At 51.9% G+C, this 141,043-nt stretch overlaps 4 protein-coding genes across 7 annotated transcripts; 3 read left to right on the plus strand and 1 right to left on the minus strand.

Moving 5' to 3' along the window:
• The first annotated feature begins 577 nt into the window (after window positions 1–577).
• On the plus strand, window positions 578–23,280 carry PRUNE1 (prune exopolyphosphatase 1). The gene is made up of 8 exons (XM_030542319.1): window positions 578–641; window positions 14,069–14,173; window positions 14,734–14,939; window positions 16,454–16,632; window positions 17,015–17,173; window positions 17,456–17,550; window positions 18,779–18,937; window positions 21,993–23,280. The coding sequence occupies exons 1-8, from the start codon at window positions 603–605 to the stop codon at window positions 22,512–22,514; spliced, it is 1,464 nt and encodes a 487-aa protein (XP_030398179.1). The 5' UTR covers window positions 578–602; the 3' UTR covers window positions 22,515–23,280.
• A 6,014-nt stretch (window positions 23,281–29,294) lies between these two features.
• Window positions 29,295–53,624, plus strand: BNIPL (BCL2 interacting protein like). Of its 4 annotated transcripts, none has more exons than XM_030542543.1 (10): window positions 29,295–29,448; window positions 39,856–39,963; window positions 41,593–41,654; window positions 41,984–42,211; window positions 44,747–44,929; window positions 45,480–45,582; window positions 46,970–47,101; window positions 48,375–48,461; window positions 50,990–51,088; window positions 52,057–53,624. In XM_030542543.1, the coding sequence occupies exons 2-10, from the start codon at window positions 39,923–39,925 to the stop codon at window positions 52,097–52,099; spliced, it is 978 nt and encodes a 325-aa protein (XP_030398403.1). In that variant the 5' UTR covers window positions 29,295–29,448; window positions 39,856–39,922; the 3' UTR covers window positions 52,100–53,624. The 4 variants fall into 4 exon arrangements, with proteins under 4 accessions (XP_030398403.1, XP_030398400.1, XP_030398402.1 ...); XM_030542540.1 differs by lacking the exon at window positions 29,295–29,448 and adding an exon at window positions 31,388–31,551; XM_030542542.1 differs by lacking the exon at window positions 29,295–29,448 and adding an exon at window positions 37,270–37,577.
• A 12,416-nt stretch (window positions 53,625–66,040) lies between these two features.
• On the minus strand, window positions 66,041–121,080 carry CDC42SE1 (CDC42 small effector 1). The gene is made up of 5 exons (XM_030541743.1): window positions 120,940–121,080; window positions 91,350–91,683; window positions 82,975–83,085; window positions 74,215–74,314; window positions 66,041–71,913 (listed from the first exon to the last, which is right to left on the minus strand). The coding sequence occupies exons 2-4, from the start codon at window positions 91,401–91,403 to the stop codon at window positions 74,243–74,245; spliced, it is 237 nt and encodes a 78-aa protein (XP_030397603.1). The 5' UTR covers window positions 91,404–91,683; window positions 120,940–121,080; the 3' UTR covers window positions 66,041–71,913; window positions 74,215–74,242.
• Window positions 121,081–129,972: 8,892 nt separating this feature from the next.
• MLLT11 (MLLT11 transcription factor 7 cofactor) lies at window positions 129,973–139,604 on the plus strand. Its single transcript, XM_030542439.1, has 2 exons — window positions 129,973–130,329; window positions 133,849–139,604. The coding sequence occupies exon 2, from the start codon at window positions 133,855–133,857 to the stop codon at window positions 134,122–134,124; it is 270 nt and encodes an 89-aa protein (XP_030398299.1). The 5' UTR covers window positions 129,973–130,329; window positions 133,849–133,854; the 3' UTR covers window positions 134,125–139,604.
• The last annotated feature ends 1,439 nt before the right edge of the window (window positions 139,605–141,043 follow it).

Consider the following 141,043-nt stretch of genomic DNA (forward strand, 5'->3'; position numbering starts at 1 on the left):
ACCCCATCACACCTTCCCCTACACACACACACACAGCACTCCCATCACACCCTCCCCTACACACACACCGTACTTACACCCACACAGCACTCCCATCACACCCTCCCCTACACACACACACACACCGTACTTACACCCACACAGCACCCCCGTCACACCCTCCCCTACACACACATAGCGCCCGCAGTCACACCCTCCCCTACACACACACACACCGTACTTACACCCACACAGCACCCCCGTCACACCCTCCCTTACACACACACACACCGTACTTACACCCACACAGCACTCCCATCACACCCTCCCTTACACACACACACACACCGTACTTACACCCACACAGCACTCCCATCACACCCTCCCTTACACACACATAGCGCCCGCAGTCACACCCTCCCCTACACACACACACACACACACACGCAGCACTCCCATCACACCCTCCCCTACACACACACAACCCCGCAGTCACACCCACCCAGTGACTCTCTCGCTCTCCGGGGCCGCCTCCATTTCCCGGCAGCCCCGCGCGTGGCTCGTACCGAGGGGCCGGGACCGGGTCCCCACCCCGCCGCCTCCTGGCCCGCTGCCCGCCCGCCATGGAGCGCTTCGTGCGGAGCCGCCGGGCCGCCCTGCAGGTACCGACCGGGGCCGGGGCTGGAAGGGGCAATGGGGGAAGCGGGGGGGACTGTGGAGGGGGCAGGAGCTGGGGGGGCACTGGGGGGTGAGGGGCTGTGGAAGGAGCTGGAGTTATGGGGGGCAGTGGCTGGGGGGAGCAGGAGGGGGGCACTGGGGGTGAGGGGCTGTGGAAGGAGCTGGAGTTATGGGGGGCAGCGGCTGGAGGGAGCAAGAGGGGGCACTGGGGGGTGAGAGGCTGTGGAAGGAGCTGGAGCTATGGGGGACAGCGGCTGGGGGGAGCAGGAGGGGGGCACTGGGAGTGAGGGGCTGTGGAAGGAGCTGGAGTTATGGGGGGCAGGGGCTGGGGGGAGCAGGAGGGGGGCACTGGGGGTGAGGGGCTGTGGAAGGAGCTGGAGTTATGGGGGGCAGGGGCTGGGGGGAGCAGGAGGGGGGCACTGGGGGTGAGGGGCTGTGGAAGGAGCTGGAGTTATGGGGGGCAGGGGCTGGGGGGAGCAGGAGGGGGGCACTGGGGGTGAGGGGCTGTGGAAGGAGCTGGAGTTATGGGGGGCAGGGGTTGGGGGGAGCAAGAGGGGGCACTGGGGGTGAGGGGCTGTGGAAGGAGCTGGAGTTATGGGGGGCAGGGGCTGGGGGGAGCAGGAGGGGGCACTGGGGGTGAGGGGCTGTGGAAGGAGCTGGAGTTATGGGGGACAGCGGCTGGGAGGAGCAGGAGGGGGCATTGGGGGGTGAGGGGCTGTGGAAGGAGCTGGAGTTATGGGGGGCAGCGGCTGGGGGGAGCAGGAGGGGGCATTGGGGGGTGAGGGGCTGTGGAAGGAGCTGGAGCTATGGGGGGCAGCGGCTGGAGGGAGCAGGAGGGGGGCACTGGGGGTGAGGGGCTGTGGAAGGAGCTGGAGCTATGGGGGCTGGGGGTAGCAAGAGGGGGACACTAGGGAGTGAGAGGCTGTGGAAGGAGCTGGAGTTATGGGGGACAGCGGCTGGGGGGAGCAGGAGGGGGGCACTGGGGGTGAGGGGCTGTGGAAGGAGCTGGAGTTATGGGGGGCAGGGGCTGGGGGGAGCAGGAGGGGGCACTGGGGGGTGAGGGGCTGTGGAAGGAGCTGGAGTTATGGGGGGCAGGGGCTGGGGGGAGCAGGAGGGGGCACTGGGGGTGAGGGGCTGTGGAAGGAGCTGGAGTTATGGGGGACAGCGGCTGGGGGGAGCAGGAGGGGGCACTGGGCTGGTGAGGGGCTGTGGAAGGAGCTGGAGTTGTGGGGGGCAGGGGCTGGGGGGAGTTCAGGAGGGCATGGGGGGCACATGGAGACCAGAACTTCATATCTGGCTCCCACAAAGCTTCCCCTCCATCGCCCCCCTCACAAGCCCCAGCTCTCCCCCCCTGCTCCCTCAGCCTTGGTAACCCCGAACCTCCCCCTAGAACCACACATCCTGATTCTGCCTCTCTTGCGGCCCAACCCACCTCCCCCATTTGCAGCTCCCCAGCCAGACCTCCCCTCCACAGCTTGCCCCACCCTCACCCCTGTCCATTGCTGCCCCCCCTACTTCTCCCTGATCCTTTAGTCCATGGTCCCCTTTGCCTCCCAGCACCCACCAACCCCTGCCCCCGATTCCTCCCCCATCCATCCATGCCTGGTCCTTCAGCTTCCTCCATACCCCTCCAAGCCTCCCCATCTCCCCTTCAATTTCTGCTCCCCCTAACCCCATGGTCCCCCCTCCATGCTGCCCTCATGATCCTCCATCTCCCCTCATCCTGGCTCTGGGACTGGACTGGGATCTAGACTGAGGTGCCCAGATGCTGCAGGGATGGGCACCAACAGAAGAGCCTAGTTTGATGTAGCCCATTTACACCTGCAGAACTAGGACAAAGGATACCCAGGGATCGAAGTATTTTCTCTTTGATGACGGGACTGAAACCAGAACTTAGCAAAAAGTATTTGTCCCGGAACTGACCTTATCCCACAACCTTGAAAATCATAGTGCTCTGATTACTATCCTGCTTTTCCCCTGCCCCTGCGGCTTTTCAAAATGGTGTTAGCAGCTGATCTTTCCTGATCCAGGAGAGTTAGAGACTGAGACTGGCATCTTCAGAGGATCCTTACAGGGAAGTTAGACTCCGAAATCCCATAGACTTTAAGTGAAAGGTGGGTACCAAATTCCTTTCAAGTTCCTAGGAGAATCCCCGCCTAAGACTTTCTACTGCTGGACTTTGAAGCACTGTCTGCTGTCTTAAGAAGCCCTAGGACCAGTGACTGCTAAAATCATGGGTGAATTCAAGTAGAGAACAACATTTAAGCAAGATACACCTTTAAAGTGACTTACCAAAGATTATAAGAAATATATATACCCACTTCAAATCAATTTTCCAGTGGCATCTAGTTCTGATGTTTCATGTGATGCTGGACTTAAATTCTACCACCAGGCTAGATGTTTTGTTTTGGTGCTAGTTCAGACTGGCTGTTGCATATCCTGGACCCATAGAATTTCCTTTACCTGTGGACCTGTTGACTGACAAACATTATGAAAACAGTTTGAAGTTGTGGAAACAAAGGCTGATGTTTAATGTTAGTGTGTTTGGGTAGGGAGAGGGAGTGTCAGAAGTGGATGCACGAAATGATCCAGTTTTTGCCCTGAGGGAGAAGCTGTTGTTTTTGTTTCTTTAGCATTTTCAGTTCTGCTGTGATGGGCAACTGTGCACAGTGCTAAAGTGAACGTGTTACAGTGTCAAAATAAGTGCAGAAAATAGAGGTGATAAAGACCTGTTTGAATTTAGTGTTGCTTTGTCTGTATTGTAGACTTCTCTCCAGGAACGGAGTAGACCTTGGCTGTAACATTTAAAAGATAAATTTTAGAAATTAAGACATTTTAGAAATTAAGCTGCTCTAATTTGAAAATCAGCAGAAGTCTAGCTTGTTAGTTTACATATGATCTCTGCCCAGGCTATAAACTTATGGTAAGGGCGAAGTTGTGTGTCAGATCTGAGACTTTACTGCACTGTGTGTCTAGACAGAATTCTCTTTGCACTGGGCTAGGGCACCCTCACCAATTTGTAACTGTCCAACAGCAGTCACAGGCTGACAGCTATGTATAATGTGGGGCATTCTGACCTGTGAGCAAAGTGGCAAAAGAAAAGACTTGTGGTTAAGACACATGACTGCGAGTCAGGAAACATGGGTTCTGTTCCTGCGGCAGATGTCTCATGTGACCTTGGACAAGTCTCTGGGCCTCAGTTTCCCCATCTGTACAACACCTCCCTATTGCATAGGGCCGTGGGAGTGGAACATCTGATGTCGTATATCTTTGCAGCAACCTTTTCAGAGAGGGGTTAGCATAGAGTGCTGTGAGCACTAATTAGTAGGTTCAAAAGGACTCTATGGATGAATATATGTTAGTCAAATGAGTATGAGTGGGCCCTCCTTTGGGGATTCATTCTGGCCTCAGGGCGCTGCTTGTCTTTTCGAGACCTAGTCCTATCTTGCTTTGCTTATGTGGAATAAGTTAGTACAGCTGGGATATGCAATAGAACAGGCATCACTGGCCTCTGAGGTGTTTGAGATGGTGATATACTTGAGAAGCTTGGGGATGTTGTGATTAGCACGAACCTATTGGATAGAGCAGGGGTAGGCAACCTATGGCATCTGTGCCGAAGGCGGCATGCGAGCTGATTTTCAGTGGCACTCACACTGCCCAGGGTCCTGACCACCGGTCTGGGGGGCTCTGCATTTTAATTTAATTTTAAATGAAGCTTCTTAAACATTTAAAAAATCTTATTTACTTTACATACAACAATATTTTAGTTATGTATTATAGACTTATAGAAAGAGAATTTCTAAAAATGTTAAAATGTACTACCGGCATGCGAAACCTTAAATCAGAGTGAATAAATGAAGACTCAGCACACCACTTCTGACAGGTTGCCGACCCCTGGGATAGAGCATAATCCAGGTGTGGAAATACAAATGGAAGATTACCGGCTTCTTACAATAGTGTGTGTTTCTTCCCATTTCCCCAAGTGTGCCAAAATTCAAGTGAAGGCAACAGTTCTATTCAAGCAGGTTTGATAATTGCTGAGTGTCTCATTGCAATGAGTTTTAACATCCGGATGCTGTTCGTGGCCATGACACAAGTTTGTGTTTGGGCAGAAATTCTCATGCCACGAGCTCCAGTCTCTCTCTGCATCTGGCAAATGTCATCCATCTTATTTGGTTAAGGGATAAAAAAATAATAAAAGCCCCAAAACCTAGATAACATGATACAATGCTTTTTTTCAGGGAGCTTCTAATAGATGCAATGGAGAATTAGGTCACTCAGCTAGCTACAGGCTGTGGTAATATCAGTGTGCTTGAGGAGCAATGGAAGATATGAAAGACAGAAGAGCCTTGTCTGTTTTGATCCTGTTTACTATGCAATTTAAATTACATTTCTCATCTAATAGCTTTAGATTTCCTAACCAGAGTGTAGCGCTGTCATGTTTCTCTACACTGATACCTTGTTATGGTAGGGAAATTATAGATGAGTATTTTTATGCAGTTCTTTGAGGAGAGACATGAGCTAGTCAGCAGCCAGTAATATGTTTAATCTCTCTCTGCGCAGAGGTGTAAAAATGTCAAGTAGATTTTTTTTTTAAATCTCAGCTGATATTTCAATATACGGTAGAACCTCCCTATTTCTTGGCTAATCCCCAGCTTTGATTGTTCTTTCTGAAAACCCTCCTCAGTTCTTGGGGGTGGGGGGGAAATGAATAGCAAAGCTAATGCAGTGATGTGTCTTGTTACTAAAACTTACTGCTATTTCTTGTAGTATGGTAGCACTCAGAGGCTTCGGCTGAGATCAGCTGCACAGATACTGAGTAACTGAGATGAGGGGCCTGTCGTATCAGCTGCTGCACACACACAGAATGACTGAGATCAGGGGCCCATTGTGCCAGCCGCTGCACACACACACACACACAGTAAGAAACAGACGAAGAAGACTATCCCCTCTTTGCAGATGGGGAAACTGAGGTGCAGAGCGATTTAAGTGACTTTCCTAGAACCTAGATCTCCTGAGTCCCAGTCTAGTGCCTTAGCCGCAAGACCAACTTTCCTCCCCACAGTTACAAAGTGCTATGAAGAATTATCCCCGCTTCCCCCAGTGAAATGGATAGGTTAGCAACATGGTGTCTTACCCATTCCAGGAGTGGTTCATCTTCCCCAGCGTTGAGTGCGTGTTTTGAATGCTAGGTCATGGACTGAGTGCGTTTCACATGTCTGTCTCCAAGGGAGTTGCCATCAGCAAATGCCCAGAGAACTCTTGAATTAGTGCTAAAACTGCCTTGTTGTGATCTGTCTGTGCCCCCTGCATCTGTCCCTGGAGGTGCTGCTTGGGGTGACCCTGAAGCTGCTGCCTTTTGGCTGGTGACACTTGTGGGAGAAGTGCGGGGCATCTGTAAGGTGAGGCAGGCATTTCTGTTTTCCTGTCCTATGGAGGTTCTTCTGAAGGACAGTCCCCCACCTTTCCATGTTGCTAGAGTCTTGAAGGCAAGTGACACTCTATAAACCTACCTTCCAGTGCTGCAGTGAGGAGGGGAGGGCTGGGACACTGACTCCCAAAGAATAGGACTTAACTTTTCCTTTCTCCTTCCCCCCCGCTGCCTGGCATCATTGCCTGTGCTGTTCACCGACCGGCCCGCTCCTTTGCACTGGGTAGCAGAGAGGACCTAGCTGTGAGTTTAAGGCCTTGTTTAACACAAGGGTTTTTAGCCAGTGCTGTATTGCATTGTGTTCCCTGCCTCAGGCTTGATTCTCTTTGCTCTGCACCGTGTGCAATCACTGACACCGGTGCAGGTTTCAGTATCAGGTATTTATTTTTCAGGGCGGTAAAAATGCAAGGGGTGGTCAAAAAGGAATATTCTCCCTGATGCACAATTGGCTTCATGTATGCTGGGGTTATTTTTGCCCTCCTCTGAAGCATCAGCGATGGGCTACAGCTGGAGACGGGTCACTGGATGGGGTGGATCAGTGCTCTGAGGTCGAACCAAGAATCCTTTTTCTTAAGACGCCTGGCTGATGGGTCTTGCTCACATATTCAGGTTTGGAAGGAATTTCCTCCCCATGGCACGTTCCACCTAATCAGTACCCTGCCATTGGTGGCACCTTGGTCTCTCCTGTTCTCTGCCTGTGGCACACAATTCAGTCTCCTGAGAGCTGAAATGTTTTGGTTTAGTCTTTGGGCTTGATATTGGGGTGAAATGTGTTATACAGGAGGCCAGACTAGATGATCTAATCCAGGGGTCAGCAACTTTCGGCACACGGCCCATCAGGGTAATCTGCTGGCAGGCCACGAGACATTTTGTTTACATTGACTGTCCACAGGCACGGCCCCCTGCAGCTCCCAGTGACCCCAGTTTGCCGTTCCTGACCCCTGATCTAATCGGTCTCTTTCAACCTTAAACTCACATGAAACTATGAAAAAGCAGCATGTGTCTTTGGTTCTATTTGCTTCATGATGCATGGTTTGCTCTAGGAAGCCTCCTTCGCCCCATCGTTAACTTAAATCATTACCCAGCTGCTAGAACCGTATTTCCCGTCTGTATGGTCTCAGCTGGAGTCGTCTCTGTTACCAAAAGCAAATGGACCTGGCAGCCGTACCCCGGCAGGACTGTTTCTGACCAGGGCGGAAGGAACGAATTCAAAGGGCCCTCACAGAGAAAGTTCCACCAGCTGCACCATCTCTCTAATGAGAGTGGGGAGTGCCCTGCTCTGACCGCATCTGTGGCAGTAGGACCTGGGGAGAAGGAGATTGTTGGTAAATAGGTCTCTAGCCATGTACCCGAATCTGTCTCGCTGCTGAATCAGTGTGGTGTAGTAGTTTATACAGACTGTGCACTAGGGTGAACGCGGCCCATACGATACACACGCTGCATTAGTGTAAGACTTCGTTTACATCTGCACTAGGGATGGACATTAGCATAACTACTCCGGTGGCTACAAGGCAGGCCATAGACAAAGCTTCAGTGGTGGCGCATAACCCAAATGCTGACCTGGTGAAGGGGTCCCCTTGTTCTAGAGATCGAACAGAACACAGAGGGGGCGGAAGTGTGGGGAACGGGCACAAAAAGCTGCTTTCTCCTGGCCTGACGGGCTCTGCTGGCTGCAGAGAGGAGCTGGTAGGGTGAATGCAGGATGGGTGTTCTTCCATAATAACTATTTGTTTGGGGCTGCACATAAACAAGCCTCTGTGTGCGGCTCATTGAGTGCAGCCTGTTTGCACCGAGTGCGTCGGTGACGTCGTGGGCTGCTATTCGTGTGTGTCTTTGCCTGCCGCAAAAATAAGTCTGCTGCATTTGCTTGAGACTCACCTGAAGTCGTGCTGCTGCTGGGCCCACAAATTAACACTGCCTGCAGGCTGGGTGTGAGAAAATGTGCGTTAGCTTTGCAAAGCTTAAAAAGAAAAAGAAAAAGAAAAGTTGGCCAGGAGAAAAGGATGCTACAAGCCTGAGCGGCAGCATGGCCCAGTGGGATAGCACATTGAACTGGGCCTCAGTAGTCCTGGGTTCTAATCTTAGTCCTAGCTCTGCCAGTGACCTTGGGCAAATCAGTGTCCTGTTCTCTGCCTCAGTTTCCCCTCCCTTCCTGTTTTGTTTACTTAGGCTGCAAGCTCTTTGTAGCAGGAACTGTCTTGGGGTCAGTGCCTGACATAGTGGGGCTCCACTCCCAGTGCAGACCTCTCTAGGCACTGCTGTAAATAGCTCTGAATACGACCCTGGCTTGCGATGGTGGGTCTGTGACCTCCCCTCATCAGCGCTCTTCAGAAGATTGAAGCCCCCTCCAGTCCCCTGCTGGGTGTGTGCTGTGTATATATAGCGATGCTACTGTTACTGTGAATTACCCCTTCAAATCGCTGAGGATTGCACTGTGGGCAGACAGTAGCAGCGATTTTGTCTCTTATTGGGTGCAGACTTTTCAAATAGACACCCTCCCACGCTGGGCTGTCACTAAGGGTATGTCGACACTAGCTAGTGTGGCTAAAACTAGCAGTGAAGACACAGCGGCGTGGACCCCTGTGCAAGCTAGCAATGCGACTGCATACCCAGGGTCCCTGGCAGGCTCGTTCCAGCCCGCACTGAAGCCTGTGTCACTGCGTCTTCACTGCCAGTTTTAGCTACAGTCACACCTCCAATTGCAGTGTAGACATAACCTCTGTTTTTTCCCCATTGTTCTCCCAGACCAACGTTCTGGCATTCAGCCCCACAGTGTCTATCTGCTCATGGTGTACGGAGAAACTCTGGTGTAGTTCGGCAGGTTGTTGGCCAAGGCTCTGTGGCTTGGGATCTCTTTTACTTTCCCTGCAGACATTCCCCTCGCAACTTGTTTTAGTGGCTGTCTCTCCAAAGTTGCCCTTCCCCGTCGGCTTCCCCATCCTCTGTCAGTTTTGAACCCAAAAGATGAATGCAGCGCCTGAGATAAACCTTGTGTTCTGTTAGTATGAATGAATCAGCCCTTGACTCAGTTCCTCATCAGCAGATTCTGCCATCACCACAGGTCTGCACCATTGGCATTTTCTATTTACAGTTGCAGAAGTAGCTCAAAAGGGAACTTTTTTCTTTTCTTGTCCCCCCCCCCCCAACCTTCTGTATTGCACAAATTAGGATTATAGGAATTGCGAGACTGGGTCTGACCACCATCCCCGCAGCATCTGAGCCCCTCCCAGTCTGATGTACTTATCCTCACAGCCCCCCTGCAAGGCAGGGCATGGGTATTATCACCATTGTATAGAGGGGAAACTGAGGTACAGAGCGGCAAAGGGGAAAATGTGCTAATGCACCCAAGTGATTTATTCAGAGTTGATGAGGTTTGGACTCTTCGGTGTCTAGGTCATTCTAGGAAATGGGAGTTAGGCTCCTAAGTCACTTAAGTGCTTTTGAAAATGTGCCACTAAGTGAATTGTGCAAGGAAGCCTGAGGGAGAACAGGGTCTTGACCCCACATCTCCTGAGCCCCAGGCTAGCAGTTTAACCACTGCACCATCCTTCCTCTCTCTAGCCAGCTCACTGTCCTGTCTCCCACGGAGGCCAGTACCAGCTGCTTCAGAGGCAGGTGAAAACCACCCTTGCGGTGGGACGCTACAGAATAACCTGCTTGTAAAGGAATTTTCTTCCCATCACCTTCACTTAGTCAGTGTATGCCCTGAAGCAGGAAGGTCTATTTCCCTTCCAATCTTTTGTTTAATCCCACCTAGCGGTGGAGGCCCCCATTACCAGTATAAAAATCCAATCCTTGTGAATCTGACAGAGCTGTTCACCTTGCTGAAATCTTGTGGCAGTGAGTCCCACAAGCCTGGTGCACACTGTATACAAATAAAACCATTTCCTTTCCACAGTCTTTAACTGGTTGCCTTCTGCTGAATAATGTCCCTTTGTTCTTGTGTTCTGGGAAGATAACTAGGACTGTCCCAAGTTCTCTTCTCTCCATTGTCTGCTATTTTACATACTCAATCATATTCCTTCTCACATCGCTTCTGGAAACGAAACCATCTCTGCCTTTTCAATCTGAATGTTTTCCCATAAGGCCCTCTCTGTTCTGGCAATCTCCTCCTGGAGATAGCGGGGCCAGAACTGAATCCAGTATCCCAGGAAGAGACCTACCATTGCTATAGCTATTACTATTTGGATTGCAGTCCCAGGATCTCAAATCGAGATACACCGGGTGTTATAGAAATGAGTCAGTGCTGACTAGGCTAAAGCAACTCTCCTAGGGTCATGGTAGTGCAATCATTGAGTCAGGGTGGGGTGTCTTTGTACAAGATACACTCTTGCCCAGCCAGAAGGTCTGGGCTGGATGCAGAAGTTACTGGGTGAGGTTCTGTGCCCGGTAGTATGTAGTAGATCAGACTAGATGATTGTATTATTTAGATGGAATGACCATTTTAATCCCCCCCCCCCCCCATCCATTCTGATTCCAAAAGGTGCTAGTGTGTCTCTTACAATCCTAATGGCTCAAACCGGTCATGTTGATTTAATGTGTTTGCAGGAATGGCTGGGACATCGCTGCCATTCCCAGTTAATGTGAAGGTAAATTAGCTTTGAAAAGGCTGTTCGCATCCCTCTCCAAGGACTTTGAGTGCCTTTTAGTGCAGATTGCTTGTGCATTTCTCGGTAAGGCTGTTTTCTTTCCTCCCTGGGGCCATATGCTGCTGTTTTGCATGTTCGCTTGGTAACATGCAGCTCTCAACTCTGCTCCATAAATGCACTATCCCAGCCTTGCTTATCTAAAGTGCTTGGCCAGCCAGGCTTCAAACCCGGCACCGAGTGCGTCCGCCTGTTCTCTTGACAGTAACTGGGAAACTGATGCTGCCTCTTAGCACCTGCGGGGAATGGCAAATAGCTTTTAGGGAGCTGGTGCAAATCTGCCTTGTTTGCTGTCTGACAAGGAGGGCTTCTTGGCTGCTGCATCCATTTGCTTTTACAGGTACCAAATGCTTCATTCATAAGTGCTTGCCCAGACCTAGCTGCCCATGTGTAGTTTCCAGGCTCACTTTTCATTGGCAAGTTTCAGCACTGTAGCAAAAGGGCCAGTGTAGAGATTGGAGCGCCAGAGCTCGCTCCGAGAGGCCATAAGCATCTTAGCCAGCCCTTCATCCCACATTCACGTTGAACCTCAAACATCTTGGGCCTGATTCTCCATTTGCCCTGCACTTTGTGTAGTCACGTACGCCTTTGTAAAATGCTGGCAGGTCAGCATACTTGGCACTGTTGTAAATGACTTCAGAGCAAAGAGAATCATGCCCCTCAGTTTTAAACTCCCATCGTCATCCCTTTCCGTTTTCCTTGCATCTGAACTTCTGTCTGCAACCAGAGGGGCCTGCTTATCTTCCCACGGGCACTGGTCTAAACTAGAGTTACACAAGAGTAAAAGTGGCGTGAAAGGAGAATCTGGCCCAGAGCTGCTCCTTGCAGCTCTCTTTGCACATGTCCCGCCTTTAAGAACCAAAGAGAATCGATAGCAGCTGGAGATTTAATTGCATCTCTGATGAGCTGGTTATGGGCCTGCTATGTTAGGAGCACACGGCCCTGAGATCTGTCTGCCTCTGTTTTGTTATAGGCTGCTGGAAACCTTAGTCACTGTACCTTTTAAATTCTGTTTAACTAACCCCCTCATTTTTGCATAGTTCCCCTTTCTGAAATTAAATGGCACAGTGTTGGGCTGTTGAGGTGTTCTTCCCACCACAGGGATGTTAAATGTTGTTATATTATGGTCCCTGTTTCCAGGCGGTCCTGTTATAGTTACCTCTTGGACCAGCTCCTGCACTCCACTCAGGACTAAATCAAGAGTTAGTTGCCTCTCCCCTTGTGGGTTCCCATACCAGCTGCTCCAAGAAGCAGTCATTTAAAGTATTGAGACATTTTGTCTCTGCATTTTGTCCTGAGGTGACACGTTCCCAGTCAATATGGGGATAATTGAAATCCCCCACTATTCCTGAGTTCTTAATTTTGATAGCCTCGCTAATCTCCCTTAGCATTTCTTCATCACTATCACTGTCCTGGTCAGGTGGTCGACAATAGATCCCTAATGTTATATTCTTATTAGAGCATGAAATTACTGTGCATAGAGATTCTGTGGAACCTGTGGATTCACTACTTAAGATTTTTACTTCATTTGACTCTACATTTTCTTTCACATCTATTGCCACTCCCTCCCCCGCACGACCTATTCTGTCCTTCCGATGTATTTTGTACCCTGGAATGATTGTGTTCCATTGATTGTCCTCAGTCCACTAGGTTTCTGTGATGCCTATTATATCAATATCCTCCTTTATCACGAGGCACTCTAGTCCACCCATCTTATTATTTAGATGTATTATCACTGTTTATTTGTCTTCTCTTTTCTGATGTGTCTGATTCTTTATGTGAATATTCCTTGTCTGATCTGGCCCCTAGATTATCCTCTTCTCTCCTCTCCTCCTGACTAAAACCTAGAGAATCTCTCTTAATAGACTCTCCTCTAAGAGAAGTCTCTGTCTGATCCACGCGCTCCTCTGCAGCAGTCGGCTTTCCCCCATCTCTTAGTTTAAAAACTGCTCTGCAACCTTTTTAATGTTAAGTGCCAGCAGCCTGGTTCCACTTTGGTTTAGGTGGAGCCCATCTCTCCTGCATAGGCTCCCCCATCCCAAAAGTTTTCCCAATTCCTAATGAATCTAAACCCCTCCTTTCTACACCATTGTCTCATCCACTCATTGAGACTCTGAAGCGCTCCCTGCCTACCTGGCCCTGTGCGTGGAACTGAGAGCATTTCTGAGAATGCCACCATAGAGGTCCTTTATTTCAGTCTCTTCCCTGGCAGCCTAAATTTGGTCTCCAGGACGTCTCTCCTACCCTTCCCTATGTCATTAGTACCTATGTGAACCATGACCACCAGCACTACACATAAGTCTATCTAGATATCTCAAGAGATCCGCAACCTTCGCACCAGGCAGGCAAGTCACCATACGGTTCTCCCGGTCATCACAAACCCAGCTATCTAGGTTTCTCATGATTGAATCTCCCATTACTAACACCTGCCTTTTCCTAGTGACTGGAGTTCCCTCCCCCGGAGAGGTAACTTCAGTGCGAGAGGATACCCCAACACCATCTGAAAGGAGGGTCCCAACTATGGGAAGGTTTCCCTCAGCTCCCGTTGACTGCTCTGCTTCCCTGGGCCTTTCATCCTCCTCAACAGCGCAGGGGCTGTCTGACCGAAGGTGGGACAATTCTACAGCATCCCGGAAAGCCTCATCAACATACCTCTCTGCGTCTTTTAGCTCCTCCAGTTCCGCTACCCTGGCCTCCAAAGTCCGTACGTGGTCTCTGAGGGCCAGGAGCTCCTTGCACCAAATTCACACATACACCACCCGCCCACAGGGCAGGTAATCATACATGCTGCACTCGGTGCAATAAACTGGGTAGCCCCCACTCTGCTGCTGGGCTTGTGCCTGCATTGTCTCCTGCACTACCTAGTTAACGAAAGGGTATTGTTTAAATCAAGAAGTTTTGAATGTAGTTTAGTTTACAGGTTTTAAAGAATGGCAAGTGAACCTTGTCCCCTTCCAAACTCCCTTGCGAAACTCCCTGTTAGCAGCCCTGGTCGCTTGCTCACTGCTTTATAAAGCCCTGGCCTTCTTGATAGCTCCGCCCACTGACTAAGGCTCAGCCAATTAAGGGAGGCTTCTATCTTTCAACTGCAAGCCACAGCACAAGGTCCTTCAAACAAACACAGACAAACACAAGCTTAGCGCACAGCAAGCAACCCCCAAACACATACTACAGCCAGTCACCCCAAGGGTCCTATATTTGCTCCTCCTTCACCTGGAGAACTCCCTTGCTAGACTCCCTGTTAGCAGCCCAGCACATGGGAGTGGGTCTTTTTCCCATGCCAGCGGCAATGGGCCTGTTCTGCTGGGATTCAAAGCCTCTTGTCTCTTGGCAGGAACATGTCCAGCACAGGCAGGAAGTCCACGTGGTGCTGGGGAATGAAGCCTGCGATCTGGACTCCATGGTGTCGGCGCTTGCTCTGGCTTATTACTTGGCAAAGGTGAGTGTTGCCCTGAGGCTTGGCTCTGCTTCAGGGCTGCCTGGGTGGGGGCAAGTGGGGCAATTTGCCCCAGGCCTCACAGGGGCCCCACGAGTTTTTTGGGGCCCCTGGACTGGGGTCCTTCACTCACTCCGGGGGTCCCAGAAAACTCTCATGGGGTCTGGGGCCCTGGAGCTTCTTCTGCTCCGGGTCTGCGGCCAGGGGGTGGGGGGTGTCCTTCCACTCTGGGACCCGCCACCGAAGTGTCCCGAAGACCCATGGCGGGGGATCTTTCCGCCCCAGGACCCCACCACCAAAGTCCCCAGGCCCCTGAATCCTCTGGGTGGCCCTGCTCTGCTTTGGAGCTCTGCTTTGGTTGAGGTGGATTTAACAGGGATGGGGAGGGAAGGGGATCTCTCTGTGCAAGGGGGGATGTGGGGAAATTGAGCTGCTGACCGCATAGCACTGAGACCAATGCACGCTAGAGCTGCTGTGTGATGCTTGGACCCACCCTGGGCCATGCTCTCCATAGCCAAGGCCTGCTGCTAACTGTTCCTGTGGTTCGCTGCGCTCTCCTGCAGACCTCTCTGGAGTCCAAGGCGGTATTTGTCCCTGTGCTGAACATTCCCCGCTCAGAGTTCCCCCTGCGCACAGAGAGCGCCTTCCTCCTGCAGGAGCAGCAGATCCCTGACACCTGCCTGATCTTCCGGGATGAGATCGACCTGCATGCGCTGCACCGGGCTGGCTCCCTCTCCTTGACGCTGGTCGACCACCACATCCTGCCGAGGCAAGTGGAGAGACAGTGCAGGGGATTTAGGAGACAGAGGGTGTGTGGGGGGGGTGTCAAATCCTGGCTCTGGCACCGACCTACTCGGTGACCTTGGGCAAGTCACTTCTCTCTGTGCCTCAGTGTCCCCATCTGTAAAATGAGGCTAAGGACACTGAGCCACCTCTTTAAAGTGCTTTGAGATCTAAGGATGGAACGCACGATACGGCAGCTCAGTGTTATCATTAAATCCCTGGTGAGGGCTCCAGGCAGGATGGAGTGGGGAGTAAATGGTAGACGAATGAAGATGTTATTATTTGTATTGTGGTAGAATCCTGGCCCAGGACCCTGTTGTGTTATCCACTGTACAGACACAGAACAGAAGGACGGCCTCTGCCCCAGTGAGCTTGAAGGCGAAGTAGATGAAATTGCTTAGCATTATAAACAGAGGGACTGTCTTATCCACGGAGTGGATGGCATCTTTGCTGAATTATGCAAGACCGGTACACAAGGGCTAGTGGGAACCCCTAGAGGAGCGAGTGACTCGCTTTAAAATATTCCTAATCTTGCTGTTGGCTCATGTTTCATGGGCACTGGGAAAGAGACGGGTCTTTCCCAGGGACAGCTCTCTGCACACGGAGGTCAGCATGGGACAAGGCACAGAGAGCTTGGGCAGGGTGGGCTGTTACCCACCAGAGTGGATCTGACGTCCAGACAAGTTCAAGAGCCCTTCAGCTTCCTTGGGAGGAGCCGAGAGAGTTCTCGTGGTTGGAAGGGGCCTATAGACAGGAGCTGCGGCTTCCCCACAGCTGCTCTGCATCCCTGGGTGCTCTGGGAGGTTTTTGCTAATGGGGATGAGCAAACCTGATATGAGCAGGCAAGTTTGGACAGCATTCCCCTGCATTGCTGGGAACTCGAACGTGATGGCATTCCCCCTTCATCTTCTACATCTGTGTCTGCCATCCTCTCCTGTGCCCGCCTTGCCACCACCCTCACCCCTGCCCACGCTCTGTGTATTGTCTCCCCCTCTGCACGGCTACCCTAACCTCACCCCATCCCCCCCAGCTGCCATACCATCCTTTCTCTGTTTAAGGCCTGAAGCCCCCTCCCCTCGCTGCAGCACCACCTTCAGCCCAGCTCCTTTGCATGTGTATATCAGTATATTTTCAGTGTAGAGGAAATAAGCCCCCCGCATAGGCCTTTTTTGGTTCAGGGAGCAGGAAAAGAGCCTGAGAGAGGAGGAATTTTCGGTCCATCCCCAGGGTGATGCTATAAATACACAATAACGCCCACCAGGGTGCGCCATAACACGCTTGGATGCTCTGGGGTGGATGGTGACGCCAAAAGGACAGGATCCATCCCTGGGGTGACTCTAATGACCCTAAGTCCCTCGTTTTGGGGCGGGGGTGGGGAGAGAAATTGCAGAGAGAAATGCCTGAGGACGAAATCAGGGCCTTTCCTGGCCTGCGTCCGTCTCTCCAGAGAGGGGCTCCCTCACGGGCGGCACCGCTCACTTTTCCGTCTCGCCCGCCCAGTGGAGATGCAGCCCTGGAGGAGGCCGTGATTGAGGTGATCGACCATCGGCCCCTGGAGAGGGAACCTCGGTGCAGAGTCACCGCGGAGCTGGTGGGCTCCTGCGCCACACTGGTGGCGGAGAGGATCGTGCAGGGCCCAGCGGAGCTGTTGGACAGACAGACGGCCGCCCTGCTGCATGGTGAGAGCAGTGCCACAAGGCTTTGATGTTCAGGGATGGGTGTAGCGTTCTGGGGTGGAGACCCACAGCCGCAAATACCAGGCCCGTGCCCCAGGTTGTATCCTGCTGGCTGTAAAACAGGCCCCTAAGCAGCAGCATGCTCAGCAGGGCTGCATCTGCACCAGCCCGGGAAGCAGCAAATCCTGAACTCTTGCAAGACCAGTTTACTGCATCATGGCTTTGCCTAGGAGAGATATTTCAAAGCACCTGTCTAGACCCAGAGGCTCTAACTCCCCAGCTCATGTCTAAGACCACGACAACTGTGTATGGTCTCTGTTTTCTCGCGGCTTGGCTCACAGCACACTGTGTTTCTGTGTCAACTGCTGCTTCCTTTGCTTTAAAGGTACAATAATTCTGGATTGTGTCAATATGACTCCAGAAGCTGGGAAAGTGACTCCCAAAGACACTCAGTACGTGGCCCTGTTGGAATCCAAGTTCCCAGACCTCCCAGAAAGGAGCGTCCTGTTTGAGGCTCTGCAGACAGCCAAGTTCGATGTGTCAGGTACTGGCTTTTCATGGATTGATGGGGGATCAAATGGGACGGATGGGGAGGGCAGGGGCTGGATGGAGCTTAGATAGTTGGAGGCACTAAATCAGATGAGTATCTGAATTAATCTGAAAACAGTCCAAGAATCCACCTAGCAGTGTGGTCAGAGGGTTGTGTTTGCGAGCGCTGTCTGAGTCTTTTGGAGCATCAAAACACAAAGCTCCCTGGAAGTGATCTGAGCTCCCGGTGGGAACGAATGTCCCTCTTCACTCACGCTTGCCCCTCTCATTTTTCCAGGGCTCACTACAGACCAGATGCTGCGAAAGGACCTTAAGGTGCTGTCGAGCGACGGGCTCGTTCTTGCCATCAGTGCTGTGTACGTGACGCTGGAGGTAAGGATCAATACAACGTGGGGATACCGAGGCACGGGGAAGTGAAGTGACTTGCCCCGGACCACGGAGGGAGTCGGTGGCAGAGCTGAGAATAGAGCCCAGGAGTGAAAGCAGTTTTCGCCCGCTGGGTGTCTGTGCACTTTGCCATTTATATGTTACCCTGTGCAAGTGGGAGGAAGCTGATCTCAGGATTGGGAGCTCCTGAGTTCTCTCATAGACTCATAGACTCATAGGTCAGAAGGGACCAATCTGATCATCTAGTCTGACCTCCTGCACAAGGCAGGCCACAGAACCCCACCCATCCAATTTTATAACAGCCCCTATCCTAGGACCGAGTTATTGAAATCCTCAAAATTGGTTTGAAGACCTCAAGCTGCAGAGAAACCACCAGCAAGCGACCCGTGCCCCACGCTGCAGGGGAAGGCGAAAAACCTCCAGGGCCCCTGCCAATCCGCCCTGGAGGAAAATTCCTTCCCGACCCCAAATATGGCGATCAGCTAAACCCTGAGCATGTGGGCAAGAGTCACCAGCCAGCACCCAAGAAGGAATTCTCTGCAGTAACTCAGTTCCCATGCCATCCAACATCTCCCCGCAGACCATTGAGCAGACCTATCTGGTGGTAATCCAAGATCAATTGCCCAAATTAACAATCCTATCATAACATCCCCTCCATATACTTATCAAGCTTTGTCTTAAAGCCAGGAAAGTCTTGTGCCCCCACTACTTCCCTCGGAAGGCTGTTCCAGAACTTCACTCCCCTAAAGGTTAGCCCGTGAAGTGGGGATAATGCTGCCCATCTACCTTGCAGGGCGGTGGAGGGTTTTCTATCTCTCTGTGGTACTTGTCTGTGTAGTATCTGAGCACCTCCCCTCACAACCTGCCTCTGAAGCAGAGCAATGCTGTTATCCCCATAATACAGGTGAGGAACTGAGTCACAGCGAGGGAACTTGCCCAAGGTCACCCAGCAGGCTAGTGGCGGAGCTGGGAATAGAACCCAGGTCTTGTGCATCCCAGTCTGTTGCCCTATCCACTAGACCCCACTGCTTCCAAATAAGAATCCCTTCTCCAAGGAGCCTACGATCTGAACAATTCAGGCAGAGCAGGTGAATGAGGCAAGTGGGTGGTGCTGGGGGCTAGGAGGAGGACAGGGTAGTATGATGCCTGCCATCCTGTCCCGTCGCGTGCCTGTGCCTTCCGGACTCTGACGCCGATCGCTGTCCTTGCCTAGGCCTTCCTGCAGCGGCCTGGCTTGCAGCAGGACCTGTGTGCCTTCTGCCAGCAGCACGGCTACGGCGGGTTGGTAGCCATGACGATATCCTTCAACGAGCGGAACGAGCCATTCCGGCAGCTCGCGGTGTACAGCCAGCACCCGGCAGTGCGGACAGCGGTGAGCATAGTTGAAGCATGTCGCCTTCCTGCCTGGGCTCTGCCCTCAGATTCTCAAGGGATATTCCAGAGCCGGGCGCCCTCCCTCAGTGGCCAGTCTCAGCAGCCCATGCGTATAACAAACTGAGGACACTGTGATTCCTGCCTGCAAGCGCTAAATCCCCTGTTTGCTCCCTGATCCTGCACTGCATTTATACAGGTGCTTAACTTAGTCACATAGAATCGTAGGACTGGAAGGGACCTTGAGAGGTCATCTAGTCCAGTCCCCTGCACTCGTGGCAGGACTGAGTATTATCTAGACCATCCCTGGCAGGGGTTTGTCCAACCTGCTCTTAAAAATCCCCAGTGATGGAGATTCCACAACCTCCCTAGGCAATTTATTCCAGTGCTTAACCACCCTGACAGTTAGGAAGTTTTTCCTAATGTCCAACCTAAACTGCCCTTGCTGCATTTTAAGCCCATTGCTTCTTGTCCCGTCCTCAGAGGTTAACGAGAACAATATTTCTCCCTCCTCCTCGTAACAAACTTTTATGTACTTGGAAACTGCTATCTTGGCCCCGCTCAGTCTTCTCTTCTCCAGACTAGACAAACCCAATGTTTTCAGTCTTCCTCATAGGTCATGTTTTCTAGACATGTATGACTTAGGTTCTGACCCAGCAGAGCACTTACCTGACTTGTTCTCATAGGGGCCCATTGCTCTAGTCTGGCCGTCAGTTGACTCTGATAATCCCTGCCCCCAAAGCTGCCCCTCCTTGCCGCCCCCACCTTGGGAGTCTCCTAGAAATGGAGCTAGGGGAGGAATGGGACCTTGGCTAGTTGCTTCTGCAAAGAGCCCAGAGCAGAAACCAGTTTGCTCCTGCTGCAAATGGGGCAGAGCGTGAGGGGGTTAGGAAGCCAAAGCTTGGGATCTGAGGGTTTTGTTTGTCCAATGTAAAACACAAGGGAGCTGCCTGTAGGAAGAGCCCCCGCTGGCTATCAGACTCTCTGAGTGCTCCTGAACTTGTGAATTCCTAGCTCAGCCCTAGTCTCCCAGATCAGCATGCTGGGCTGTAGCCTTCCTTAAAGGACCAGCACACTCTTTACCCCACCAAAAAAGCATTGGTGACCTGTTCAGTACCTGCCCAGTTGAGATGCTTCTGAGTGGAGTCCAGATGCAAGACAGCTTTAGCTCTGACAGCGACAGGCACTACAGAAATCTCACAGAGGGGACTGGCGTTCCCAGCACGCTGCTTTCCCAGAGGTTCTTCCCTTGATTACGCCAGCCCCCACCCTCCTGCGGCCTCGGCCCCCGGCTCAGCAGAGCGCTGGAGTCCTGTGGGAGTCAGTGCCTTATGAAACACCCGCCCAAGCACTTTGCTGAATCAGGGCGCAGGTGCACAAGCTGTTCCTGCGCCTTCCACAGCTGTCAGGTTCCAAGCACCGTCCGCCTTGAAACCTACTCGCCCGCCTGATGTGCCAAGCTCCCAGCCGAGTCACTCTCCACCCAAGTGGAAGCAGAACCGCTTGAGAGCCCTTTTCCCCTCTCCCCGCCACCTTGGTGGGTGTTTCTAGGTCCCTGCGAATCCCCCTCCCCCAAGGCTCAGCACTGCAGCCCCCCCATCCCCTGCCCATCAGAGGTTGTTCATGCCACGGTTGCTCCCGTAGCCGGCGGGGTAGCTGCTGAGCTGTGCCAGTGTCGGCATTCACCCTTCGGCTCCAAGGCCGCCCCCAACACAGCAGCCCACGTGCCTGCATTGTTTGCTTCAGTGCTTCCCAGAGCTCGGCGAGAACATACCGCAAGAGTGAGGGGGGAGGCCCTGTTTGCTCCCCCCATCCCCAGCTGTGCAGCAACGGCTCCCCTCCCCTCCGTCCGATCCCCGCCATCACTCGTCACTCATTAACTGTGGTCAAACGTTTAAAGCTGTGGGAGGGATCGCGGGCGGGTGGGTCAGAGATCACGGCAGCTGAGGGGACCAAGCGGGAGACGGCGGCCTTAGAGATGGGAGGTAAGAGACTCCTTTTTCCTTCCCTGCAACCTGCTCTGCTCCAAAGGGATATGCCCTCCGTGTGATCCTGCCCTGACGTGCACCCTTGGGGTCTGCTGCACCCGGCACTTTGCCTCCGGAGGCTGAATCCAGAGACTGGACTAGGCAGATACAAGCTGAATGTCGATCATTCGAACCCAGCCTGTTGTCCCCCCCGACACACACACATCTACCCTCCCAGCTAGTGTCCACTGACTGCACTTGTTCCTTACCGCTAAGCTTATGGTGCCTCTCGCTTAACCCCACAGCGACCATGTTGTCTGGGCAAGCGTGAAACCCTTCCCGGGCTGTGGAGGGCGCGTGCATTTTCTCTTGTTTGTCCGGCTGCCCAGGCACAGGAGACTTGGACTCTGATGCTCAGCTACGCTAAGAAGGGTAGTTGCTTTGGCATCTGTGGGCCAGATCCCCGGCTGATGTAAATCCGCCACAGTGCTGTTGGAGTCTGTGGGCCAGATCCCCAGCTGGTGCAAATCAGCGTCGCTCTCTTGGGATGTGCCGACTGACGCCAGCTGAGGATCTGGCCTGCTGTCCAGCAGACTGAGCACCCTGGGAGCTGTATCCGAGCTTGTGGGGAGAGCAGCCCTGAGATCAGAAGGGCCCGGCTGGGAGCACAGTGCAGTGACCCCAGCTCTGGGCTCTGCTCACACCCCGGGGTCACACCTGGCTTTGCAGACGTGGTGCAGCAGAATGGGGCTCCCGCCCAGGATCCAATCAGTGTGAGGCAAGCTCTATAATTCCATCTCCCCTCAAATGGTGTAAATCCGTGGAGCTGTGCCAGTTTACACCAGTGGGGGATCTGGCCCTGAGTGTATCTGAATTACATGGCTAGTGTCCCAAACAGCAGAAATGTGGGAGGGGAACTGTGGGGGCTCAGCCCAGAACAGACTGAGGGTGAGCCTCAGCTCCGGCTTTGCTGTCACTATGCGTGTCATGATCCCGTCCCGGCTGTGTTGTGACAGCAGGTTCAGCCTTTGGGGGAAGGTCTTTGGTTCCCAGCCGGCTCCTCACCCCTCGTGTTTCTGTCCCCACTAGGTGTGTGGCGTTCTGGAGCACGCTAACAACCCGCCCCTGGACCTGTCCCCTCTGGGGAGCCTCTACACCAACATCTGTGCCTACCACCAAGGCAACACAGTCGCATCGCGTAAGAAAGTCCTCCCGATCCTTAAAGACTTCCTGAGGGAGTGGGGCATAACGGCTGGCCCCGTGCATCCTGCGGACACGGATTCCTGTGGCACGACGAGACCGGAGCCGAAAGACTCTTCTGCCGGTTGTGGCGAAAGAGACGAGAACCCGGAGGACTCGGATGTGGCTGGCGAAGCGGGTGCCCCGGAGTACGAGCCAAGGGGCAGGAGAGATCCTGCCAGGTGCCCGAGGCATGGGGATGCCCTGCTGGAGGACGATGCCCCATTGCCTCCCACTCCCATGAACAGCCTGGTTGATGAGTGCCCTCTGGACAGGGGGCTGCCCAAGCTGTCGGTGGAGGCGATCTTCGAGAAGTTCAGCCACATCACGGTGGTGCGCCCCTCCGCCAGCAGCAGCCCTGAGAAGAAATGACACTGGAGCTGGTGCCCGCTCGGGTTTCAGGGACGCGATTGCAATCCTGGTGCTCTGGGATTAGGTGCGCAGCCTCTTTCTGTGTGTGGACGAAACACGTCCAGCTGTCTGACATGGACCCCAGCCTTGGCAATAAAAGCCAGATGCAGGTGCTTTTGTCAGCAATGCGCTGGAGCCGACCTCCTTGGAGCAACTTCTCCAGAGGGGGATTTCATAGGAAAGCTAAACAAAATGCAAGCAGAGTGGCACCCCCCAGTGCAAAGTGCCGCTGCACTTTAAAGGCACCCGGGGGTTTGATCCTGACCGGACTGTGCCCACAAGGATCACCTCCTTCTCTGTTACAATGATTTCTTTAAACTCTGCCCTGGTGCAGCCGCCTCTTGCGTCGCCGTGCCCTAGGTCATGAGCAGTTGTGCCGTCTTTTGTGGAAGAACGCCCAGGTCCAGCAGCCACTGAGTCCCATTCCACGTTGTGTCCCATTTCTGTGTGCACAGGCTTACCCTGTGCCTCCCTGTCGCTGGACTGCCATCGTGGGAGGGGAGATCTCGGCCCCACTCTCCTTGAACCCTCTGGGGATTTGGCAGCTTTGTTTCCATCCAGAATCCCTCTCGGGGAACAGCAATAAAGGAGAGGAACTTCTCTCCCGTCTCCTCTTCCCCTGGCCCATGTGACCCAGTCAGCTGTCTTCCCTCCTGTGAGCCATTGGGTCTGTCATGTACCTGCCTGACTGCAGCACTGTGTGTAAAGGAAAACTCTTCCTTCACAACTTCCCCGTTATCTGTGGTCGTAATTGTCCAATCCCTTTGAAACCCTGGCTGAGTAGCTTTGGAAACTGACCCCCTGGGGCAGTGAATTCCAGCCAGCCGTCCAGGGGTTGTGTGAAACGGTTTCTTCTGAATTGATTCCTAAAGCTCTGCCCTGGAAAGTGACTGTGAAACGGAGCTGGTCCCTGAGCCAGGACAAACAATGTTGGGCAGGGGCGGCTCTAGGTATTTTGCCGCCCCAAGCGTGGCAGGCAGGCTGCCTTCGGCGGCTTGCCTGCAGGAGGTCCCTGGTCCCGCGGATTCAGTGGCAGCCTGCGGGAGGTCAGCCGAAACCGCGGGACCGGCAGACTCTCCACAGGCATGTCACCGAAGGCAACCTGCCTGCCGTGGCAACCGGCAGAGCGCCCCCTGCGGCTTGCCGCCCCAGGCACATGCTTGGCGTGCTGGTGCCTGGAGCTGCCCCTGGGGTTGGGGTCCTGTTAGCGAACTGGGGCCAGCCCACCTCTGCAGGGAGGGGGCTGGGGTCTATTCCTCCTTGGGCATCATCTATGGAATTGTTACTGATTTCCAGTTACAGGTTCTATGGGGCTTTTTCTGTTGTTCCTCCCCCCACCCCAGGGTGGGTGCACAAGAAGGAAGGAGCCTGGCTTGACTTTTGGAGCCCTGGCTGAGTTTGCAGGGCTCACAATGAGGAAAAAACTCCTCCGCACTCGTGAATTGGGCATGTTTGTTTCTGAGTCACTAAGAGGGAGTAACCCCAGAATCGCAGGCTGTTGTCTTTACCGTCCTGCTGGAGAGTGAGCTACCTGTGCCTTGGCACGGTCCGACCTGCAGGTGGGGAAAGGACTATGCAGAATGCCCCAATGCATCCGTTCCTTCTCCTGAGGGGCCTGGCAGGGTGCGTCTGTGACCCACAGCTCGGGTCATTTTTACTATCTCTGTTTAATGTCACTTTGGTTGGTAAAGCCAGTTGTGTTAACGCTACTGCTCACTTTCCTGGGGGCATGTTCGGTACCTAGACACGCACCTCGCATAGTTGCCTTTGGAAAGTAGCCATTAATCTTTTGCTGATAGTTGAAGGTGACGAACAAGGTACTTTCCAGGTGGCGACTATTCATGAAACTATCGAAGGGGCCACACTATCAGCTTGCCCTTAACTCGGCCTCTTTTGGTGTGGGCTCACTTGATTTCAGGGGACGGTTTCATGTCTGTGATTCTGTGGGCTGGCAGCTCAGATTGCTTGAGGCCTTGTCCACATGGGAAATTTGCACCAGTTCAAGTTAAATTTTTTTTTTAACCAATATTGTTAAAGCAGTGCAAACCCTGCGAAAACCAGAAAATCTGGCCTCGAAATCTGTTCCTTGGAAATGGCCCTTGTCCGCCGCCCTGCTGGTGCTCTCATCTTTAAGGATGGACTGTCATCCTGGGGCGGTGATGCTGGTGCTCCTGGCACCCAGGAACTGGTGTTCTCCAGAATTGTCATTCTGGGCTCTCACGTGATAACTGTAATGGCCTGTGACTCCTAAAAAGGCCTCAGGTACTGACACTGCAGGTTAGCAAGTAACCGCGTGTGCCCCCAAACCAGGTCCACTCTCCGGGGCACTTGCATGAAGGGAAAAACTCCCTGATCCCATAGTCCGACCCCCGTGTAACCCCATTGTCTGTGGTGGCTGTCAATAAGCCTCGGGTGCTAAAACCCCAGACATGTTCCTCAGTGTGTCATGAATTCCCCTCCTCCCTTTCATCTTGCGAATAATCTAACCACGGTACGTCTCTATGGTACATGCACCCTAGAGAGACCCTTTTGTGGCGAAGCCCTGAGCCTCCTGCACTACAGTCTGTGTCTGTCTGTCTATGTCCCACAAGCAAAGGCTCGAACAGGTGGGTCTGGGAGCTGCACTGATGGACGATACCCTGTGCCTGAATCCCTCTCGGTTTTGTAGCTGTAATGCTGTCTCTGTGAAAGCAACGTGCATTCTTATTTATAGAGGCTGAGGCTCAGAGGCTGTCAGTCCTGCATCGTGCATCAGAAATAAGACAGAACCAGGTGTGCAGGGTGTGATCTCCCTCTTTATGTGTATTGTAGTGGCATGCAGGAGCCCCAGTCACCGACCAAGACCTCATGGTACTAGGTGCTGTAAAAACACAGAAAGGCCCTGGAGGGTTTAATGAAAGCTTTAGTATCTGCCAGGTACAATTGGATGCTAGAGTTGGGGGTGACATTACATAGCCCTTTTCGAACTAGTCTTTGCAGCACCCCTCTGGGTGCGTGTGGTCATTATACCTGCTGTGCAGCTGGGGGAAAGTGAGGCACAGCGGGGGATGTGTCCTGCCATCGAGTTGGTGTCCACTGGGGTATGATTCAGGAGCTCCCAGCTCAGGCTGCCCCCCATGGTAATCAAAGGAACCAGGATGCGTTTGCAATCTGTAGGGTAAAGAAAATGTGCTTTGGGGTGAGGGGTTAGGGAAGGGAGATATTGAACTTGTGGGGAGTAGGGCAGGGCAACTCTCAGTTCTGTCAGAGCTGGGGTTTAATTCACCCTTGCGCAGGGTTAGGGGAGCAGTGCAAACATTAATGCATCACATAAGCCAGCAAAATTGGCCTCCACGCCCTGATTTAGGAAAGCAGCCCTGTTCGGGAAGGGTGCTGAAAGTTAAACACGTGCTTAAGTGCTTTCCTGAATCGGGGTTGGATATGTTTTTGGAGGGGGGTGTCAGTTTCACCTGTTAATCTGGACGTCAGTTGAAGTAATATACAGTATGTAATAAAGGCAAAATAAGATGAGAAGCAGCTTTATTTAAATGGAGGGGACTGGGGCACAGTGAAGAGAATGTATTTCATCCAATGTAGGATTGTATAAATCACATTTTAGCAAGAGAACCAATGAGAACCTCAGAGGCGTCACAGTGGGTCCATAAGCCTTTCTGTTCCATTCTCGGCAAGCCCGTCTGCGGCAGGATGGGCCGCTGCTCTCAGCTGGCAGTGCTTTCTGATGGTACAGTTTTGTTAGTCCTTTTTTAATTATTTGATATGGTAATTTCCCTTCCACCACTTTTGGGGTGTTGTGTTTTTACTTAGGTCACAGGTCTACTAAAATATGCTATGTTTCAAAATTAATTTCAAAATTGTTGTTTGAAAAGAGAGAAATATTACGTAACCAAAGTTTTCTGTTTTTGTAATTCTGATGATCTTGCATTTTAAGGATTAAATGTGTGTGCTTTCCTGAGCGGGGTGTGTGTGTGTGTGTGTGTGTGTGTGTGTGTGTGTGTACTTTAACACACACACACACACACTTCCCCCTGCTCATGGTGGTGTATATTTTAGAACCCACCCATCCACCCCCTATTCACAGTTAAGGATTCCATGACTTGTGCAGCTGATTTTGGGGTTGCCCAAGCAGATCAGGCAGCCCCTGAGCCAGTCGCACCAGCCACTGCTGGGGCAGTTTGGGTGTCGGAGGGGGCTCAGGGCTGGGGGTTCGGATGTGGGGCAGCACTTCCCTCTGGGGGGGCAGAGGGGTTCCCTGAAAGTGGCCAGCATGTCCCTCTAGCTCCTAGGTAAAGGGGCCGGGGGGGGGGGGTCTGCACACTGCCCCTGCCTAGAGGCACTGCCCCCCCCCCCAACCAGTGGTGTCCCCGGACCGCCCCCTCAGAGCACTCCCGGCCAAGTTTTAGTCAGGGGTATAGGACAAGTCATGGACAGGTTACGGTCCATGAATTTTGTTTACTGCCTGTGACCTGCCCATGACTTTTACTAAAAATACCCATGACAAAAACGTAGCCTTATTCGTAGTATTCGTTGTGTAGATCATAATCAAACCCAAAAGACCAAACACCCCTTTTTGTGACAAATTCTGCTCTTGCTTAGATGCAAGTGGCTTGACGACCTCCACGGATGGATCGTTGGCAGAGACTGAACCCAGGATTTCTGGATCTAAAAGCACCAGCCTCTCCAGCTTGAGCTAAAAGACCACGTGACTCATTAGCTTTTAGGCAGTAGCAGATTTATCAGGCTGTGTTCTGTAGCCACTGGAGAGGGCTAAAGAGCCACCCTGATCTCACACCCATTTCACAAATTTGAGGGGTGTGTCTGAAGGCCAGGGCTGCCTCCATGATAAACCTGCAGAGCAGGACGGAGGGTGACATTCATCCATGTGCACAGGGGACATGAGTGGTGCACAGAGCAGCCCCCTTCCTCAAAGCGGAGAAAGTTTCTCCATGAGGCTTGATTCGCCACCTCCTTGCAGAGTGGGATGTGAAACACCGCTGCATCACAATAGTAGCATTGTTGCACTCACTTTGCACTGGTGTAAAAGACAGCCGTGTTACAGTCACGACTTGAACACGAAGACGTTAGATAAAAACATACATTCTCTTGCTGGAAGGTCATAACAACACAACTGTATTTCTTAGCATTCAGAGCGATAATACATAAGAACCACAAAACAGAGAGAGGCAAAACAGGCTGCTCCATAAAACTAGGCCGACCAGATAGCAAGTGTGAAAAATCGGGATGGGGGGCGGGTAATAGGAGCCTATATAAGAAAAAGCCCCAAATATCGGGACTATCCCTATAAGATCTGGACATATGGTCACCCAACCTAAAACAGAGGTACAGCTCACTGCTCCTAGCTCTAGGCTGGCTCTCTGTAGAGAGTGACCATTGCTGCTAGAGCCAGTTTTGTGCTTCCCTACAGAGCTCTTATAAGCAGAACCAGGAAAAAACACTGAAATTTAAAGTGACAGTTTACATTTTTAAACTGTTTCAAGACACTCCAAGCACAAAGATGCAGGGCAAAGGCGAATGGGGCCGGTGGTGACCACCATAAAAGCACAAAGGCTGAGGTTTTCCCAGGGGCCTATGCCAGTTAAGCACCCACATCCCTTCGACATTTCAAAGGCTTCTTTGGAAATCTCAGTCTAAACACTCCTTTCCTCCTGCCAGAGCTGGGTTAAAGGTCCCTTGTAAATGGAAAAGTAAACTGGGCTCACACCCATATTTTTTCTGCCTTGTTTTGTTTAAAGGCCTGAAAGGCTTTTTAAAATGGTCCCTGTTTGGTTTTATGCTTTTAGAAATATCAGATATGTCAAGTCTTTCTTCTGCTGGAAGGACTCAGAGAACTAAGTTGGGAGCAGCCTTCCGGGAGCTGGAAGGATCTTTAACAAAGAGAGCATTCTTCCCAATTGTTTGCCGAGCATTTGAATTAAATGGATTTTTTAAAAAAGGATGCTTAAAGTTAAGCATGTGCTCAAGTGCTTAACTAAGACTAAAAAAAGATAGATTTTTTTTCTTTTTTGTTGCTGTCAGATCACTGTTTAAACACATTTATGAGCCAGGCTTTGCCTCGACTTGCTTTTTTTCAGTTAAATGTGTAACCAAAGCTCCTGTGTTTACCTAATAGTTCCTGGCAGCGTCCCATTGTAATGAGGAAAATAAATGTTTGGTTTTGCAGCTCGAACAGCAAAACACAATAGCTGAGGTGCTAAGCAGGGTTCTCTCTCCCATACTTCTACCAGCCATGCACTTTGATTGCTTAGCCAGGAGGGTGGGGGGAGCAGAAAAATCTTTACAGGCCTGTTCCTGAACTAGTGGAGAATTGGCAAGATTGTGCCATGAGAAATAATGAAACTGGAGTGGGATGGGGAGCGGCTTTTATCCAGGCTCCGTCAAAGTTTTAGTTGTTAACGTCAATTTAACTCAAAGGCCTGACCGGGGATAGGGTCAGAAAAACTTTCTTTGTTAAAGATACAACAGTCTGACCCTCTCCTTAAAGGCTGAAAAACACTCTCAGTCGATATCACTGGGCCCTGCAAAAGCAGGGATGGCCGACTTCAAAAGCCTTACGCTTCTTCTTTAAAAAAAGAAAAGAAAAAAAATCCCTGCTTTGATTAATCAATTCAACTACGTGAGCAAGAGGGTTGGAGGCTCATCTAAGCGGAAGGACCCATCTTCCCAGAATTCCTCAGTGAGCATCAGCTTGTTCCACCATGGAAACATGAGATCATCAGAGCCTGCGCTCGCTGGCAGAGCAGTACCTCTGAGGGCGGATGCAGACGCAGCTGCCGGATGCCTGGGGCCAATGATCAGATCATGCCTGGGTTGGAAAAATCTCCCTTTGTATGTAAACTGAAGAAGGCGTGTGCCTGTTTGTGCACAAGACAGCGCACAGGTGTGTGTTAGATTGTAAGGCCAGAGGGGCCTATTAGCTCATCTGGTCTGACCTGTACAACAGAGGCTGGAGAATTTCACCCTGTTACCCTGTGTGTGTGTGTGTTGTTTGTTTTAAAGGGCTGCTGGAAGATACGAACTGTGGACTATTTGTGATGAATCTGGGGAAAATCCACCCCTGAAATGCTGCGTAACGGAAACAGCATTTGTTAGACTTATCTATATTACCAGAGCAATTTAAGGCCCAAACCGAGATCAGGGCCTCATTGTGCTGGGTGTGGCACAGACACAACCTGACAGACTCTCTGCCCCAAATAACTCCCAGTCTAAATAGGTAAAGACCAGCTTATAGTTAGTTGTCATTTTGCAGATGGGAAAACTGAGGTCCAGAGTGATGGTGCGATGGGTCAAAGGTCCCACAGGGAGTTAGTGGCAAAGCTGGGAACTGCATGCAGAGGTCCTAGTCCCCTGACTCAGCCCCAAGGCAGTTCTACCGCTGAATTAGAGCTTTTTCCAGCTGAGTTGCTCAAAGCCCTCCCGTCCGATAGCCTGGTGAGCGGCACAGACGGACAAGGGGGTTCCATGACGAGCCCAGGGGTGAGTTCGTTCTGCGCTCCATTGCTTTTCCATTTCAGTACAGCATGTGTCCCCTTATGTACAGGACAGGGATGCTGGAAAATCCCAAAAGCCAAGGCAAAGGCCTGACTGGTTCTGAGTGAAGTGCATGGCAGAGAAAACAGGAAGCCGGCGGGGCAGTGGCTGGTCCTTGGAGCAGGGGAAGTCGGGGAGCCGTGTCGCTGTGGCAACCCACACACCAAGTGTGCTTCGTGGCAGCTGCCGGTGGCGTTTCGCAGCAACCCAGGCTCCTCTGAGTCAATGGAAAAGCTGAGCCAGGCCTGGAGGCCAGGGGAGAGTTTGTCGGTGTCATTAAGGGCCCTGGTCGTTTCCCCTAGATGCTGCCCTACCCGCACGCACTGCAAGCCCACACATGAGAGAGCAGGTTGGGAGTTTAATTCGATCTGCTCGGGGCTCAAATTCCTGCTGGGGCCTCATATTCCCCCATCCTGGGGTTTCTGACCCCGAGAGAGGCTGGGAGCCAGAGTCTGCAAGCTCTTTCAGGGCGGGGACCATCTTTTTGCTCTCTCTTTGTACAGTGCCTGGCACATCTAGGCACAACTGGAATACAGAGGATGCCTTTGACTTTGGATCCCTCAGTGCTGCCTCCTCAATTGGCTGGAGGGGTGTGTGTGAATTGTGACTAATGCCTGGTACCCCTTTTTCTGCTTCCCGTCCCAGACAGAGGGCTGAAGGAGCTGCAGCGTGCTCAGAATTAGCCGATCAGGGGAATGAGGCCCCTGGGAATCTTGCCGGAAACAGAGGGGGGCATTGTTCTGTACTGGAGGGGGGAAACCGAGGCACAGAGACATGCCTAAGGTCATTGAGTGAGTCAGCAGCAGAGCCAGGAATAGGACGCTGGAGTTCCTCTGTCTCAGATAACTACCCCCTGCGGCCGGTGGGGGGCCCTTTTTCTCAGGTCCCTAGGACATGGCTGCTTGTCTGCTCCCACTGTGCTTATGGTCTAATGCCAGGACAGGGTAACCTTGCTGCAGAGTTATCTAGAGCTGCAGCCCCCAGTTTTGCCCTGAGGTCAGGGGGCCAGTTGGGATCCAGAGATTTTGCCTGAAGTTGATGCTGTGCTTGGAGGATGTTTCATTATGATGGAGCCCTGTGCCTGGGCCCACCTTCTTTGGCCCACACAGCAGCAGGCAAACTAGGGGTGCAAGGGAGCAATCCCACCCACACACACACACACTGGCCCTTCTGCCACTCCAGAGTTTTGTCTGCATGGGGTGGAACAATGGGCACTAGGACCCAGTGAATTCTCATCAGGTGGATCAGGAGGTGCTAATGCAGACAAACCAGTTTGGGATGAGCAGCACACAGGGCCATAACTGGTGTCCCCAGAGCCGCAGGAGAGAAAATCCATTGGGGATTTGGCTCCCAAAGAAGCAGGGGAGTGGGAACCTAGCTAACTTCAGTCTTTTCTGAGGGCTGGAACGATGGGTTCCTACGCAGACTGTGATGAGAAACTCCAGCCTCAAAGGTGAGTAGCCCAGATGGGTGTCTTTGACCCCAGTCAGCCCACTGGTTCACACGTATCCCTGCTGGGGGTACACACAGGACTTCCAGGGGGTACATCAACTCATCTCAATATTTGCCTAGTCTTGCAACAAGCTGCATAAAAAGCACTAGAGTGATCAGTACAAACTCAAACTTCATAGAGACAGTGACTTGTTATCTGCTCTGTATACTATACACAGAAATGTAAATGAAATATTTATATTCCAACTGATTTATTTCATAAGTACATATTAAAAACGAGAAAGTCAGCAATTTTGTAGTAATAATGAGCTGTGAAACTTAAATTTCTATGTCCGCTATTGCAAGGAAGTAGTTTTTAAGTGAGGTGAAACTTTGGAGTATGGAAGACAAATCAGACTCCGGAAAGGGGTACAGTAGTCTGGGAAGGTTGAGAGCCACTGATCCAAAGCGACTCCACTCCAGTGTAAATGAGATGCAAAGTGTCCCACGCTGTTTGAATCTAGCTTAGTAGATTCAGGTTCCCAAAGAGAGAGGCAGCTTCAGGATTCTCTCCTGAGTCTACCTGGTAGTGCCTATCAGTGTGGGGTCTAGAGACACTGTTTGGGGTTGTTGGGGGAGGCATCTGGAGAATCAGGCATGAGTTGTCCTTGTGATTTTATTGGCTTGTGATTTGACTGACTGTATCATACCGTGCCTGGCCTTTCAGACAGGCTGATAAATCCAGCTCAGAAAGTGGATGGTTTCTGAAAGTGGAGCCTGATCTTGTAGAGATGCAGAGGGCCAGGCCCAGGTTTTTCAGTGTGTAGCACCCACAGTTGGGACCAGACTTTCTGAAGATCTCAGCACTAACTTATGTATGTGCCTGCATGGGAGCTGAGCTGAAATTCCAGGCCATAGTGCAATGGAATGTGTGCTGCCATAAGCTACTACTCCCTAGTGTTTTCAGAATTAGACTTTTAGGAGTGACCTCCCCCCCACCTCTCCAAATAGCATGAGAATCCTAATTGTACTGGTGACCCAAAATCACTAGTTTCTGTTGAAAATTGAGGCCCATATATCCCTGGTTTCATTCTACCCTTGCTTAGACTGGGATCTCAGAGCGATGACTGTCTATTTGTTTTTGTTCGTACAGCACCTAGCACCGTGCCATTCTGGTCCATGACATTGCCATGCTATAGAAATAACAACAATAATACCCTGACTTTTATTAGCTGGCTAATTATTTTAGGCTTCGCAGAAGAAGTGGGCCTTGAGAAGGGGTTTGACGGCGAAGGGGTAGGCAGGTGGGTAAGACGGGACTGGAGATCTGTGATGTGGAAAAGCAGCATGGAAGATGATTCAGGATTGCTAAGGAGAGAAATGGTGTTTTGAAACACTGTCTGTTTCCAGCAGCTTGGGGTCAGATCTTGAGCTGATGTCACAGGGTGTGGCACCAATAGAATGACAAGGATTTATACAGCTATCAATTCTATTATGATTTGTGTGTGTGGTCGCACTGATCTTGACCGGGAGCCCGGTGTGCTAGGCATTGTACAAACAGAACAGCAAGACAGTCCTTGCCCCAATATGCTTTATAACACATGTGGATTTGGTGAATGCTGCTTATGCTTCCCACTCAAAGGTCACAAGCTCTAAATGATCATTGCCGCTTAAAGATTTTTAATCCCCTTAAATATTTCCTTTTGCCCTCCCTCTGGCTGGCTTGTCAGTTTAGACTGGACACTCTTCAGGGTGGGGATGGTCTGTCTCATTATTTGGGAGAAGGTCTCTGGTCTGTGCTAGGCAGGATGATTAGGGCGTCCCTTCTGAGTGTAGAATCCATGGATTTGGATTAGCAGGGCGTTCTGGAGTTGGAAAAGGCTCCGTTACTGCTCCTGGTGTGGTGAAAACAGTTGAGAGCCCGTGTTAAGGTTCGGAAGGCAGGTGGGGCATAATCACTGGAGAATTGTACAGGGACTTGCTCCAGCTTGTGAGGCTGCTTCATGGCTTGTTTGTTTTCTCTGAAGGAGGGTGGAGCAGAAAAACACCCAAACCCTTGCTGCTGAACAGAGAGGGTGGATTTTTCATTGTCTCTCTGCCTCTTTCCTCTGAAGGCAGGGCGAGGAGGAAGTGGTGGGACTTTACGCTCTGTCCACAATCCTGTGCCCCACCCAAAATCCCCTTTTTCCCCTTCAAAATGAGCAGCAATGAAATAGCAAATGTTAACGACCACCATTAGGCTTCAGAGTCAACGTATCACTCAGCAGTAAAGCGCTTTACGAGGATTTCAGAGCTTACCCGGTTGGAACCACAGGAGCAGCTTTGCCATGTGGGAGGTGATTTTGTGGGAGCTGGATTTTAAGCCAGAATGGTGGAAATCACACCTGCCGGGGGATTTTGTATCCCATGTGAAAGATAGCGCCTCCATCAGGACCTAGCGCCATCTGCTCACAAGCGGAGAGTGCACCCTGCTGCATTGCAGACACTGCTACCTGTAGCAGCCTGGCTTTTCTTTAGAGGTCTCCCATCCAAGAACTGAGCAGGGAGGCAGTGTGGCCTAATGGAAAGAGCAGCAGCCTGGCACTCAAGAGACGAGCATTCTATTCTCAGCTCTGCCATTGGCCTGCTGGATGACTTTGGGCAAGTCACTTTGCCTCACCATGCCTCAGTTCTCCCTCTTGTAAGATGGGGATAATGATATTGACTTGCTTTGAGACCTACTGAGAAAAAAGGGCAGGCAGGCACTACTATTAGGCTGCTTCTTAGAGGTCTCCCCTCCAAATATTGACCAGGTCTGCCCCTGCTTAGCTGCCCAGACACAGCTTACAGGATGGGGGACTCTATCCTGGGAAGCAGCAAGTCTGCAGGAGATTTGAGAGTTGTGGTGGGTAATCAGCTGAACATGAGCTCCCAGTGCCATGCTGCGGCCAAGAGGGCTTATGCGATCCTGGGATGCAGAAAGAGGGGAATCTCGAGGAGGAGCCAGAGAGGTGATTTTACCTCTGTATTTGGCACTGGGGGTTCTGGTGCCCACAATTCAAGGATGTTGATAAATTGGAGAGGGGTCAGTGAAGAGCCATGAGACTGATTAAGGGTTAGAAAACCTGCCTTACCGTGAGAGATGCCAGGAGCTCTATCTATGTAGCTCAACAAAGAGAAGGTTAAGAGATGACTTACAGGTATAATACCTACATGGGGAACATATATTTACTAGTGGTCTCTTCAATCTAGCAGAGAAAGGGGTAACAGGATCCAACGGCTGGAAGTTAACACTGGACAATTCAGCCTGGAACTAAGGGGTGAATTTTTAACAGTGAGAGCAATTAACCATTGGAACAACTTACTAAGGATCATGGTGGATTCTCCACTGGCAAGTTTTTAAATCAAGTTTGGATGTTGGTCTACAAGATCTGCTCCAGGAATGATTTGGGGGAGGTCTCTGGCCTGTGCGATCCAGGAGGTCAGACCAGATGGTCACCATGGTCCCTTGGGGCTTTGGAACCTATGATGAGTGCACAACTTTTGATGACAACACAATAGCAAAGAAGCCAGGCCTTGGAGATACCGTGGACAGCACCCCCTCCCCACAGCCCCAGCTGTGTTAGAGCCCGTCCCGCTGCCTCGCCCCATCTGTATGCACCACACAGTTCTGGCCCCATGGGGTCCCACTAACCGAGTCGTGTACCAGCCTGTCTGGGAGCTCCCGGCCCAGGGCAGGTTGGAGCAGCAGGACGTGTGCCCAGAAGCCACAGATCACTGGAAAGGAATGTGATGGCAGCAGGGAAGGTGTCGTCATGCTCATTAAGGTGCCAATCATGTCCTGATGAGAGAGGCCGGCTGGACAGCGGAAGACACCCCAATCCCTGCATGAGGTTACTCCTGGCTCTTAGCCTCCCTCTACTGCCTCCTCCCCTCCCTTCTGCTGACACACATGTTTTCGTCCCATGCCCCTACACTGCTTACGTCCTCACAGGCCTGGTCTGCTGGCTCCCTCCAGCCCAGCTGTTCTATGCTTCAGGGCAGAGCCCCCAGGGTCCAGAGGGAACTGAATCCCTATCCCACTGCAACACAGCAGAAGTTATTGGAGACAGACTAGAGGGAGCAGGGTTTTAGCCCGTGTAGCCAGAGCTAAGGCCCTGTCTACACTGCGGGCGCTATAGCTTCACAGGTAGGGTGCTGTAGTGTGGCTGCTTCCTACAGGGACAGAAGTGGGCATTTCATTGCTATTGGATCTCCCCAAGCATCCGCATCTACAGCAGGAGTGAGACTGGTACATCCCTCGGCGCTGTAGCTATGTTGAGCTAAATGTTAAGGGTCGTCCAGGGAGCAGCTCTGATGGATGATCTCATCTGGGCACTAGCAGGACCGGGATAGAACCCAAGAAGCAGGGCCCAAGAAGTTGGCCTGGCCCAATGAAATTAATAGGCGGCAGGTTTCAAACAAACATGAGGACATTCTTCACACAACACACGGCCAGCAGATTGTGGATTAAAAATCTGGTAAACTTTCCATTTCCATTCTGCAGGAAATTCCTTTCAAAATTTTCTTTCATCGCAAATTGGCAGGAAGAGTTGAAATTCTAAATGCTTCATTTTGACTTTTGTGTTAATGAGAGAATGAATTTGCATCATGGCCAATCACAGTACAATCTTGAGTTTTGGAAGAAGGCTATAAAAGTCGCCGGCCTGGAATAGCGACGTGGCAAGACAGAAGATATAATATCATCAGTATGATAGAAAACAACACAGACGTCAGAACGATAGAGTGAAAATAAAGTGCTTGGACCTTATTGAAAGGAAACGTTGGATCATTTTCCATTATCCACTGATACATTTTCGGGAACCATTTTGATTTTGTTCAGTCAGGATTTTCTGATAGGAAACTGTTTTGTCGGTAAATTTTCAACCAGCGCTTGAGCTAGATATTAGCTCTACCAACCTCAACAAAGCTGCTCCCACTGATTCTCAAAGAAAATCCCCCTCCCTTTCCTTGTTCTGCCTACACCTGTGAGGGTAATTGGAGCATCACCAGCCCCAGCTGTTCAGGCCCTAAAAAACTCATGAGATTCTATTAAAAAATGAATCAGGGTCTTTTTCTTTGCTATTTGGCTTCTGAGCCTTTAGGGTCGCGCTCGGGTCCTGTTCTCAAGTTTTTTTTTCCTGCAACCACTAGGCTAGAAATGTACTTTTAGCTTTAAGAAGAGAACCAAATATCGCAAGAGTTGTCAACACTTGCTTGGTTTTTTTATATGACTGCAACGCCTAGGCCAGGCCACAGCCCCTGCCCCAAAGAGCTTATAGCCTGAATACATAAGAGGGATGTGATTGGCCCAAAGTCACACAACAGGTCAGAGCCAGGAGTAGAACCCAGATCTCCTGTCTCACAACATACTGCACTGGCCAGAAAATCAATCCCGTGCCCTATCTGTAGACCATGCTGCCAGCTGGCAAGGCCCCTTCGCCGTATTACCAATAGCTTGAAGCCACTTAGCTGGCACAAGGAGATGAGCTCGCTGGACGTTCGCCCCAGCACGAAGGCCATCGGCAGCATCTCTTAGAGGAGAGAGTTTGTGTTGTTGCATCACCCAAAGTGAGGCGCTGGGCTGGCGAATGCAGGAACTGTTCTGAGCCTAGCAATGAAGCTTCCAGGAGGCAGGGCCGGCTGCAGCATCAGGTCTTTGCAGTGGCCAGTAAAGATCCTGCCTGTTTATCTTGCAGAGCAAATCGAGCAGCGTCCAACTCTATCTGCCGCTACTGGCCTGGCCGGCTGGTGGCTAGCATCCCCCTGGACATGGTCCGTGGAAGAGCAGCTAGGCCAGGAGCTGTTTCTCCAGGTCCATGCCTTTAGCTCTGAAGGGCCCGGATTCGAAACTCACTGAGGACCCAGCTGCAGGGTGTCACTACAAAAACAGTGCTGTAAAGCCCTTCCGCCACACAGAGCACGTTCACTCTCAGGCTTTGCAGAGGCGCCACGGGGAGTCAGGCACCAAAACGGTATTGAAAGCCAATGGGAACTGGATGCCGAACGCCTTCCAACCCCCCGGCCTCGGTGAGTTAATTCAGAAGCCCCTTTGCAAAGAAGTGAAGTAGATTAATTCCCCCCATCCGCCAGTGCCAATCCACCTTCGTTCCCGTTTTCTAATGGGGTCCCCTACTGCTGACAAAAGATTCCTAGTCCCCGCTCCCAAAGCAGGCCCAAAGCGACACCTGCTTTCTAAACCCCCCTGCTTGCTGGATTTAAGTTTCCTTAGAGACGCAGAGTGGCTGGGTGCTGGCTGGCTCTCTGCGCTTGTGTAAACAGGACCAGCCCTGTGCTAGGCTACAGGGCTTGCTAGGGTGGCACTGGGTTGATTTTCTTGGGTGTGCCAGCGAGTGCCGCCAGGTACAGGGCTGATGTCAGCTGGCTCGAGAAAGGGAAAGCTGCTGGCTCTGAGCAGCCACTCCAATGTTCCTCGTTTGCCTTCCCTGTGACGGGCCCAAGCAGCAGTGGGGCTAGCTGGACGCATTTGTAACTGAGCAGTGTTGAGAGGTAATTGACGACTGCCACAAGAGGCTGGGGGGGCACTTACGGGACCCTTACATGCCAGCCAAGGTGATTCTAGCCCGGTGCTAGCTGGAGATGGACGATCAAAGAGGTGGAGCTGTGATCACCGCGTATGTTTCAACACATGGCTTCTGCCTTGGGACAAGTGGACATGGGCCGGGCACGGCAGGGACTCTGCCAGCCAGGCTGTCATGGAAAGGGTGGGTAGGTGCCTCTTATGGGTGTCTTGGTTCCTCCCCAGCTGCAGCGGGAGTGTAAGTCAGGCTTTGGGGGACTGCATGGGTGGGGGATGGGGGCAGTGGCTGTGCTGCAGGCTCAGCGCTCTTGCCTCCAGGAGAACTGAGCACCCTCTGGGGTTCGGGGAGGTGGGATCCGAATGCGAACCTGGGTCCCAGTCTCAGAGCTTGAGTCCAGCTCCTAGGCACCGTAGGCAGGGGAAGAGCCAAGCTGAGCTCTGCAGGGGGCACTTGCCAGCAGGTCAGATGGTGCCAACTCTGCCACCCTGTTTCCACCTTGCTGATGCCCACCCACGGTAGCAACAGGGTTGGCGGGGGGTGTTTGATGACGGGGAACAGGAAGGGCTGGGTCATGGGCTATGGACCTGAGTGACAGAAGAAGGGGGTCAGGCAATGGGGTTGTGTGGGAGGTGGAGAGAAAGAGATGGGGAGAATCGTAGAATATTAGGATTGGAGGGGACCTCAGGAGGTCATCAAGTCCAACCCCCTGCTCAGAGCAGGACCAATCCCCAGATGGGTTTTTACCCCAGTTCTCTAAATGGCCCCCTCAAAGATTGGACTCACAACCCTGGGTTTAGCAGGCCAATGCTCAAACCACTGAGCTATCCCTCCCCCCACAAGGAGGCATAGGTGATGGCTGGGGATGGGAGGATGAGAAGGGAGGAGATGGGGTGTGAGTCTGGTAGTGAGGCAGGGCCAAGATGGCAGGAGGTGGGGGTCAGGTGACAGGGCTGGGGCTGGGAGGTGGGGCCTGGGTGCCCAGGTGGGTGGATGGGGATGGGGTCTGTGTGCCCGGGTGCGGGGAGGTGGCCGTGAGACAATCTCTCTCTTGCAGTGAGTTCCCTGCTCCAGAAAAGCTGGAAGAACGCGAGACCCTCCCTTGGTGTGGCACTGAGAGTGCCCTCCGGGGGCTGTATCGGTCCATGCCAGACCAAGGCCAGAGGGGAGCGGTGCCGTGGCAGAGGGCGCCCTCGCTGAGGGATGGGCATGTTCTGCCCACTCGCAGCAGGGACAAAGGGGGGAGCAGAGGCTAGCTGCACTGGGGCTCTGGCAGTGCTGGCTTCGGCGCTGGTCCCTGTGGGCAGGAGGCCCCCGGGGCTCTTGGGAAAGACCCACTGCCTGGGGAAGGCCTCCCAGTGGCAGGGCCAGACAGCTCAGCCCTGCCCTGCGGGGACCCACCTCGATGGGTGAGACGGGAGCCCCTTTCCTCCTGCGGCTCTGTGCCCAAACTGCCAATGAGGGGCTCCCGATGTTAGCGCCAGCTCGGACGGGGACCAGGCTGAGCCCCACCAAACTCGTTCCACGCGGGAGGTGGTAACAGCTCCTGGTTCCTAGGAGCCTGGCTGGGTCTGACCCGTGGATGGGCTCCATTCACAGACCGAGGGGCCTGGTCCCAGGAAGGCCACAATCCCAGTTCAGGCCAAACCTCCCCCTGAGAATGGCACCGCCTTTGGGGTCACCCCTGTTTAGATGCGTTCTCCTGCCCAGTCGTGGACTGGCCCGAGTCCGGTTCCTCCAGCCCACGCTCTCCTCCATTGGCATTGCAGGGACCAAAAGGATCTGGAGAAGCAGGACTTGGCCGAGCAGGAGGAGGGAGCCGTATCCATCCAGGACATGGAGCTGAAAGAGGAGTGGCAAGACGAGGAGTTCCCGGGGTAAGAGATGCAGCGGGAGAGGAGACTGCACGGCAGAGTGGGGAGTGCTGGCTGGGAACCTCCCCACGTCTCTTGTCGCCCCGTCCCAGGAGCAATGGGAGGTAACACAGATGGCCCCTGCCCCCCTCACATCACTGCCCCTGGGGGACCCAAAGGGCTGGCGCCACCATGGTGAATTTGGAGGACGGGGTGGAGAGGGAGGGAGTGGAGCTAATGGGGGAACGGAAGGATGAGAAAATACTGAACAGGTGTTGGTCTAATGAGGCAGCTGGCACCAGAGAGCTCAGGGCAGAGCCAAGGGGTTCAGAGTATGGGAGGGGGCAGCTGCCCCGGATAGCCCCCTGGCCTGGCGGTCTCAGAACTCCTGGGTTCTGTGGCTGACTCAGGGCAAGGAATGCACTAATCGAGTGGATAGAATGGGAGATGGGCAACCAGGACCCCAGGGTTCTGTGCCCAGCTCTGCCAGTGACTTGGGGAGAGTTGCTTCCTGGCTCTGTGCCTCAGTTCCCTCCCTGTAGAATGGGGATCGATGGACAAAATAACTAGCAAACAGTTGGCCATAAAGAGGAAGCAAAGTCTCTATTTAACCCCCACCGTGGAAAGCACCCGGCACAGACACTCTGAGCACACGCAAGCGCAGTTGGTGTCTGTGACTGGATCCATCAGGCCTAACACCTGCCACAGCGTCGCTGCAGGAACTGTATTCCCACCTCCTTCCGATAGGCAGCTGCTTTCAGCGGTCACGTGCCAAATGGTGCACAGCTGTGCCGGCTGAGCTCTGCTCTTTACCCAGCGGGTAGTGGAGGGGGGAGGAGGGAGGGAAGGAGAGAGGACAGAAAAGGATCCGCATTGTAAATGACATGAGGTGGGGTTTGAGAGCCAGGGCAAAGCCTTCTCGGGAACCTGGGTTCAAATCCTCATGTGAAGTGAGCTGGGTGGTCTCAGCCCATGGGTTTGGTTTGGTCCACTACATTGTGTGGCTGTCGGGTCCGGCTCATCCTGGACGTGAGAGGGCAGAGGGCCATCGGCAGAGCTGTGGGTGTGAGGAGACAAGGTCTGGAATAGCAAGGGGGCCGGGTGCTGTCGGTTGAGACTGAGGGGCATCGGCAGAGCTGTGCATGGGCAGCTCAGGGCTGGAATAGCAGGGACAGCAGGGAAAGGTTTCAGCAGCAGAGCCTCCTGTGTGTGAAACTTGCTCCGCAACTGACTCCACTGTAGGTAGCTCTGGAGCTAAGTCCGTGTCATTATTCCCATTTAACAGATGGGGAAATTGAGGCCCAGTGTGATGACATAACATTCATTCGAACACACAGCCCCCACCTTGGCTCTAGCCACTTGCCTCCCCTCCCAGAACCAGGAATGGAACCCATGAGCCCTGACTCTCCCTCTGCCCTGCCCTGCTCTAACCATTAGATCACGCTCCCTTCCCAGAGATGAGGATAGAACCTGACTCCTAGTTCAGAGCTAGGAGGGATGCTCCAGCCCAGCATTTCTCAACCTTTTTGATACCAGGGACTGGCTTGCATCAGGGAGATCTCAGGGACCGGTGGCAGTCCACGGACCGGCCACTGAGAAACACTAGCCGTCCCTGACCCGTCCCCCTGAGTGTCTCATCCTCCCATCTTCCAGGCCTCTCCCGGAGGAGGTCTCTGAGGAGGACCTTGAAGACTCCAGCGGGGAGCCCAACCCAGGTAAGGCTGTGCCCAGGGGGCGGGTGAAGGTAGGAAGGTAAGACCCTAAGAACACCATCAGGGAAAGCTCTGGGTGTGGGAGTGCTGGGGGTGCTGCAGGGCAAGGGCGACGTCCCCATGCATCCCCAATCCCCCAAACACACCCAGGGCACAGCTGGCCTGGGTGGGAAGGTTTGGTCCACTCGGCCCCAAGCCAGCGATCGTTGTATAAGCAGCAGCGTTTTCTGGACGATACGTTTTTCCTTGCCTCCCCTCTCTCTTTTCTGTTTCACGTCCCTTTTCTCTTGCTTTTGTTTGTCTTGATCCTTCTCCCCACACACACACACCAGTTGCCCCCAACACCCTGGAGCTGTGCGGAAAACGGCATATGAAGAAGCGGCTGCCAGCGCCAGATCTCAGCCTGTCTTTAGACCGGGCCGAGGGCTCAGTGCAGTCGGGCGATTACCCAGAGTGCACGCCGGACGGCAGCCTGGACATCAACGTGGATGAGCTGGAGACACCGTCCGAGAGCGAGCTGCTGGACGGGCCAGAGAGCGGCCATGACTTCGAGTGGGAAGGTGGGGCCAGAGAGAGGATGCGCCTGTGGCTGGGCATCAGAGCAGGGGAGGGTTCAGTGGGGGCAGGTCTGGCTGAGGTGCAGGGGTGGGTGGGAAGCAGGCCTAGGAGGGGCTCATATTGGCAGGGGGCTTAGACAAAGCTGAGGTGGTGGGTCGAGATCGGCAGGGGAGTTGGAGTGGTGGGTCAGGAAGGGTGAGTGGAAATGGGGGGCAGGCTTGGCAGAGTGGGCTGGGACTGGCTGGAGATTTGGAGGGACAGTTCCAGGGAAGTTGAGTGACAGGTTCAGTCTCAGGGACCCCCTTGGGACTGTCCCGTGATGTGCTGAAATTACCTGAGAGTCCGTTTTCCCTGCCAGCATGGGACTCCAGAACCCTGCCTTGTTGAGCCAGACACGCTAGCCTGCTGCAACACAGACTCAGAGTCTGGACCATGCCCCCAAAACTGCAGGCTCCAAGTGAAAACAGATTAGCAAGTTACCTGCCTCTAGCACCCAGACACCCAGCTCCCAATGGGATCCAAACCCCAAATAAATCCGTTTTTACTCTGTACAAATCTTATACAGGGTAAATTCATAGATTACCCACCCTCTATAACACTGATAGAGAGAGAGGCACAGCCGTTTGCTTCCCCAGTTATTAATCACTTTTGGTTTATTAATAAACAAAAATGATTTTATGAAGTATAAGGATTTAAGTGGTTTCAAGAAATAACAGACAGAACAAAGTAAGTTACCAAGCAAAATAAAGCAAAAACATGCAAGTCTAAACCTAATACATTAAGAAACTGAATACAGGTAAATCTCACCGTCGGAGATGTTTCAATAAGCTTCTTTCACAGACTAGACTCCTTCCTAGTCTGGGCCCAATCCTTTCCCCTGGTACAGTCCTTGTTAATTCCAGCAGACATCTTAGGTAGAGACTAGGGGTTTTCTCATGACTGGCCTCCCCCTTTTATAGCTTTGGCACAAGACCGGAATCTTTTGTGTCTCTGGGTCCCCACCCCTCCTCCTAAATGGAAAAATACCAGATTTAAGATGGATTCCAGTATCATGTGACCTGGTCACATGTCCAGTGAGACCTCATTCTTCATTACCCACAGGCTGGCCCACATGTACACAGGAAGGTTTGCAGTAAACAAAGCCATTTACAACCAATTGTGCTAGTTAATGGGAGCCATCAAGATTCTAAACCACCATTAATGGCCCACACTTTGCATAATTACAGTAGGACCTCAGAATTATACTTCATATTTCTACCTTCAGATACAAGAATGATTCATGCATACAAATAGAAGGAATACATTCAGCAGGTTATAACCTTTATGATACCTTACAAGAGACCCTTTGCATAAAGCATATTCCAGTTACATCGTATTCACAGTCATAAGTATATTTCCATAAAGCATATGGAGTGCAACATCACTTTGAGGCTGGGTAGAGGTTGGAGTGGGTGGAGGGAGGGAGTGGGGCCTGAGGGGTGGGGTTAAAGGGAGGGGTGGGGTTTGGTTGGAGCTTTGAGGAGGAGGTTCAAGTATTGAGTAGGGAATTGGGGTGGAGTGGTGAGGGGTTGGGGGGGTTGAGAGATTGGTTGGTTGATGGAGTTGGGGGATGAGGGGTTGGGGAATGGGTGGGAGGGTGAAGGGCTGGTTGTGAGGGGGGAAGGGGTCGAGGGGTTGGTTGGAGTGAGAGGTGGAGGGAGTTGGGGGATGGTTGGGAGACTGAGGGGTTAGGGTGGTTGGTTGTGGTGAGGACTTGGGGGGTCGAGGGTTGGTTGGGTTGGAGGGTTGGTTGTGGTGGGTGGTTGAGGGGTTGGAGGGTTGGTTGGGTTGGGGGTCGAGGGTTGGTTGTGGCGAGGGATTGGAGAGTCGAGGGTTGGTTGGGGTGAGGGTTGGTTGGTTGATGGAGTTGGGGGATGGTTGGAGGGGTGAGGGGTTGGAGGGTTGAGGGATTGGTTGGGGTGAGGGGTTGGGGGAGTCGAGGGGCGGGATGGTTGGGGTGAGGGGTTGGGAGGTCGAGGGGCAGGCTGGTTGGAGTGAGGGGTCAAGGAGTTAGTTGTGAGGGGTTGAGGGGTCGAGGGGTGGGTTGGTTGGGGTGAGGGGTCGAGGAGTTAGTTGGGGTGAGGGGTTGGAGAGTCGAGGGCTGGTTGGGGTGAAGGGTTGTTTGATGGAGTTGGGGGATGGTTGATGGGGTGAGGGGTTGGTTGTGATGGGTGGTTGAGGGGTTGGAGGGTCGAGGGTTGGTTGGGGTGAGGGATTGGGAGATGGTTGGGGGGTGATGGGTTGGGGGTGGTTGGTTGCAGTTTGGGGTGGATGTTTGGTTGGAAGGTTTCAGGGGAGCTGGACTTGCGGGGAAGGTTTGGGAAGGGACTGGGTCATTTGGGGGGTTATTCTCCTTTCCCTGGCCTCATTCCCCCACACCCAGTGACCCCCATCTCATGGGCAGCCCAGGTTCTCTTTGGTTATTGGTAAAAGTGCAGAAAAGAGCCCGGGAGCCTTTCCTAATACTAGCCCCCCATCCCATCCCTTCCCCTCCGCAGACGAACTGCCCAGGGCCCGGCGCCTCGACAGCAGCCTGCTCGAGGAGAAACTCGGCGAGGGGCGCATTGTGGACGTCGAGGACAAGGATGGACGGAAGTGGAGGATCTTCCTGACAGACGAGCGGGAACAGAAAGTGGATCTGAGTGTCGTCGAGCCCTACAAGAGGGTCATCTCCCATGGGGGTAATGGGGGAGCGCGTAGCCCTGGGGTTCTGGTGCTTAGAATGGGAGGCAGCAGGACTCCTGGGTTCTAGTCCTGACTTTTGCAGGGGAGTGGTGTCTAGTGGTTAGATGGGGGCAGGTGGTGCTGGGAGTCAGGGCTCCTGGGTTCTATTCCCGGCTCTGAGAGGGGAATTTGGTGCAAGGGGACTGGGAGTCAGGACTCCTGGGTTCTCCTGGGAGTAGGGTCCCAGAGTTATGAACAATTGGTAAACACAGCCAATTGGAGGAAGCTCCTACCCCAAGAAATCCACGACCCCAGCCCTACAGGACCTCGGCGTCCGAGCCTGCTGTTCTAAACCCAGTTCCGCTCAGCCTGTGGCCCCCAGGGCACCATGGGACGCCGTTCACAATGGCAGCACCGTCCATGTGGGTCGGGTGCCAAGCAAAGCAGCAAAACCGACCTGGTCTGGGCCAATCATGGAGCTTCCCCGTGGGGGAGCACAGGTGTGCCAAGGTGTAAGGGGGCGGGCCTGTGCCAGCTGGACCCACTGGCTCTGCTCTGCCACTCCAGGGTACTACGGGGAAGGCCTCAACGCCATCATCCTCTTTGCCTCCTGTTACCTGCCCCACAGCAGCATCCCTGACTATCAGTACGTGATGGAGCACCTGTTCAGGTGAGCATGCTGCCCCCTGCTGGCCAATGAACAAACCACATGGGTAACAGCCTGGGAGGGGAGGGGCGGGCGGTGGGCTGGGGGTGGCTCTGGGCCCTCCACTGGAAAGTGACACCGACATAAAGCTGCGGTCACTGGAGGGGGCAGAAGGCATGTTGCCTCCTTAAGCCTCTGCATCAGGTACGTTCCCAGGCTGGGCTGGGCTTCCCCCTACCCCGGTCTCAATTCCTCTGAGGCTCAGCGCAGCACAGAGGGGCAGGGGAGCTGGCATCAGATACTCAGTATGTTCAGGCTGTCCTGGCAGCATAAAGGAGCCTTAAAGTGGGTGCAAATGCCCCCTAATGTCAGGGCCTTGTACCCTGCCCTGGCACCGCAGGCAGCTGGGCGTGTGGCCGGAGCGCAGTGCACGCTGGCTGTTCCCTGCTCCAGGTTGAGTTCCCAAGGCTCCTCTGACTTACTCCACGGCACCAGAATACGCGGGAGCCCAAAGGCAGCTTAAAACCATCCTCACCCTGAGTTCAGGGACAGAGTAACTGGAGATCGGCTGTAGTGCCGGGAGCAGCAGGAACAGATAAACCCCTGAATAGGTCTGAAGTCCATTGTGGGTAAGTGGGTGGGGGCGCCTTTGCCCTGAGTTCTTGGAATCTCCCCATAAACATCAGGAGGGACTGGGATGCCATCGCAGCTGTTTCTCTGACGCTTTGCTGTCCTGGTAAATCGACCCTTAAAGTGCCCAAACCATCTTTTAAAACAAGTCTCTCTTTCATAAGTCTCCTCCTCAGCCCTGCCTGGCTGCCTGCCGCGCTGCCAACGGGAACATGGGCTGTTCCCCTTCTGAACTCACTCACAGTCTCTTCCGTAAATGAGGAGTGTCAGTGCACTAGTCAGGACGGGGAAGCTGCTGGCACAGGAGGATTAAATGCTACAGCAATGGGAGTTCTGTGAATGCCTAATATAGAATATGGGCTAGTAGTTAGTGCTGGTGACTGGGCATCAGGACTCCTGGGTTCTCTACGCAGCTCTGCAGCAGGGAGGGAAGTGCGGTCTAGTGGTTAGGGGAGGGAGGGTTGGGGGCAGGACTCCTGGGTTCTCTGCCAAGCTCTGGGTGGGGAATGTGGGCTATTGGTTAGCACAAGCGTCAGAGGGTCAGGACTCCTGCATTCTACTCCCTACTCATTGTGTGACCATAGGCTAGTCACAGCCCTTCTCTGTGCCTCAGTTTCCCATCTGTGAACTAGGGGTGGGGGGTAAGACAATTTATCTCACTGCGGAGGGCCAGGGGGGAAGGGGCGCACGTGATGTGAAGCTAAATCCACGACAGTAGCGTGGAGGCGCTTTGTGCCTAGAGGAGGGCTAGTTCCAGGCCTCCTCTCTGCTCTCCCGGCAGGTACATCATCGGGACCCTGGAGGTGATGGTGGCAGAAAGCTACATCCTGGTGTGTCTGAACGGCGCCACGCTCCGCAGCCAGATTCCGTCCTTCGGCTGGATAAAGCAATGCTACCAGACCATCGACCGGCGGTACGACACAGCAGGGGACCGCTGCTTCCTCAGCCCACAAAGGGGGGGCTCGATCTTTGCTGTTAGCCCTATCCCCCTTCCATTCCCCCACTTACTCTAACCATTGGTGAGCCAGGACTCTATGAGGAGCCTGTGGAGGAGCTGGGAACCGAACACACAAGTCCGAATTCCCAACCACCCTGCTCTAATCACTAGAGCCCTCTCTCCTCCCGGGGTGGGGAATAGAACTCCGGAGTCCAGCCCCACACGTCACCACAGGTGTGGACAGACCCAGGAGTCCTAAATACCTTCCCTCCCGGAGGTAGGACTAGAACACAGGGGGTTTCATACTGAGCCATCTGCACTAACCCACAGACTCCGCTCCCCATCCAGGGCTGCTTTGTCGCCCATATGGAGGACTCGGGACTGGGTGGGTTTCCTGTTCAGTTCAGCGGCGGCTCTGGCTGGCTGCAATTTCAACCCCTTTCCCCCACACATACCACCAATCCCAGCCAGAATTTGCACCCCGTAGTCATTGGCACCAGGGAAACATCTGCTTCCTACCTGGCTCGCACGGCGCGAAGGCCAGTGAGGCTGACACTGTGATACAGGCTGGGCCATGAATAAAAATCCCAGCCTGGGTGAGGATGGAAACTGCAGCCTCCCTTGGAGGGGCTGGAAGAAGGGACTGCGCTGGGCTGTGCTGAGTATAAAGGGGTGGGGAGTTGTCGAACAAGGTTGTTGGACAGAGGCAGACCCTACGGCTCTCTCTGGCACCCCATCTCCCAGCCTCTGAGCTTTGCAAGCACAAGATGTAATCCAGAATCAAGGGATTTTTTAATTCCAGATTGGAGTGTCCATATGGGGAGCTACCCTGGTCAGTTTCCCCATGTAGACAAGCCCTTAGCTACCTTTAAAAGAAAAAACTCCAGGACTTCAGAGGCCCTTCCTTGGACCTGGAGCCCATCCAGAAACCACCTCCTGGCTCTCAATAGTTAGATGTTGGCTAATGCCATGAAGCAGGATGATTTATAGCCCTTGAAAGCCCTGTTTTTTTTAAAGCTAGGATTTTCAAAGGCTCTGGTTGAACCCTAGCAGGATTCCTTGACTCCCCTTAGCTTCCTTCAGCGCCGGCCTCAGCACTAACGACTGTAACAAGGGAGTCTCGTTAGCCAGATCAACGTCTGACTCTATTTTCAATCCTGCTAAACTCTTGGCTTCAGGGATATCTTGTGGCAGTGAGTTCCATTGGCTAATCGGTACCTCATGTCCTGTGTTCTTTGCATCGTTTCAGGCTCCGGAAGAACCTGAAGGCCATGATTATTGTCCATCCCACCTGGTACATCAAGGCGCTGATGGTCGTTTTCCGACCCTTCCTCAGGTAGTGTGAGCTGGACGCTTTACTTGGCCTGGGGGGAGGCTACTAACAGAGGGGTGCGTGTGCATGTATGTGTGTGCGAGGGGGTTGGCGGCCACCCAGCCTGCAGTATCAGAGCACCCCTGGAGATTGTGCCCAGACCACTCATAAGCCCGGTGGGATGCATGTTGTTAGCATCAGACCATCCTTGAGCCTCACCACACTCCAATATTCTGCGCCAGTGTCTGCAAGAGCAACTGCTACCCTTAGAGGGTGCTAGGAACAGCCACAGTGTCTGGTGTGTCCCCTTGCTCTCAGGACCTGAGCGTGTTAACACCTCGCTGGCTGGAGAGGCTGGAGCCCTGCCTCCCCCACAGGCTGTTCAATGCGGAGATCTTTTTCCGCCTTCAGCAATATTTCCTCCCTGAGCCTGGGCCTCCACGCGGCTGCTTGCAGTGCAGGCCAGGGCTCTGCAGGCCAGAGAGCAGCGCTGTTAGCTACACAGGTGCATGGAGCAGGCATCCGCTGTGCATCCAGACACCATGGGGGCAGGCACAGCGTAAGAGGCTAGACCAGGATTTTTTGGATGCACTCTGGCAGCATTCCCTAGGTGCCCAGATACCGTGACAGTGGGCATCATGTAAAGACCTGGATTTCGCCTGCCAGCGGCAGCCTTGTCATAGTGGTTCCCTATCCCCCTACCCAAGAAACTCAGGCCTTTACCTCGGAAGCAGCTCTGCAGTCTGGGGAAGTGCCCACCAAGAGCAAAGTGGGGTGCCAGTAAGCATAAGCCAGCCTGACACATGCTGTTCAGCAGAGGGCAGCGCCGTACATTACAGGTACCAGTTCATATTCCAGTCCCTGCAGAGAACAGCAGCAGGAGGGAGTGTAGCTCAGATTGCAAGGCTAACAGCTGGGAGTCAGATACAGGCCCCTTGCCATGCAGCCACTAGGGGTGGATACATGCTAGCTGCAGAATTCAGGTCAACGATTTTGTGATTCAGGGGCCCAATTTGAGGCATCCAAAAGGAGCCTGTTTTAAGAACGCATCGAGCACTAGCAGAGCTGCCAACTCTCTTCGTGTTTGATGTTTGTCTTAAAGCCCCAGCTCCCAGAGTTAGGTGATGACTGGAAAAATCTTGGCTTTCATTTGAGAAAAGAAAGGCGTTTTCTGCCCTCGTGGCTGGAGAGGAAAGCTTGGCATGTGACCCAGTGCAGAGAAAAGGCTCACAGACCAGACAATAAAGAAAAAGGAACTTGTTTGTTTGGCTTAAAAATCATGAGATTTAAAAACAATCTCATGATTTATTTGAGGCCTAACGTGACTGTGGAATGCCTGGAGTTGGCAACGCTGCCCCAACCCTCTGAAAATCAGGCCTCTTTCAAGGGTGTCAAGTGGGGCCCCCAGAAACAGACACCTCAAATTACTAGTCAGTTTCAAAAGTCCTGACCTTAACCTATTTGTGTGTGTGTATGCGAGTGAGTCCTGACCTTAACCTATTTGTGTGTGAGCTTGCACTATTTGCACCAAGCGTGAACAAAACAGAAAAACCCATGTGCCTTCCTGCACAGAGCATTTTCGATCAATGTAGAACTAATTCGATTTGGTCCAGCACGGACTGCAGCTGGCTCTGGGGGGTGCACGGCTTTAGAAGGCGTGACTAATTCCTGGAGCCGAATGCCCTTCTCAAAGGTCTTTATAGGCTTTTGTTCCTCACTCTCGCCCCCTGAAAGCTTTACTGTGGTGGTAGCAGTGCTGCGAGGTGGTATTTAACTTGTAACGTTTCCTTAGAATGCCTAGCCATAACGCATCATAAGGAGACACTTCCCTTGCAGTGTGTGAAACGAATGTGCCACACAAAAGTGCTGGCCTGGTTCACGAGGGGTTGGGGATGAGATAAAAGGGCCAGATTCTTGCCTGGTGTAAACTGGCATAGCTCCGTGAGCTTACACCCACTTGCACCACACCAGAGTGCCTTTTGCCGACAGGTTGCTGGTTCCAATCCAGCTTGGGATCGACGGCTGTTTGTTGACCTGTGTGCAATCAGCTGTTAGGACTCAGCACTTGGACTGTCTAACTGGCACTAATGTATCAGCCGTGGCAGCGGGGAGGCCAGGTAGATTCCATAGACGAGCTACAGCGTATCAACCCCTAAACCCACTGAGCTTTCCCTGGCGTGCATGGGGATGTGCAAATGGGGAAGCTCATGTTTCAGGGCTTCAGCTGTTGGCCTGCAGGGGTCAGGAAGGAATTTTGGCCAGATGTGTTTTGGGGATGTAGCTATTTTCTTTCTGCCACAGCAGAGGTTGGCCACATCTGGAGATGGGACACTGGACAGGCAGTGGGCATGGCTGGGTGGCTAGTGAGATGTAAGTCACGTTGCTTAACACATTTCTGGAAGGTGCCCCGGTGCTTGGGGCGGGCTAGGAACCTGGGTAGAACAGACCAGACTAGAGGGCTGTCATCCTGGCGCCCTGCGAGACACCTTGATGGGAAAACGACCACTCGAGCGACCTGAATAACCTACCCCCTCTTCTACCTCCTCTCCCAGCTCCAAGTTTGGCAGGAAAGTGCAGTTCGTGGACAGCCTGTGGGAGCTGTCGCAACAGATTCCTCTTGAGCAAGTGCACATCCCTGACTGCATCCGACAGTGAGTTGAGCGTCCTTCCTGTCTCGCATCGAGGGCTGGTGCCCCTCGGGCTGGTTGTGAGGTGCGGCGGGTTCGACTAGACTGGGAAGGGGCTCTGGATCCACCCACCTCCAGCAGAGTGAGGACTAATAAGTGGAAGCCTTTAAAATCCTCCTCCCCGCCCCCAGTCACCTTCTTCCTCTTTTTATTCCTCCACACCAAAATATTTGCCATGTCCCCCCTGCCCCCCGGAGGGGCTATTAACCCTTCACATGTAGGCAGGTCAGTGTTATTACCCCCTTATACAGGGAAGGGAAGTGAGTTAGGAATAGAACCCAGGCATCCTGGCTCCCAGTGCTACACTGGGAGAGGGCTTGCACGAGTGTAACTGTGCCAGCGACGTAGCTGCTCCAGTTCAGACCGGTCATGCAGATGCCTGAGCCGGTGACTTGCACTGGTGCACGTCACCCCCATGCAAAACTGCATTGATGCAGACAAGACCAGAGTTTACAAAGGAAAATCGTCCCTGTTCCCCTTTTGAGCTGACCTCTTATCTCAGGGCTGGGTCCCATGTTGTGTTGCAGGCCCAAGAGGCATGGCACCACCACTGCTCCTGCTGCATTCTGCACTGCTCCAGGCGCCTGAGAGGGCAACCAGACAGCAAGTGTGAAATATCGGGACACGGGGTTGGGGGTAATAGGAGCCTAGATAAGAAAAAGACCCAAAAATCGGAACTGTCCCTATAAAATTGGGACATCTGGTCACCCTAGAGCCAGAATACCCCCTTGGTGTCACACAGAGCACCCTGGCCCATCCCAGCTGCCTATGGGTTGGATCGCCACCGCTGGCATGCCCCGTATGTGGGGTCACTAGGGTACACTGGGCCTACTTTGGGGGGAATTCTCCCCTGGCCCAGGGGCTGGAGCAGAGGACAAAATCTGGGCCAATGGCCACATCAGTGCCTTCATGTCTCCTCTTTTCTCCCCTAGGCTGGATCAAAGCTGGAACGGCTCCAGGGACACAAAGCGCTGATGCTGCACAGCAGCAGCCCCCAGCGCCAGTAGGGGGCAGTGGCGCTGCTTAGTTCTGTAACTTCGTTACTTCTTCCCACCAGTGTTCCTTTAAAGGAGAAACCGAAGCGACCAAGTTTGGGAAAGGAGCTTGCCGCCGGGGCTTTGTAAATAGGTCCAGCTTAAATGGATGCATTGGTTTAAACACTGGGGGGCTTCTAAGGCTAGGCCGACTTAAATGGAGGACTTGGCTTACATGGGTTTTTATGTGAGTGCCGTTACAGTTAGAAACGGGACCGTAGAAGCATATGCCTTATTGGGATCAGTACAGGGTCCTCTGGCCTGTGAGACAGGAGGTGAGACCAGATGATCTAACAGTCCCTTTTGGTCTTGCAACCCCTCAGAGCCCGAATGTCTACACTTCAATTTTATAGTTCCGCAGCCCGAGTCAGCTGACCCAGACCAGCTGCAGGGTTTTTATCACAGTGTAGATGTATCCCTGTGGATCTAAAACCAGAGTAGCAGTTGGTCTCACTCGGACTGATCCCGGTTGGCTTTATGGATGGAAACAAGGGTTTTTTTTTGCCTGCACAGCTGCTACAGCTTCGGGAGAGGGAGTAATTTCGCCTTAGCTCAGCACTGGCCAAAGGAGCATTAGTTCCTTTGAGCCCCAAAGAGCTGATCCAGCTCTGGCAGAAGGCGCTGGATTCTGTTCTACCTCTTGCATTCTTGTGGGATCGGCACTTCGGCTCCAGCTGCAGAATTCTGTTCCCAAGAGGCAGATAACGCCCAAGTCCTGGCAGCTGGAAAAGTGATGCTCCAGTTTGTATGCTGAGCAGCTCCAGATTAGTCTGGAAGGGAGAGGGGAGAAGGGGGACCTGCTGGGGAAAGCAGTGTGGCACTGTTAGCTTTGTTAATTCCTGGCACCTTTCAAGGGAAGTGTCTCCATTGCAAATGGCACCAGAGCAGCCAAGACCTAGGTGGCTGGAAATACTATGCCAGAGTCAAAAGACTTCACTCTGCATCCTGCCACAGCTCCCCCAGGCAGTGACGGGATGCTGCAAGCTGGGTAGCAGGACAAGGGCAAATGTATTTCACAGAGAGCATTTTTCTCCCAAGTGTTTACTGTCAGGAGTCTGACGCAGGAAACTAACCAGCTCTCCCAACACCCAGGCCCATTATAACCTGGCAGTTAGCTTTCGCAGGCTACACTTCCTTGCTGTTTGTCTCTGTCCGCTGCCCAGGCATGTATCCTTAGTGCTCGACTGGTGTAAGATCCCTTGGGTGTGTGTCCTCAGCCCCGCGTATCATTGCCCCCCACCCTGCACGCTAGGGTGACCAGATGTCTCAATTTTATCGGGACTGTCCCGATATTTATTTGTTCGATCGGGATCCAGGACAAACATCAGTCGGGCCGCGAGTTGTCCCTATATTTTGCCCTCCAGAGCACACGCAGAGGGGGCTAACACGCACTCCGCCCCAACTCCACCCTGGCCCTGCCCCTCCCTCCCTCCCCAAATTGCCTCCCTGGCCCTGCCCCCTCACTGCCCTATTTGATCCCTCCCCAAATCCCCACCCTGGTCCCGCCTCTTCCCCAAGCACACCGCATTCCTCCTCCTCACCCCTCCCTCCGAGGCTTGCGCTAATCAGCTGTATGGCAGTGCAAGCGCTGGAGGGAGAGGGGAGAAGCAGGACCCGGCAGCCAGCTCAGGGGAGGTGGAGGCAGAGTGAAGGCGAGCTGGGGGGAGGGGGTATGGAGCTGCCGATGGGTGCTCAGCCCCCACCAATTCTTCCTATGCTCCAGCGGCTCCTGGGGTTTTTTTCCCCTCTGCCGGCACTCCCTCCTCCCCTCATCCTGATATTTCACGTCTCCTCTGGTCGCCCTACTGCATGCATGGGGGCGAGGAAGCTGCCAGAGTTAACCCCATGTTACTCAGACATTTTTAAGCAACAAATGGCCTGCCACATTACCAACAAACTCCCAGGCTGTTAAAGCTGCAGGAAGATTTCAGAGCTGAGAGGGAGATTTTCCAAGGCACAGCTGGCAATTCACTCCCCAGGTGCCACTGACTTTCACTGGGTGCCCAACAGCCCTGGGTGGCTTTAGCACGTCACTTTTCACCTCTTCGCTGTTCTCTTTTGTTTTGCCTTTCTTTTGGTTGAGGCTTAGGCCATGTCTACACTACAGCACAAAATCGAAATTATTAAAACCGGTTTTATAAAACTGGTTTTATAAAATCAATTTTATGCGTCCACACCAGGGCACATTAATTCGGTGGTGTGCATCCACGGTCCTAGGCTACCATCGATTTCCGGAGCGGTGCACTCTGGGTAGCTCAGTAAAAGAATGAGACCAATAACTTCGATTTCCGTCCACACTAACCCTAAATCGATATAGTAATATCGATTTTAGAGTTACTCCTCTCGTTGGGGAGGAGTACAGAAATCAATTTTAAGAGCCCTTAAAATCGATTTAAAGTGCCTTGTAGTGTGGACGGGTACAGCATTAAATCGATTTAATGCTGGTTAAATCGATTTAATGCTGTAGTGTGGACCAGGCCATAGAGTCTGTACCAAGCAGGTTCACTTTCTGGTTGATGCTGCTGTGTTTGGGTTCCCAGTACTGCAAAGGGGTCGAATTTTCACAAACACCAAAGGGACTTAGACACATTTTCAAGTGCCTTAAGACCAGACCCTCAAAGGTGCTTAGGTGCATAACTCTCTCCACATGTCACTGGAAGCTGGGCACTAAATATCTCTGAGACGCTGGGCCTTAGGAGCCTCGATCTCACTGAAAAGCAATGGGACTTTGGCTCCTGTTGCTTAGATGCTTTTGAAAATTTACCCCAAGTCCTATTTTGAAAAGTGACTTAGGCAAGATTTTCAAAAGGGGCTGGTGATTTTGGGGATCCGATTTGAGGGGGCCTGAGTTTCTGAGGGTGGGTGCTTGGCGCTTTATGAAAAGCAGGGGCCTTTAAGTATCTCAAGCTGTTGTCGCTCCCACCCCCGCCAAACGAGGCACCCAAAATTGCCACTCAAATTTCAAAATCCTAGCCTAAGTCTCAGATAAAGTCCATGAGACTTAGGCTCCTAAGTGCCTTAGTCTCTTTTGAAAATGGGATTTGAGGGGCAGATTTTTAAAGGTACTTGGGAGCCAAAAGGTGCACAGAAGTGCTGGGGAAGGTTCAAAAGTGCCTAATTCCCATTGGTCTAGAGTTGAGACACCTAGGTGCTTCTGAAACTCCCATGAGGTTCCCTATCTGCGCGTTTAGGCACCTACATACCTTTAAAAATGTCCCAAGGCTCCTAAGTCACTTAGGGGGCTTTTGAAAATGTTACCCTTGATCTAAACCCCAGCTGTGTTCGATGTAAATATAGCAGCTGCTTGAACTATGCCTTAGACTGGAAGCTCTTTGAGGCAGGGACTATTTGTTCGGTTTCTGCAGTGCCAGCGCCATGGGGTCCCAGGCTGCCAGGCCCAACCACTGTACACGTCAAGGATGACATGAGGGGAGAAAAGGGGCTAAGGGGGACTCCCAAAATGTCTGTAACTGAGGTGAAATGGGAGGGGATGGGGCCCCAAATTTCTCTTGATAGGCCTGATTGAACCTGCATGGGGGTCTTGGAGCCCAGGCTCCAGTCCACGCTCACACATCTACCCTGCAATTTTTAACCCCTCGAACCTGAATCAGCCAATCTGGGCCAGCCATGGCCATCCTGCAGGTCTTTTATTGCAGCGTAGATGTACCTATTGTCTGGGGTAAGCTGGAGGGGGTTTCCTGAGCACAGCAGATGGCACTCCCTTCCCGAGAGTCTGGGTACCATCCCTCCCATCCTATCCCTCCCAGAGCATGGCAGACACATGCTGCACAGCTGGACAGCACCCATGGCACTGCAGTAACTATTTTGAAAAGGTTCTTGCGCGGCCTGGTGCTTGCACTTTTTGCACATTCAACGCGGACGCATTTTAATGCCGCTGCTACGGGCACTGTATTTATTGTACCAAGTTTGGATGTTTGTTTCAGTTTTGTAAAGTGACTGGATGCATGTCTGGCTCCTCGGCCCAGTTTCTCTGTCAACACCGGTGGCCAGGTGGCATTTTCAAAGCTCTGGGCCACAGGCAGAAATGATCAACAAGTGTATCCCAACTCCTTGGGGTCAGTGGCTGGGAAGAATGCAGCAAAAGTGGAGCGTATTGTAGAGAGTGGCTGTCACGGAGTGTGGGGGAGTCCGGCCCTGCACCCCTCTTCCTGGGACCCACAGTGACTCTCAGCCAGCCAGTAAAACAGAAGGTTTATTGGACAACAGGAACACAGGTTACAGCAGAGCTTGCAGGCACAGTCAGGACCCCTCCACCGAGTCCTTCTGGGCTTTCAGGGTGCTTGGATCCTAGCTAGGATACCCTGAATTCCACCCACACAGCCCCAAGCCCAAACTCAAAACTGCTTCCCTCCTGCCACTCCCTTCCTTTTTTCCCTTCCCGGGCAAAGGTGTTGACCTTTCCCCTCCCTTACCTAGCTCAGGTTACAGGCTCTGGCATCGTCCATCCCCTAAAGTCCTCCCCTGCTCTCCCATTCCCCACACAGACAGTCCCTACTCCATCACAGTGGCCAGCTGTCGTATCTGTTCTCAACTCTGTGTTTCTCATGCAACAGTGGGGGACTTTGTTGACTCCTAAAAATCAAAACTGTGCAGACCCACATGTCCTGGCTCCTCTTCCTCAGAGCACACGGCGAGGTGGACTTAAAACCCAGGCATCCTCCCTGCCATCACAACAGCAATTGCTGACAACTGCAGTTGTTGCTGGAAGCTGGGAATGGGTGATGGGATGGATCACTTGATGATTACCTGTTCTGTTCATTCCCTGTGGGGCACCTGGCATTGGCCACTGTCAGAAGACAGGATACTGGGCTAGATGGACCTTTGGTCTGATCCAGTAGGGCTGTTCTTACATTAGATTAACTGTGTTCATTAGTGTTTGCAGGGCTGAGGCCTTAGACCCACAGTGCAGGGCCCCCAGTCAATGGGGCACTGTGTGGGTCTGGCCATGCAGAGGTCATTCTGGGACTGGTACCTTTGCATAGAAACAGAAGTTGTAGCGCTTTAACTATCCCGGAAGGGGGCTTGTCTACTCTACAAATGCTATGTGGAGCACTTCAGGGTAGACACTACGGTGACAGGAGAGGTTCTCTCGGCAGCGCAGTTATTCCCCATCCCTGAGAGAGGTGGTAGCTAAGTCTATGGAAGAGTTTTTCTCTTGCCCTAAAGCCATCTACAGCTGGGGCTACATCAGCTTAACTGTGTCACTCAGCGAGGTGGACTTTTCACGCCCCGAGCGATGGAGCTGCGAGTGACTTAACTTTGACTGTAGACCTGGCCTCATTCCTGTGCAGGAAGGGAAATACACTATCCCCGTATACAGCAGCTCTATACCAGTATGCCTGTGGCCACACTATGGCTTGTACTAGTATGATGATATCAGTAAAAAAAATTACACTCCTGACATAATGATATTATCAGCACAAAACCTCTGTGCATCCCAGGTCTTAGATTGCAAGCTACTAGGGACAGAGACCTGCACCTTACTGCACTCTGTACACAATAAATTACATTAACCTATCAGAGACAAGACAGCTGTCCCCTCCATGCTGGGATTTCACCGCAGGTCTACTTCTGTTGGCTTCCTGCCTTCTGCCTCCTGTTCCCCCAGTGTCCTGCTCCGCACTCATTCTCCCCAGGGTCTCTGCAGCTCTTCACTGTGTTTTTTGAAAAACCCACTAAGGCCTGGTTTCCACTTTAAATTTTTGCCAGCGAAGCTAATGTCAGGAGTGCAGGGAAAAAACTACACCCCAGCCGACACAGCTCTGCCAGCAAAAGCCCTAGTCTAAACGCAGATAGACCAAGTCCTTGTGCTTGTATGGCTTATTCCCTTCAGGAAACTGCTATAAACTATACCAGCAGAAGTATAAGCTGCATCATTGCTAGGAGGGTTTGTGAGACAGCGATACTAAGAAACTCTGTCTAGTGTCGGCAAAAACCTCAATGAGACGGTGGTACTCCCTTCTCACAGGCAGACAGCACTGATGGATGAATAGGGCTGGTTTCCGTTTGAATGTAGTATAACACGCACATATGTTTTTGTCCATCTATGTGCTCTGTGCAGAGCAGCTCAAATGCTGAGCATACTTTGCTGCGATGCTGGGTGAAATCAGCCTGCATTTGAAACACACCTGAGCCCAGTCCTTTGCTCTGCAAAAATAGATGGCTGCAAAATTAGCTGTTACCACTCCAGAAAGAGATCTTGGAGTCATTGTGGTTAGGTCTCTGAAAACATCCGCTCAATGTGCAGCAGCAGTCATAAAAGCGAACAGAATGTTGGGAACCATCAAGAAAGGGACAGATGAGAAGACAGAAAATACCACATTGCCTCTGTATAAATCCATGGTACGCCCACACCTTGAATACTGTGTTCAGAGGTGGTTGCCCCATCTCAAAAAAGATATATTGGAACTGGAAAAGGTTCAGAAAAGGGCAACAAAAACGATTAGGGGTATGGAACGGCTTCCATATGAGGAGAGAATAACAACACTGCGACTTTTTGCTCAGAAAAGAAGCGACTAGGGGGGATATGATAGAGGGCTATAAAATCATGAGTGAAATAGGGAAAGTAAATAAGGAAGTGTTGTGTTATTTACTCCTCATAAGAACAAGGGGCCACCAAATGAAACTAATAGCGAACAGGTTTAAAGCAAACACAAGAACGTATTTTTTGTCACAAAAGGCACTGTCAACCTCGAGCTCCTTGCTCTGTTAGAACAAGGTGAACAAAACCAGCACCCCCAGGGCCTCCAGTACAGCAGCAGCTACATTGCCGTGCTCCCCCCGGCCCCCTTGAAAATCTGCCTCCCCTTCCCCAGCCCCCAGCTGGAGACCCCACAAAAAAAATCCACCACGCCCCTCTCAGGCCTTCCTGTAAAGCCACAAATTCCCAGCCGCCCCACTTCCAGGCCAAATGCCATCCTCCCCCCTGCCCCAACCAGTTCTGGTCCAGGTACCAAGCCAACCCTGCATCTGGGGTAATGCAATAGGCATGCACCCTGCCGGAGCAGCAGGCTAAACGTGTGTCACCCCCTCCCCGGGTGCTGCCCTGCAAAATGCAACCAACCCCTCCGTGCCTGCAAAGCAGCAAACGCCTCCGGCTCCTCCTCGGCGCTGCCGGGCTGAGCCGGCACCACGCAACCCGCCCACATACAAAACACGTGCGACCGAGGGCCTCCTCTCCCCGGCGGCCGCAGGGGCTCTCCGCGGCACCAGGCTTTGCAACGTCGGTGCGAGGCAGGCGCGAGCCGCCTCCCGGGCCAGGCGCGGCCCCGCCCAGCCAACGACCCGCCCCCCCCACGTTCGAACGGCGCTCGGGAGCCTGGGGAAGGCAGCGCCCCTCCCCCCCCCTCGCAACAGCCTGTGGGAGTCCGGCCCCCTCCCGAGACCGACCCCCCCACCACAGGGGCCTAGGGGCTCTCCTGCGCCCCCCTCCCCCCGCCAGCTACCTGCGCCCCCCCCGAGACTCTGTCCCCCCACAAGGGCCTGAGGGCTCCCCTGAGCCCCCCCCAGCTACCTGCACCCCCCTGAGACTCTGTCCCCTCCCCAGGGTCTGGGGGTCTCCCCTGCGCCCCCCCCAGGTACCTGAGCCCCCCCGAGACTCTGTCCCCCCCACAAGGGCCTGAGGGCTCGCCTGCGCCCCCCCCGAGACTCTGCCCCCCCCACAAGGGCCTGAGGGCTCCCCTGAGCCCCCACAGATACCTGAGGCGACCCCCGGAGACTCTGTCCCCCCACAGGGGCCTAGGGTCTCCCCTGTGCCCCCCCCAGCTACCTGCACCCCCCTGAGACTCTGTCCCCTCCCCAGGGGTCTGGGGGTCTCCCCTGCGCCCCCCCAGCTACCTGAGGGCCCCCCCAAGACTCTGTCCCCCCCCACAGGGGCCTTGGGGCTCCCCTGTGCCCCCCCAGGTATCCGAGGCCCCCCCCAAGACTCTGTCCCCCCACAGGGGACTGGGGTCTCCTCTGTGCCCGCTCTGTCACCCCTGCACCCCCCAGCTCCTTGAGGCCCCCCCAAGACTGCCCCCCCCACAGGGGCCTGGGGTCTCCCCTGCACCCCCACCTCCAGTTACCTGAGCCCTCCCCGAGTGCGACTGCCTCCTACAGGGGCCTGGCCTCCCCTCCGTCCCCCCAGCTACCTGAGCCCCCCGAGAGAGCCCACCCCACCCAAACCACGGAATCTAGGGGATCCCTTGCACACACCCCCTACCTGCCTGAGCCCTTCTGAGTGATATTCTGCCCCCCCAACCCCTCCCAGAGGCTTGGGGAGCCCCACGCCAGAGAATCTCTGCCCCCCCCCCCGCCTATAACTCTCTTAGGAGCCTGGGGTCTCCCCATCCCCTGTGAGGTACTCCAGTCCCCTCCCAGAGGAGCCTGTGGAAAGGGGGGGGGTTTCCTCCCCCCCCCCCCGCATGAGGATGGGGCCTCTCCCTCATGCCCTGGCGCTGCTCCTGGCCCTGCAGGTGGCCGTGGCCCTGGCTGAAGTCCTAGGAGGGCACGACCAGCCCCCAAAAGCCACTGCCCACTCCTCCTCCACCATGATCAATGGCATGACAGCCCCGACCGCCATGGCGACTCTCTCTGATGCCTTGGCTAGAGCCACCACGCCTGAGGTTGGTGGGCACACCCTGGCGGTCTCAAGCAAGAAAGTGGTCACCCCTGGCAACGGTGTAGGTTATGAGTTCACCACAGCCAACGGTGTAGAGTATGAGGTCATCACCGGCAGCAATGGAGGGTATGAGGTCACCCCGGGCAATGATATGCTGAGCAACACCACGGGCTCTGGAGGAGTGATCGGCGTGGGAGACACCCGCTACAAGTGGCTAGCGTGGAGCAAGTGGTATTGCAACTGTGAGATGGGTAGCATGGCCCGGGTGCGGGACATTGTCTACACGGTGCCTGGCCTGCAGCTGGCTCTGGACAACTACAATGCCCTGCGCTTCCAGCGCATGGCTTGCAGCTATGGCCACTGCAAGTGCAGCCACAAGCACCGTGAGTGCGACCATGCCAAGGTGACCTGCAATGCCCCTAATCCCTACCTGTGCGCCGTCAGGGACATCCGGCGGGCCCGCTACCGCCAGGCTCGGCGCTTCTGGATACGAGTCCGCATGGAGCTCAAGGGGCTATGGAAGAGCATCCGAAAGGCCTCCCAGCTCGAGGTGAGGATGGGCTGGGGCTGCCACATGCCCCTAGAACAGGTGTGGAATGGAGAGTCATGGACAAGGTATACAGGCTGCATGGTCTGGGAGTGCAGGGAAGCACAGGCAGGATATCCAAGAGGCATGTGCTGGGAGTTTGGGAGCAGACAGCCACAGAGTCCAGGGATGCATGCACTGGGATTCTGGGTGTCAGGATGCACATCTTACAAGGCATTTTATGGGCACTAAAGCATCTTTTAATCAACCTGCTAAAATATCTCCACCTCTTGGTTTCCCAATGCATCCTATCATCCCTGAATCTTTCTGATTCTAAATGTAGATGACCCTACCTCCACACATGGGTCATTAGCAGGCTTCAGCACTTCGGCATATATCTCCCTGAGCTAACCCGTTAGCTAGTAGCAGTTGTGGGCTGCTATCCTCTAGGGCAGTGTTTCCCAAACTGGGACACCCTTTGTATAGGGAAAGGCCCTGGTGGGCCGGGATGGTTTGTTTACCTGCCATGTCAGCAGGTTCGGCTGATTGCGGCTCCCACTGGCTGCGGTTCACTGCTCCAGGCCAATGGGAGCTGCTGGAAGCAGCGTGGGCCGAGGGATGTACTGGCTGCCGCTTTCAGCAGCTCCCAGTAGCCTGGAGCAGTGAACCGCAGCCAGTGGGAGCCGCGATCGGCTGAACCTGCAGATGCAGCAGGTAAACAAACCATCCCGGCCCGCCAGGGGCTTTCCCTATACAAGTGATGTCCCAAGTTTGGGAAATACTGCTCTAGGGGATCATCCACTAGAGGGAGTAAGACATGCTACTCTTGCCAGTGTGTTACATACGTGCTTTGAGGTAAGGGGTGCCTGTGTACTGTGCAGCCATGAGTACATCAGCGTGCTGAACAAATGACACATAATTACCATGACACATTTAAAATAGAGGGAAAAAGACAGTTTGAAACAAGAATTTCTACCAGGTCCAATGGTGGATTCAACTACTTTAATGGTTAACTAGTGAGATCACAAGGCATTAGCCTCCTTTGCTATAATAACTGTCAGTATATTCTGTACAGTACAGGCAATAGGTGGAATCAATATTCTTTGAGCTGTTAATAGTAATAGGCCTGATTGTAGGTGGTTAATCATTTCTCACCCTGGTGGGTATCTGCAGGAACGGGGGCAGAGTAAAGTTGAAGCTACTTATAGTGGGCATAAGTTTCTGCAAAACATATTTCTGAGATTCTGCAGGCCTCACCCTAGAAACACTGTGCATTAGTTTGACAACCAGCATGAATGTTTGCAGGATCAGGGCCTATTTATTTTTAAATTTCTGAACATGGCCATTATGTAGGCCTCACCCTAGAAACACTGTGCATTTGTTTGACAACCAGCATGAATGTTTGCAGGATCAGGGCCTATTTATTTTTAAATTTCTGAACATGGCCATTACGTAATCTCTGAACAATCTTTTTTTTATTAAAACTCGCCAAATTTTGCTGACTTTAGTGATCAGGTATTTCTGTGTTCCACCTCCTAGACAGTTGTGGGCATGCAGACTTTAAGCTGTTTAAGAAGTTTAGAATCTAATATTGTTATTGTGTAAAGTGAAAGGGGCACCAAATGGTGTGGCTAGGAACACACAGTTAGGGCCTGATTTACAACTCCTTTAAAGCCCATTTGCACTGCTAGAGGGATACAAATGGACCTTAGTTAAATGAGACTCAAGCCTTTCTGAATTTTTTATATGAACATGCATCTGTGATGGGCAGAGATAGTATTTATGTGTGAATTAAATATTGGTGCCAGATGATGTTGTAAAGGCCAAAAGTACAACTGGGTTCAAAAAAGAATTGGCCGCTGATAAACCTCTCCTCCATAAACTTAGCTGTTTGGTCAAGATGGTCAGGGGGATGCAACCCCATGCTCCAGGTGTTCCTAAATCTCCAACTGCCAGAAGCTGGCACCCAACGACAGGGATGGACCACTCGAACTTTCCCCGATCTGTTCATTTCCTCTGAAGCATCTGCTAGCAGCCACTGTTTGAAGACAGGATAGTGGGCTAGATGGACCATTGGACTGATCCAGCATGGCTGTTCATATGTTCTTATTATTCTATGGCAGTAAAACATACATAGTTTTGTCCATTAGCAAGCTAAGTTAATGCTGTTTAATGGATTTTCTTTCTTCTCTAGGAGCACAGCTGAAGATGAACTCTGTATTCAAGGTTAAGCAGCTGCAGTCTCTGTTATCAGCAGTTGGCAATAGCAATTAATTGCGCCAGTGCCGCCAATGAAATTTATAGTAAATGCTCTTTACAAATCAGTATCTACTCCTGTGCTTTAGTGGGAAAATCCATTGTTTCTAAAGGTGAGTCATTTCAGCCCCTGTTCTGAGGCATGAGGATGACCTGGACAAAGGGAGGTTGGTAGTGCCACTGTACCCCAATTGCTTTCCTCACCCCCCAAGAGAGAACACAGATGGGACAGTGCGTAGGGTGCTAGACTAGGACTTGGCAAAGGAGGGACTTGAAGATAGGTCTTCTACAGACATGGCCCTTAGCCTCTCTGTACCTCAGTTCCCTATTTGTACAATGGGACTGCCCTACCTCACAGGGTGGTGTGAGGATAAACACATTAAACAGCGTGAGGTGCTCAGATACCGTAGCTGAGCTAGAACACAGGCAAAAGTAGTCTTCCCCCTCGCTTTGAAATAGGCAGTTGCTAAAGGTCAAAAGTTTTCAGCAGGTAGATCTGAAAAAGCCCTTTTAGACCATCTAGTCTGATCTGCTGCCTGAACAAAATCGATTTTGCTTATAGCGAACATAACAGCTAATAATAGATTTCTGTTTAAAGCTATAAAAGCTGAGATCAAAGGATTGTTACTTAAACACAGGGAAGTTACTGCCAGTTGCATCAACACCACACAGAACCATCAATGGAAGTGTTATTATAGGACTGCTCCTGAGTTCTTGGTATCAAATTTAAGTACAATGCAAAAGGTCAAATTTTGGAGCTCCTTAACTTGACCGTTGTCACTTTAAGTTTCAAGCATGCCAGTATCATTGCTGTTGGTAAAGCATTAATAATCTGGACCTATTAACCATAAAAGTAAAGGGAAAGCACAGCTGAAAATGGCATGGGTTATTATAAACATTTTAATCCTCTCTTAATAGATCAAGGGCCTAATTCTGACCTCAGCTTGATTTTAGCTGGCAGTATAAAGAGTTTAGGGCAGGGGACAGCAACCTTTCAGAAGTGCTGTGCTGAGTCTTGATTTATTCACTCTGATGTAAGGTTTTGCATGCCAGTCATACATTTTAATGTTTTTAGAAGGTCTCTTTCTATAAGTCTATAATATGTAAGTAAACTATTGTTATATGTAAAGTAAATAAGGCTTTTTAAATGTTCAGAGAAGCTTCACTTAAAATTAAATTAAAATGCAGAGCCCCCCGGACTGGTGGCTAGGAGCTGGGCGGTGTGAGTGCCACTGAAAATCAGCTCACGTGCCACCTTTGGCACCCATGCCATAGGTTGCCTACGCCTGGTTTAAGAAGTCCATTAACTGCATGCAGTTAATCAGCTCCAGTAATTCACAGCCAAGGGTACTAGACTTTTCAAGGCATATTTGTTTAAAAAACATTGCATGCAAATGTGTGCTGCTTGATAGATCACATCTTTCAAAAATCCAACAGGGGAAGTGGATGCTAATATGATAAAGCAGGAAATGGTTGCTGCCGGGAAGAGAACAAAATGGTTTGAAGGTCTAGATGTTATTTTATGGCACTTCTGTTTATTAATTTGATTCCCCACCCACCTCCATATCTGATGCAACTGCCTTAGGTAGGAATTAGCAACATGCTGCTCCATTTATCATCTACCAAAATCTCATTGTGTATCAGACTAGAAATAAGTTGCAAATTTTTAACACTGTGGGTATTTCACCATTGGAACAACTCACTTCAGAACTATTGGGTTGCCGCTCAGCAATGGGGCATTGAGCCTTTTTGTTGATAAAAATTGTGGGTTTATATTGTTAGCATGGTTAATGGTTCCACTACTAAACTAATAACAGGAAATGAACAAGGGGTGGTCTTCAAGATCCTTATACAGTAGAATCTCAGAGAGTTACAAACTGATCAGTCAACCACACACCTCATTTGGAACTGGAAGTACACAATCAGGCAGCAGCAGCGACCAAAAAAGAAAAATTCAGTACAGTACTGTGTTAAATCATAATGTAAACTACTAAAGAAAAATGCTTTTTTTTTTTTACACTTCCATTCCCAAGATGTTCGTAACTCTGAGGTTTACTACATTTGCTCTGGTCTAGAAGGCTACCCTGCATAGCAGCCTCCCTTTTACAGCCTATGCCAGTCAAAAAGCACAGTCCTTGATTTAATTTAGATTTACTAGACCAATTAGTTTGTGGGTCAATCTGCAGTGGGTAGCAGGTAGGGGAAGCTGAGATGATGAATCTTTCATGAATGAGAATGCCACCTTCTTCATATGCCTAGGCATCTTGAGAATGCCACCTTCTTCATATGCCTAGGCATCTTGAGAATGCCACCTTCTTCATATGCCTAGGCATCTTATGTTCTGTATAAATATTTCATAGTAGGAACTGAAAATTATGGAACAGAGTTAGATTTTATTTTGGAGGGGGGGGGTGGAGGTGGAAGAGAGACACACAAAGGGACATTCCAACCTTCCACATCACAAAACATTGGAGTCTCTATTTTCATTCAAGTAGTCACACAAAATCTTTGACTTATTTTATTTTCAACACACACTGTGTAGGAAAAGCTAAGGTGTGTAAAAGAGAAAGAAGGATATTTCTCTACAGCTGTTCCACAGACACTCCCCCACCCCCATAAAACCCTTTTGCACAGCAGAATATAATTGTAAATTCTCTACAACAGTGTCTCAGTACAGCAGAGATTATTATGATAAATACATTTCAGTGTATTTGGATTTATTGTAAGAGGGATCCACCAGATAGCTAGCGCTATGGCCTCCCACTGCTAAGTTTCTTTAGCACAGTGATACCTTTTTATACGCAATGCATTTCTTGCTTAAAAAAAAAAATGTTTAGGTAACAACATCAGAATAGCCCAGCTATTCTATCAGAGTGGTTGTTTTCAACAGACCAGCTGTGAAATCCATAGTTTGTGCAGGAGCTAGAATTTTACTTATTTAAAAATCAAGTTATTGGAAAACTGAGCCAGATTCTTGCTATAAGTTCTGTGCTTTTTTTTAAACCTCTTTGCCAACAGGTGATCTTTTCCAAATGTATGATGACTGAGTGAGTTCATTCAGCAAAGCATTTGAACAGATTCCCTCCTCCTTACCCATTCTGCCATATTTTTTTTTGCTTGTGCCTTAAATAAAAAAAATCCACAGATCCTTCATTTCTTGCACACCCCAAATTTCCATGGGAATTTGAGGCACTCAAGTGATGGAGGGCCAGGACCCAGTTCTCTAAAACAGCCAGGCAGTAAAAGAAATGGCCTTTGCCAGAACTCTCAGCAGCAAGAGGATTTGGTAGAGCAGAGAAAGCCATCAGGCTTCTGCAGCATTGAATGAGATGGTTGTTTTTCAGGATTATTTTAACCTGCCTAAGACTGTTCCAGATCTCTCTTTTGCATTTGATTTGCCCTAATTGCTTCTGCTCATTAGGAAACTCTTGAGGATAAATAAATGCACAAGTACAGGTTCCTTGCTGCCTCCTAGTCATGTGCGAAGAAATGTCCTGTTCATTCTCCATCATCCTGCACGATGTACAGTTATTTAAAGCATGTAAAGTCACTGCCAGTCTGTTTGGCAATGTTTGCATTCATGTAAATGAGCACATAACATGCAGGACAACAGAGAATCAGGCCCCTCCTGTGGCTTCAGGCCTTAGTGCCAAAGCTTGTTCCCTGTGGCAAGACTCCCATTGACTTTGATGGGGCAGGATCAGGGCCTTAAAATAAGTGTATCACACTTGGCCCTTGACTCCAGTAAGAGCAGGGTGCTTGTTAACGTCAGTGGAAGTTTGCTTTGATTAAGGACTGCAGAATGTTGGTCTTTATTTTGTTTTTCAGTGCAAACAGACATGCAGAGCATGGGAAGAAAGGGTTTTGCACTGATACCACAGACCAGAGAGGTCAGTAGGGAAGGGATGATTTTCATTTAATAGCAACCTGTCAGGTCAAACTGGGATCCAAAACTCACGTTTTGTTTAAAAACAAGCTTTTATAAACCAATATCCACTTATAGGTAGAAAATAAAATTTTAAAAATTGAAACAATTTAGAAACAAAAAACACCACACAAGCATTACATCCCCCTGCAGCATTTGGGTTGCAAAAACACTGCAGTGGTGGTGAACATAAAACTGAAACTGACTAGAAACCAAAAAGGGGAAAATGACTTATTTCCACTGTCAAAGCTGAGAGAAACATACAAAGTAATCAAAACTACATAAATAGTGAAACGTGAACTTGACTTTTAATTTTTTTTCCCCAGTTACAATCATCTAACAATACAGAAATTTATTTTGTGAGGTTTTAAAATATGATTTAACCTGACAGTGATTTTTTTAAAAAAGTCACAGGGTCACATTTGATTTCTGTCAGCAGGGATACCTGGAGCAACTCTTCTGGAGTCAGATGCCAGATTTGTGCCTGTGTGCTCAAGATCAGGTTGCAACTGGCAATTAAAAATCTTTTTCTGAAAGCTTGCAAAAAAAATAGATGTGCATTTTGCAACAAACAAAATGGTGTTTCCTACTCTGTTGTGTGAAATGTCACCAATTCAAGGCCAGGTTCTGCCCTCATTTAAACTAGTGTAAATTCAGTGTTGCCAGCGGTGTTATTCTGAATTTCCACTGAGTTAGATGGAGGCACTGTGCATTTCCACTCATCTAAAAGAAGAGTGCTTGTTCCTCTGCCTGGAACCTGGCATGCTGACCAATAATGCCCTTTCACTTTGTAGGAACAGTAGCAAGCAAACAAGATGCTTTTGAAACAGGCCTTCAGAGCCTGAGCTAAACAGTAGTTTTATGTAAGTTTCTAGCTTTCAATGTACAAACAGGACTAAAAAAAATAAAATGCAGAGACTATCAGGATCTTAACTGTACATCAAACAGACTCCAGTTCAGGGCAAACCATTTAAACACCCCTCCCCGCCCCCCCCCACCCACACACCCCTACCTCAGTATGTGCTCATAGAAAGAATGGCAGCATCCTCCTTTTGACAAACTGTTCTATGTCAACAAATGCATTTGGCAGTTCTAAAGACACACACCCTCAGGATAGCACAAAAAGGTTTTAGTATCAGGTTTTGGAAAAACTGAATCAGCATCTGCAGTTCATAGGTAAAATACCAAGGAAAGCAACATGCTACAGGAGGAAAACAAGTGGAAGAGCATGGACTAGCTTTCTGCAGAAGAACTGATTTAGCTCCATAGGTCAGCTTTCACAGCTTCATCCAGAATATCTTCTGCTTTCAATGCAAATGAGGCCTAAAATTTTTCATAAAACTGGCAAGAAGAGCCTAGCACGTGAAGCAGAAACAGAGACTGCAATACACAGTTTCCGTCTCACTTTTGACCACAGTGTGCATGTATATAGCTAAGCAATGATACACAAAAGAGGTGTGGTTGCAATTTACTAATCCACAAGCATGTTGGGACATACAATATGAAACATTAAGTCAACTGTGAGTGCCTACAGTTCCTGACACATTATTTTTCCTAATTTTGGGGTGAATTTAATGCTGATAAAAGGCACCAGACTGAGACCTTTGGAGACCAACATCTTCCCTCCCGCTGGGGCAGTAGCAAAGCAAGCTTTCCACAACACATAGCCCAGCTAGCGTCTTTCACTCTGCTCCAGAGGGGAATCCAGTTGCCATAGCGCATCCAAACCTGGGCCTTGCCGTAGAGACTACCAGCGATCGCAATAGCAGCTTGTGTGTCACTGAGGCGGAGACTCACCAAACAGCTGTCAGATGGCTAACGATAGCTTTCCGTGGCTACTGATATGGGCTGAATTTGCAGGAGCAGCCTAGAATTTAAAAAGCGCTGTATCTCCTTACCAGATCCTCCAAGCCATCCGGCCCTTCACAAAACAAGGCTGTTTAAAGGTGGGGCTAGCAAGCTCTGCAGGCCTTGGATACTCCTCAATCCAAGCCACTTGGTAAACCACATGATGTTTGTACTCTGTACCAACCATAGCAGCTCTTGTCCACTGTAGCAATAACTGACTGCACTGTCTTTGATGGGAATCCTGAAACAGAGCTGTAGTGACTGTTAGCTGCACATCCAATCAGGCCCCAATAATTCATTTGCTGTTCCAAGATTTAGTCCTTCACCTTATGGGAGACATCCTGCTTTGTAAAGCTATGGCCCAAATTCTCTGCCGGCTTACACCCTGGGCAGCTCCTGCTCTCACATGTATGGTCATAAATCAAGAGTTATTGCACTGAGCTCAATGGGAGTTACTCCAGTAAGGAGATGAATCGAGCCCATTGCCTGTAAGCCATGGGTAGTGGGGAGCAGTGCCCCCCATAGATAAAAGAAAAATCAGCTGCTTGCTCTTCTGGGAAATGTACCAGGCGACTAGTTTCAAAGGTGGATGTAGGGGAGAGATCCAGAGACAAACACTTTGAGGAGACTAAGTGAAATATGCTCTGGGAATGCAGAGTGAGTCACCCTCAAAGCACCCTTATTCCCCCTGGCTGTGGATGTGTCAGAATCGTCACAGCAGGTGGTGTCTGCCTTATCTCTCAGGCCCCCACTTCTTATTATTGAAAACTTTATGGTCACATATTATAGGCCTGCTCCATAGCTCCTTGAAGCCAATGCTATTCTTTCCATCAACAGGCTTTGGACTGGGCCTTAAGAGAACAATGACTGTATCCACAGTGACTTTGGATGGGACCAGTTCCTGCTGGCATGGGTACATTGGAGAGGAAATGTATTGCAGGTACAGGTTCACGAAGATCGATGCTCTCTCCTGGAGGACATCTCAGTCCGAAATAGGTAGTAACCGTCATTCTTCAGATGTGTTTCCGGGGTGATCTTTGCTAGGTGATTCACCTTTAGGAATGTGTCTCCGGGACCATTGTCTATTTATGCATTATTGGGACAGGATAGCGGAGATATAGCTGAGGACTCTTCTAAACTAGTTTTCCATCTTAAAACCAAAACTGAAAAACCACGCATGTGTGTGTTTGTACCACACTGGCATCTCCAACAGAAATATGGAGGAAGATCCCCTTTCAACTATGACAGTAGTTTATAGCACCACCTCTTACAGGACTGGTCTAGTCACGGAAAAGTGTTCCACACACTGCATGAGACAAGTCTGAAAGCTGCAGGCCAAAGTTGTTCAAAAGTGACTTGGGACTTTAGAGGGGCTGTTTTTCAGGGGTGCACCTCACTTTCTGAAAATCAAGCCACATTAAGATGTCTCCAAATGGAGGCCCTGAAGATCTTGGCCATTAACATGTCCTAAGTACGCTATTGATCGCTGTGTTGTGCATTTCATCATGCACCTGAAGAAGCATCAAGACTACTGGATAAATCCAGTTCTTCTAATAGTCCTGTTATATAGCACAAACAGCTCTTTGCAGAATGCTAATCCTCACAACATTCCTGTGAGGTAGGCACGTTGTTACAAGCTGGGGAAACTGAGGCAGGGAAGCCACCCTTTTGAAAATAATCTGCTAATTTTGGGTGCTCAACTTGCAATACCAAGAGCCTGATTTTCAGCTGGGCCACACGCCCAAACTCCAGAAGCTTGGCACCTGTGAAAATAAGCCCCTGAGGGGCCTTCAAGTTGGGCACCCAAAATGAGTGGAGACCTTTTAAAATGTAGGCCTAAGGCCTTGACTCAGGAAAGCACTTAAGACCAAGCTGCAAGAGTAATCTGCATCAAAGGCAGGACTAGCACTCAGGAGTTCCGCTCCCTAACAACTAGACCCTCCATTGCTCATGAATATTCCCATCTTAAAGCTTGGCTAATTAAGTTGCCTAGAGCCACTGACATGAATATCTTCTGGAGCTACTAAAGACCAGTTAAACCGAACACGTTGGTGTTAAGGGAGTGTTTTGCTCTGACAGCAATCCTGATCATCAGCCCCTGAATTGGATCAAATTCCAGAGAGGAAATCGTATAGCTTGAAGACCAACGCATATTTTAGCGGTGTCCTTTCCTCTCCCACCGAAGGTGAGACCAAGCGATGCTTTGACAGTTTCATGGGCTGGTCTTTCCATTCTTCACTGTTGAATAGCCGGGTGCTTTGCTGTTATTTTTGTGCTTAAAATCAGGAATAGAGTTAGAGGTCTCTGAAAAAAACCCAACAACAAACAGCAAAAACACAAGCTGCTGGGATTCACATGAGGGGGAGCTATTAGGAGGGGAACTTTCAGTATTAAAAAAAAGAAAAAACCCACATTGCACTTTCATTGAAAACTTATTAGATGCTGAGAAAACGTAAAAAAAAATTGAAGTTTGGGATCAGTTTGCATAAGTTATCGAGTGAATAAAGCGCTAGATATTTGTATTTCCACCTGTCTGGCAAACAGGCAATTCAAGTGTGGGCTGTTGACATAGCCTGGAACCTGCAAAGTGAAACAGATTAAAGCAAGAGTTAAAACTTGCCCTTTGCGGCAGAGAAGAGTGAATTGCTAGAAGTGGGTGAATTTCATCTCTGTGCAGAAGGTCAGTACAAGTGCTTATGCACCACTTAAACCAGGGATCTCAAACTCCCTGCCTATGGGCCATCTGCGGCCCGAGAAGCTCCCCAGTGTGGCCTGGGGGATTCCAGCAGTTTTGGGACCGGGTCTGTCCCGTGGCTCCACGTGCTGCCCCCAGGCCATTTATAATGGCCCAGGGCCCCACTCACCACCAGCAGTGCAGGGGAGCTGAGCAGCGTCTGCCTGTTCGCTCCACATGTCCACCAGCCCCTCCCTGCTGCCCCTGCCCGGAGCGCCCCTGCGGCCAATGGGAAGCTGCAGGGGCAGTGCCTGGGGGCAGCAGCACACGGAGGCCCCCCGTCCTGCCTCACCTTGGAACCCCAAGTAAGCGCCGCACTCCCCGACTTCCTTCCAGAGCCTGCAGCCCCTCCCCACACACCCCTTCCTGCCCCTAAACTCCCTCCTGCACCCCCAGCCCCTGCCCCAGCCCAAAGCCTGCACCCAGCACCCAAACTCCAGCCCAGAGCCTGCACCTCAGACCCCCTCCCCTATCCAAACTTCCTCCCAGAGCCTTAGGCAGGCAGGGGGCAGAGTTTTGGGGGTGGGTTCTGGGCGGCATGAGTGACACTATTGGCCCACCGGTAGGATTTGAGGACTGGCACGGGCCCTGAGGTATTGAGTTTGAGACCCCTGATTTAAACCAATCTTGCCCAGAGTCCGAGCTGCCCCCGGAGTGGGTGAAGGCACAAAGGACTAGCCAGGGGGCATGGACAGGCGTATCAGTTATAGTGTCAGCTTTCATTTTTAAAGATGTACATCTCTAGTGCTTATGCTTCAGAAGCAAACCTTCTAAATGTGACCAGAGCATCTGTCTGCCTAAGCTTTCAGAGAGCTGGAAATGATCTCTCAGATGTATGAGCTGCCTCATTTGTCTGTGCTGGTGCTAATTCACATGCCAAGGAAGATAACGATATTGCCATCTGGAGTAACTATTTCACTGTTCAAAGCATGTAAGAAAGTAGAGGGAGCGTGGGACATGCCAGAGACTAGACTTGGGGAAACAGATGTCTGTATTAAATTATATCTGCCTTTAACGCCACCTGAAGGTGGGGTGCAGATAGGGAAGGGGGTTCGATTAATTCGGTTTCTGAAGGGGTGGGATTTCAGCTTCCAAAAGTTTGGGAATCGCTGACTGGAGCTGTGCCTGGGCCTTGTGCTGATTTTCAGCACAGGGATGAATTTCACCCCGTATGAGAAAGGAACTTAGGAGGTGGCAAATGGTTTGGTCTTTTATTTTCCCCACAGTTTTATATTATGATGTAAGCAGTTTGTAGGAGTGCGCTCTGTCTGTTCATCTGGAGATCAGACTGCTGAAGTAATTATATGAAATGATTAGGAAGGGGCCGGGGGAGAATTATATTTTAAGACCAAGCTTTTCAGAAGTACCCAGCCCAATTTGAGACACTACAAGGTGCCTATTTTATGGACGGTGAGGGGCCCGCACGTTCTGAACAACCACACCCCCTTTAGGGTATGTCTACTCTGCACACTCAGCCCGGGGTTCTGACTCAGGTTTGAGCCTAACCTGCCCTCTCCCACAATCTACTCCCAAATTAGTCTAAATTGGGTCAGCCAGTTCTCAAGACCCAGGTACTAGGACTCTGCCAAGGAGGGTGGGTTAGAGCCAGAGTCCAACTGTGATTCAGGTCACCTCAAGCTGCAGCCCCAAGTTAGAAGGTCTGCGTAGTGCAGTATGGACACATTAACACGGCTGTGAGACCTGGGTCCAGCAATTGTAAGCCCAGGTTTACAATGCAATGTGGACGCTCAGTTACGAGCTGGAAGCACTGCGTCCACAAGCCCAAGTCCTGCAGACTTGGGCTAACTGTGCGGTGCAGACATACCTTTAGAGTGCCTCAGGTTGGAGAGCCAAAAATTAAGGCACCCAAGAGCAGTGGGCAGTTTGGAAAGTCTCGACTTACAGTTTCCAAGGCTGGGATTTCAGTGAGATTCAGGCCTCAAACCCCAGCCCTAATGTGAAACCTACCGGACCTCAGTGTGCAATGCCTACCAGCAGTAAACTGACAAGTGATCAGTCCAGCGGCTGACTGGTTTTACATCTGGACCTAATCAGATTAATTAATTGAGATAGTATGTTCTGTGCAGTCATCATGCAGAAGGGGAAATTTCCTCTTCCAAAATTCACAAAGATAGCAAGGTACTTACACTCTGTTGCTACACTCCATTGCTAGAACTACAAAACTCTGGAGCTACTCCATTGTCTCTCCCGTCCGCCTTTGGATCTCATCTCTTGAACAGCGCCTGTCTGCAGAGAGAGAGCGCGCGCACGCTTAAAACAATAGTCATTTAAAACTGTGCCTCTAGGATATTTTTGTGTAGAACATTTGTGTTAGTGCTGGCCTAGCTAAGAGCTGCCACCAAGCTTTACTGCGCATTGATTAGAAAAAGCGGCACAGAAATCAACCAGCATCTACTGAGAATGTGCTTTCGGTCACTTGACAAGGCTGCTGTGGAGTGGTTTGAGCAGAGTTCTGCAAGTTAGAACTCCTGAATTCCTTCCTCCAGGCTACAGCAGGGCACGTGAGCTAGTTGGGAGGAGGAAGCTTAGAGTTACAACTCCTGGGTTTCATACCCAACTCTGAGGGAAGCACGGTCCAGTGGTTAGAGCAAGGGGCATTGGGAGTCCGGACTCTGGGCTTCTAGCCTCAGCTCTGCCACCGATTTGCTGTGTGATCTTGGCTAAGTGATTTTGCCCTAGCACAAAGATGGGGGATAGACAGTGCTGCCTTACCTGACAAGGTGGCGGATGGGCAGCACTAGAGAGCTTGCTTCCAAGCCCTTCATGGTGGACAGGAGCATACAGGGAAAAATCTGCATCCCTTCTCCCACTTGGAGGTCCCCTCATCGGGGCGAGAACGCAAAGGACACACAGAGGAGCCCTAATCATGGAGATCGGAGGTGGTGGGGTGTCTTTGGCAGAGCCATGTAAGGCCATAGTGGGCTTTCTGCAGAGGGGTTCTATGAGATCTCAGATATTCCCTCTGGTTCCTATCCTGCCCTACATTCTAGATGGCTTCTCTGCTTAGTTGCATTTGTCATTTCCCACCCCGCCACTGCATCAAGAGAACCCTGGATCCGGCAGCTACTCTAATACATGGCTCACCACAAGTGCCAAGGCTGTCTGCTCCGTCAGAGGGAGGATATTTGCTTCTGAGCTGCGGTGGGAGAAGAGACACTGGCTGTTCTGTGCTCAGTGCCTAGTCCAGTTACTATCTGGCTTTTCCCACCCGCCGGGGCAGGGCTGGCTGGGGCATGAGACATGCCTCTTTTTTAGCCACCTGGGTGTTGCTGGGACCGGAAAGCATTTCTGCAGAGACCATTCACTTAAATCAGGTTTAAGGGTGGAAGGCGAGATGGTAAATCAGGGGGATGCGATTTAAAAACCCAATATCCCAACCCACCTGCACCCCTCTCTTGGGAGTCTGATGGGGGAGAGAGAGAGAGAGAGCACTCTAGTGAGGCAGCTTCTCCTTACCCTTCACCTAGTTTAACCTGGCTGTGTGGGATTCATCTTTTCTCCCCCACCAACCTTGTTTTGTGTCTCCTGCCACTCCTCTTCCCTCAAAACTCAGGCAGCTGCTCTTTAAGCTCTGCTTGATCACATCAGCTCAGCCAGCTGAGATGCTGCTTATTCTCCAAGATCCACCGGCATAAAATATAAGTGCTGAAGAAGGAGAGGCCGTCAAACTTATTACAGAGCCTGTGATTCTTTAATATCATCAAGATCTACCTGTCTGGCTTTGTTTCTTCAGCAGCAAGGGAGCCATATAAGCACCATTAACCCTGGGTCATGGTCATAGACCCCCACAGCAGACAGCAGCAGCCGTTGGGACTCCTGGGTTCCATTCCCAGGTCTGGGAGGGGGCAACATCTAGTGATCAGAACAGTTGGGCCTGGGAATGGAACTCAGGCGTCCTGACTCCCAACTCTACAAATGTGTGAACGTAGCAAATCACTTCCTCTCTGGCCCATCTATAAGGGGAGGCAGGAGGGGACGGGTCACCGCAGACCCTCATTGCAGCTAAGGGGTTTGGAGGCTGCCGTTCATTCCTGTTTGTAAAGCGCATTGAGATCCTCAGCTAGGGCAGCACCACGTGAAGATAAATGTTTAGCCTCCATGCAAAGCCATTGACTGAAGTTAGTTCCATGACAGAAAAAAAGTCCAAACCCTGGTTCCTCCAGAAGGAAACACCAGCAGGAAGGTCACTTGCAAAAAGACCCTGGGATCTTTAGTGCCAGCTGCACCCCACGGCGTTCTGAGCGAGTTCACTGCCATCATTCACCACCCTTTTTCAGCGCACAGTGTGTCTGCATGCCTGGCAAGGGCAGGCTGGATCCCAAGGATAATTACTCAGGGACTTGTGCTTTCTCTCTCTATGCTTCCAGGCCCCACCCTCAGAGTTAAGCAGGTTTGATGAACTGGGCAGGAGCAACCTGGCAAAAGACAACTCGTCCTCAGGCTGACCTGACACTCGCAAATGGAAAAAGGAGTTATGTAACCGCTGCCCCCACCCTGCTAGCTGCCAAGCGGTGTCCCTTCTCACGGGAGATGAGGGCACTCGGAGCCACAGGGGAGGCGCTAAGCACCTGGCAGGATCAGATCCCAGCAGAGCTCCAGCTAAGAGAATGTAAGGCAGCCAGGCAGCTCCCTATAAGCCTGGGCAGAGCATGTGCCAATCCGATGAGTTAACTTTGACCACATTTGTGTTTGCAGCACGTCTCCGCCTTGCTGCAAAACAAGATTATACTGGCTCTAGCTGAATCGTGGGTTAGCTGCCTCCGCCCGGTCCCAGCATGGCCTTCATTGTGGCCTTTCTTGCAGGCGGACCTATTCTATCACTTTCCCCAACTGAAACCCTTGGATCACAAAACAAACATGCCCAAATAATCCCCAGTCTTAGGGCACATTAGTTACACTCAGACCTTCCAAGCCCAGTTCCCACAACTCCAACCCCCCCTGCATACCTGAGAATAAATCAGGCCCTGTTACCTTCTGACCAGTGCAGCTTCCTTTGCACAGCCCGTACCCAACCTTTGGCATCTGCCTTCCCAGTGGTTGCTTCTGCAAGATGGTAAGTGACATGGATGTGTACCATGACAGCCTGGGGTCAGAAGCCACATATTCACTACCCGGAGAAGAGCAGATGGACCAGGCTAGGCTATCATCTAGAGCAGAAGTTCTCAAACTGGTCTGCAGACCACCAGTGGTCCGTGAACTCCATTCAGGTGGTCTCTGCATTAAGTTCCCTCCAAGATGCGTGCCTGGGTGGCTGCACACAAGAGAATGAAGGGCCACCCACCTAATTAGTGGAGCCGCGCATGCATGGCTCCACTAATTATGTGCCTGGACCCTGGAGAAGACGCACATGTAAGGTGAGGTGGTGGCCTTAGGGTGGGGGGAATTTGGGACGTAAAGTGCTGCAGCGGCCAGAGAGAGAAAAAGAGACGACTTTCCCCAGCTCCAGGGCTGCGGCTGCTGGGGAGAGACCCTGCTCCTTCCCAGCCTCAGTTTGCCTGCGGCAGGGGAGAGAGGGCACATCAATTGCATTAGAAAGGTAATACTACTGATATTAAAATATGAGTTGTGTGCTTTTAATTGTAGAACAAAACACCTTTTTTTTAATATAGCGCTTTTATCCAAAGTGCTTTATAATAGTTAGCTAACGGTACAAACAACATTTGGAAAGATCATTAAATGGTGCGCCGAGACCCTCTGCAATTTTCAAGTGGTCCACGAAAAGAAAGGGTTTGAGAACCACTGATCTAGAGCATACCAACTGGGGTGGGGGCTGTATGAAATCAGAGGATACTTTCTTTAACATTGTCTTTCAGTGGCCTGGTCCAAGAGGGAAAGTCCCCCACTGTCAGGAATGGAGACAGTGGAATAAGGGAGAGCTCCTGAAGAGATTGCAAAAAGCAGATAGCTGTTTGGCCATAAAAATCCGTGAAGTAGCAAGGGAGAAATGGAATTAATTCAGGGCAGTCCCCTGGCCTGCACCATGCAGGAGGTCAGGCTATATGATCACTGTGGTCCCTTCTGGCTTTAGGATCCAAGAACCTGTGAACAGAGCTGATGTCAGTCACTGGTGGAAAGACCCACCTGGGACCCCCTGTAGTTGGATTCCTTCTCCTTGCTCAGGTAGGACTGGCTTGTTTGTTTTACACCTGGTCCTGTAAATCAATAGAGGCTGGGCGCTGGGCTGGAGTTGGTGCTGGGCAGCACCTTGTTAAAGTTCTCAGCAGATTGGAGGACAGTTTTTCTTGCTCTGAATGATCAAGGTCCCATTGAACCATCTCTGCCAGGTCTGATTTCCTTAAGGCCCAAAATTCTTCTGAAGAGTAAGTGTTATGCCCTTGGAATACACCAGCTTGCAGCCAAAGGGCAGAGCTTTATATAAAGGAGGAGGATCCTCTAGATTTCCTACAGGGTCTTCACTGAGCCCAGCTTTTACCCCATTCCCATCTCAAACCATGCTGCACTCTGCTTTCCGTGCACTCAGCATGCTGATCAAGAGGGAAACCTAGGGGGAGTCCAGAGAAAAGCACTTCATCCTGGTTTGTTGGCCCAGCCCTGTGGCTCTCTTCCTTGGCTCTGGTTCCCAGGAAGTGTTTAAGTGAGAAAACAAATGAGAAGAGTCGGTGCAGTGGTGCAAAGAGAACCCAGGAGTCCAGAATTCCAGTCCACACCCTGAATGGACTCAAGAATGTGGACAGCTAGACCCAGAGCCGCAAAAGGGGTAATCAGCCATGCAGAAAGAGTTGCTCAGGCCCGGCTCTGTGCTCCAAGTGCATTTAGAGAAGAAAAAAACCAAACCCTACAGCCGACCCATCAGATTATCTTTCTTGTGAAACTCCCTTGCCCCTGAGCCTGCCAAATTAAACACCCTGCTGCTGGGATTTGCAAGTCACAGTCAAGAACTATTTCACCAAGGCTGCGAGCAACTTCCCGTCAGCTGCAGGAAGGACAGCCAACATGTCACAACAAATATCTCCTGTGTCGCTCTTAAGAACGTGACACTCTCCTCCTCCAAGAAGCTTGGTGGCAAAATGTTTACTGCTGGGGGTGGGGGAGGAGATGCCCCCTTCTTCTCCTTTACAGGTCGTGGCTTGAAACTACACAGCCAGCACAGGAACAGCCATGACAACTGTCAGCAGGAATCCGTGCAGCATTGGCAGCTGTCCCATGGAACCGCTCCTCCAGCAGACAGTGCCCGATCTGAGAGAACACCACGCTGGCAGCCTGGCTGAAGCCTTGATGGCTTCCCCCTCCATCCTCTCAGTCCTGACCTGCAACGCTCAGAATTTGGGGTCCATCCAGTCCTTGGCCTGTGTTGCCATCAGCACCGGTGACGCTAGGTTTTGTGATAGGGATGCTTGCGCTCCAAGACCTGACTGGAGCCACCAGCTCCATCCGCAGTGGAGCTACCAGTCAGCTGTCTGCAGCCAGCCGCCACCACCCAGGACTGGATTTGAATTGACGATTCAGAGGGAATAAGCCTCATCACCCTATGTTTCCTTGAACCACCCAGTTCAGAAGGGAGACACCTTTGAAGTCACCTGGGTGCAGCTCTAGTGGCTGGTTCTACCCACGCAGAGTCAGTGTGACATGCACAGGGTGCGGAGCACTGGCGGCTGTTCTCGGTGCCGTTACCATCCCATGCCCTTGTGAGGACAGACCAGGAAAAGGATTAAGACGTGGCATGGGGGTACGGGCCGCCTTGGGAAAGCCCCTGTAGATTTTTCTGCTGTGAGTGGATAGGTTGCTACCTGAGCATTATCTCCATTTTGCAGATAGGGAAAAGGAGGCTCAGAAAAGTGAAGTGCTCAAAGCCAGCGGCAAGGCAGGTGTTCCCAGGATTCCTGACGTCCACTCCTGTGCCTATTCCATTCAAGGAGGCCGTATCTGTGGAGTGCAGGGCCTTCTTGCCAAAGCAGCAAATCAACCTCTAAGGCGGCTTGTGGCTTCATGCCGCAGAGAAGCCTGTGAAAGCCGAGATGCACCAAAGTCCAGAAGGATGTGAGAGAATCTGTCTTCTTGACGCAAATTATACTCCAAATGCCAGAGCCACATCTTAGTTAAGTGCCGCTGCTTAGGTACATGCAAGCTTCTGCCCTGGCTAAGGTACATGCCATGCTGCAGGGAGGCAACGTTCCCTGATGCTGTGTTGTGATGCTTGTTAAATCCAGGCTTTGGGAGGCAGCTGGATTGGAGGAAACGCTTTAGAAGAGAGCAGAGGGCACTTGGACGTTACAGCTGGGGAACAAGGAGGCTCTTAGGTAAAGATTTCCACTGCAGACCAGAACGTGGCACGAGGCACAGACGCACGGGCAGACGAGATGCCGGACCGGGAGAACACACTCAGGAGAGCAACAAGGGAAACACTTCCGGGGCATTTACTCTCATCCGTTTGGGAGTCTGGCTGCCATTAGAAGCTGCCTTTTTCCCCAGTGTGATACCGCCGCAGCTCCAATCAGCTGGGGCGCCCAAGCTAGCAGCCTCCCCAGTACAGATGGCCCAATGGAAGATCCCACAAGTGGATGGAGAGGCCATACAGGGTGCCCTAGTTCCCCTGCAGAAGGCTGGATAAATGAGGTGGCTCGAGAGGGAGAATAGAACTTGTGGCAGGTCAGGAGCCCACCTAGCTGGAACTTTGTATCACAGAACTACACAGGTACCAGACACACGGAAATAAACAAACTCATTAGACCAGTCTAAGCACAAATCCAGACCTAATGGCAGAACTCCCACTGCCCTCTGTGGGACCAGGGTTTTGCTTGAAACCAGCAACTCAGAAGCCTGGGGTAGACGCTTACCAGTCTGAAAAACAGCCAGAGAGTCGGCGTTTTTCATTTGCAAGTCTCCCTGCGTCCCACCTCTTCCTCCTGCTGCTCGGCTCAGGCCATTTAGCCTCATGGCCCAAATGGCCCCAGTAACCCTCAAGTCTCTCACCTTCCTCTAGGAACACTTACTCAGGATCAGATCTGCCTGCAGTCCCTGAGGCCACCTCCAGTGGAAGCCTCAGCCCCACAGGCTTTAAGAAATTGAGGGGGGATAGATCCTAGTCCATCCCTATGAAAGGGCACAGTCTGTTGGGTTAGCTTTCACCCCGGCCTCCAAACGCAGCTGCTGAGTCAAACAGATTCTGGTGTGTGTGATTGATCTCGTGGAAGGCAGGCAGCAGCAAGCCTGGGTGTGCCGGGTCACAAGGAGGCATTTCCATGCACTTAACAGTGTCTTTAATGTTACATATGTAAATGGGCTGGTAAAAATCCATTCGGTGCGGTGTCAGTTACTGTTTAATAATAAGTGGGTGTGCAGGCAGCCCTTAGAAGCATGCAGTTAACAGACAGCCCACTAGAGGGGCCCCAAAAGCAGCAACAGCTACACCTGCCTTTGAGGCCTCCTAGCAGCAGAATGCCAAGGAGCTTTAGGGCTGGTCTACATGGGGACATCCAGGAATATTAATTCGAATTAACTGAAGGTGTGAATTCGAAAGGGATGATTTAAACAGCATTAAATCCCCATGAGGCCACTGTTATTCAGAACTAAGTGGCCTTAATTTGGTTTAGTGTAATTCACTTTGAAAGTGAATGTAGCTAGACCAAATTAAGGCCACTTCGGTTCTCAGTGAGGGTGTTCACAAAGGGGTTTAAATTCAGTTTAACTAATCCACTTCAAATTCACACCTTTAGTTAATTTGGATTAATATTCCTGGATGTCCCCATGTAGACAAGCCTTCAGACTAATCCGCCAGCCCAAGTGACTTACTCAGGGTCACAAAGGGAACCCGTGGCGGAGGTAGGAATTGCCTCTAGGTGTCCAGACATCCAGTCCTGTTCCTTAGGCACACGGGTCTCCTCCATTCCTCCAGCTGCCCAGATGGTTATTAATTATCCCTATTGCATAGACCCCAGTCAGTCAGGGCCCAGTTGTACTAGGTGCTCTACAAACAGAGCCATCCCCCACTCCTCTAAACATGAACATGGTTTCCACCCTGGGATCTCCTGCCAGGACTCCCCTCTCCCTCATTCTGCAGCATTAGAAGAAGGGCAGCCGTGACTCCCAAGTTAAGAACTCGTATACTACACCACGTTCTCTACCATTTGTTCCACACACACACGTGCCCCATAGCGTTTTGCTCATCTGTCAAAGGCTCAGTCCTTATCCAAGGGTGAAGTTCCCCTCCACAGAGTTTGCAGTCACACAAACAGGACGTTAAATTTTAGACAGAAGCAGCACAACAACAGCTTCTCAGCTCTGCCTGAGAGTTTGTTTACTGTTTCCCATGCTGGGCAATAAAATAATACCAAGCAGCAGCATTTAAGTCAGTCTTGCAAAAGAGTCATGAAAATTTACCAGCTCGGCAAGCAGGAGAGTGGAGTTTTGCCAGGCTGATGTACGTGTAGCCAGAAGGGGCTGCTCTAGGCAGAATCAGAGAGGTCTGTTTTGATTCAGTGGCAACCTCTCTGCAGCACCAGGCCTTATCTACATGGGGACATGCAGGAAAGTTCATTTGAATTAACTGGCAGTGTGAATTTGAAGTGGATTAGTTAAAATACATTAAACGCCTGTGTGAATACCCTCACTTAGAATTAAAATGGCTTTAATTTGGTTTCTGAATGAAGGTGTTCACACAGTGGTTTATTCAGAAACCAAATTAAACCGCTGTGTAAACACCTTCATTCAGAAACCAAATTAAGGCCATTTTAATTCTAAATGAGGGTGTTCACACAAGGATTTAATATAGTTTAACTAATCCACTTCAAATTTACACAGTTAATTTAGATCAACTTTCCTTCGTGTCCCTGTGTAGACACACTCTCGGTTTCCTCCCTGCCGTTGCAGTGAGGTATTATTCTACAGATTCTCCTCTGCCCCAGATTAAGAAGTAAATGATACGGTACCATGGGACGGCCCTCGTTAGCTGCCATATCACCTGATCCGATGTGCGTCAGGTGTACAAAGTTCATCGGCTCCCCTATCATAGTGCGGTCAATTCGCCTCCTTTTCTTTTTCTGCAGGGAGAACAAAAATGAATACTTAACAGACACAGAAATTAACATTCGTTTCCTGCTGGCAAAGAGAGATGCATCATTGACAGGCATTTGGGGCACAGTGTGTGCCCACTGGGCTTCGTGGCAAGGGCACTTAGTGGGTTACATAATACGGTTCTGCCCCTTTGTGTGAGTTTTAAGGGCTCTCAAGGTGCTTTATGTAGGAGGGAGTATTTCATCATGCCCGAGTTACACATGGAGAAACTGAAGCACAGACAGGGGCAGGGACTTGGCCAAAGTTGCAGAGGAGTTGGCAGCAGCACCAAGATTAGAACTTGGATCCTAGCTGGCTGATTCCTAGAACAATGCAGGCACCGATTCTGTGCTGTGTCTCTTGAGAGGGAAAGGGGACAACACAGAACCACGTACCCCACCCTGTGCTGCTTCTGCTCTGGGGAAATTCTCCCCTAGCCACCTTTTCACCTGCCCTTTGCACTGCTGAAGTGGCATTCAGGGGCCAGACTGGAGCCCAGAATCAGTCCCCTGTGGGCCAGATTCTGCTGTCAGGTCCATTGCTAGAGTCAGAGTAACACCCTGAAGTCCATGGAGTGAGAGCGGAATCTAGCCCAGAGCCCATGAAATGGAAGAAAGTTGCTGGAGTGTGTGTATGTGACAGATTCGTGTCAAGCACCCCCTGCCTCCAGAGCTTGAGTCATTAAGAGACCCAGAAGGCAGAAGCTCAGCCAGCCCACATGAGTTTATCCCCAGAGTGGCTGGGGAAGGAGGGCATCTCAGATGGGAAGGACCCCCAGAGACAGGGGATTCCCCAGTAATCACATGAAATTGATCGCCTGCTGGATCCTCATGGCTGATTCTTGCTCCTAGAGGGTACGCTTATCCTGGTCAAGGGCCCAGCTGATGTTCCCTGACCAGAACATTCCTTCTTGGTCCCCAGACCTGGTGCTGGGGTGAATTAGTGTAGTGAGGCAGCAGATTTCCAAGACCCCATCCCTATGTCAGCCCCCAAGTTATAGGCTCATGCCCACCATCAGGTGCATTCCAAGGGGTTTTGCTCGTGGCTACTGCCATGGATCTGATCTGGCTTGGGTCCTTCCTGCGGATTGCGGGCAAACACAAGGAGAGGGAGACGCATGCCAGCTGGAGAGTCAGAGTAAGAACCCCAATCACGAAGATGTCAAAGGATTTTAAGATACCCCAGGGCAGGAGCGAAGACAGCAGCAGTGAACAAACCTTCCTGCCCTACCGCCAGCCCAAGAGCGGTCGCTGCAGCTGGACTTCCCAGCCCACAAAATGGGGGCGGGTTTGAGATTATGTCTATTGTGGAATGAAGGACAGGTGTGTGTGGGGGGAAATACCCCCACCATTCAAATAGGGTAAGTAAACCTAACTGCACTGGAGAGGGAGGGGGACTTCCAAGCACTAGACACTCCAGCAATATCGAACCACGGCTTGTGAACATGATGTGGCTACATCTACGCTTGCAGCTAACTGAGCTCACCTGCCAGTGGGGCCTGTGATCCCTGCATCAGATCTCCTGCTGGCCTGCAGCCTTCACTTCTCTGCCTCTGTCAGGCAGCAAACAGTGACTTCACCTCCCCCCGCCACACTCTGCGTAAGTTTTGACAGGATGTCTGGCCACAACGCCCGCTAGCTATAGAGACCGGTGCTTTGAAGCCGAGAACCCAGGCTGTAACTGAGGAAATATTTCAAAATACACTGTCCTTTCAATAGGAAGCGGGAGGATGGATGCAGAGCGCAGAAAGGCTGCTGCTGCAGCAGCATTAGGATGCCCAGGTTGGAAGCAGTCCGTTTCCTATCTAACCCTTTGGCCAGGCTCCCCTGGCAGCTCAGGGGATCCAAATGGCAGAATACAAGACCAGGTTCCTTTCACAATATCGGCATTGCTTGCATTACGGATGTTTTATGGCATGCTGTAAAACATTCGGCATCAGCTATGGTCAGAGACAGGACTGGACTGGCTGGACCATTGTCCACTCTGGGCATGAGCTGGCTCCTCAGCAGGCATAAACTGCAGAGCTTGTCAAAAATGTTTCCAACCAAATGGTTTGCACCAAAAATGCTGATTCAGCAAAATCCAAACATTTCGTGGGAATGTATCCATTTCGTTGAAAATTGACGAGAAGTCATTGAAACTTCTAAGTTATAGGGGACAATTACAAATGAAATGAAAATGCAGAGTTAAAAAAAAGAGAGTCAGAACAGAACACGTCGATAAGGTTGTTTTGATGTTTCTGAAACGACATCTTCAAAATTTCATTGTGCAGCAAAGTTTGAAATTTGGACTCTTTGTTCTCATTCAGGACAAAAGGTAGTTTCAAAACGCCAGATGTTCCCATTTCCTGACCAACTCTAACAAACAGACTTTCCTCCCCTGACTTTAGCGGAGCTACGCTACCATGGCATGTGCAGCCTGCACTAGCCACAAACAAGAGCCGACGAGGCCAATTAAGTCATCTGGCCTCACCTGAGGGAAAAACGGGCCAGGATCAACTGAGCTAGAAACCCAGCAGGGGAAGGGTTGGACCAGTCTTATAAAGCCAAGAAGCCGAGGTCAGAAAGGGACTGACTGCACAACGCAGGTGCAGTGGGGATAAAGGGAAAAATGCGTGAATGGATCAGAGAATTTTTGAGTAAACGGACCACGCAGGTCAGAGTTGGAAAAGTTATGTCAAATGTCATTTTCACAATGGTACACCACAGGGAAGTGCCATCAGCCTGGCATCGTTTAATAGTGGGATACATCTTCAAAACAAATAAGCGCTGGTGTCCCTCTATTTTCAGAGGATTGTGCTGTACGAGTTAGGGGCAGGAATGCTGAGGTGGCCAGAAAGAGAGACTCAACAAAGCACTATGTGAGACTTCAGCCTGGAGAAATGCATGTGGATTTCAAGTTCGCCATTGTAAAACAAAAAGGATTGTTCTTCACGAAGAGGAAAGCTATGAAGGAATGTAAACTGGGTTTGTATAGAGAACCACTAGACTGAGTTCAAAGGTTTTGATTTCCAGGGGTATAGTTGATGGATTACTTTGGAAAGATCATACAGATTGCTAAAGATAAATGCAAAGGAAGGCTCAACCTGCTTAAAAAAAGTCTTGCTGGGACTAATTTGGGGGTGAATAAGAAAACACAGCTGATGGTATATGGAGCCTTAAATCGGACCAGTTATTTATCAGCTATTGCTGCCAAGCTCTTGGGTAAACATCAAAAGCAGAACTTGAGAAATTAGATTGAATACAAGCACAGGCACTACGAGTTGTGTGTGGTTCATTTATTGCCACACCCATAGGAGCGCTACAGGCAGCTGCTAGTGAAATGCCAGTTCCACCATGAATGAAACTACTGGATCTAACTTTCTGGGCCAAAGTTAATGGGGATTGCAGTGATGAAACATACCAAACAAGCATATGAGGATTGTAGGGATTTCAGTAGGCGAACTAAAGCACTTACAACGTTAGAACTCCACATGTCGTCCAATTAAAACATGGATGCAGGAGTTGAAAGACAAGGAAAAGCTAAACAAAGTGAAAACTTTTAGTCATGAGAAAAATTAAGTTATGGATGGAAAGCCACACGTCCAAATGTGGATTTAGATTTATTTGATAAACTGACGGATAAATAGGAGACAGTAGGTATTAAAAAAATTAAGTGTACCAGTATCTAGATGAAAAGTGGAGTCGTTTTTGTCAAATATGTACAGGTGGGTCCAAAAACAGGAAGAGCAGGAAACAGCATATTATGTACCAAAAGTCAGGAATTCGTGCATCTAAAAGAATAACCGATTTTGTAGCCATCATGCCAGCCAATCTAGTAGCGACAATGCTGGCATTAAATTGGATCAGTAATGTACAGCCAGCAGTGGCAGCCAGTCATCTCTTTTGACTCAATATCAAGCCTTATTGCCACAACAAAAAGGGGCGTCTCCATATGTAGAAGTGATTTAAAATCAGTGAAATGATATTTTGCATAACAGAACTAGAACAGATGCGGATGCATGTAGGATTAGCTTGGTTCCCAGCCCATATCAGGCTAATAGGGAATGAAATGGCAGACAAAGCAGCTAAAAGCACTGTAAGAAGTGGAAGGCTTGATACAGAAAAACCCTTCAGTGTTTGAGAACAACATCAGTCCAGGTTATTAGAGACACAAGGTGGGTGAAGGAATCTCTTTTATTGGAGAGAGAGACAGACGAGCTTTTGAGCCCACAGAGCTCTTCAACAGAAGTTGCTCCAATAAAAGATATTACCTCACCCTCACCTTGTCGCGTGAGTAGACAGGAATTCAAAAGCCTAGTACAGCAAAATTTAAGAGAAGAATGCAAAAAAATTGAATTAAAAAAAAACACACAAAAGGAAAAAGATTTTTTGGATTGTGCCCTAGAGTTGAGGATAATGACATACCTTAGGGCCCGGATAGGAAAAACAAAATGATTTTGTGTTGAGTATTAATTGGCCCCTGTGGTTTGAATGCAAATCTTTTTTCGAATCAATAAAACACAAAGATGGACTATATGTACCCAGAAGAAACGATGGATCACCTTTCCTGGCTATGCACGGGCTTTGCTAAAGAAAGGGACAAGCTCTGGGGAATTGAAATGGCTTAAGGTTACAAATGTTACATTAGGTTATTTAGGGAGACTCCTGGGGAAAGGGGGCACTATTAGAACGGCGTGGTTACATTACGTGATAGACACAGGGCAGAACAAGAGAATATAAACTGCTAGGTAGTTGGTGGCGACTATAGACTAACCAGTCAAGCCTGGTTTGCCATGAAAGAAGAGCAGAGCAAGACAGGAAGGAGAAGATAGGGAGGCTGGTAGGAAGAAGCCCAGGGAAACAGCAAAAGGGGCCTGAGGACCTGGATTGATGGTTGGTAGGGTCCCCGGGTTGGAATCTGCTATAGGGGTGGGCTGGGCTCCCCGCCAAGCACTGGTATTGTGGCTAGAGCTTCAAGCTGGGGACGGGACTGGGACAGTGGTCCTGTTGGAAGGTGTAACCCTGGAAGGGGTGGCCTAAATGATGAGCTGGCCAGAGGACCAAGCGCCATATGGGGGTTTACACCAGACCCTCTCTTGGTGCCTGGGAGGAAGGTAGATGGGGCAGAGGAAAGGGGATAGTGTGACGTGGGGAAGCAGGATGAACCTGATCGAATCAAACCCAAATTCCTCCTTGGAAGGGTTAATGCTGATATTCCAAGCAGCCCAGGGCCCCAGAGGGAACCAGCTCACAAGTTTCTGTTCGCATTTCAGGGCAGAAGATTATTTTTAGATTTCTATGAGAACTGCCTCTGTGTGTCAGGGGGTGGCGGCGGGGGGAAACACAGATGGCTGGCAGCAGAGCAGAAAGGGGAGGGTGGCACAGCACCAGGGAGCCACACACAATAACTCTAAGCGGTCAGACCTTGGTGCAACCTCTAACTGCAACCTAGGAGGAGTCCAACTGGCACATCTCCCACATACCTGCAGAGGAGGGAACGCACCCAGCAGCCACGTTGCCCCGGGCCGGGCATGCCAAGGGTTAAGCACATTCCAGCCCAGGGAAAGAAAGGCCCAAACAAGCTAGTGAATTAATGAAGGCTTTTGGAGTTGGCAGCAAGCGCTGGTGGATTCCTGTCTCCACAGTCTGCTCCATGGGAGGGGAACATGGCTCTTATCGTCAAGGGGCCTTCGGTGCCAGGACCAATGCAGCTTCGCAGGCTGGTATTCGGCTGGCACTGTTTGCCCCCTCCAGTTCCCAGCTGACGGGGCTGCTCGCTTATGCGTTCATCTGTGCTGGAGGAGGAGAGAAACAGCTAGAGATTGAGCAAAGCAAGCCAGACAAAAGGAGGACCCTGAGCAGAGGGAAGGGGAGATGGCAAAGAGCATTGACTAACGAGTAAAGCACAGCATTGGGCATCCGAACTCCTGGGTTTATTTAGCAGCTCTGCCACGTGACTCTGGGCAAGTCACTTCCCTTCCCACGCCCTAGAACTCGACACTCTGCTCCCCTCCTCCATTGGCATCTCTGTCCCCCAGCACCACCTTGCTCCTCTTGGTGCAAGAGCCTTCTCCTGTGCAGCCCTGGAGCAGCCTCTCCGTATCTCTCTACCCCCTCTGAAATCCTGAGACATGTGCCGGGGGCAAAACCTCTCCTGGGATCCCCCTCTGCATTAAACACCCACGGGCTTCCTCCCCTGCTCCAGATACCTGTTCCTCTGGGCTGGCCAGGATCAGAGCAGAGGGGAGCTGATTCCCAACAAGCTGCTCCTCTAGACGATGATTCAGTGCAGAAAACGGGAGCCAGGAAAGAAGCATTAGCCCCCTGAGCAAATGCTACCAGAGCTGGAGTGAGACAGCCCTGGACACGGATGAGGTGGTGATGTTTCAGTGGGCAGAGTTAAAACATTCTGGCTGGATTTCACAGCATGGTTCTAGTCTGAAAAGTGACTCAAAGAAAGGCTCCTTCCTAAGCAAATTGTCCTGCTCCCTGAAGGTGTATTCAGAGTCCTGGCCGCTTAGCCCTGCAGACCCAGCGCCTAGCTCTGGGAGGCTGTGCTAGGTTCTGTTCCAGCTCACCACCAGGCTAGTCCATTCCTGCTGCACGAGCTGGTGCCCAATCCAGCTCACTCTCCCGGCACCGTGGCTTAAAACAGAGCATTACTTCTACACTGAGCAGATCTGAACTAGAGTCATTGAGAGCAAACAAACAAGGGGAGCTGCATGATGCCTCATTTGGGAAGCTGCTTCTCTGAACTGAGTCCAAATGGGGCTGGGCAATGGGGTGGCCAGTAATGATTTTTGTAGCTTTGCTGCCTAACGTAAGAGCAACCAAGTCTCATGCTTCAGGGCTGACTGTAGCAGGGACCAGGAAGGAATCTGTCTCCTGCAGACGTGCACAATTGGCCAAGCATGAACGGCGGGGGGGGTGTGTGTGTGTGTTCTCCCTTGCTTCGTTCTGCCAAGGCAGCAGATTTCAGCATTAGATGACTCAGTGGTCTGATCCAGAATGCAGGAGACAGGTGATATGGATTTGGAGCTGCTCTGGAATGGATGACTACAGTGCATTGCCCTGATTGTTGGGATGTTACCGTATGAATATATTGGTTTATTGTGGGGGGAAGGGAAGAAGGGGGGACGACAAGCAGGAAGGCAAAGACTGGCTCTAGATAGCCACCACTGAGCAAAATTTAAGAGTTGTTAAGAGACAATGGCAGATCTGTTAGCTTGATGATTTCAGCTCCAGTGTCAGTCAGCCTACAAACCGCACCACTGTCGCAGTTCAAACACTGCCTACTTCAACAAGAGGAGTCTCCCATCGCTGCACCTAATCCACCTCCCCGGAAGGTCGCAGCTCGGAAGCTCTGTCTACGCCGGCAGTTAGGTCCGGTTAACTGTATCACTTGAGGGGTGGATTTTTCAACCCCTGAACGACTTAACTTTTCACTGTAGACCAATGCTGAGACACAGGCACTGTGGGGGGCAACTGAAGAAGCTACACCTGCCTCGTTTACCATCGGGGACGCCTGCAGCCTCTTCCACAGTCCTTTCCTCTCTTATGCTTTGTTCCTACTGCTAAAAACAACCATGCTTTGGTCCCTGACTTCCGAAGGGGAGAACCGCAGCTGTCCAAGCTCCATCAGTCCCACTGGCTAAGCACAGGATGTTGTAGCCTAGAGCCCAGTCTAAGACCTCGTTTCCATGGGGACACTCCAGAAGTTAATCTGAATTTAAAAATTCACACCCCCGAGAGCCGTAACTAAACAACCTAATCCCCAGTATATACCCAGCTAGGTCGATGGAAGAATTATTCCACCTCTCCGAGAGGTGGATTTGCTACAGCAATGTCACTACAGTTCCGGTCACTGTAGTAAGTCTCTACACTCTGTGTAGCGTTTCTAGCGTCGACAAAGCCTGAGCATCCCCATGTAGACAAGGGCTAATGGTGGAGAACTGCAGAATTCCAGCCCAAGAGAGCCCAGACACCAGGGAGGTGGAGTTTGCACGCCAAGATGCAGCTGGCTTTGTAACCACGACAATAGGGTGGGTTGACAGATGTTCTCCTCCAGGGCTGGCAGATTAAGAGGAACAATGAACCGATTGGGTAGGACAGGAGTCGGAATGAGGGCAGGGTACTAGATAGACTACAGGGAGCAAGAGGCTGATCTGGTAGAGTGAACTCCATGTGGCCATGCTGCACTGTACCTCTCTCCCACCCCATCCCATGCTGACGGCATCAAAAGGTGAGAAGTTTATATGGGAGCGACTTACCGGTTGTGGTTTCTCTACTACGCAGCAGCCAAGCTTGTGCCAAAAGTCACTCATATTTGCAGAGGCTTCCAGTTTTTCCTTTCTCCTCCCCCCCTTCTGGTCACTTCACTTCCAGATGTGGTCAAGGCTCTCCGGCCCCCGGCTTCACTCCCACTCGAGCTGGGAGGGTTTACACCCAAGAGAAATGGCAGCCCAGGCCCAGTTCTGAGTCACTCCATGGAGCAAGTGTAGTTGGTCTCTGGAAGGAAATTCCAAGGGAAAAACGGGGAAGGTCACTTTCCCTTCAGCTCTCAGGGTCGTGTGTCACCGTTCAGGTCCCCTGCGCTGGCCACACCTGCCACGGAAGGAGAGATTTGGTTAGGAGCCTTATCAGGATGCATCAGAGTACAAGCAGTCTGTGGGGCACAACTCCATTCCAGCTACACCCTACTCTGCGTGCATCCCACAGAGCCATGGCTGGGGTACCATCATCTCCAGAGGGCTGGGTTACAGCGTCTCCTCCATCCAGGGCACCGTGGCAGAGAAGAGAATGACTCATTAGTCAGCCCAAGCAGATATAAGCTGGAAATACCCTTGTGCACTGAGGACTTCAGCCATCTCAGAGGAACACAAAGGGCCCTAAAGTTACTAGGCTGCACGTCATGTAGCTTCCCCCACGCTAGTCAAGGTAGCCTTCCAGCAGCACACTTTCCCAAGTCCAGAGGTTGTGCTGTTGGTCAGTTAAACAATACATCTGATTAACAGATCTCATGCTTCAGGGCACAAGTGGCAGGGGTCAGGAAGGAAGCCTCTTACCCCATGGGAGAGCATTGCACAATTTTTTAGCTTTTGGAATTCCAGTAGGGATTGGTCACATCAGGAGACAGGATATCAGACTAGACAGACTCACGATGGTATCTGGCTATGGCAAATGCTGTGTGCTGAGCAGGGGAGTGGAGGCTGGACTCCTGGATACTGTTCCCACATCACTGGGAGAAGTGTGGTCTAGTGGTTGGCGGGGGTGGGGAATGCTTGAAAGCTGGATTCCATTCCCAGTTCTGCCACTGACTCGCTGCATGACTTTGGGGTGAGTTACTTTCCCTGATCTAGGACTCAGTTTCCACATCTGTAAAACGACTGCAACGTGCACTTTGAGTTCTGTGCACACAAAAAAAGAAGTCGCCCTAGAAGTGCAGCATTACTAGTCACTGAACTCTGCTCATTTCTTTTGCAGTCTGGGGATTGTTTCAATGTATTTCCTAAAATACATGCTCTAAGAATTAAGTCCTATGGTCTACCCCGGGGTGGCCCCACTGCAGCTCATGGGCCACTCTTTTACCGTTAAAGTGTGGCTCATGGAGCCCCTCCATCCTGCACCTACCAGACTGGGCTGGGGGGAGCTCAGGGCTTCTGCCTTGTGGTGGATGGTGGGGCTAGGGGCTTCTGCCTTGAGGTCGGGGAGGGGAGGGAAGGTCTAGGGCAGTGGTTCTCAAACTTTTGTATTGGTGCCCTCTTTCACATAGCAAGCCTCTGAGTGTGACCCCCCCTTATACATTAAAAAAAACTCTTTTTAACATATTTAACATTAATAATGCTGGAAGCAAAGCAGGGTTTGGGGTGGAGGCTGACAGCTTGTGACCCCCCCCCCATGTAATAACTTCACAACCCCCTTAGGGGCCCTGACCTCCATTTTGAGAACCCCTGATCTAGGGACCTCTGAACCCCAGCAGGTGCCTCCTGTAGGGCTGGGCTTCAGTACCGGCAGGTGCTCCCTGTGGGGCTGAAACCCCAAGCCCCCCCAGCCCTGCCGCAGGGTAGAAGTGCCGAGCGGGTGTGCCTGGCTCTTGAACTTCTGAAGATGATCAGTAAGTTTGGCCACCCCTGGACTTGGGATCACGGTGATCCCTTCTGGGCTTAAAACCTATTAAGGTTTTCTACCCTTCTCTCTGTCACACACACACACACACACACACCCCAAAACCCGCACCAGAAACAACACACCCCAGCAAATACCCTAGAAACAACTGCTGTGCCCGGGGGTGGGATTCACAACCCCCACAGGCTCCCAAACAGCCAGATCCTCAACGACCGACATCACCCAATGCCGCTCAGCTCGGCTCCCTTCAGCTCGAGCGCCTTTTGGTTTGTCTGAGAGGAGGTGCGAGATCTGCTTCTCAGAGCCTCTGGGTGGGGTTGCAGCAATCTCCAGACACAGTCGCAACCACTTCCTGGGCGGCAGCTACAACCCAAAGCTCTAAACACCATGTCAGTGAGTTCCCTTGAACTTTCCCTTTGCTCCCAGTTTGTGCCATTTTAAAGCCTCCTACAATGTGTTCAAAGGATCGGTGGATACGTCGGTGGGAAGCTGCGGCAGGATGGGCCGGGCTGGTCTGGAATAGGCTGCCCTGCTCTTTCCCGGGGGTCAGGGCCGAGTGGAGACAGGGAAGGGACCCCAGTTAAAGCTGGAAACGGGGAGGCTTTTGACTGTCTAGGGCACAGTCTGGGATCTCCTGCCATGTCAGGGCTCTGTCTAGCAGGGAAGGACCATTCTTCCCATGTCAGAGGAGGAAATTGGAGGCACAGAGGGGGAAGAGACTTGCTCAAGGTCCCAGTGGGATAGCTGGGAATAGAACCCAGGAGTCCTGCTGCCAATGTCGTGGAAGGATTGCTTCCCAGCCCCTCCTCCTCAGAGCAGCACTGGGGGGCGGGTGGGGGGGGGGGGAGATTGCCCAGAGGGGCACATGACTGGAGAGAGGAAGAGAGGGCTCACAAATGCATTTATTTTATTGACAACGTCTTTCAATATGATCTTTAGCTTTGCTGGTTCTGGAGGCACATTCTGTTCTCTGACAGGTCTGCAAAGCTGCCCTCTTCCCGGTGAGCTTGACACGCTCTGCTCAGCCCCCAGCACGGCGGGTAATGCGGCCCTGGTCACCGAGCGAGTGGGATGCCCCTGCACTAGCCCGCACCGGGCGGTTGGGAACACGCCCTTTGTTGGTGGCAGTGGTTGAAGCCAATGGCCCAGCTCCTCCATTCGGATACATGACCCCCTTGTTCCTGAGCCACGCTGGCTCAGAAAGGGTCGCGGCTTCCCATTCCTAGGGCTCAGGAGAGACTCAGTCCCTGGATCTGAACAGGGATTCCCCCCGCCTCCCCAGCCTTGCCCAGCAGGACGGGTCAACGACGCTCCAGTGCAACGCAGGCGAGGAGAAAAGAGTCGACAGCCGTTCCAAGCTCCCCGGCATGGAGTTATTCAGGGCAGGGCCTCTGGGAGCAGCGAGCATCATTGCTCCAACTGCTGAGCCTTCGCTTCCCAAGCGGGCAGCGCAGCGAGGAAGTGGTCCAGGTTAGAACCGCTGGCCAGGATCCTCATGCCTTCAGCGATGGTGGTCCACAAAACGAAATGGCCACGCTGCACCTGGCCAGCTGAGCGGGCCCACAGGATGCTACGCAGGTGGCTCGGTGCTTAAGAGCTCTGTGTCCACCAATTCACAGCAGCCCTCTCTCTCTCATAGCTAGATAAGGTTTCTTACAGTTTATTGCTCATTGGCAAAATCTCACACACCCAAATCCCATCTCACTGGATGTGAACGTTAAAGATCCCGGGGCGTTAAGAGTAGGGATCTGCCCTCTTTTCCTTGGCCAGAATTCCTCTTCTCCCTACACTTGCACCTATCAATTGCCATCCTCCGCCCCAGAGGCGGCTGCATGTCCGTGGGGCTGCGGGTACACAAGAGACGATATCATTACAGGGGTAGACGAAGATCCCGTCTGACCCCTGCAGCAATCCGCTGACCCCAGGAAATGTGAGAGTGGTGAATAGCTACCGGTGTTGTGGGACATCCAGCCTTTCACCACATATCTTGAGAGCTGATGCATACATGGAAAAAACGATGCACAGTTCCAAGCACACCTCGCTCTCATTCACCACTTTCCATCCAGAGAGCTCAAAGCACTTCCCAAGGGCAGGCAAATATCACCGTGCCCATTTTATAGATGGGGAAATGGAGGCACACAGACTGGAAGGGACTTGCTCAAGGTCACACAGCAGAGCCCAGGACAGAACCCAGGTCTCCTGAATCCCGTGCTCTAACCACTGGGACACACTGCCTTTCTGCCGGGTGCCAGAAACTCTCCTGAAAATCCACTGACTTTTTGCTTTGACTCAAATGTTTGACTCAGTAAGGGAAAAAAAAATAAATGTAAAGGAAACCATGATCAGCACTAGCTACTCCATGCAGCTGACTCTAATCTTCAGCGGCAAGCACAGGAACATGTCAGAACAAGAGTAGCCATCACGGAAAAGCACATAGTGAAACTGAACTAACCAGGGACTGAATCCGATGCCCTAGATCCAGCAGCTGTTGAATCGAGACATTCAAAACAGAGGCCTGGCCACTCCTGGGCATTAAAGATCCAACCCCCGCTGCTCATCACAAGAGTTCGACTGACTAGATTGCAGTTTGGTTAACTATGGTTTGTTTCCCATCCCTTTGATTTCAGCCAGTCCCAAACTTGTGCCAAGAGGCTGCTAAAGAGATACCACGCTGCTTTCAGCCCCAGAGGTGGCTGCATTTCAGGGACCGGTGAAGCAATGTCTGGATGGCTCATTTATAAAACACTTTAGGGTGAAAGGCACAATATTGTTTAATAAATCCCCTGAGACCTCATTTGCCTTTATGGCCTGGGCTTGCCTGGTGGTGGCAGCAGCATATCCTATTCAGAACATGCCTGGTAACATGCATCTTAAGACGGTTGAGTTTCAAGAGAATCTGGATTAGATGTACTCAAAGAAAGCGGGTATTTTTTTCCCCCACTCGTGGAAATCTTAGATCCTCCCACCATACACACAAACCAATTTTTCATCAAAATTTTCCACAGAAGCATTTGAATTTTTTGCTGAAAAACAAAATCTTTCAATTCTGATATGCTGCCACAGTGTCTCATGGGAGTCGTAGTGCAGTTAGCTCGTGCTCCCATTCTTCTCTAAAGGCCAGGCGCCCTAGTAGGACTACATCTGCCATCACCAGGGTGCATCATGGGAGATGTAGTCTGACTGGGAACTCCCACCCGTACATGCGAATGGGGACACAAAGAAACCCAGCTGCAACCGTTTTAACGCTGGAGAACCTGCAGGAGTGGATGGCTTCCTCACCCCTTAATTGGAGGGGGCATGGAGAGATATTTTCATAGAATCATAGGGTTGAAGGGACCACAAGGGTCATCCAGTCTAACCCTCTGCCACGATGCAGGATTTGTTGGGAATAAGCCATCCAGCCTCTTGAAAACCTCTGTTCCATTGTGCTACTGGGCTCACTGTTAGGAAGTTTTCCCTAAGATTTAATCTAAATCTGCTCTGCTGTAGTTTGAACTCACTGCCTCTTATCCTGCCCTCTGTGGCAGGAGAGAACAATTTTTCTCCATCTCTTTCATGGCAGCCTTTCAAGTATTTGAAGACCGCCATCATGTCCCTCCCTTAATCGCCTCTTTTCCAAACTAAACATACCCAGATCCTTCAGTCTTCGCTCAGCTGGTGCTTGCATTCCATCCCTTGGACCACCTTTGTCACTCGCCTCAGGATCCTTCCCAGTTTCTCTACATCGATGATCAAAGTTGACACACTACTCCAGCTGAGGCCTAACCAGTGCTGAACAGAGCGGTGCTATCACCTCCCGGGACTTGCCTGTTAATGCAACTCAAAATGGCATTTGCTTTTTTTGCTACAGCATCGCATTGATGACTCACGCTGAGGATGTGATCCACCACAACTCCCAGATTCTTCTCAGCAGTGCCGCTGTGCTTCCCTAATGTAAGAGAAGAGAAACCAAATGCACAAATATACACTGGGGGAATAACTGGCTTGGCAGCGCCACTGCTGAGAAGCATGACCCTTACATGGGTCATGATTGAATTTCATTTTGTTGTTTAAAGCCCAGTTGTCCAATTTATCAAGATCCCTCTGAATTTTAGTTCTATCCTCCAAAGTGTTTGCAACTCCCCTGTCCCGCAGCTTTGTGTCATCTGCAAATTTGATGCCCTCTAGTCTTACATCCAGGTCATTAATAAAGATGTTAAACATCAGACCCAGAACAGATCCCCATGGAACCCCACCTGAGACCTTCTTCCAATCTGACATCATTCCATTAATAGCTACTCTTGGTTTGCAATGGTTAAACAATCATGTATCCACTTAACGGGCCACATTTCTCCAGTTTACTTATGAAAATGTCATGTGGGACTGTGTTCACAGCCTTGCTGAAGACCAGGTACATTACGTCTACCACGTTCCCCCTACCCATCGAACACGTTACCTTGTCTGATACTTGTCAGATAAGGAAATCAACCTGGTTTGGCATGATTTGTTCTTGGTAAATCCATGCTGGCTAAGGTGACCCGATGTCCTTATTTTATAGGGACAGTCCTGATATTTGGGGCTTTTTCTTATATAGGTGCCAATTACCCCCCCCCCACCCCGATCCCGATTTTTCACACTATCTGGTCACCCTAATGCTGGCTGCTGGTGCTCACCCTTCATTTGCTAATTGAATGTTTCATACATTGCTCGAGGGGCTTCCCTGACTAGTGATAGCGTATTTGAGTGAAGCATTTTTTAAAATTAGAGAGAGATTTTAAAATGGATAAACCCCTCCCCCCCATCAGATTTCATCTCTCTGATGTCATAACCCTTCCAGTTCACTAGTCACCTTTAAAGTATTCCTAGGGCGGGCAGGTGACCAGCATAGACAAGGCCCAGAAGGGTCCAAATCCCTTTGCAGGTCACCTTTAAATTCATTAAACAAAAATACACAAACTGCCAGACAAAGCAGCTCCCCATCTTAGTAAGATTATTCTTGTGCAATGACACATTCTCCAAAGGCCTTCCCCCCCACACACACGCTCCTTCCTGCACCAGTGATGCAAGATCGAGGCGAGAGAGACAAGGCCTCCCGCTTTGAAAATGGCTGCTCTGTTCAGATAACAGGAAGCTGCTTTCAGCGGAGCGGAACGGGGCTGCATTTTATTTTCTCTATTATCAACAAAAGCGTTTCCCGTGAGGTCTGCGCTCTGCAGGGGGAGGTTATTCAGGCCATCGCCTCCCGTTATTGTCCCTGTGGCTCATTAACTTGGCGTGTCAGTCGACCGACTCTTGGTGTGTCCCCAAACCACCCCCCAGCACTCCAGTCCCTAAGGCATCACGCTTCCTGCTACAGAACCCAAACTGGGGCTGGCAATTCCCCCGCCGTGTGTGGCTGAATCATTCCGAACCCGACCGTGCTGCAGCGTTATTTGCCTCGCAGGAGCTCCAACAGACTCCAGGTGAGATTGAAACCCCGTGGTGCAAGGTGCTATACAAATATGTGTGGCAAAGACGGCTCTTGTCCAAGCAGCTCACAAGCTGCAGAACGGTGGTGGACAAACTGTGGCCCATCAGGGTAATCCGCTGGCGGGCCGCGAGACGGTTTGTTTACGCTGACTGCAGGCAGGCATGGCTGCCTGCAGCTCCCAGTGGCCGCGGTTCGCCGTTCCCAGGCAATGGGATAGAAGGACCAGCACCAACAGGCGGAGGCAGCAAACTCTGCTCCTCCCTGTCTGGGAGCAGCGATGCAGTTCTGCTGAGCAGCGGCTGGGCAGGTCAGCGAGCCAGTGTGGCGTTTGTTTGCAGGCCTCCCAGTAGAGAAGGGATTCGCAGAACTAGGGTGTAGCTTTGCCCAGGCAGAGGGGGTGGCAGGAGACACAGCGGGAAGGTGCCGGTGGGAAAGTTTGGCATGTGGGCAGGAGAGGCTGGTATTGCTGGCAGAGTGGAGGCAGGGGAGGAGAGGCCAGGCCATGAAGGGCCTTAAAAAAAAAAAAAAAAAAAAAAAAGCAGAGACCAGGTTCTGAGCCTCTAACTCGTTCAGCTTGGGGTCGCGTACATGGCATACCTGGCGGGAGCTCGGCACAGCTCAGGATCGGGCCCTGAATCGGCCTTTCTTGCAGGGTCGCTCGCTCTGTCCAGACACAGCGGGGATGACACTGGACACAGACCTCATGGTTCTCCAGCTCCTGGCCAGGCTCGCTCAGCCTGCGCTAGCTACTATCCGCACACAGGGTCGGACCCAGCTCCTGCACCGGGGGAACAGACGGCAGGAGGGCAGGTGCTGTCTGCACAGGGCTTTAGGGGTGCCCGGGACTTGATGGAGTTACAGGCGCAGTGTCCCAACAGGGTTACAACCCCAGCAAGGCATATCACAGAGATCCCGCAGGCCCTGGCCTGGCCCTACTGGTGGTGTGGAGATCATGACACTAGCAGCCAGAGATGAGCTTGCGGTTAGAAAAGTGACTCAGCAGAGACAACAGTTTGGGTGTCTATATTTACACTTCTTTGGCAACTCAGAACCTTCTCCCCACCCACCACCTCTCTCTAGCGCCTCCTGACTTAAGGATCTCAACACGCCCAGAGACAGGGGGTTTCCCCATCACCCCCTTTACAGATTGAATAGAGGGAGGGGAAGCGACTGGTCCAAGATCAGAGGGGAAAATCGGCAGCAGAACAATGGGTGCTTCACTCGACAGTTTAAAGGGTTTTTTGGGGGGCGGGTTATGGGGGATGTGACGTTTGCCACACTATGATCTCCACCAGGAGCTGGAAATCGCAGCCGTGTTCCTTCCACCTCCGACGTCCCGTAACAATGCTGCTGTCAGACATCCTAAAGTTTAGACGACGCACGCATCGGACTAGATTCCAGCTCACTCCCTCACCGCTCTATCAGGGATGAATAGGAATGAAAATGGGGTTTGCCTCATTAAGGGAAGCAGGTGCCGCTCAGAGACGGGGCGGGAGCAGCCAAGAGCGAGGGGTAAGCAGCAGCTGGGTACGAACAGCCCTCTTCCCGATCTTGCTCCCTCTGGAGCCAGTGGGAGTTTTGCCCTGCAGAATGCTTCATCCTTCCTCCTGCTTAGGGGTCCCTCCACCCAAGGCCAGTGCTTCCATTTAGGCGGCCTAGGCAATCGCCTAGGGCACCAGGATTATTGGTGGGCGGCATCTGGCCGGAGGGGGTGGCAGGCGGCTCCGGTGGAGCTGCCGCAGTGGTGCCTGTGGACGGTCAGCTGCTCACGCGGCTCCGGAGGGCTGTCCGCAGGCACGACTGCGGCAGCTCCACCAGAGCCGCAGGACCAGCGTGCGGGGCAGCGAAATTGCCATGCACCTAAGGCGCTAAAATCCCTAGCGCCGGTCCTGCCTCCACCCCTGCACTTCACCTCTGGTTTCAAAGAGATCCCATCTTCCTGTAGCCACAAGCAACAGCCTCTAGCCACGGTGAAGGGCGTGGCTCTGCTTAGAGGGCCGGTCCTTTTGCACAGCATGTGCGTGTGCACGCACCACCACAAGGGCTCTGCCAGGCACCTCAGCACGGTCCCGCCTGATTTACACCAGCGTGAGTTAGAGGAGACTCCGGCCTAGGGAGAGAACAGGACATGGCCCTGGGGATCTGTCAAGGGAACAAGATCCACCCATGCAAAGACCAAAACAAACCCTGACAAACAGAGCTATAAATAGCCTGTTCCTTCCCGGCAGGTCTTTGAGGTTAAAAAGCTTAAATTCTAAACGGAGAAGGGGGAAATCAATCTATATTTTCAGCTGGGCTCTTGGCACTGACTCAAAGAAGCAAGAGGGGAGTTCAGCAGGCCAGACAGCCAGGAGGAGAAAAGGGGAGTTTCCATGTGGTTACTGGCTAGAACCCAACACTTCAATCCATAATTCTGCAGGGGTGGCGGGGGTGGTCAGGGTTTTTCCATAACCTCGGAGATCTGGGAAAGACTTTCCGGATCCCCCAGCTCAGCGCAGGGCCGTTCCCACAGGCATGGGCTCCACTTCTCTTCTACAAGCGCGACGGCCGAATGACCCCTGGTTTCCAGTGCTCGGAGAAGAGAATCGGGCCCTGTTCCTGCAGCAGTAACCCATTCTGCTTCACGCTGTCTCCCACCCCCGTGCCCTGGGGACCGTCTCTGCCAAGGCACCAACACAGATTTTGGAGCCACCCAAGGAGGACTGCCCCGCTTCAGCAAATCCAGGAAAGCCTGGGATAAGACCCCAAGTCTCATTCAGACCTGGATAAGCTGCTGCTGGGGTCTGTAGCCTGGTGGCAGACAACTGGAGACGAGCCTAGCCTGGAAATCCGGTTCTCTTCCTGGCCTTGTAGGTCCGTGCCTCTGTTTCCCCCCCACATCTGTAAAATGCAGAGAACGATGCTTGAGACCTGAAGATATTATTATGTGGGTGAACGTGAAGGAATTCTGGGTCAGACTTTGCCACGCACATACAGCGTGTAGTGCCTTAACTATACACAACGCCCCCACCCGGCGTGGACACAGTTAGTACTTCTGTCTATATAGCTTATTCCCATTTGGCCTAGTCCCATCATCCTGGGACTCAGCAGACCTGGGGTCTATTCTGGCTCTGCTGCTGGGTGACTTTGGGCAAGTCACAGTCCCGTGCCTCAGTTTCCCCAGATATAAAATGGGGATAACGATACCGACCTGCTTTGGACAGTGCTTTGCAATCTAGGGGCTGGTCTACCCTGGGAACTCACCTCGGCATAGCAACATCGCGCAGGGGTATGAAAAAGCTGAGGCGGCAAGATGCAGCGACGCGGGCCTAACCCCCCGGTGTAGACCTAGCTACTGCCTCAGGGAGGTGAGGGACTTACGCCGATGGGAGAACACATCCCGTAGGTCGTGTCCCGCTGAGGTGCTGCAGCCGGCGTGGCTTTAAGTGCAGGCACAGTCTAGGATGGAAGAGTAACTACAGCAGAGCTAGGTGGCGGTGGTATTTTCACCAGCATCACCAAGTCCGCCCTAGGGATTGCAGCAGGATATTTTTATCGGTAAAACAATCACACCCCAGCATAGTTCTACTGGGAAACACTGTCTGGAACCCAGGCCTTAATCAGCCAAAAGGAAAAACGTTTCCCAGAGACAGGGGAATGAGCGAGAGCCCTTTGCTGCGTCATGCCAGCCCTTGCCGCACGCAGGTCTGGGTGGGGGGGGGGTTGTTTTGATTACACTTTGGGAAACAGGAAAGGTCACTTCCTCTGCCCCGGCAGCTCGAGTGCAGCAGACTTGAAAGGGAGCCTTTGGCGTGTTTGCCGGCGAGGCTGGGCCGTGTGCTTCCTGACTTGGTGAAGAGGAGAGAGAGTCACCTCTCCTTTACATTTGCCGCAGGCCCCTCCTGGGGGCCTGCTCCAGCCAAAGCATCAGAGAGAGAAAAAGGCCATCGATTTCAGTGCCACATTCTAGGATTCACACCAAGGCCCCTCTATGCCACCAGAGTGGCAGAAACCACTCTCTGAGAAACCCTGGGCACTGCTAGCGTGGGGCATGAGGGCTCTGGGGCAGCCCTGCTCCAAGCCCCCGGCCCAGAGGGCAGATGAGGGGCGTTTGGCTGGAATTCACTGCACAGGGGCTGAGAACCTGCTCTGGCACTAATTCAGGGCAGCTGCTGAGGGCTGGGAAGGGGCAGTGCCAAGGTGGCTTGAAACCATCTTAATTTCAGGCTCCCCAAGCACAGGGAGAGTTTCTGGTCCCCCTAAACCAGCCCTGCTACTGTACACATGTTTGCAAGCTGGCTGCTGTGGGGAAACGGACCCAACTGAGAGCTGGGCTCCTTCACGGTGCCGAAGTCTTATTGGTGTTTCTCCAGTGCCATTCATCCAGCGAGCTAAACACCCTTTACTACCATCCATTAACCACCCCCTTCTCCCCACCCCCAGGTAGATCACGCCCATCGGCCCCCTGGGACAGATCTGGAAACCGAGGCATGGGGAAGTGAAGGGACTTGCCGAGGGTGCAAAGTTATTTAGTGGCAGAAGGATGAATAAGCCCTGGCGTCCTGACCCACCCCCCAGCAGTTCACAGACATGCCAGCACCCCTCTTCCCTGGTCACATTTCTTGTTATCGGGTAACCACCAACATGTACAACGCAAATCAAGTGCAGACTAAGCAGCTGCACACCCTGCCTTGCTCGCAGAGACCAGCGCACAAGGCCTCGGGATTCAGATAGGGTCCCTTTAATTCTTCCTCCCCTCGCCGGCAGGGAAGAGAAAGGTGGGGTAGAGGAATTTTTGCATTAGACCCAAGTGACAACATCACAATGCAGGCACTAGCGTTGCGTCATCACGCCATGCTAGGGACCATATCAAGTCACAGACCCTAAATCCACACGCATGCAAATATAAATACGATTACAGACAGCACCTGCTAGTGGCTGGAGGTCCAAAGGCTTAAAACCAGTCTACTAGTGCTACTGAATGGAGCTTCTCTCTTTAGATCAGTTTTGCAGCAGGTGGATCCTTGGTGTGGAGTCCAAAGTCCGTCGTGGCCATGGTTCTGGTGTATACACACGGGCGTGCAAACATCCACACGGCACTTGCACGGTCCAGGCACAGCAGAGCACTTCCACGGGCAGGGAGAGGAGACGCCCTTGGCTGTTCTTTATGTGAGAAACTAACTTCTCTCTCAGATTTTACATACGCGGGGGGAGGGGAATTTGAAGCAGGGCAGGAAACTGGGCTTTCCATAAGAGCTAGTGCCGTGTGGGCTGGAGAAACATGTGTCACGAGATCCCAGCCACAGACAATAGCTCTGGAAAGTTTGTGGAGGTGGCTTTTACACCCCTCTCCCCCCGCCACACTCCCACCTCCCAATCAGATGTGCATTCAGAGGCAGGTTTTCAAGGACTCAGCACCCACCGTTGGGGCTGCGTTTTCAAAGGCTGCTACTCCCAGCATAGCCCTGGACCAGATGGGCCCAGCTCTTGTGCAAATCCAGCCCTTGGAGCCCACTTAAATTCCAGGCCTCGCACATGCTCCAGGCCAGGTGGGGAGCAGCCAGGATCAGCCCCCAACGCCAGGCTGGATGATCTTCCCTGCAGCCCCTTTCTCCCCAGGCTCTGCCCGCAACAGACTGGCGGATCCAGCCGTTCGGAGGAAGTGCTTTGAAAACCAGCTGCGGGGTGGAGGCAGCAGGAGGGCGAGGTGTCTCCAAATGCCTTCCTGCCAGCGAGCGAGCGGTGGCAGGACCAAAAGAGGCCCCATTTGTGGTTGCATAGGGAACACGAGCAGCGATGCCAGTGGATGGGAGGCTGGAGGCTGTGACAGACACTGAATCCCAGGCAGTATCTTTGGGGACCACTGTGTTACAAATGGTTAATGTACGACTCTGTTGTATTCTCCCCCCAAACTCCTGCAGGAACTAACAACTGTGTGCACGTGTGGGGCGGGGAGATTACCTGTGATTATAGAGAACTCCAGAGAATTTCCATCCCGTGGGGGATTTGCATAACCTGGTTCAAACAGAGCTTCCCAGAAATTCAAACAATGCAACAGACTTTGGTTTAAAAAACGGCACTTGAATTAACCCTGGGTTTCTTCCAGATGCAGCAAACGGACAGGAACTTCTGTCCTGGGGACCCAAATCCTTGCGGAAAAGTGGGAGGGACTTTGGCTGACAAGTCTCCCTATGACTGATGGGCAGCCATTCACATGCATATAGGAACATCTCTTGTTTTTCCCACATTTCTCCAGAATGCTTTTACCTTAAGAATAAAGATGCTTGCTTAGAAGGCGCTGGATGGTAACTTATCACACCACTCTGTGCATAGCCCTCAGAGAGAAGGCAATGCACAGCCGCTGGCAGACTGGCTTGTGGGGATCTCTGTGACACTTGGAAAAAGTGAGAGGTGGGATAGGACAAAAGGGATGGAACCAGCCAAGCCCAGTGAGAATGGCCGCGTACCTTGGACCTAAAGGGCGAGAGGTGGAGGCAGCTGGGATGTACGTTCATTGCATAAATTAACTGCAAAGTTAGTGCCTTCAGTGCCGGGTCTGCGCAGATGTGTCCTTAGATGCACCGAGGCCCCCCTGGAATGCAGAGATGTCACCCGGACATGGTTCTGCCCTAGAGCGGCTACTCCTCCACCCCTCTACCGGTTGTATGAAGCAGCAGTCCAGAGGGTAGAAGTGTGAATAGAGACCTTTGCTGTTACCACCACCGAGAACGTGCCTGTTGGAAACGTCCCCAAGGAACATTCCCTGGGATCCTGGCCTGAACCCTCAATCCCTTCTACCCCCTTGGTATTACCATCCCAAGAGCAGTGTGGGGCAGTACCTGGGCCAGCCTCAGAGAAAGCTTTATCTAGCAGCTAGAACAGTGAACCGAGAGCCAGGACATATGGGTTCTAGTCCGACTTCAGAGGTTGTGGTGTCTAGTGGCTAGAGAAGTGGGGACTGCGAGCCAGGGACTTCTGCCATTGACTCGCTGTGTGATCACTGGCAAGTCACCCCTCCTCTCCGAGCCCCCGTTTCCCCACTTGGACAACAGGGATAACGATACCGGCCCACCTCCCAGAGAGGTTGGGAGGGCTTGATTCACTGCTTGCTGAGAGCTCAGGGACCCTCCCCAGAGAGAGGGCGATCGCAGAGCCTGGCTGAGAAGAGAAGAGAAGAGAATCTAAGAGAAACCCAACGCTGTAACAGAGCTGCGTTTTCTCCAAAAAGAGCAGGCATTTTTAAGACAGCGTGAAGGGGAGAAACAGGGAAGATTAAACCCATGACTTTAGCCCGCGTGACTAGCCAAGGGCTAAGCTGGCCTCTTCTTCCCAGACCTCCCGGCCACACGGCAGAGTAATTATTAGGACCCCCCAGGTTTGTCTGACGCAAAATGCACAAATTGGTGTTTATCAGCCGGCGTGTGCAGGCTAGGAAAGGTGACTCAGCAGAAAAGCAGCACTGGAAGGGGGCCGGGGAAGGACCTGGGGTTTATTTCCCAGAATCACCGAGTTTGCAGGTTACATGAAGCTTTTCCCATTCGCTTGCCACAGTCCCCACCCAGCCGCCAAACATCCAGCCAGCTCTGCCCACACATGGCCCCGTTGTGCCAGCGCTGACAATCATAGAATATCAGGGTTGGAAGGGACCTCAGGAGGTATCTAGTCCACCCCTCTGCTCAAAGCAGGACCAATCCCCAACTAAATCATCCCAGCCAGGCCTTAAAAACCGGTAAGGAAGGAGATTCCACCACCTCCCTAGGTCACCCATTCCAGTGCTTCACCACCCTCCTAGGGAAATAGTGTTTCCTAATATCCAACCTAGACCTCCCCCACTGCAACTTGAGACCATTGCTCCTTGTTCTGTCATCTGCCACCACTGAGAACAGCCTAGATCCATCCTTTCTGGAACCCCCTTTCAGGTAGTTGAATGCAGCTATCAAATCCCCCTTCATTCTTCTCTTCTGCAGACTAAACAATCCCAGTTCCCTCAGCCTCTCCTCATAAGTCATGTGCTCCAGCCCCCTCAGCATTTTTGTTGCCCTCCACTGGACTCCTTCCAATTTTCCACATCCTTCTTGTAGTTGGGGCCCAAAACTGGACACAGTACTCCAGATGAGGCCTCACCAATGTCCAATAGGACAATAGTCTAAGTGCTAGTGTAGACAGGGCTACGCCAGGCTGAGAGCAGTGGCCTCGACTGGGCCAACGAAGCTCGGGGTTGGAGGAGGCTCCGGTTTCTTCATCCCTAGGTTAGTGGTGCTGCTGCAGCCCGAGGGAAGAGCAGGAACAGCCCAGCACGGCCAAGGCTGGTCAATGCCACCAGGCCTTCGACGCCAGGCCTTCAGAGGAGAGAAGAGTCCACACCTGGGGCATTCTGGGCTGTCAGAGAAGGGGCCTGGTATAGGCCACATGGGAGCAGGACCCTGTCAGATCAGGCCAATAGCCAGAGCTGCTTGTTTGGGTCAGACGTGGACATCTGTCGACATGCATATCTGTCATATATACTTATACATGCCCCATTACTGTATTTATCCTCACAAACCTGTGAGGCAAGGCAGAGCTATTTTCCTCTTTGTACAGATGGGAAACTGAGGCACAGAGCAGCAACGTGACACAAGGAGTCCGTGGCAGAGCAGGTACCAAGGTCTCCCAAGCACTGCGCCATGCTACTGCTCCAAAGAGCCATGACATGCATGGACATGTTCAGACATGCCTGCACATGCATGAAGCACACCTGGTTTGCACAAGCACACAGAACATCCGTGTCAAGGCATGCCAACATGGGCACACTTGCACAGACAGATGTGCCTGCAGACACGGATGTGCAAAGACAAACATCCACGTGTACCGACACTCCTAGGCTGCAATGCACATACGCACAAGCACAAACTACACAAAGATGGGAACCTCACACTCACCTCGGACTTGGGAACAAACACACCCGATACGTTCACACGGCACTACAAGCCACCAACTCGCGGTCTGCAGAGCATCAAGGATCCAGAGGCCAGGGGAGAACACGTCCAAAGAGCTCTTGTAAAAGTTTATCAGTCCCTGGCACAGACCCTTTGACCAGCCGGGGCCCTATCTGAGGGAGGCGTGTGGCTGTTTACAGGCGCACAAGTGCCAGGCGCTCAAGGAATCCCGTGGCCAGAGGCTTTATCTGGGAGTTGGGCCCCGTGCCAAGGCCTGAAACAACAGTTGTCCCATGGAGTGGCCTGGCTCTGAAAGGGGCTGGGGGGATGAGACACCAGAGAAGTACCAGATGGACCTGCCGCCACCTCTGTCGCTGCAGACCCAGCTCAGGAGCATCCTGCTGCCCAGGCCAGAGATGATGCTGATGGGGCCAGGCTCCAGAGTGCTCCGCTGGGGAGGTTGGTTTGCACCCAGCAGCTCCCCAACAGGCCACGCAGATCGCCCACTCCGCCTCCCTGACGGAAGAACAGTCGCACGCATGGACAGGCACACCCCCCCCCGGGGCCTACTTCCTTGCAGGAGCCCACAGGGCTAAGCTTCCCACTGTGCACGCTAAAGGGGGAGTGGGGGAGGCAGGAAAGGGACTTGCACATAAGTGGGGTGCTCTCCCCCACGGTACTTCTACTGCAGCCATCACCGTGGTGTCAGGGCACGAGGAGCAGCGCCTTGGAGGCAGGTAAGAGAGCCACGTGAGCACAGGGCTTTGTCTACACTAAATTCGTATCCAAAATTAATCTGAATTAAAGTGGAATAGCTACTCTGGCATAACTCCAGGAGCGGACACTTATTCCAGAGTACGAGCCCCCTGATTCTGAATTAGGTCTGGTCTACATAGTAACACTCAGGAACATCAATCTGAATTAACTAAAAGATGTGAATTTAAAGAGGGGATTCGTTAAACTGCATTAAACTCCTGCGTGGATCCTCTCGTTCAGAATTACAGTGGCCTTAATTTGAATGAGTTGAAGAGGTCATGGAAGCAGGGGCGGGGCACAGATGGGACCAGGGCAGTACAGGGTTGTGGATGGGTGCGGTGCAGATGGGAGGTTGATGGACGAAGGCGGGGGGTGCAGGGTGCAGACAGGAGGCGGGGCACTGCGGGGGTGCAGACAGGAGCACAGATGCATTGCTGGAAAAGGGGTGGCGGGGGCAGATGGGCAGGAGTGAGCATGTCTGTTAATCTCTTTTTCAGGCAGACTCGGCTTCACTTGACTGTTTAGAGAACCCCCCCTCCACATGCGCTTCTCTCCCCCCCCCATCAGTCGGTGGGGGCAGGCGGCCCCAACCTGCCTGAGCACAGGCTGAGCCCCGCGGCCACAGCTGCCGCACCGGAACGCACCTCGGGCCGGGCCTGATTGGAATACCCGTCCTGCCCCGACCTGCTCGGCTCCGATGAATCTTCCACCTGGAGCAGGGAGGAATCCGCCACTTGGCAGAGCAGGGATCAGCCCTGCCAGGACCCATCTCTCTGGTGCTATGGAGGCGAGACGGGGATGAAGGGGAAGAACAGGAAAATCGTTCCAATCTGCTGCCCAGCCCACCTCACTCACGTCGGAGGCTCCCAGCTCTCGGAGCACACGTGAATCTCTGAACTAGGCCTCGGGGAAGAGCTGCTGTATCCACCCAAAACCAGACCCAACCCACCCATCTGCAGTAGCATTACGGTAGCACAGAGAAGTCCCAACTGAAATCAAGGCCCCGTCGGGCCGGGTGCTGCCCAGACACAGCAAGAGACAGTCCCTACCCCAAAGACCTCACAGTCTTAAGAGACACAAGGTAGGAAGGGAAACTGAGGCACAGAGCAGGGAAGGGATTACCTAAGACTGTTCTAGCCCTGCCTTTCTTGCTGTCTCTGGAACCCCCTCACCATAGTATTGAGCACTTCACAATCTAATGTATTTATTCTCATGTAAGGCAGGGCAAGCCATTATCTTCATTGGGGAAACTGAGGCATGGAGAGACTGAGTTACTTGCCCAAGGTCACAAAGGGAGTCTGTGGCAGAGTACCTGGGCCATCCTGCCTCTCGGACCCCTCTCCTGTGTCCCAATGCAGTGGTCTAGCCACTAGCCAACACTGTCACTGTGTGTTGGGCTGGCTTCTCTCTTCCCATGTGCCTCTCCTTGTGGTATCTGGCCAACAGCTTTGGGATCCCACCTCCCACAACAATCCTAGAGCTGGCTCCTGGTACGAGGCTGGGCTTAGAGCACATGGCTTGGCACCTGGTCTGGGGCAGATAGGGGCAAACAGATCTGTGCTTTCGCCACGGCTCTGAGCGCTGGGGAGTGAAGGGGGAGGATGGGCGGCTCCCACCAGGGGCCCAGAGGGACTGGGACAGAGTGATCCATGTGTCAAGGCCTCGCTCCGTAGCCTGAGCACCTCCAGCCAGGGGCAGGCACGGTTGCAGAGTGGCAGGCTCCCTCCGAGAGCCAGGCAGGGCATGGCCACAAGGACTTGCCTTAAATGGAAGATTTGCATTGGCTGCCCTCCCTGCTCCAACCCTGCCCGCTCCCAGCCCTCGGGGAGGCCAGATTGGCCCGAGTTGCCCTGCGCCTGCCAGGGGAGCTCTGGATTTGGCCCCAGACACTCATTGTAAACCCCACGCCGAGAACTGGAGCGTACCCTCCTCTCTGGCCAACTGAGCCCCCCATTTACCCCAGACGCCCACCCCTGCTCCATGCTCAGAGCGCCCCGGCCCAACCCACATCAGCCCCCAGACAGAGCAATCCTAGCACAACGGTGGAGCAGAGAGGCACCCTGGCAGAGCTCCATTTCCTTGAAGGAACATTATGGGCGGCGGGGAGGAGGAGCAGCGAGCCGATGACTCAGGTCCCTTGAGCCTAGACTCATGGGGCTCATTTCTCCTTTACACCTGGGCAAGTGAAACCCGTCTGCTATTTCAGCTGGCCGAAGGGATCGGCATATGGGGGGCAAGCAGCAGAGGGGAAGAGAGACTGGGCAGCGAGATCCAAGCTCGTGGACCAGAGCAGGCTGGCTGGGGCAGGATAATGTGCCCAGGGCAAGGCCAGGGAACACCAGGAGTGAGTTCACCTCACTGTCGGGCCTATTCCTCTCCCACCTGTGCAGCTTTGGTGCCGGTATAAATCCAGCTGTTTCAGTGGAGTGGCTCCTGATTTACACCGCGGAGCGGAGGATCAGGCCTGGGGCTGCTTGACTCTGTTGAATGCCAGGTACTGATGGTTCAGAAAGGGGCCACGTTCTCTCCCCGGATGTCAGCGTGTGGAGGCTGGCAGAGAGGCTGGCTCGGTGACATTATGTGCAAAACGTCACTAATTCCGGTGCAATTCGATGTCCTGGCAGGACGCGCTGGGCCCAGCGAGACCGTTTTGCAGGAAGGGGGTCAAGACAAACACGTTGGCACTGGCCTCTGGTTGCATCCCGGCGTACTAAATGCACTAGTGCTCAGAGCAGGAGGCTTGGGGGCCAGGACTCCTGGATTTTATCCCTGGCTCTGGGAGGGGAGTGGGTTCTAGTGGTTAGCGCACACAAAGAGGAGTCCCGACTCCTGGCCCTGGGAGGGGAGTGTCACTTCGGGTCTGTCTACACTACACGCTAAGCCTGGTCTCTGACTCAGGTCTGAGCCTAAGCACCTGCATCTGTCCATCCACAAACCAGCCTGACTCGGCTCAGCCCTCAGGACTTGGCTCCTAGGACCCTGCTGAGGGGGTGGGTCAGCACCAGAGTCCCGCTGTGACTTGGGGCCAGTCCTTCTGCAGCGTGGGTGCACCTCAAGCCACAGACCCCAGCGGAAGGTCTGCGTAGCGCCACATGGACACCACGAGCCTGGTCTGGGCCTCTGACTCCCAATTCACATCAGAGAAAGGCAGAGGAGAACCAGGCCCGGGGCTGATGATTAAATATCTCCTTCCTACCCCACCGATCTGCCCTGGGCCAAAGTCACAAGTGGAAGCAGCTCATGGTGGTTTCAGCGAGACCAGCAGGGCTAGATCCGTCTCATCCGCTCCTGGGACGTCCCGGGGGCAATAAGGCTGATCTAGCTGTAGGCGGGGAGTGAGAGTCCATTCCGCCTCTTTGGCCCGGCCACTCAGGGTCTGTCTATGCTGCAACGCAAGCCCAAGCGGAGTAGAACCCGAGTTGGCAGCCCCTGGGTTTGGTAACGTAGGGCTTGAAAGTCCACACTGATCTGTAACCCCAGGTTAGGGATTGTTGAACCCAGGATCCCAACCTGCGTCTCCGCTGCATTACACGGCCCGGGTCCAAACACCCGGACCCCAACCAGCTTCCCTTCAAGAAAAGCAAAGGGGCCCACATCACGCACTCATTCCAGGGCCTTTCCCTACAGCCCAGCGCTGCCGAACGCTGAGCCTGATGCCAGTTGGGGGCCAGCCCACTCCACTGACCCAAGAGGGTGACCAGACAGGAAGTGTGAAAAATCAGGATAGGGGGTTTGGGGGGTAATAGGCACCTATATAAGACAAAGTGCCAAAAATCAGGACATCTGGTCACCTTATGACCCAGTAACCCTGGTGCCATCCCATCGGACAGCCAGGCAAGCAGAGAACGGGAGCGAGGAGTGGCAGTGACTTGCACAATGCACTGTTTTACTTAACCGCAGCAGTCGTCTAGCAACTGCGGGGCTGGTCCAACACGAACAGCAGGAGATGGGTGAGGGCAGTGCCAATGGGTGTGACTGCACTGGGGCCTACCGTGCCAAGACAGCTACTATAGCCAAGTGCCAGGGATACTTCTAGTGGCCTCCTGAACTAGCATCTCGGCGGGGGGTGGTGGTGATCACTGGTGATAGCCTCTGGTCGTGAGATTCAAATGTGCACCAGGCATGTAAGTTTCGTACTAATTTAGGGCTTGTCTACCCCTGGAGTTATTCCTGATTAACTATCCCCGATTCACTCCCTGTGTGGACACACTTATACTGGAACAAGGGCCTGTCTACACAGGGACATGCAGGAAAGTTAATCCTAATGAACTGAAGGTGGGAATTTGAAGCGGATTGATTAAAAGTCACATTCGATCCCCGTGCAGATGCTGTGATTCAGATTTAAAGTGGTCTTCCTGCAGTTTAGTTTAATTAATTTTGGAAATGAATTAAGATCAACTAAATTAAGGCCACTTGAAATTTTTGAACAAGGGTGTTGACACAGGGGTTTAATGTGGTGTAGTTAATCCTCTTTAGATTTACACCCCCACCTTAATGCAAATTAATTTCCCCATGTAGACAAACCTTAGTCCTAATTTTCCTTCCAGATGGGTCTAAGGCTGAGAATTTGGATTGATTCACTCATGGGTGCTGTCGAAATCCAGGCGGGTTGTGCAGACTGGACCTGCAGCACGACTGGATCCACACTACAAGCCAGATCACTGCTTGGCATGGGTGGAAAGCCCATCCCCACGGCTGCTACATCCCCACCACGGCTTTGTATGAGTGTGGCACAGACTGGGCCTCGGCCTGGAGCTAGACAGGTCTGGCACCACCACTTTGATTTATAGCAGTAGCCCCTAGAAACGCCAGCCCTGATCCGAGCCAGGCACTGCATATCCATGCAGGGACAGTCCCTGCCCCAAGGAGCTTACAGTCTAAATAGACCAGTCAGCTAAAGGATGGGAGGGGAAACTGAGGCACAGAGAGACGAGTGGCTAGGTCACAGCAGATCCGAGCCAGGAACAGAACCCAGGACTCCTGAGGACCCCCCCTCCACAGCTTAGCCACTAGGCCACACTGCCTCTGCCACACCCTCCTGAAGGTCAACAAACTCAGGCTGTCGGCAGGTGAAGCAAAGCTGAGCAGACTCTTCTCCCAGACATACTGTCCAGGAACGCTGAGCTCTGCCCACCCCCCGCACACACACCCCAGATCTAGGCTGCACAAAGAGCTATCCAGACGCGGCCTCCTGCTTTAGCTCCAGGCTATTCCTCCTCATTCCCCCTTCATCTCATTGGAGATTGAGCAATTGCTATTCGTATTGTTCTGTGTAGACAATTATAGCCTCCATTCACCTCCCCCCCCGCCCCTGCAACCCCAGCCCAGCCTTCTCTTTCCTGGGGGGCCACTATAAATGTAGTTCCCGGCTTTCACTACCACAGCCTAGTGAAAAATCGCAAGTGTCTCCTCTGTACCAAGATCAGCCGGCGTGTAAGAGGGGAAAGCACATGTTCCGGGTTCTCTTGCTGGTTTCACTGAGACATGGGGTCCCTGTTCCGGGTTGTCTACAGATTAGATAAGGAGGGGGTGGAAGAGGAAACATGTGACAATACAGACAATAATACCGTGAACCTTTGTAGTGCTTTCGACCTGCACTTTCAAAGCCACAGAGGAGGAAGGATTTGCACCTCCACTTTACAGAGAGGGAAACTGAGGCACCACAGGGCACGTCACTAATCAGCAGCAGACCCCAGGAGTCCTGTCCCGTGGTCACTAGACCGTGTCTATTTCCACCCCCTGTCATAGCAGCGAGTGATCCCATGGGCCATACACAGCTGTAAGAGCAAGTCTGGTTCGCAATGCCAGGGCTCTCAGGAGATGAACGGTTCTCCCACCTCCCCCCCCTCCCACGGAATCACTCACGCCTGTGCAAAGAGGCTACCCTCCCGACTGGATATAGGGTGACCAGATGCGAACACTAAATATTGGGGTGCTGTCAGCCCCGCTCACAGTCCACCTCCACTCTGCCAAGGCTCCACCCCTACTCTGCCCCAGGTCCCACCCTCTCCCCTGCCCTTCTTTATCCCCCACCTGCTGCTGGATTGCTGCGTCCCTCCTCAGTCCCCCACCTGCCACTCGCCTCCTCGCCCACCCAGCCCACCGCTCGCCCCTACAGCGCTGATTTCCCCTCTGCCAGGTGGGTGCTCACCCATCTCCCGTCTCTTCCCGCCCTCGCTCTGCCCCCATTCCACCCCTTCCCCAAATCCCTGCCCTGCCTCTTCTCCACCTCCTCCCCGAGTGCACCACGTTCCTGCTCCTCCCTAGAAAGTCCTAAGTGCCGCCAAACAGCTGTTAGGCGACAGGAAGCACTGGGGGAGGGGAAAGGAGCAGGGATGCAGCATGCTGGGGGAAGGGGGGGGAGAAGATGGTGAGGAGGAAGGGACTTGGCTGCAATTTTTCCCTGTGGGTGCCCCAGCCCCGGAGCACCCATGGAGTCAGCGCCTCCCTCCCACTCGCCTCTTTACCCAAATATCAGGACAAATGACGTCCCGATCGTACATTGATTGGGATGCGGGACAAAGAGTTTAAATATCAGGACATCTGGTTCACCCTAACTGGGTAGCAGCTACACCCAGTTAACCTGGTGTGCAGCAGCTGAACTGATCAAGATGCCGCCTGGCTGCAGCCCCTGGCCAAACCTCATAGCCCAAAATTCCTACATGCAGTAAGTCACCATGGGCAGACCCCTCTGCTCGGCTCCCAGGCTGGTGCGGGAATAGAGGCACCTGCAGAAGCAGCTTTTATGTTAGCTGGTCCATGGAAACAGAACAAAAATGAATAGAAAAGAAAACAACCTTCTCCCCCCGAAACACACTCACCACCGGTTTAGAAGTAGCTGCACTCCAGCCGTCTGCCCTGTGGTGACCTGTCTGTGCACAGAGCTGCCGCACGGAACCCAGGCAGTCCCCCTCACAAACAAGCCGCTTTGTCCCCCCTACGCTCAGACCCGGGGACTCTTCAACGGGGCAGCCGCTAACAAGGGACACTCACAAATTACCTCTGCCTTGGAAACCGCCAGCTCCAAGCCACCAACACAATTCACGATTCGGCTCTGCCGGCCAGACCCCCACCTGGTGCAATCAGGACCTGCTCTGCTGACGTCAATGGAGGAAACTATTCACATCAGCTGGGGAATCTGAGGTGGAGAGAGACAGGGGCTGCCTCCAAACAGCAGGTGCTGCAAAGCACAAGGTCCTTGCTCCCACAGGGGAGAGATGGTGCAAAGGGATAAAGAAGAGGGCAAACAGGGAAGCGAGCAGGGGATGGAAGAGATGCAGGATACAGGGCAGCAGGAGCAGAGGAGGGAAAGCTCTGCTGACCTGGGCAGAAGTAGCAGGAAAAAGGGGCAACTGGGGTTTGGCTGCAGAGGAGGCCATGGAGGGTTTGAGACACATGGGAGACAATTCTGAACCACTGATGTGAGTGCAGGGGTTCGGGGGGGGGGGGGGGGAGTGCCATGGTGAAAATCTGGGCATCTGAGCTCAGGCAGCAGGGCCTGGCTTTACTCTGCATTCAGGGTGAGGGATCAGAGGCTACAATGGAGGAGAACGAGGTTGTTCTGGACTGAATCCTCAGCTGGTGGAAAATCAGCACAGCTCTGCTCTTCGCTGTATCTCGTGATAGAGCGACACTGATTTCCACCAGCCAAGGACCCAGCCCCACGTTTGTCACTTGTTAGTGTGGTTCCAGCTCTGCGTGTATTTTCTTGCACCTCATCTTCCTCTTTGGGATCCTGATTCAGATCTCACCTCACTGGAGTCACTCCGGATTGATGCAGGGGTGAGAAGAGAACTGGGCCTCTGAGGTCTGTGCTGTGTCAGGCAGTGTGGAGACAGAAGTCACATCCAGGAAAGTACATCCTGACAATCCACGTTGAGTTTGCAGGGACTGTCTCTTTGCTCTGTCTCCGTACAGCGCCTAGCGCATTGGGGGCTGTGCCGCTGGCTGAGGCTTCCTACTGCAATGCCATCAGTCATCCCCGGATCCCCACACCGTTTCAGCCTGGGAGAAGGGGATGCAAGGCCTCGCTGAAACCCACCCGTGTGCTCCTCACCCCCACTGGTAAATGCTGAGGCTGTTCCTCCCACAACTGCTGAAGGAGAAGAAAGTAACAGTCCACAAAGAAGATTCCCCCCCCTCCATCCCCCATCCTGCTCTTGCAGCAGAAAATCTGCTCAGCCCCAAAGACAGAGCATTCCTCAGCCTGCCAAAGGCTCATTGTGCCCTGGCCCAGCCGCGGCATTTGCAGAGCTCGGCTAATTCCATTAACCCTCTGCAGGGCCGCACCGGACTAAGCCGGGCAGTACTGATTCCAGTCAGGCTCCCTCTGACCCGTCACCCTCCCACGCATCGGCCCCATGCTAAGTGCCCTCAGCGTCACAGTGAGCCCTCCTGGGCTTGGTTGCCTCGTGCATTAGTCCAGTTTTGAGTGGCTACCTCTGGGGCAGCACTGTCCGGCACGGCCCTGGCGGCGAGTCACATTTGGGACATCCCCGTGCCGCTGGCAGGAAGGACGGTGAGATGCAATCAGGGGAAGGGATGGAGCGTCCCCTCGGCATCTAACCGCCCTTCACGAGAAGGCCAGCGAGCTGCACACAGACCTTGTGGTCATATTCAGGTCACCCCTACTCCAGACCAATCATTCCCCTTTGCCTTTATAGTCCTGGCCTAATGGCATTAGGACTCAAGAGATCTGGGTTCTGTGATCGGGCTGCTCCACTGCCCTAACGTTGTTCAGCACAAAGCTCTCTGGGTACGTCTTCACCGCAATGAAAAACCCGCAGCGCCAGGCCTCGGAGCCTGAGTCGGCTCAGGCTGTGGGGCCAAAAACGGCAGCGGAGACATTTGTGCTTGGGCTGGAGTCTGGTTTCTGCCACCCTCCCCGTCCCAGCATCTCAGAGCCCAACCTGAGCATCTACATGGGAATTATTAGCCCCCTGAGCCAGCTGACCCAAGCCAGCTGCTGCTGGGCTGCGAATCTTTGATTGCAGTGTAGACGTACCTCTGCAACTATTTCCCCTCCCGTCTTTGTCTATTGAGGCCAGGCGCTCGTGAGGATAATGGGTGTCTGTGTGTCAGCCAGCACAAGGGGAGCCCTGCGACCATCTTTTCGGTCTGTGTTTGTACCTCCCCTGGCACCAGGGGGTCCTGATCTGCGTTTGTACGGCCCCCGATCACCAGGGGATCCTAGGTTCTATGGGAACACAAGTAAAATATTATTTAGTACCATAATGGAAACAAACCTGCCCCAAATCAGGGATGACTGGATCATCCATTTTGGCTCAGCTCACTGTAGTGATCACAGCCAGATAGGAAATTCATATCCAGGTGCCCCTAAATATCAAGTGGTGTCTGGATCCCATGGTTAAGTCTGGGCTCACCTCTAAGGCAAACACACACAGCCTCTCTCTTCAGAAGCCAATGGGCCAAAACCTCAGTTGGGGCAAGTTAGTTTTGCCCTCACTAAAGTCAACGGAGCAATGAGGATTTATTCCAGCCAGGGATCTAGCCCTGGTTTTCAAAGAGATGGGCCAACCACACGATATTCAGCTACAGAACTGAAGGACCAAGTTCTGCTCTGGTGCCCTGCCTATCCTTTTTAGTCCAGCTGGGGTAGAATCCTAGATATCAGGGTTTGGAAGGGACCTCAGGAGGTATCTAGTCCAACGCCCTGCTCAAAGCAGGACCAATCCCCACTAAATCACCCAGCCAAGGCTTGTCAAACGAGGCCTTAACAACCTCTAAGTAAGGAGATTCCACCACCTCCCTAGGGAGCCCATTCCAGTGCTTCACCACCTTTCTAGTGAAAAAGTTTTCCTAATATCCAACCTAAAGCTCCCCCCTGCAACTTGAGACTATTACTCCTTGTCCTGTCATCTGCTACCACTGAGAACAGTCTAAATCCAGGGTAAAATCAACCTTGCTCTACCGACGCTGGTTTACCCCAGCTGTGAATCGAGCCCTTTGACGTCTGAGCTTTGCACAACCGCAGTGAGAATTGAGGCTGCACCCATGTGGGTCTGAAAAACCAGGCTAGAGATGGCAAGATTCAAACACGCATCCACCCCCAGCCAAGAATACTGTGAGAACGAGCCTTCTGCCTAGCATTTCAGCGCTTTCTCCTGCTGGCCCCGGGAACAGCAGAGGCAGCACTAAATGTCTGGTATTTAATCAAGATCCTTTCTTGCTACTGTGTGGAACAATGGGTGCCCAACACATCGCATGGGGTAGCAAAATTAAACCCTGCTAACTGAAAAATGCAACACAGTTTAATTTCCCCGTTAAGTCCTTGGGAGGCCGTGAAGAGCCGCAAACATGCTCAAAGGGCAGTGAGTCACCGTGTTTATTCTGCAGGGCTGTAGCAGAGCTGACAGAGGAGTTCTTTCTTCATAGATCCACAATTCTCAAATCAGACAGGACCCACGGTGATCACCTAATCCCACCTTCTGCTAACACCAGCCGAGAACCTCTGTGAAATCATTCTTTTGTATCAGCTGGAGCATCTCTTTCAGAAGAGATGGCTATTGAAGAGGGTCTACGTTGGATATTAGGAAAAAAATTTCATGATAGTGAGGACAATGAGCACCATGGAAGGGAGTGTACCTAGGGAGGTGATGGAATCTCCTTCCTTAGAAGTTTTTAAGGTCAGGCTTGACAAAGCCCGGCTGGGATGATTTAGTTGGGAATCGGTCCTGCTTTGAGCAGGGAGGTGGACTAGATACTTCCTGAGGTCTCTTCCAACTGTAATCTTCTAGGATTTCAAAATCGCCAGTGACAATGGAGAAACCACCACGACCCTTGGGGAATTGTTCCCACGGTCGAAAGTTTCTCATTCAAAACACATACCAAAAATCAATCTTCATCACATGAGAAAACTGCTTAAGAAAAGCAAAGGCCTTACAATTAATCCGCCTAAGGGAGTTTCCCCTGCAAAGGACAGAGGCTTGGCAGGTCGAGCACTCTCCAAACACGGGCTAGATTCTGTCCTCGTTACTAGGGGCGCATCTCCAGCAAAGGAGGCAAAAATCTGGCTCAGCTTCTGCTAAGTCAGGGCTGGGGCGATAGGTAGGTTTCCCTCACGGGGATTTGAGGATGTGCAGACCATGTCAGCAGACCATGCTTTGCTGACAGGAGAAAGGCTCTGAGGACCCAAACTTGCACCCACAGACAGCAGGACTTGGTCTGCTTGTTCCTAAGGCCCTTTGGAAGGCAAGGGAACCCATCCGTTTCTCAGCTTAGCAGGTCAGACAGCCTCAGCCTCAGCCACACATACACACACACCAAAATGACTTTCTCTGGCAGGCCCTTGTCTGGCCACTTTGCTGCTGCAGGATTTCTCAACAGCAGGTCACAGGTGTGGGATCCTGCCGGGCCAGACTGCCCCACTGTCCTGAACGGGGGGTCTGGCGTGAAGCATAGTGTAGATATAATCAAGCTCTGATGCTGTCTCAGCGGGTCTCCGGTTTCTTACTCACCACTGAATCAGCAGGGATCGTGGGGGTGGGAAGATCTCCCAGCATGCCTTGTCAGCAGCCTAACCTTTAGGGGGCCAATGCTGTTTTTATTCCTCTGCATTATTTGGTTTTGAACTGACCTTTGAAGACCCTTATTGACATTTCGGCCACCACCAGAGGTCCTGGCCTTGAGCCTGACCTCACGTCAAGGTCACAGCATTGGGGGGAGGAACAAACCGCTCCGGCTCCACATTCCCATAACAGGGGCAATTGCTGCATAACCAGCAAAGACCCGCACACACACAAAGGAGAGAGGAAACGGTGCAGTCCTCCTCCCCTACCCATTTGGATTGAAGTCACCAGGGCCAGGGGGTGACCCTGCAAACCCCTCGCTCTCTCCAGGGCGGCAGGAGAGAAGGCTGGCTCCATGAGAAAGGGTTTCCACTTTCATCAGCAAAGGAGACAGCCCCAGCCCCAGCCCTCTCCCCTGCCAGCCATTCCTTCACAGGTTTGCAAGTTACAGCCTGCAATTCCTTGCTCCTAGTCACCCTGCCCATTAGTCACCGTGAGAGGAGACAGCTATTTGAACTGCCTGCCTCTCCGGCTTAAATTCAAACACATGTCTGAAAAGTGAGAAGACTTCCGGCTCCCCCCCCCCTCTTTTCTGTTGGGAGTTTTGAATATTTCAAGCCCTGGCAAAGCATTTCACCTACCTGCTTAAAAACAACACCCCCTCCCCTCAAGCTGTTACAGGAAAGGGGGGAGGGAAAACTTTCCCACAAGTCCCAGTTCAAATCTGAATCAATGGGACGCATTCAAGCCAGGTTCTGGAATTTTTTAAGAGCTTCTGAAGGTGCAATCGGGTTTCACTTCAGAGAAAGTAACAGGCGGGGGGGCGGACTGCCTGTGAACCGAGCGAAGACTAGCAGAGCCATGTTGCTTTCAAACACACGCTCCTTCCTCACCCATGGGGAGAGCAATTAAGCCAGGCTGTTGCCTTAGCTAAGGCGTAGAAGCCCCTTGTCTGAGCCACTAACCAACCCACCCCATCGCCCCCCTTGTGCCTGGGTGCTCTCCCACGCGCAGAGCGCCAGCTGCCCGGACACACGGTGAAATTAACCAGGGTGAAATTAACCAGAGTGAAGATTCTATTTTTTATAAACTCAAATCATCTCCTTACCTTCCCCTTCTCGCAGCCCGATCCCAGCGGGGCTTTCTCCCGGCTCTCTGTGCCCGAAAAGGAGGAGGAAACTTTCCCTGGGAACTTCAACCCCTGCCCGAGGTGTGGTTCTGCTAGAGAGGAGCGAGGAAATGGTCGGGTTTCAACACCCTGTTTATTATTTAAATCGACGCTCTCTGGAGGAACAGCACCGACCCTGGCCACCGGCAGGCATTGCACAAGCCAGGAAAGGATGTCAGAGCAGCCCCAGCGCTTTCCCCTAAGTGCTGGCCACATTAACTCTCAGCTGTCTGAGCTCTTGGCCAGATGAGCGGACACACTTGCTCTAGCCAGTTTATTAGGGCCAGAGAATTGTTGACTTAAGGGTTCTTTTTTGTAAGGCTGATTTTAGGCCTGGCTCAACATAAAAGACTTTCCCCCACACCTCAGTTAGCCTCATTTCCTTGAGGTGAACTTGGCTAATTAACACTAGCTGAGTACTGTAGATTGCCCTGAATAAAAGGCCATGATTTGAAAACGACATTGAGATGTATTTCCCAGAAGTGGTTTGGAAGCAGCTGCAGGGGTGTCATGGGAACATTCCCAGGCAGATGTGGGGAAAGGGGACTTGGGTTTAGGGTACAGGGTTCTATCCCACTATCAGGAGGTAGCTATGTTAGTCTGTGTCCACAAAAACAATGAGGGGTCGGGTGGCACCTTAAAGGCTAGCAAATTTATTTGGGCATAAGCTTTTGTGAGTAAAAAACCCACTTCTTCAGATCTCTAAGGTACCACCAGACTCCTCCTTGTTGGCGTGGTTCTATCCCTGGTTTCCTGAGTGTTCTAAGACAAGTCACTGCCTCAGTTTCTCCCGGTGGGATAGTGAGACAAACTCTGTGAATGCTCATGCAGGTGCTTAATTAATGGTCTACTCGCTTGAGGGAAGTTAAGTGTGCATGTCTTTGTGGGTAAGAGCAGGCCTAAATTTGTTTCACAGTTCAGTTCTGAGGATAAATTCTTTAAAGATCATACAGTGCCTGGCGATCGTCAGTGATGCCTGGCCTGGAGGATTCAAGAGGGAACAGCTGGGGCATGGGTCGATAGACACACGCTCACTCTGCTCACGTTAGCATGCTATAAATCGCGGTGTAGGTGTGGTGACTAGGGAGGTGGCACAGGTTAGCCACCTGGGCATGGACACAGAGCCAGTCGGGCATGTGCTCTGGTGGTGAGCTGTGCTCAATGGCCACTTGGCCGTTTTTAGCAAACTAGCTTGAGCAGAACCAGCATGTCCATCTACTCAGCCTGGGAGGCATGCTTCCCCGCTGCAGTGTAGACATACCCCATGTCATGCCACTTGCATTCGGCATGTGCCTGAACCATTCTGGGCCTCAGTTTCCCCATCTGAAAAATGAGTGTAAAACAAATATGGTTTAATATGGACAGAAGTATTGTTGTGATTTTTCTGGGCCTGATTTTGTCTTGCACCTTGTAGAGTCATTTGTACCAGTGCAAAATGGACATAAAGCACTATTCTTCTTATTGCACTGGAGTAAATCAGCATCAGCATCATCCCTAGCAGATCTCAAAGCACTTTGTACACGTCATCAGTATCATTATCCTCATTTTACAGATGGGGAAACTGAGGCACTGAGAGGGGCTGTAGTTAAGAGACAGGATAGCGCCTCTGGAGATCTGAGTTCAGTTCCTGGCTGAGATTAAACTCGTCTCTGATTGGGCGGTCACTGTCCATCCTGTACCTGTGCTGTGGAGATCTCTGGGGCTGTCTATAGGTGCTTGAAGTGATTTTCAGCCTATCCAGGGTTTACTGTTCAACAGCTCTTGGCACCCCCACAATACAAATTGTTCCAGCACCCTGGGCTGTCATTCCCATCCTTTTCCTTCCTGAAATGGTGCTAGCTTGCCCACAAGAGATGAATCAGGGAATGGCGGGAGAGGAAACACAGGAACTGCGGAGTTTGACCCCCAGCATTCCAGACCTTTTTGCTTTGTGTCCCACAATGCACAGCACGAGATGTCCCTGAATGCACAGAGCCCAGTGGTGAAGCGAAGCACCGTGAATGTTGCATGCTTACCCTACAAGAAGTCTCTGCTGTGTAGGTGCACTGGCTGGCTCGATCCTCAGTGATATTGAGATGCCTCCCTCCCATTGAACTGAAGGTTAGGCCCCTTTGAGGATCTGGGCCACTGATCTGTAATGAATCAGGAAAGACTTGGCTGTGTGTACGCAATTATCGCAGAGTGTCTCTCTAATGCACATCACTTAGCACTGTTATTATCCAGCCAGGTCTCCTAAGAACTCGCTAGGGATCGAGGCGGACGGCACTTGATTTACAAGGAGGCTAGAACAGTTTGGGATTTTCCATGATGATGCCAGTGCTCCAAAACTCAGTGTGAATTAATGACACCCCCTCGCCCCCCCAGGTAGACAAGGCTGCACAAACCAACCAACCCGCTGCCCATCCTTGCTCATTGAATGGGCAAAGGTGTTTTGCAAAAGGAGACAAAGGAAAACCATGCACGAGCACCACGAGATTGGAGGGTCAGAGTGACAGAGGCAGACCCATGTGACAAGCCAGCATAAGGCATCAAACAGCCCAGACTGGACATGAAAGTGGGAATGTGATGTGAGTGTTAGTCTTCTGGGGAGGGCACAGCCGATGTCTTGTAGGACAAGAACACCCGTAATGGGGTGTCGAGGGAGAACAGACCCACTTGTTTCAAAGAGACCCTGTCCAAGAACTCTGTGGAATTTAAAAAAATACTGGGCCAGATCCTCAGCTGATGTTAAAGCAGCATCGCTCCATTGGAGTCAATGGGCCATATCCCCACCTGGTGTAACGTAACATCTCTCCACTCCATTGCAAAGGAACTACAATGATTTCCCCCAGCTGAAAATCTGGCCCATTGCTTTTCATTCACTGTGGTTTTAACAACAACCCAGTTGGGTATCAGAGGGGTAGCCGTGTTAGTCTGGATTCTTTGCTGCTGCAACCCAGTTGGGGTTTCCTCCAGGTGCATGCACCGAGATTTATTATTGTAGGGTTGCATCTGATACATTGTTAAAATCAAAAATAAACTCCTGGACACAGCAGGTCTGAATTCCTGTTGCGGCTGCCAGCCGCCACAATCCGCAGCTCATTAGCTTTGCCCGGTAGAGAGAAGGGGGCGTCTGGACCAGAGTGTGAGACGCTGAGGCCAGAATTTTCAGACGTTACCACCGCTTTCTGCAATGCAATTCACGGTGCTCCTAATTCCTGCTGGTCAGGCTCACTCGCGCAGCAGCAAGGAATGTTTTATGTCGTGTGAGTAAAACATTATTTATTTCATCTCTATCCCTGTGGCAATGATGGGGCAGGGGAATCTGAGTCTGGCTTTTTGCAAGGCCACAGCAGTCTCACACATCCCTCATGTCCGAGAGATGGCTCCCGGGTTAGCTCCGAACCCAGATCAGCACGTCAACGGGATTGAGGTGCCTAAACACCTTTGAGGATGTGGCCAAAGTCCCCTATGGGCCCCCGCAAACGACCTCACTTTTGCAGCTGAAAATGATTCGCGACACCAATGCCTGGTCCTGAAGCTGTGGTTAAAGAGACTGACGGGCCCAGCTCTGCAAAGCTACCTCATTTCCTACCTGCCATTGATTTCAGTTGACGTTCGGGAGCTGTAAGTCTGAGGATCAGGGCAGAGGGCTTGTGCCACAGGGTCGCTGGCCTTTTCAGGTGAGTTGGCCCAGCCTCATCTGTGATTGACCAGGCAGCTGGGTGGATGGAGTGAGTACACAAGCCAGCAAGCGGCTCCATTGAGGAGGAGAGCGACAGGAAGCAAGGTGGGTGAGGGGAGGGGAAAAGGTCTGTGGGCGCCCTCAGCCTGCTGTGTGTTACTTTGTGAGTTTCACGTTTGAAGATGCCAGAGAGGCCCTGATGGAAGGTGACAGTTCTTGCGCTGGGAGAACAGGCTGGCAACTCTGCCCGTGTTGTGATTCTATAATTATCTGCTCTAGTTCAGTTTCCCCTGGAGACGAGCCCGGCTTTACCCCAGGGGAAGGAATGCCAGGGCATTTCAGGTTTCCTGCATAGATAATCTCGAGGCTCTGTCTCCCACACGGCATCCCCCCCGTTGGGCCTTGGCAGCTTGGTCGGTATGTTGCCAAGCAGAATGTATCATCGCCTCTTTGGACAGCTGCAGACCTTGGGCACCCGCTGTCCCTGGGCATGAGAAACCCAGCGAAGGGAACTTTGTGGCAATGCAACCGTTACACCAGGAACTGTCCTGAGCCTTTCAGAGCCGCACTCACCCGCACGCCCCCCCGGGTTGTGCTCAGAGGGTGTTAACAGCCTGGGGCCTGGCACGACCCCTCTGGCTGCATGGGAACTGTGGACTGTTGCTCCGCACTTGTGTAAGGATGGTGGTAAGTGAGCCTATAGGACATCGCTGGTTAGGCCTCAGAGCAATCTCCTGCGCTTTTTTTTTCCATGCCGGAAGCTCAGCTTCCACTCCTCCTTAATTTCATTAATTTTTCAATGGCAAAATGCTTTTTGGGAATGAATTATAGAGCAGTCCTGGGCTCAGCTTATGTATGCGCTGCAAACTTTCTTTCTTGGCCTCTTCCCACTCTCCTGCCCACCCGACCTCCCGCTGGATTTATTTTCTCGAGGTGGGTTAAAGGCACAGTATCGACAGGCTGCAGTCTTCCTATGGGAGCAGCAGTTCGGGAGATTCAGGAGGGGTGTGGGAGTGGTGGGTGTGTGAAGAGGACTGCCCGGTAGCGCCCCATATATCTGTGGGGGTCGCATCCCTTTGCTGTGCAGGCTGTCGCTCCAGAGAGAATGAACTGTGGAGGTCGCCCTCATCTTCATCCTCTGCAGCAAGTGACACCACCCCCTGCACAGAAATCAGAGCTGGGAATGCCTAGAAACGGCTCCTGTCTTGCCACCCTCCTGGCAGTGCAGGATCGCTCCTTGCGGCTGCCCAGCCTCATTGTCAGAGTCTCCAGGGTGGCTCGTCAAAGGATCAGAGAAGCTCAGGGTTGGAAGAGGCCCTCAGGAGGTATCTAGTCCAACCCCCTGCTCAAAGCAGGACCAATTCCCAACTAAATCACCCCAGCCAGGCTTTGTCAAGCTGGGCCTTAAAACCTGTAAGGAAGGAGATTCCACCCCTGCCTATGGAACCTATTCCAGTGCTTCACCACCCTTCTAGTGAAACAGTGTTTCCAGGGCCGGTGCAGGGATGTTTGGCGCCCTAGGCGAAACTTCCAGCTTGTGCGCTCCCCCCGTGTCCCACCCTGAGGGCCCCCCCTACAGCAGCTACCCCCCTCCACCCTGAGGGTCCCCCCCTCGGCAGCTACCCCCCTCCACCCTGAGTGCCCCCCTTTGCGGCAGCTCCCTATCCCCCCACCCTCCGCCCTGAGACACTGCCCCCACCCCAGCTCACCCCTGCTCCGCACACTAGCACACCATCTCTGCTTCACTTCTCCCACCTCTCAGGCTGGCGGCACCTAAGCTGACTGGCGCTGCCAGCCTGGGAGGCAGGAGAAGTGAAGCAGCGATGGCGTGTACGGGGAGGAGGAGGTGGGGCAAGGGTGAGCTGGGGTGGGGAGTTCCCCTGCATGCCACCCCCCCTTACCTGCTGCAGGCGGCGCTCCCCACGCTCCCCTGCCCCAGCTCCCTCTGCCTAAATGCCAGCGGCGACCGGGGCGGCTGAAGATCCGGCTGCTGCGGTTGCTGCTGAAGAAAATGGTGCCCCCCAAATCCCAGCGCCCTAGGCGACCGCCTAGGTCGCCTAAATGGTTGCACCGGCCCTGAGTGTTTCCTAATATCCAACCTAGACCTCTCCCACTACAACTTGAGACCATTTCTCCTTATTCTGTCATCTGCTACCCCTGAGAACAGCTGAGCTCTGTCCTCTCTGGAACCCCCCTTCAGGTAGTTGAAAGCAGCTATCAAATCCCCCCCCCTTCTCTTCTGCAGGCTAAACAAGCTCAGTTCCCTCAGCCTCTCCTCATAAGTCATGTGCCCGACTCCTAATCATTTTCATTGCCCTCCGCTGGACACTCTCCAATTTGTCCACATCCCTTCTGCAGTGGGGGGCCCAAAACTGGACACAATACTCCAGGTGTGGTCTCACCGGTGCTGAATAGAGGGGAATAATCACTTCCCTCGATCTGCTGGCAATGTGCCTACTAATGCAGCCCAATATACCTTGAGAAACTCTTCCACAGTCTAATGGGCGGGGGGCGAAACAGAGGGAAGTGCCCAGCAGCACTGGATCCAACTATCCAGCTCTCTGCTCACCATGCCCTCCATCAGGGCTGGCTGCGAAGCAGCTTTAGGATTTGTTCCTGGGGAAAAGGAAATTCAACAGAAAAGTTTTCATTTTTGGGGGGGGGGGGAAATCGAAAGATTTTGGGAGTTTGGTTGAAAAACTGAAACCCCCCCCAACTCAAAAACTGTCAGACAAAGGAGGTGGGTTTTAAATGATAACCTGAAACTTTTTATCCAAAACAGACGTGTCCCGTGGAAATTTCTCTTTCGAACGGGAAAGTGATTTTTCAACTGATAAATTTCTATCAATTCTCCCTCCCCCCGCCCTCCTTCTCTCTCCGCCGCCCTGCCCAGGAGCGTTGTGTGCTGTAACTAGTAACAAATTATCCCCCTACCACACCTTGGCCTTTTAAAATATACATTTCCATCTATTCACTACCTGGCCTTAGGAAAATGAAAATCTTTCATGTGTCTCAGGTTTCCCGCAGTGCTCAGAGAACAGAAGTTCTCACTGTCCCCAGAAGAAAGTCCAACTCCAAAGATCTGTATGGAAAAGAGCATCCTGACTTCCGCACTAGGTAAATTCTGGTTTTACACTGATTAATTCCACACATTTCAATTAGGGCGGCCAATTTTCTAATTGTTGAAAGCCGCCCCCTGCCCTGCCTCTTCCCCCGAGGCCCCACACCCTGCTTGCTCTCCACCTTCTGCAGCTCACCCCACCCTCTCCCAGGACTCCCCTCCTGCCTGCAGAACAGGGTGGGAGGAGCTGACACAGAGCCTGCCCAACTGAGGCACAACAGGGTGGAGGAGGGCCAGGGCACAGCGGTAAATGGCAGGGATCGGTCCCTGGAGCAAGGGGGGCAGGGAGGGGTCAATCAGAGCACAGTGGGGCAGAAGTGGGGGGTAGGGGTCGGACAGGATTCCCTCCCCCTGGGTGGCAGCACCTACCTCTTGCAAGCCAGCCATGCTCTGTCAGCTTCAGCAGCTGAGCAGACAGCACTCCCGCCATATGGCTCCAGAAGCAGCTGCTTGCTTTTCCCACCCTCCAGTGGCAGAGGCCGGCTACTGTGGCCAACTGGACTTTCAGCATCCGGTCAGCTGTGCTGACCAGACACCGCCAGGTTCCCTTTTTGACCGAATGTTCTGATCAAAAACTGGACACCTGGCAACCCTAATTTCAATGGAGTCCTGCTGGGGTCAAAATGGAGAAACTGTGGCTATGATTCTGCAATCCGAAGCTGCGACTGCTGCTCAGGCAGGCATCCCAGAGCTAGTTCACCCGCACTGGCATGGCTAAATATAGCCATGTAGATGCAGTGCTGGTGAGGTGGTGCATAGCATCCCTGGCCCGCTTGCATTGACCATGCTGAGACCCACCCCGCCGCATTTGCACTGCCATTTTTAGCCAGGCTAGTGTTGATACGTGTACCCCAGCTGCTATCACCCCTCAGGCTGCGGCACAGACACACCTGGAATGGGGAATCACCTTGGGCACTCCCCATCCCAATCCACGCCGCTGCCAGGTCAGCTGGAACTGGAACAAAAATAACAGCCCAGGAAAAGAAAAGTTATGATGGGAGCACTGAGCAGTTCCACTCAAGACTGACTGAGAGACAGTCCCTGCCCCAAAGAGCTTCCAGTCTAAATAGTCAAAGAGCGGGAAGGGAAACTGAGGCACAGAGCGGGGAAATGACTGACTCAGGGTCACCCAGCAGGTCTATGGTAGAGTTGGAAAGAGACCCAAGGTCTCCTGAGTCTATGTTCAGTGTCCTAGCTACCACACCACGTTGCCTCTCTCTAAGTTGAATTCAGATTCCTCATCGGGGAGTCCACGTGGCCCAGGAAGGAGAGGAAGGGTTACAGCTCCCTGACGGAGCTCCTGGAGTCTATCACTGTAAGGCAGGTTTTCTAATGAATCATTCCCGTGGCTCTTCTCTGACCCCTCTCCACTTTATCAACATCCCCTTGACCGTTGGCACCAGAACTGGATGCAGGATCCCAGCAGCGGTGGCACCAGTAACAGGGAAGACTTACCAGTATTGGGGCCAGCTATGGCTCCCGAAGAGGCAGGGCCCTAGGCGGAAGGGATCAGCATCCCCCAGCCAGCCCAACCAGGTGCTGCCTGGCTCCAGTGGCCATTTAAAGGGCCTGTTGGTGGCAGGGGCTGGGGGGAGGAGAGGGGAAAAAGGCACAGCTGGGTATGGCCCGGTACCAGTGGTCAATTTTTACCGGTATGCCATACCGCTTTACTTTCACCGCTGCCAGTGCCAGATATGGAGGTAAAATAACGTCTCTGCTCCTACGTGAGATCCCCCTGGTTATGCCTCCCATCGCATTAATCCTTTTGGCCACAGTATCACACTGGAAGCTCATGGTCAGCTGATCATGCCCCCCATGATCCCCAAATCTTTTCCATCACCTGCTTCCCAGGGAAAGAGTCCCCCCGTCCTGTAAGTATGGCTGGCATCCTTTGTTCATAGATGTATACACGTAGCCCTATTAAAGCAGATATCGTCTGCTTGCACCCAGCTTACCGAGCGCTCCAGATCGCTTTGTATCAAGGAACACCTGTTCAGTTTCACCAAAGAGCCTCCGGATCCTACCTTTTTAAAAGGAACGTTGCTTGCAGTTGCGAGCAGGTAGAAAGGAAAAGTATCGAGCTGCTCAGCCCACATCTATTAGCATGCAGCAGATGAGATGGGAGGGACCATGCCTATGTATCACAAGATTGTTCTATTTTAAAAATCCTGGTTTTCCCCGAACATTATAGAACCTGCAACTAAGATCAAGTGTGTGGATGAAGTCAGATCGCTTCTGCTTTCAAGACCGCCCCCGACCCCAACTATAATAAGCCTGGGTGAGGCCACTTAAATAGCAGAGCGTTCATACAGCTGAATCATCGGCCCACCAGCCCTGGGAGGAGGGGTAATTAATCTGCCTATTTAGGAGGGGCTGCATTGCGGAGACAGACAGACACAGGCGCACACTCACACCCAGACAAAAGCAAGGCAGAAAATTCTGCAAGCCTGCCTGACGCCCAGCTGCAGCAGAAGACGCTTTCGGCACAAAGAAGATCCTGTCAGCTGGGTTAGCAGCCACTAGATCCAACCCTTCCTTAAAACAGGTAAAAAAGCATCACTCTTCTTTAAAAAGAAAGCTGAGTCGCTTCAGGGGGGAAGGTGGGGGGTTCTGAGGCTTGGATTGCTGGTGTGTCAGCCCTCAGAGGCTTTCCGTGCATCTGAAGAAGTGGGGGGTTTTACCCACGAAAGCTCATGCCCAAATAAATCTGTTAGTCTTTAAGGTGCCACCAGACTCCTCGTTGTTTTTGTGGATACAGACTAACACGGCTGCCCCCGATACAGGGAAGGAGAAGAAATGGAACATATGAGCAGTTTAGCACTAGGCTTTCACTGCAGTTGAATAAGGCTCCATTCCCCCATCTAACCTGGCTGCAGCATGTTAACATGATTCCATTCTTTTTAGACCGGAGGATGACAGGCAACACAGAGGAATCTCTGAAGTGTAAATTGCCCCTTTTAATAGCTGCCTCTTTTTTAATATATATAATTACCTTCCTCATCACAGCTTAGAGGCTGGCGTTGTTGAGTGTGTTTCTAAATCAAGCAGATTGCCCGGTTCTAAACGCATCATGGATCTAATTTTAATAATCTGCTGTCCTCTTGCAAAAAGAAGGCGGAAATATACCCGTGAGCAGAGTGCTATTTAAAAAAAAACCAACCGTTGTTCGTTTTATAGAAGGGGATGACACACAGCCTTCCCGGTACATTTTCATTTTTTTAAATTTAGAAGCAAACTGGTCCCTGTGTAATTTGATGGGAATGTGAGCGCCCAGCTGCAGGGGATGTCGGAAACCCATTGGAATCAAGCCTCGTAAGAAACAAACCATCAGTGGAAAGCAAGGGAGATCTAGATCTATAGACTGATTGGTCCTCGCTGTCTTTGATTTTACACTCAAAGGACAGAATTCTGCCAGGGAAATGCACATTAAGGGTTGGATTCACTTGGACTAGGGTAGGCCAGGTCTTTGGGGAGTGGGGAGAATTGTGAAGAAGAAGAGTGGGGGAAGGGCTCTGCAGCAAATCCGTCTGGGTGGGGCCATTGCAGGAACCGTCTGGCTCGGCACACAATGGATGTCGCGGTTTGGGATGTGCCGCACAGCTGGAGGTAGGAGCGGCGTCTCAGGTGTGTGACAGGGGGCCTAGAGACCCCAAAGCAGAGCTTTGTGACAGCCGATTGGACACAACCGGGTCCTGGTTCTGCTCTCATATCAGGTGGGGAGGGGGCTGGACTGATGTCAGTGGAGTGACTCCTGATTTGAGCAGGGGCGTGGTGGAAAGAGGATGAAGTCCTTTGTCTTTGTGGGCGGGTGTGGGATTTGGGTGTGCACACCCCCCCCCTCCCCAGAGATACACACACATGCTCACACAGATATACGCACACCTACCACCATAATGCTTCTTAGACTCTTCTCATCAGATGAGCTCAATGTGCTGTACAAGGGAGGTCAACATACCTTTGAGGAAATGGGCCATTATCCCATTGTATAGATGGGGAATCTGAGGCACAGAGCTGTGATGTGAGCTACTCAGCAGGCCAGTGGACAAGACAGGAACAGAGCCCAGATCTTCTGAGTCCCAGGCCAGCGTGCTACCCACTAGGCAACACTGTCTCCCCCACAGGCATAGATTTGCACACATACATTCTCTCTACGTATATTCTATCGAGTTATAGTCAAAGGCAAGGAAGACTTCGTTGTGCATCCTTATCATGAACCCTGCGAACCCTAATTCTATTCCTATTTCTGTTTTATTCCCATTGTCCACACTCAGTTTCATTTGCGTTCCAGGTCACTTGCAAATTCTCAACACTAGAAACAAGCCACAGGGAATATTACTTCCGCGCCCCTCATGATTAGTTTCCTACCATGCAAACATTAGGGTGGGTTCTTCCGAGAACATCTGTATCTACATATCCAAGGGAAATGCTATAGAGAAGCCAATCAGAAGCCCAGATCCTGAAAGGGAGTAGCTGGCACTTATCAGCAGCTCTTAGGGCACTTTACAAAGGAGGTCAGTCGTGTCCCCTCCATTTTATAGATGGGGAAACCGAGGCCTGGAGTGGTTAGGTGACATGCCTGAGGTTGCCAGGAGGCCAGTGGCAGAGCTAAAACTAGACTCCACTGCTGCCGAGTCCCAAGACAGTGCACTGGGCAGCACTGCTTCAACAAGCTGCTTTTGATCCTTTATCAAGACAGGACAAAACGGCTGCTGAGGAGCAACATGTGGCTGCTGGAATAGAAGGCGGCTGTAAAATCAGCCCTTTGCAGCCTGGGGAGGGGAAGATCCGGGAGGGCTCAGGGGCTGGGACCTGTCCCAAGATTTGTGGAATATTCCCATCCCGTAATGTTCTCCTTAGGAGGTGTAGGCATGTGGACTCACTCCTGCGGCACCTCCTGCTGGTCTGTTCCAGGAATTACTTTCCAGCCTTCGGAGTGACTCCTGCAGGCCAGTGATCCACCTGTCTCTTGGCCCCCTGCATCCCTTCCAGGACCCGGTACCCCTTTATCTGGGGTGCTGCCCCCTGGCAGTAACCCCTTTCTCCTAGGGTCTCCCCTCCCTGGGAAACCCCCACCCACTATTCCCACCTCACCTCAGTAGCAGGCTACTGCCAGTTATCATCTAGCCCCATGCCCTGGGGCAGACTGCAGTATCAGCCACTCATGCCTGGCAAGGAGGGTTTGGACCTGCTGCCTTGGCCTACCCTCTGCAACCCCCAGTACCTGTTGCCTTTTACTAGGCCATAGCCTGGGGCTTTCCAGGCTGGAGCTCCCCAACTCCTCTGCCTTTCCCCAGCCCTGCTCCACTCAGGTACCCTGCCTCTAGCTCCCTGCAGCCAGGCCCTTCTTCCTCTACAAGCAGAAGGAGACTCTTCTCTGCCTCTGCTTCTCTGCCTTTATAGGGCCAGCTGAGTCTGTTTGGGGCATGGCCTCAGCTGTAGCCACTTCCCCCAATCAGCCCAGCCTAAAAGCTGCTTTTCCCAGCCACAGCCCCCTCCCAGGGCTGTTTTTAACCCATCTGGACCTGAGCGGGGTAACCACCAGGGGCCACCATGATGCGACACAGACACAAAGTAAGAGACAATCCCTGCCCCAGAGACCTTACAATCTCCCTAGACCAGACAGAGGAAGGCGCCTTGGTACTAATTTACAGATGGGGAGCTGAGGCCCGGATCTTCAAAGGTGCCCGACAGCCTGGGCTGAAGTGACCTGCCCTAGAGTGCAGGGAAGGATGCTGGGACAGAGCCAGGACTAGAACCCAGCTCTCCTGGATAAGCCCTCCTGTCTTCTCCACCTGCCCACACAGCACTATTCTTCGCCGGCAGCACTGCTGGGGGAAGGGACCGTTGTACCCCAAAATGTCTGTAACAGTGGTGAAATGGGCTGAGGGGAGGCCTCAGTGGATGATGTATTGGGGCCCCAAATTTCTCTCCACGGGCCTGTTCACAGGTTCGGGCCCTGGGTAATCATGAGGCGGTGACGTTTTAGATCATTCCTTAGCTCGAGCGGCTAGGACTGCGTGGTAACCTGCGACTTCAAAAGACTTCTCTGTCCTCTTCTTTGTAGGCGGAGATGCTGGACACGGCAAACAGCCAGTATAACTCCTTCCTCTACTGGAGGATGCCCATCCCGGAGCTTGACCTGGCGGAGCTGGAGGGGCTGGGGTTGACCGACGCGGCGCTCTACAAAGCCAAGGGAGGTGTGGGCAAGCGGTTCGGGGACTGGAAGCAGCTCAGGCAGGACATCTCCGAGGAAGATGACACTCTCCTGCAGTTCAACAGCTTCAATTTCTGGCGCGCGCCGATAGCCAGCGTTAGCGCATTAGATTTTGATCTGGTCTGATGCCAGTGGCCCAGGCACACAACCGGGTCTTTTTGGTTAGGTCTCTGTGTTGTCCTTTACTTTTAAAGTGGTTGTTGACGATGCTGATTAACGAGTCGCCCAGCGATGACACCTCCAAGGCTCATCGTCCGTGTTTCCCCATCCATCCACCTTCTCTCTTCTCAAGGGTATGTCTACACAGTCAGAGCAGGTGTTGGCACACCTGAGCTAGCGTGGGTAACCATTGCAGGGTAGATGTGGCAGGTGGGCCATTTGTCTGATTTTAAGCTGTGCTGTGCTGTTTTTCTGTGGTTGGGCTTCTGTCCAGCACTGGGATAAAGTCAGACATGGGTTTGTCTGGAATCAGGAGCAGAGGACATCCTGTTGAAGGGTGCGCCTCTCTGCCCCTGCGACTGGGGTCAAGGGCAGTGAAGCCTCCCCCAAAGTGGGGGGTAGGGACGCGAACCCCCTCCGTGGCACTACCCCTGCTCCTCTTCTTATCACCAAGACCCCACCCCTGGCCAAGCCAGAAGTGGGGCTGGGGAGCCCGGGCCCCTCCACTTGCTCAGGGTACAGGGGGATTGAGAGTAGCCCCTGACCCTTATTCCCCACCCCAAGCCCTGTGCCCAGGGCAGGTGGAGGATCGGTGGCTCCCCAAAGCTGCTCAGGCTCCCCTGGCTTCTGTTTCTGGTCTGGCCAGGGAGCGGGGCCTCAGGGGAAGAGGTGTAGGGACAGGGCTTGTGGCAAAACGTGGCCCCTGACCCGCCCTGTTCTAGCTCCCCTGACTGAGGTGCTCTTCAACATGGCATCCGTAGGGTCACGCCAAAGGGGCAGTGTCACACCGCTGGTGTCGGCCCCATGCCATTCCCAGAAGTACTGGAACGTCTGGTATTTCTGGGGATGCATCAGTGGCCCTCTTAACATCTGGTGGCCCAGACTAGCCACCCCAGTACTAGCCTGCCAGAGTCCCAGGGTGCCTATTCGGGTTGCCAGGCCATGAAGAAGTCCATCTCACCCTTTTCTGCACTGCTATGGTTACTCACGCTGGCTAGACCAAAACGACTCGGGGCATGCCGAGCCATACTGCAGTCACACCTTCACGTGCCCATGCTGAGCTCAGAAGTGTTGGAAGCCAGTCCGTTTGTCTTGGCGTGAGCAGGCATTGTGCCATAGCTGTGGGAGAACGTGCTAGAAAACCACCAAGCAGCGGTCAGATTTGAGCTGACTCCTGTTGTGTTTGATTAAGAAACGTGCGTGCGAACAGAAGACCACCTCACCTGTCCAAATTCCCCTCTTAGCTGAAGGCCGATCGCATTGCCCTGGGGCGGTGGACACCCCTGCTTCTCTAAACCCATCCCCCATTTTTCCAACCTGTGCTCAGTTCCCCCACCCTTCCGTTTAGATACTCAAGGTTTCTCTGCCGGATATCGCCAGTGGGCCCTTTGTTCTTCTCAATTGTGATCAGGCATAAGGCTCATTCCTGAAAAGAGTCCCAGCTTCGCCGCCTCGTGCGTCCAAAACTGCAGAGCAAAGAGAAAACCATCAGTGTGAGAATTTTGCTAGGAACGTAAATACATTTTCATTAGGATGCCGAGAAATTTCTGGGCCGGAGCCTCAGGAGGTGTTGATGGAGCCGGTTTCCACCAGCCGTAGATCTGGCCCATGCTGCCTGACCCACTAAAACCAAATACAGCCACCACATCAGTTTTGCCTTAAAGACTTGGGGTTAACTATTGCTCGGGCTCCCATCCCCCAAGATTCCTGCCACATTGAACATGGGTTGCATGTGGGCTGTGAGGACCCAATTCTGATGGCCTTGCAGTGCCTCATGCCATGAACCAGGCCTGCATTGGCTTTCGAAATCCAGGGAGCCAAGTGTTAGCGTGAGGACGGCTGTCAGAACCGGACCCTTACAGCTGGCTCTTGCTGCCCGTATCACAGGAGAGCCACAGGGTGAATCCTCTCGCTGGTGATCATCCCATTCTCCCCCACTGAAATATTTTGGGGCTGTGTCTGAGTAGCCACTTGCCAGTGGGACGAAGGCCTCGACAGCCTGCTTACTGAGTAATAGCTGGCACTGCATGTTACCCTGGTTGGGGTGGCTTTGGGCAGTAAGGCCCAGAGCCACAAGAATCATAGAACTGGAAGGGACCTTGAGAGGTCATCTAGTCCAGTCCCCTGCTCTCATGGAGTATTCGGATACTCACAGAGCAGCAAGAGGATTAGGCATTGTGCTTTACCCACCCTGGCTTCACAGGCAGCTGTGGGGTCCGTCAGTCCCACCCTGCTACTCCTGCCTGGCATCAGGCTTGGAGCGAGGGGAGAGCCCGGCTCAGATGAAGGCCGATTGGGGAGGAGAGCAGATCTCCAGCTGTGAGAGGGCGACTGAGCCTTCCAGAGCTCAGCCTAGGGAAAGGCAGGAGAGTTGTGGGACCATGTCGGGGGTCTGTGTCAGCCGTGAATGACCTGACCCTGCTGCTGAGTTAGTCTGCTGCAAGTGGTGCCCTTCCTGAAGGGGGCGACTGCTTGGGAATCGACCTTTTGTTTCCTTACACCTGACTGCGGACCTAGCGCTGACTTATCCGGAGCCTAGAAGCAAGCTGACCGAAGCTGCCTAGCGCCTATTGATTTCAATGGGGGTTAGACACCTAAATACCTATGAGGATCTGGGCCTTAGAGGCTACTTGGAGATAGTAGCCCTCAGGTTAAGGGGTTAAAAAAACAAACAAACCCCAAAACAACAACCCCAAACTGTTTTTCTTCCCTCAAGTGCAAAAGAAGTGTCTGCAAACAAGTGGTGGAAAATCTGGGAGGTTTTTTTTATGTCTACGTAAATAAAGAAAGGCCCATTGGCTGGATTGTTCACACCTGTGCTGGCGCCAGGTATGAGAAATATTAGCCCGAAAGGCAACAGGACAAGAGAGATGGAAAAGACTGAAGAGAAGGGTTTGTGCTGAAGGGTAGCATTGCTCCAATGTACCTGCTGTTTATGGTACACAGTGCTGCAAGGGAGGCTAGGAACATCTATTCTATATGGAGATTAATTGTAACAAATCTATGGCAATGTAGGACTTCATCCAGGTCACCATGCTGCATCAGGAGGTTATTTAGAATTTCAGGGTGATAGAGCCACTGCTCCAGGCTTCTACAGCGTGAGCTCAGAGTGAATTTCCTTTAGCAGCTACCAGTACAGGGTCTATGACCCACAGTGGAGCAGTTCTGATTTCACCCACCAGAGGGCAGGGGTGCAGCTGCACGCTGGCTGGTTCTTGATGTTAAGATGCTAGTCAGGAAAGTCTCAGTGTGCAGCAACTCAAAGCTTTCCCGGGAGCTTGCAGAGTTTGTGACACGTAGAAGGGAACGAGGCAGCCCAAACTAGTAAACGGCTGTGAAAAATTCCACATGCAGAGCATGGCTATTTCACCTTCCAAAAATAGCGAGGCTGCTGACTTTAAGATGCCAATTTTAAACTGGAGGTAAAGAATGTAAACTTTCCTTCGCAGGCCTGTATGGTTTTGTGTCCCAAGCCAAGAACCCATGGAAACCAGGGGCGAGGTACTTATAATGAAACTTTAAATAAAATTTAAAAAAGTACACATTCCTGTGGACACTTAAAATCCATACAGACTGGAACAAAACGCTCTTCATAGCTGCTATTCCGCAGCTGCCTTTAAACTGTTTAAAGTTCTTTTAACTATATATGGTAAACGGACATGCCAAACCGTGGGTGCGCCTTGTCTGAAATGCCTGCCTTCTTGCCTGGGGGAGTGAAAAAATCAAGAGGCTTCTCAAATAAAGGCTTGCTTCTCCTTTACCCTGCACCAGTGCTAACTCAGTGAAAGAGACAGCTGTGCAGGAAGCGCTTTCTGTTTCACGAGATATCCTGCAATTTTGAAATTTTTTTTCCCATTCCAGAACAAAAACAAAACAATTCAAAAATTTCCCATGAAACAAAATTCGGAGGGTGGCGGGCCGGGGGACTATTTTGGGTGGATTGCAGTGTTTCACTTGGATTTCAGCTTTTTCAAAAATGTTATTTTCTGTGGATTAAAGCCAAACAATCGGACGATCATTTTGAAATGGAACATCGGCACGTTCGGTTCCAGAAGGGGTGAAATGGAACATTCCGACCTTAGCGGAATGCGCCATTATGCTTTTGGTTCTGAAGTGAAATGGTCAAAATTGACACGTTCCCCACAAACATTTTGATGAAAAGGCATTTACTGAAGGAAAAACGTTCCCCTCAAAAACTTCCCAGCAGCTGTAGTGGCAGACACTGCCATTCTGAGCAGGGAACACTTGATATCCACTTGGCGTTGGGGAAAATGCTATACAAAGGTGCAGGGTACCAGAGAATTGGGCCCAAAGTCTGACATGTTTAATGCTCAGTGTGCCTTGCAAAGAGTAAGAAAGCAGGTAATGAATGGGCAAAAGCTACTAAATTAAACTGAAACGAAAACCACTGTATTTTCCATCCATCCTTCACTGCTGATTTGGAGTCAGTGCTGATACAAAAGGCTTAGGGATTGATTACAGAAACCTGCCTTCATCTTGGTTTCTGTGTGAAATCTGAGGTGATGTCTTCACCCTTCATGAGACCTTTCTATGTCCTGAATTTAGAACCGGTATGCTTCCAGGACGATATATTTCTCAGATCTCACAGAGAAACGAAGGTGTTCTGATCAACCAAGATTGTCAAGGGGAGGGTGTGTGTGTTTGGTCAATAGGTACCGGGGACCTATGGTTCACGCACACAATCTAATAGACCGCAGCAACTGCTGAGAACTAGAAATCTCAATATTTGGGTGGGCTAAGTATCATACGCTGTACGCAGAATGTAATGGTACTGTACTGTTTCCTGGAGCATGCGCTGCAGTGTAAATGTGCAATAGTCCTTTTACATACAGAAATCTGCACAGTATACACACCGGTCCTGCGTATGGCTTTCTCGTACATTGCAAGTTGCCAACGGCTCCTGAGTAAGCTGTGTTAGTGAGGAGTCCTTGTTTTATCTCCCCTTTCATAAGGACAGATGCCTTGTTGGCCTTCATAAATTGTTCAGTCTTCCACTTGCCCAGCTGTCTAGCAATTCCACTGCCTCTTTGTGTTCTCCAGAACGGACTGAGCAAAGCCGATGCCAGAGGTGTTTTCCAACATCTTCAAGTGTAACAGTCCCAAACTCTAACCGATAGTGTCACCTGGCAGCCTGTCACTGTACTGCCTCTGAACAAATGTTAATAAAGTATTTCGCCCTAGAACCACGCTAAATCTTCTCTGTGTGACTATTACGCCATGATTTGTATTCTTTGAACCAAAATGTTTATTGCGGCAATAGATGCACCAAACTGTCACTCCAATGCTTTTACTGTCTATTGCTTTTGCCGGGCATTTCGGAGTCTGGCATTTCTGCTAAGATTTCAGCTGCCTCACCACTTTGTGCTCCATAATATCATCTTTGATCTTTCTTGCCATGTCATAATAATAAAAGAGTATGAAATTAAGAGGCTTTATCTGTAATTTCTGGGGACCACTCTCCCCTGGCTGGGCCTAACTATGGAATTCAAGTGTGTGGCTACATCAAAACAAAGATCTACCGGTTTTCCTTATGGCTGTCTTCTAGTTGTCTGCTTTCCCATCTGAGTGGGCCCAATCACTCAAACCGTTATAGTGATATCAGACATGGCGGAAATAAACCTACAACTAGACTTGGGTGCAAAAAAGAAATTTTCATCCTGCTGAAAATGCCAAGGTTTAGGGAAAATTTTCATCCTAAATTGGAGTAAAAAAAAAATCCTCAATTTTTTTCATGGGACAGAAAATCTAAAATAACCAAAATGGAAATTTGTTTTGACTTGCTGGTTCTCTTCCTTGTCAATATCATGGTCCCCCTGAAGGGAAAAGTGAAATTGACAGGATCCTTCTCCATGAGCTTTCAGGGTTCCAGCATCTGGATTTTTTTCCAACGGAAAAATTGAATTTTTTTCAGCCAAATTGAAATTTTCCCACAGACAATTTTGATTTTTTGCACAAAGGGCCTATTCGGTTGGAAAAGTACAGCTCAGAACTAACCGTAACATCACATGCTCACAGATCCTTTGACTTTGTGACATTCCCACAGGACGGGCATCGTGTCAAATGCCAGCAGCTTGTCTTTAAGAACATAAGAATGGCCACACTGGGTCAGACCAATAGCTCATCTAGCCCAGTATCTTGTCTTCCAACAGTGGCCAGTGCCAGATGCTTCAGAGAGAATGAAGAGAACAGGGTGATTAAATCAAGTGATCCACCCACCTGTTGTCCAGTCCCAGCTTCCAGAAGTCAGAGATTTAGGGACCCCCAGAGCATGGGGTTGCATCCCTGACCATCTTGGCTAATAGCCATCGATGGATCTATCCTGCAGAACTTATTTTTTGAACCCAGTTATACTTTTGGCTTTCACAACATCCCCAGGCAAGGAGTTCCCCAGGTTGTGTGCAGAAGTCTTACCATTCATTTGTTTTAAATCAGCTGCCTATTAATATCATTGGGTGAAACTTGGCCACTGTCGATAGACAGATACTGGGCTAGATGGACCTTTGGTCTGACCTGGTACGGCCGTTCTTATGTTCTGTGAAGGAATAAATAACACTTCCTTATTCACTCTCTCCACTCCATTCAGAATTTTATAGACCTCTATCATATCCCCCACCATCGCCACGACCTTTAGTCATCTCTTTTCTAAACTGAACAGTCCCAGTTTTTTAAAATCTCTCCTCCTAAGGAAGCAGTTCCCTGCTCCTAATTATTTTTGTTGCCCTTCCCTGTACTTTTCCCAATTCTAATCTATTTTTTTCTGAGCTGGGGCTGCCAGAACTGCCCTGCAGTACTCAAGGTGTGGGCGTACCATGGTTTTAGATAGCAACATGGGGATATTTTCTGTCTTTGCATTTGAAGGATAATG

Source organism: Gopherus evgoodei, chromosome 24, assembly GCF_007399415.2.
Source record: "Gopherus evgoodei ecotype Sinaloan lineage chromosome 24, rGopEvg1_v1.p, whole genome shotgun sequence".
Taxonomy (NCBI): domain Eukaryota; kingdom Metazoa; phylum Chordata; order Testudines; family Testudinidae; genus Gopherus; species Gopherus evgoodei.

Excerpts from the sequence above, each read along its gene's own strand:
- PRUNE1 (XM_030542319.1), top strand. The coding sequence starts at position 603 with ATGGAGCGCTTCGTGCGGAGCCGCCGGGCCGCCCTGCAG. Across the intron at positions 642-14,068 it reads GCCGCCGGGCCGCCCTGCAG|GAACATGTCCAGCACAGGCA; the intron begins GTACCGACCGGG and ends GTCTCTTGGCAG. Across the intron at positions 14,940-16,453 it reads GACCACCACATCCTGCCGAG|TGGAGATGCAGCCCTGGAGG; the intron begins GCAAGTGGAGAG and ends TCGCCCGCCCAG.
- MLLT11 (XM_030542439.1), top strand. The coding sequence starts at position 133,855 with ATGCTGGACACGGCAAACAGCCAGTATAACTCCTTCCTCTACTGGAGG.
- BNIPL (XM_030542540.1), top strand. The coding sequence starts at position 31,508 with ATGGGTTCCTACGCAGACTGTGATGAGAAACTCCAGCCTCAAAG. Across the intron at positions 39,964-41,592 it reads CAAGACGAGGAGTTCCCGGG|GCCTCTCCCGGAGGAGGTCT; the intron begins GTAAGAGATGCA and ends CCCATCTTCCAG. Across the intron at positions 51,089-52,056 it reads ATCCCTGACTGCATCCGACA|GCTGGATCAAAGCTGGAACG; the intron begins GTGAGTTGAGCG and ends TTTCTCCCCTAG.
- CDC42SE1 (XM_030541743.1), bottom strand. The coding sequence starts at position 91,403 with ATGAGTGACTTTTGGCACAAGCTTGGCTGCTGCGTAGTAGAGAAACCA. Across the intron at positions 83,086-91,349 it reads TAGTAGAGAAACCACAACCG|AAAAAGAAAAGGAGGCGAAT; the intron begins GTAAGTCGCTCC and ends TTCTCCCTGCAG. Across the intron at positions 74,315-82,974 it reads CTAACGAGGGCCGTCCCATG|ACAGGCGCTGTTCAAGAGAT; the intron begins GTACCGTATCAT and ends CTCTCTCTGCAG.